This window comes from Dendrobates tinctorius, unplaced genomic scaffold (genome assembly GCF_039654945.1).
Source record: "Dendrobates tinctorius isolate UK_male_01 unplaced genomic scaffold, ASM3965494v1 ptg000035l, whole genome shotgun sequence".
NCBI lineage: Eukaryota > Metazoa > Chordata > Amphibia > Anura > Dendrobatidae > Dendrobates > Dendrobates tinctorius.
The window spans coordinates 36,725,899-36,870,077 of NW_027361703.1; the positions used below are offsets into that span (position 1 = coordinate 36,725,899).

General features: G+C 42.7%; 1 protein-coding gene across 1 annotated transcript; it reads right to left on the minus strand.

Moving 5' to 3' along the window:
* Positions 1–22,027: 22,027 nt before the first annotated feature.
* On the minus strand, positions 22,028–105,054 carry GPR37 (G protein-coupled receptor 37). Its single transcript, XM_073573417.1, has 2 exons — positions 103,190–105,054; positions 22,028–23,238 (listed from the first exon to the last, which is right to left on the minus strand). Exons 1-2 carry the CDS (start codon positions 104,180–104,182, stop codon positions 22,420–22,422), a joined length of 1,812 nt encoding a protein of 603 aa, XP_073429518.1. The 5' UTR covers positions 104,183–105,054; the 3' UTR covers positions 22,028–22,419.
* Between the last annotated feature and the right edge of the window lie 39,125 nt (positions 105,055–144,179).

The following is a 144,179-nucleotide window of genomic DNA, read 5'->3' on the forward strand; positions in this document are numbered from 1 at the left end:
CAGTCATCAAAAATAGGTTACAACCTTTTAAGCTAGAGGAGCTGATCCTAAGCTCTATTACATAGTTACACTCTTACATTCTGCAGATGATATGCCTCTCTTAATAAGTTGTCACTATAACGTGGTGCCTACTGTGATACTCCATGGTCCTGTTGCCCTGCATTATTTAAACTTATCTGAGCTATTATAAGAGCTAGTCATTTGGCTGGGCTTTATTAAAAATGAGGTAAGTGGGGACTGATAGGGAAAACTATGAGAACTTATGGCCTAGTGGGATCACTTTTATTAGTAATTTTTTACTGCAAAGTGGAGAATTATACTCAAATTCTTTGTTTCAATTTAGCGAATTCATGCAGTTTTTATATTCATCCTGTATTCAATTAAAATTGCCTTCAGTCACATCAAAAGTCTAACTGGAATTTAACGTGTCCTCCTGGCGGTGACTAAAGCTCATAAAATGAGGCCGACAGAATGGAAATATAGCATAATTTTCTTTCTCATAAACCATATTTTGAAATGGCATTTTACAAGTTTGTAAACTAAGAATGAATACATTATTTTATAAGCCTAAGGAGAGCACAGTAACAATCCCACACAATTACAATTAAACAGTTCAGCATCTGCCAGTATAGTTAATTCTCTTTGCTCATGGATAAAAATTACTAAGTCCAGTTCCATATGTCCCATTAAAATGTTCAGAAAAAGAGTCATGAACTACAACTAAAAATCACTTCTTTAACAATTTCCTTCTAAAATAATCTATTAACACTATATAGCATTGATGTATTAATAAATTGTGGCAACAAACAACAATTGATATTGATGAGCTATTCTTATGACAGGGCAATGTCAGATTGGTGGATGTCTAACACCTGGGACACTTACCGATCAGCTAGTTGATTTTCTCGAGACAGCTAGCTACACACAGTGTACAAAGCAGGAACAGCACAGCTCCATTCACTGTGTAGTGTCCTTTTCCAAATATTGTAGATCAGCTACTACAAACCCTTTCACGACCTTGAGTTATTCCGTTTTTGCGTTTTCATTTTTGCCTCCCTTCTTCCCAGAGCCATAACTTTTTTATTTTTTTTTGTCAATATAGCTGTGTTAGGGCTTGTTTTTTGCAGGACGAAATGTACTTTTGAAGGACACCATTGTTTTTACCATATCGTGTACTGGAAAAATGGGAAAAAATTCAAAGTGAAATTCCACAATTGTTTTTTTTTAAATAATGTTCACTAAATGCTATTGGGGCAACCGAAAAAAACGTAATTCTGGCACGTTGATTTTTTATTTTTGTTATGCCATTTACCGATGGGATGAATTCTTTTTATATTTTGATAGATCGGGCATTTCTGAACCGATACCAAATATGTGTATTTTTAGGGGTTTTTTAATTTTATTTTAAAGGGGGGTGATTTGTACTTTTATATTTTTTAGTAATTTTAAAAACTTTTTCCTTCTACTTTTTACTTGCTTCAATAGTCTCCCTAGAAGACTTGAAGCTGTGATCTTCCGATCACTTGTGCTACACATAACAGAGTTTCAGATCTTTTTCTTGTCTTGCAGGTTGAGTTGGGGGCAGATATACAGCATTAAAGAATATTGTATATCAAGCCTGAAAGGTGATGTCCGTATCTCAGATCGGTCAAACCTGGTTACAGTTTCGCTTTAACACAAGGATACAGTTCACACAGTTCTGACCTGCCTTGAACATAAGATCATTCGTTTACTCCCCATTTTGTGAACAACAGTCCTCTTAAATTTGCGCAGTGTCACCTACTGTGTCAGATTCGCTGTTGGTTGGGGAAATGTTAATGGATAGCTTGAGGCAAAGTTCAAGGAGCTACGGAGCATAAGGGCAATGTGCACAGTTCATAGGGACAACAAGGGTTTTTACCCTTTGACAGTCCACAGTCCCTCAATCCAGTAAGGGGATGTGCAAGCTTGAGCAAAACAAAACAGGTGGGTGGGGTTGAACACAAACCTTTAGCCGTCCTTGGCTAACACCAGGGATTTTGGTCACTGGTGGGCTTTCTGCCCCAGGAACGTTGAACAGTTCCTCTTCCATGTACAACTAGCACAACTGCACAGTGTGCTTACAAAAGTAGATTTCTCTTCTGGTTCAGGTTATCTCCTCCCGCCTCAGGGAAGTATAGAGACCGTCTCCATCTGCTCCCTAAAAACCAAGTTTCCAGGTGCTTGGGCCACAAGTCACCCAACTTTGGGTAGCGCCGGAGCGCTTGACATGCAAAAATGGGCTACAACCCCCTGTATCTCCGCTTGCAAGATCGCTTGCTCCCACAAAGCAGGTTGAAACCCACAGGAATCATGTAATACCCCAGAAGTGGTGGTCCCAAATCGAGCCACTTTGATGAGCCTCTCCAAGGCCCTCTCATTCCACAGGAAAGGCTCATCCTGCTTCCTGCCTTCTCGAATCACACCCACAGCATACCAGCAATGTCACCCCTCCATTTTTAGGAAGTTGACCCAGTTAGCAGTTGTTTGCTCCTGCAGTCTTCAGAGTAAGTGCTCCGGCTCGACCGCCCTCTGATTAAACAGAATGTGTTATCGAGTTCCGAACTCTTCTATGGATCCCCATTTGCGCTTTGGGCCATGAGTGACAACCTCTCCCTGGGATGCCAACTCTCGGTAACTTAAGGCTTTCGGAACTACTAGCATGTCCCACCTCTGGCCCGTCTCCGTCTCTCTTCTGTCCAGCCCAAGCCCCTAAGTCACTCACCAGCTGCTGAATCTGGGATCTCCCATCTTGCGGAACCCTGGCAATACAGGCCGTACCCTCGCTTTGGGCCTTGCCTGCCCAGAGACGTCACTCAGCCGTGTTCACAAGATTCTGCCTCTCCCGCTGCTGTTCTGGCCTGCTCTGGCTCCTTCACTCCTCCAACTGCACACTCAGAAGCTTTGCTTAACTACACCATTGTCTCACCCTGTTGCTATTTTGCGAATTCACTACCTATGAATGGCATCTCTTTCAGCTTCTGGGGTACGTCATGGTTCTGCCTTTTTCTGGGAGGAGCTACTTCTAGCTCACCTGCCCAATTTCTTTCAGTCTGCACCCATTCTCCATTGACTTTCTACAAAGTTCGAGGTTTCTTTTTCTTCTGTTGTGTCCATTTGGGGACGGGCACCACTCACTACAGGCCGGCCTCTCCAGGCAAGCCACTTCCCAAGCTGGACAGATTTTAGAGCCTTTGCACTTCTTTTAAGTTCACGATGGGCACGTTCATCTTTCTATTTAGCACCATTCAACACCATTTTGCAGTCTGTGGTTGGCTTTGTTTTTACTGGCTACTTCTCTGCATCTGTCAAATTATTTTGATGCATGGTGGGATCCTGTAGGCTATACCAAATGTAAATTGCTCAAGACTGGTAGTCATAACTGAGCTGCAGTGCAACAGTCCTAGTGTGCTATTATGTGTGAGGTGCATCACACTCATTTGTAGGCAACAGGCCTCCACTGTCTCCAGGCCTCCATCCTCAGGGAGCATAACTTTCATGATTTCATAAAATATAACAACTGATTTGGAAGGCTGAAATAAATCGGATAATTAGAAATAAAAAAAACTTTAAATGGTTAAAAAGTGGAAGAACTTTTATTGACCTTTGTTTGTTTTAATTGTCTTTTAGTCACAGATTTTATTTTTTTTTTTCACTGAATCCCTTGGAGATGTAGCAATTTTGTTTTTTTTGGCTTTGCTGTTTTCCCCCTACTTTCCAATAACCATAACTCCCAAGATCTCATTTAAGGACTTGTTTATTTTTTTCAGTACAAGTTGTTGTTTTCATTGACATTTTATCAAATAAATTTTTGAAAAGTGGAAAAAAATATTCCATGTGGGGTAAAATTGTGAAAACAATGCAATTCAGCAAATGTTTTGGGGTTTCTTTTTTATAGCGTTCATTGTGGTAAAAATTACATGGCAATATGATTCTTCAAGCCAGTATGACTATAATAATATCTGACTTGTACAATTTTTTTATTTCAATGGTTGAAAAATAATCCAAAGTTTGTAAAAAAAAAACATATATTTTGACTTATTTCACCATTTGTTTTTGTGGATTGACTTGTTTTTGCAGTTGCTTTTATCAGTACCATTTTAAAATATGGTGTGTACGTTGTTTTGATCGATTTTTATAACGTGACAGGAGGTGGACTTCAAACTAGGTCTATATTATAGAAGACAATGTAGTTAAATTAGAGGCAATGTGGAGTCAATTATTCCCTAATAAAGCAAAGCTAAAATAAACCAGCAACACAGAAAACTATGAATATGCATAACATGTAAATGATTTCTAATGTTGTTATGTACAGGTATAATTTCTAAGCTAAAAAATGGACAGCTGATATCATTTAATTAGCACACTGATCCATTTACCATAAATATTTCAGAAATTATGTTTAAAGAAAATGTGAATTTATTACCAGTAACAAATGAGAAGAAATATGAATGTAATATTTACACTTATTAATAAATGTTCCAATGAGCAGGTGGCTGAACAGCAGAATCTCCGTGGAGCCAAGAAATCGCAGTAATGAAGAGAGGAGGAGGCTGGATTGTCTTGTGAAATAAAATATTACCTTCTCTGATACATGTCCTGGAAGAGGAAGTCACTCATTAGAAATCTGCTGAAAACTCCCTAAGTGAGCTTGCTCAATCTTATTGTTGTGCCTTACTATAATAGTTTATATATACTTACACTTGACATAAGGCTCTTTGTAAGGCCACGTTCACAGTTCAGTATTTGGTCAGTATTTTACATCAGTATGTGTAAGTCAAAAATCAGGAGTGGGTGAAAAATACAGAAGTGGTGACATGTTTCTACTATACTTTATTTTGGCTTACTGTTGTAAAATACTGAATGTGTGAATAAGGCTTAAAGCTGATAACATCAATGTGCATTATATGGCTTGTAGCAATATTTGACAATGATGATCACTTAAAAAAACTATTGTTAATCATTACCTATCACCAGTCTGGGGCTTCCCTTTAAATTTTATAAGACAGAGGTTAGCCCCATACTGGTGATTGGTACCGTTTAAGGCTTTGTTTATACACACGTGGTCAAAATTGTTGGTACCCCTCGTTTAATGACAGAAAAACCCACAATGGTGACAGAAATAACTTGAATCTGACAAAAGTAATAATAAATAAAAAATCTATTAAAATGAACACATGAAAGTCAGACATTGCTTTTCAACCATTCTTCCACAGAATTTTAAGAAGGCATTAGTGCTGAAACGCACGTCAGGGACTGGGCAGTCACCTCCTTTATCAGTAATAGCAATGTAGAATATTTGTTACTTTATATATGTATTAATCTGTACTTTATCTGATTCTGCATCATGTTTCTAAGGATTGTCAGACCTTTTCACACTTTGTCTATTTATTTACTATGGCACTTACATTGTATTTCTAATCCCTTATATTGTGATTCAATATTGTAATTATACCTACTATATACATTATATATGTATATGAAAGAAAAGAACAGCATCTGCAAAAATAGTAAGTTGGATGCAAAGCTTCATAGGTACATACCAGTCCTTATAGTAGAGAAAATGCGGAAGCAGCACACCAATCTTAGTGCAAAAAAAGCTATTTTATTAATGGCCCATTGTGCAACGTTTCAGTTCTATATGTGAGCCTTCTTCAAGCAGATACAGAATATTTAAGGTATACAATAAAGTGAACAGAATTTACAACAATTAATCTCATAAGGATACTATTATTTTTGATAATTCATATTCATACATAAAGTGCAAAAAATATATTGTTTTAAACAATACAGAGTGAAATTCAAAAGTGCACATAGCGCAGTCTTACATAAAAATCGATAAATGACTCAATTGATTATAATGTATTCAGCTGTAGGGAATTATAATGCCACATGGCTCACCCCATTCCTAATAGCGCCGTTTTCAGTGTCCCAAGAATTCAAATGCGCTTGTAAGGAAGTGAATACATTAAGAGAAGTAAAATGAAAGCTTGCACATGCGCAGTTGACCTCCGATGAGTCCAGCACCATCTTTAGAAGAGGAAACTTCCAGCGCATGCGCACAAGCGTCACTTCGTCACTGTGACTACTTATCCTCCGTGTTGGAGTGTGATACCATTTTACCAAATGTCTTAACTGTGTGTTTTATACCCATTTTTAATAAATATTCAATAAAGATTTTTTCTTTTACATTTATTGTTATGGTCTTAATTACACCCTTTTGCTATATGATTCCCTAAGAATATTTGGTGTATTGTCATACATTATTGAGTCCATACTGGCTATGTATGTATGAATTTAACCCAGTAATGACTGCCAATATGCCATTTAACAGCGGCAGTTAAGGGTACTCCTCAGCTCCACTTTTTAACGGCGCTGAGAAATAAGGTTATAGCGCCCCCCTGCGCCGGAAATTCTCCAGGGTCTTGCCTACCAGGGGTATCTGAGACCCCAGAGAACATGATTCGTGTCGGTTTTTACCGACCCCAGTGTTGCGATCACAGTTATTCATGGAATAACGGCAACCGCAAAAAAGTCCAATTTCCCATTTAATTTCTCTCTCCTCTGATATGATCTAGCACATCAGAGGAAAGAGAAATGGGGTCCCCTGAGCCCCCCCGGTACCTCCGGTGTCCCTATACCCTCCTGCATCCCCCGGTCCTGCCCCCGACCGTCGGTGCCTTCTTCTGAGAAGATAATGACGGGTGCATGGGCAGTGCACCTGCCAAGATCTTCGGCCGGCACCCGGTAACAATAGGAGATTTTTCCTACTGGCTCCTTTTGACCAATGTGATAGACCCTATCACAGTGATCAAAATAAAAAAAGTAAATTAACCCCCCTTATCACTCCCTTAGTTAGGTAAAAATAATAAAATAAAAAAAGTATGTATTTCCATTTTTCCATTAGGGTTAGGGTTGGGCTAGGGCTAAGGTTTGGGTTGGGGCTAGAGTTAGGGTTCAGGCTAGAGCTAGGGTTGGGCTATGGTTAAGGTTGGTATATAAATAAATTTTTGGCACTCAACTTTGAATAGTAGATGAATTTTATTCGCAGTCACAATAAACGTTTCGGTCAGTACCCTTTGACCTTCCTCAATATACCAACTGCTCTTGTAATGTAGGGATGGGTAACCAACATGAAAGATTTAATTGGTGACCGAAAGGTCCGTGAGTAAATTGCATAGGGTCCTGATTTGGTCCTGTGGTTAAATATACAAAGGCACAGAATTCAAATCTCATGTGGCATTGAGTATTGGCGTCCATTCACCATATATATGTATAAAATAGCCAGACTAGATCACGTCTGCAATAAATCGTATCTGTGTCTCCCTTTGTCTTTATCACCATATAGTGGCTTTCCAACATGAACCGGACTCAGAGGCCTGAACACCAATGTTATCGGTGGTGGATAGTGGTGTCTCCTGCCACGGGGGAACGCGGCATCCACTGCTTGTTCATGGGCAGTCTACTATTCAATGCTGAGTGCCAAAAATTTATTTATATATTACTCTGGTGTGGGAACCTTTTTTGTGCACCACTTCAGCTGTGCCACAGTATACACATATATGGTTAGGGTTGGGACTGGGGCTAGGTTAGGGTTGGGGTTAATGCTAGGGTTAGGGTAGGGCTAGGGTTCGGGTTGGGGCTAAGGTTAGAGTTGGGGCTAGAGCTAGGGTTGAGCTAAGGTTCGGGTTGAGGCTAGGGTTAGGGTTGGGGCTAGAGGTAGGTTTAGGGTTGGGCTAGGGTTAGGGTAGGGCAAGGGCTAAGATTGTGTTGGAGTTAAGGTTGTGGTTAGGGTTATGGTTATGGCTGTGATTACGGTTAGGGTTGGGTGTGTTAGGGTTAGGGTTGTGGTTAGGGTTATGGTTAGGGTTGGGATTAGTGTTAGGGAGGAGTTGGGGTTAGGGTTGTGGTTAGGGTTGGGATTAGGGTTATGGGTGTGTTGGGGTTAGGGTTGGAGTTAGAATTGGGGGGTTCCACTGTTTAGGTACATCAGGAGGTCTCCAAACGCAACATAGCGCTCACCATTGATTCCAGACAATTTTGCGTTCAAAAAGTCAAACAGTGCTCCCTCCCTTCTGAGCCCTGTCATGCGCCTAAACTGTGTCTCTCTCCCACAAACGGGTATCAGAGTACTCAGGAGAAATTGCACAACAAATTTTGTGATCCATTTTCTTCTGATACACTTGTGAAAATAAAAAAATTTGGTTCTAAAGTAAATTTTGGGGGAAAAAAGTTAAATGTTCATTTTTCATTTCACATTGCTTTAGTTCTCGTGAAGCACCTAAAGGGTTAATAAATTTCTAGAATGTGATTTTGCGCACCTTCAGGGGTGCAGTTCTTAGAATGGTGGCACTTTTGGGTATTTTCTGTTATATTGACCCCCCAAACTCACTTCAAATGTGAGGTGGTCCCTGAAAAAAAATGGTTTTGTAAATTTTGTTGGAAAAATGAGAAATCATTGGTCAACTTTTAACACTTATAATGTCCTAACAAAAAATATGTTTTCAAAATTGTGCTGATGTAAAGTTGACATGTGGGAAATGTTATTTTTTCATTTTTTTATGTGACACCACTCTCTGATTTAAGGGTGTTGCAAAAATTAAAAGTTTGAAAATTGCAAAATTTTCAAAATGTTTGCCAATTTTCATTTTTCATAAACACAAGTTATATCAAAGAAATTTTACCACTAACATGAAGTAGAATAGACATGAAAAATATTCTCAGAATCAGTGGGACACTTTGAACTGTTCCAGTGCTATAACTTCATAAAGTGACAGTGGTCATAATTGTAAAAATTGGCTTGGCCATTATGTATGAAATTGGCTTTGTCACCAAGGGGTTAAATATATGAACATTTCTTTACTCACTTTTAGTGTGGTCAGGCAAATTGTCTACTTTTGATTAATAATAGCAATAGATAAATAAAAATAAATGGTGTGGGTTCCTCTGTATTTTTGATAACCAGCTGGGCAAAACTGACAGCTGCAACCCTCAGTTATCAGCTTTAGCAAGGCTGGTTATCAAAATAAAGGGGTGCCCACACCGTTATTTAAAGAATTTTTGACAATTAACCAAGCGAAAGCAGACAGCTGGGGGCTGGTATCCTCAGGCTGGTAAGGGGCCATGAATATTATCCACCTCATCTTAAAAACAGCAGCCAGCAGTTGCCCCAGAAAAGCACATCTTAGCCCGGGCGCTTTGCCTTGCTCTTCCCACTTGCCCTGTAGTGTTGTCACGTGGGGTTCATATTTGTGGGTTTGATATCACCTTTGTATTGTCCAGTGACATCAAGCCCATGGCTTAGTAATGGAGGTGTCTATAAGACATTTATCCATTAGTAATCGTATAGTTATACTGTAAATAACACAGAGCCAGAATAAAGTCCTTTATTTGAAATAAAAACACTTTTACTTTTTTATTTAAAAATAAGAAACCGTTATACTCACTTAACGCTCATTCCATTGAAGCCATTGTCTCCTGTAAAAAAACAAAAATAAAAAACAGCCATATCTCTCACCTGTCTGATGTTCTGTTCCATGCCGTAATCCATGTCTGCAATAAATGTACAGTGCCAAGATGTGACTGTCGAGGATGAAAACCACAGGAGAATGAGCTGCTGTCAGTGCAGCATCAGTGACTAGCGGTGATGTAATTGAGGTTACCACAGGTCAATGAGGCCACGTTCCCAACCGGGCCCCTGAACTGCGGTGACCTCAGCGAGATCACCGCTTGCATTGTAAGAAAAAGTAATTGGGAACTGCAGTGAACTCACTGAGCGCAGCACAGCACCGTAAGAAAACAGAATGGGTTGCAGCCCGCAGCTGTCAGCTTTGCCAGGCTGGTTATCTAAAATACAGGGAAACCCACGTCATTTTTTAAAATTTATTTATAGAGCATGTGCCGACTGATCAATACTCCCATCAGCTGCCGCCTTCTCTCTGTTAATATTGGCAACAGGCATAGGCTGATGGCAGGTAAACTTTTTAACGCCGGTCACAGCTGTTGGCTCATGCTGTCATCTGATAGCATGGAAGCAGCAGTGCTCTGACTGGTGATATTAATGTTACCGCTGATCAGAGCTGATGTAAAATACTGACCAAATACTGAACGTGTGACCGTAGCCTAATGCTTCATACAGACTGTAATGATTTTTCTGGTGTGCAAAATACAGTTTAAGTGTCAGCAATGGTTTTGATTCAATTTTCATCAGTGTTTTGTCAATGTGTCAGCTTCTCCTATACATTACAATGTTAATTATGGACAGCTGATGCTATTCAAATGCTGTCTGTGATTTTCCTGAACCCAAAGAATTTCATGGGTAATTTTGATCTGTGATTAGGAATAAGAACTGAAATCTCCTCATTATTTTTTTGTGGCCACGTGGTCCGCAAAAAATGCAGACATGTGAACAGCTGCACAGACTGTAATGCACAGATAAAACACGTGTGTGAAAAACGGACGTCTTAAGGAATTATTGCTCATCATTTTCCCATAACTAATTCTGCCACATGTTTTAATAATTCCTTTTCAACCTTTGGCTGTTGCTAAGCCCAGCTCAGAAAATGAGGAGACAACTTTACATTTAATCTTCCAACCTTTCTGTAATTCATCAAAGTTTTATATGGGATCGATTACATTCATGCCATCCTTAATATGTCTGGTACCACAGGTTGATAAATATATGGTTTGCAAATAGATCAACCAGTACTGTACATCCTCAATTAAAATGAGATCTCTAAATACAGCATGCAAAGTGGTTTAATCCTGACCTGACCTGAAAATGAGCTCTCAGCTAGTTGAAGGCTGAAGTCTTTTCATTACCTAAATGAAAATGATGTGAATTGCTGAATGCATCTAATAGCAGACCAGACCCATATGAAATACAGAAAAACAACTCACAGACCAAGCTCTGCAAGTGAGTATAATCCAGAACAGCCTCAAGGGATGAGTTCAGTAGGAGAGAACTGAAAACTATAGCCCCCGATTCAAAGAAGTGTCTACACCAGTTTCTGGCATAAAATACTTTGAAAGATTGCAAAATTTTTGTGCATCAAGGAGTTGTGCAAAGATGTTGTGACTTTTGCCATATTCACAATAATTTCATGCAGCTCCACCAAAATGGACGGAGCTGAAAAGGAGCTAGGGTGGGATGGGGAGTGGGTTTGGCCACCAAATACATCAATAGTGGTGGCATTTCTTGCATCAGAAATGTTACTCCGGTCTCTGTCTCTGATTGGAGTAGCATTTTTGCTAAAGCACTAGGAGAGACCCACCACTGAGAAAATATGCCAAACTAATTTAGTGGGGTGGATCTCTTAATATATTTGGCGCATCTTAAGGCCCCATCACACAGCGATCTCGCTAGCGAGATCGCTAATTTTGTGACGCCACAGCGATCTCGCCAGCGAGATCGCTGTGTGTGACGGGGATCAGCCACCGGCCCCCCTTCCGGGTATCGTTGATCGTGCTCGATCGGCCTGGGTCATTTTTTGATCGCTGCTCTCCTGCTGACCAGCACGCATCGCTGCGTGTGGCAGCGAGAGACCAGCGATCAGCGACGCTGGTTTCTAATGTAAACATCGGGTATACAGGAGCCGCGGCTCCTGGATACCCGCTGTTTACCTTGGAAACTGGCGTACACGCTGGTTTCCAAGGTAAACAGCGGGTATCCAGGAGCCGCGTGGTTCTTAGATACCGGAAGTTTACCCTGGAAACCAGTGTGTACGCCAGTTTCCAAGGTAAACATTGGGTATACAAGAGCCGCGGCTCCTGGATACCCGATGTTTACATTAGAAACCAGCGTGTACGCCGGTCCTGATCGCTGGAGGGGCTGTCTATGTGACAGCTCACCAGCGATCAGCCTAACGATGTCCCAGCGATCAAATCCATGTCGGATCGCTGGTGGGATCGCTGGGACATCGTTATGTGTAACAGGGTCTTTACTCCTTCACAGCCTTCATTAAGACTTGCATACAAAATGCCAGTCTTAATAAACTAGAGCCAATAAATTTTGTTTGTAGAATGCAAGCTTGATGAAGATTTGATTGTATCACTCAGGTACAGATATGCAGCGTTTGCTCATATGTGCATTCTTGTGTTCTAAATTTTAGATGAAACTCACCTACTCAAGCCTATGGGAGCACAAAAAATATCTGATTCCATACAGATCTACCATATAGCATTCGATTTTTATGGATACATTGCAACTCTTAACCCAGGAAACTGCATTGCGCTTGATAAATTTTAAATAGCTATTTACACTACCGTTCAAAAGTTTGGGGTCACCCAGACAATTTTATGCTTTCCATGAAAACTCATATTTTTATTAATCAAATGAGTTGCCAAATGAATTTAAAATCTAGTCCAGACATTGACAAGGTTCGAAAGAAAGATTTTTATTTGAAATAATAATTTTCTCCTTCAAACATTGCTTTCGTCAAAGAATGCTCCCTTTGCAGCAATTACAGCATTGCAGACCTTTGGCATTCTAGCAGTTAAATTGCTGAGGTAATCTGGAGAAATTTCACCCCATGCTTCCAGAAGCCCCTCTCACAAGTTCGTTTAGCTTGATGGGCACTTTTTGCATACCATACGGTCAAGCTGCTCCCACAACAGCTCAATGGGGTTGAGATCTGGTGACTGCGCTGGCCACTCCATTAGAGATAGAATACCTGCTGCCTGCTTCTCCTTAAATAGTTCTTGCATAAATTGGAGGTGTGCTTTGGGTCATTGTCCTGTTGTAGGATGAAATTGTCTTCAATCAAGCGCTGTCCACAGGGTATGGCATGGGGTTGCAAAATGGAGTGATAGCCTTCCTTATTCAAAATCCCTTTTAACTTGTACATATCTCTCACTTTACCAGCACCAAAGTAACCCCAGACCATCACATTACCTTCACCATGCTTCATAGATGGCGTCAGGCACTTTTCCAGCATCTTTTATTGTTCTGTGTCTCACAAATGTTCGTCTGTGTGATCCAAACACCTCAAACTTGGATTCGTCTGTCCATAACACTTTTTTTCCAATCTTCCTCTGTCTAATGTCTGTGTTCTTTTGCCCATATTAATCTTTTCCTTTTATTAGCCAGTCTCAGATATGGCTTTTTCTTTGCCACTCTGCCCTGAAGGCCAGCATCCCGGAGTCGCCTCTTCACTGTAGACGTTGACACTGGCGTTTTGCGTGTACTATTTAATGAAGCTGCCAGTTGAGGACCTGTGAGGCGTCGATTTCTCAAACTACAAACTCTAATGTACTTGTCTTGTTGCTCAGTTGTGCAGCGGGGCCTCCCATTTCTCTTTCTACTCTGGTTAGAGCCTGTTTGTGCTCTCCTCTGAAGGGAGTAGTACACATCACTGTAGGGAATCTTTCTTGCCAATTTCTCGCATGGAATAGTCTTCATTTTTAAGAACAAGAATAGACTGTTGAGTTTCACATGAAAGTTCTTTTTTGTGGCCATTTTGAGAGTTTAATGGAACCAACAATATAATGCTCCAGATTCTCAACTAGCTCAAAGGAAGGTCAGGTTTATAGCTTCTCTAATCAGCCAAACTGTTTTCAGCTGTGCTAACATACTTGTACAAGGGTTTTCAAGGGTATTCTAACCATCCATTAGCCTTCTTACTCACATAGCAAACACAAAGTACCATAAGAGCACTGGAGTGATTGTTGTTGGAAATGGGTCTCTATACACCTATGAAGATACTCCATTACAAACCAGACATTTGCAGCTAGAATAGTCATTTACCACATTAACAATGTATGAAGTGTATTTCTGAATCAGTTACTGTTAGATTCATTGGACAAAACTGCTTTTCTTTCAAAAATAAGGACATTTCTAAATGACCCTAAACTTTTGAACGGTAGTGTATGTATAAAAACTGATACCATACAATTTACATATGGATAACAATAAGTCCAAAGAAATGAGCCAGAGTATGCAAAGTACAAGAGCATGTTCACACTGGCCATTTAACAGACAAAACCTAAGATAGAAACAAAATGACCATAAACCCTGCTGTAAGTTGTGCATATAAATAACATAGGGTACTTAGTAAACACCACAACAAGGTGTACCCCAAACAGGATGATACTATTCTCTAATATTAAAACCTCACCTAGTGTTAGCTGACCTCAATGTGAATGGGGCAGAGCAGGATCGGGGCTCATCTGTATGGATGCTCTGCCATGGGAAATGGGTATCCTATAAATTGCTTGTGAATGTTTTGTGCATGTTTTCATTCTTTTATGTAATTCTCAGTTCATTTGTCAAATTTACAATTTTTGACATTGACATTTAACGCAATAAATGATCTGCTTCATATAAGAATTGATATGATTTTTTATAGTGATAATTCATTTTCTTCCTCTGGTGAAGAGAACGATAAAGCTGGTTAGATATCCTTTAATCCTTTATACATGACACATTTATGACTTGGCTAAAAGCTCACTGGGTTTAAATGACCTGTTTCTTTACTTATTTGACCATACTTTGCTTTGACTGTAGGAACAATTAGGGTCGTAATTTTTTTTAACCTTTTTAAAGACAAATCTAGGTCAGTTTTGATTTCAGCCCTTCCTGTCGTGGCCAATTTGTTTTTTTTTTTAATTTCCGTTTTTTTCCTCCCATTTCTCCTAGAGAAATAACTTTTTTATTTTTCTTTCCACATAGATGTATGAGGCTTGTTATCTGTTGGACAAGATGTACTTTTGATTTTTTAAAAAGTTTGGTGAAATTTTGAAAAAAATGCATTGACATTGTTTGTTGGGCATTGTTCTTACGGTGTACATTGTGTGGTAAAATAACTGCCAATATGATTCTCCTAATCAGTATGATTAGGGAAAACTTGCTCTTTTTTAAATTTAGTACTGAAAAAAATAAGACTTTTTAAAAAAATTAAAATTTTGGTTGTGTGGTCATTTTGCGAGACCCGTATTGATTTAATTTTTTTGGATAACAGAGCTGTTTAACCCCTTTACCCCCCAGGGTGGTTTGCATGTTAATGACCAGACCAATTTTTACAATTTTGACCACTGTCCCTTTATGAGGTAATAACTCTGGAACGCTTCCATGGATCCCAGTGATTCTGTTTTCTCATGACATATTGTACTTCATGACCGTGGTAAAATTTATTTGATATGACTTGCGTTTATTTGTGAAAAAAAAAATGGAAATTTGCAGAAAAATTTTTAAATTTTGCAATTTTCCAAATTTGAATTTTCATGCCCTTAAATCAAACAGCTATGCCACACAACATACTTAATAAGTAACATTTCCCACATGTCTACTTTACATCAGCACAATTTTGGAACCAACATTTTTTTTTGTTAGGAAGTTATAAGGGTTAAAAGTTGACCAGCGATTTCTCATTTTTACAACACCATTTTATTTTTACGGACCACATCACATTTGAAGTCACTTTGAGGGGTCTATAGGACAGAAAATACCCAAAAGTGACACCATTCTAAAAACTGCACCCCTCAAGATGCTCAAAACCACATTCAAGAAGTTTATTAACCCTTCAGATGCTTCACAGGAATTTTTGAAATGTTTAAAAAAATGAACATGTAACTTTTTTCACAAAAAATTTACTTTAGATCCAATTTTTTTTTTCATTTTACCAAGGGTAACAGGAGAAATTGGACCCAAAAAGTTGTTGTGAAATTTGTCCTGAGTACGCTGATACCCCATAAGTTGGGGTAAACCACTGTTTGGGCGCATGACAGAGCTCAGAAGGGAAGGAGCGCCGTTTGACTTTTCAATGCAAAATTGGCTGGAATTGATATGGACGCCATGTCGCGTTTGGAGAGCCCCTGATGTGCCTAAACAGTGGAAACCCCCACCATTTTTGAAAGTAGACCCCTATGGAACTAATCTAGATGTGTGGTGAGCACTTTGAACCCCCAAGTGCTCCACAGAAGTTTATAACGTTGAGCCGTAAAATTAAAAAATCATTTTTTTCCTCAAAAATTATCTTTTCACCCTCAATATTTTATTTTCCCAAGGGTAGCAGGAGAAATTGCACCCCAAAAGTTGTTGTGCAATTTGTCCTGAGTATGCTGATACCCCATATGTGGGGGTAAACCACTGTTTGGGAGCATGGCAGATGCATTTTATTGCAAAAAATAGTTTTTGCATCACCATATTTTGAGAGATATAATTTTTCCATATTTTGGCCCACTGAGTCATGTGAGATCTTACTTTTTGCGGGATGAGATGACATTTTTATTGGTACCTTTTTCGGACACATGACATTTTTTGATCACTTTATATCTTTTTTATGTTTTGGCACTTTTATACAATAAAACTATTTTATATAAAAAAATCACTATTTTTGCATCGCTTTATTCTGAGATCTATAACTTTTTTATTTTTTTGCTGATGACGCTTTCTGGGGGCTTGTTTTTTGTGAGACAAGACAATGTTTTCAGCGGTACCATGTTAATTTATATCCATCTTTTTGATCGTGTGTTATTCCACTTCTTGTTCGGTGGTATGATGATAAAGCATTGTTTTTTTGCCTTGTGTTTTTTTATGGTGTTCACTAAAAGGGTTAACTAATGGGACAGTTTTATAGGTCGGGTCGTTACGGATGCGACGATACTAAATATGTATTTATTATTTAGATTTTTTTAATTCAAATATTTATTTATTGATAGAATAAATATTGATTTTTCTTGTATTTTTTTTTAAATAGTTTTACAATTATTTAAAAAAAATTTTTTTTATTTAGTTCTAACTTTTGCACTTTGTCCCATTATGGGACTCTCATTTTGTGCAGGCTGATAGCTTCTATAGTATGCAGATGAAGCAGCATCTGCATGCTACAGAAGCTGTCAGTGCTGCACATAGTGCACTGTTGTGAATTCGCTTTCTGGCCTCTCTCTGGTTATTACTAAAGGTAGTGGAGCTGGTTAGATCGACAGAGGGGTTGTGAATTCTCTTTCTGGGCTCCCTCTGGTGGTTACTGGAGGTAATGGAGCTGATCTGATTGACAGAGGCTTGCCACCTGATAATGATGATGACGATTGGAGATCTGGGGTTTCAGATTGGGATTTAAGACAGCCAACTCCCTCTATCCCTGTTGGTGATTTGCTTCCTGTTCCTCCTGAGGTCTGATTTCTCCAGCTCTGTCCCTGCATGTTCAGCTAAGTGGTTTACTAGCTATTCTGTTTGCATTTGATCTGGTTTTGTATATCTTTTCTTGGTGCGGGTCAGCCAGCTCCGGCTGGGGATGTGCTGAATCACCGCCCATATGCTACTGCTTGTGCCAGTTTGTTTTATCCCCTGTTAGATTGGTCTCTTTTTGCTCTGCTTTCAGAATATACCAGAGTGCTGATATAGTGGGGGGCGAAGTCGTGTGTCTTCAGTGTTTTTTGCATCAGACGTGTTGGACTTTTTGCAGGGTTTTTTTGCATGATTGCAGACAGTGTCTTTCCTTTCCTGTCCTGTCTAGTCAGTGTGGGCCCCATCATTTGCTCAGTCTATTTTCCTGCCTATGTTTGTGTTTTCATCTCGTCTCACCGACAATATATGTTTGGGGGCTATCTTTTCCTTTGGGGTCTGCTCTGGGGCAGTTTAGATTTCCCCTTTCTTGCTTTAGGCTTAGTTAGCTCTCTGGCTGTGCTGAGGTGTCTAGGATCATCGTAGGTACACTCCACGGCTACTGCTAGTTGTGTGGATAGGATCAGGGGTCTGCAATCTGCTTAGGTACCAACCTCTCTGGTTTTCTGTGGCTTAGCCTGGACCTGCTCTCCTCCTCGGTGACCCATTCATAACAGTGCACCCTGACCTGAGAGACTTCCTGACATACATTGCGCATGACAGGAAGTTTCTCAACTCTGGTAACCCGGATGTCGTCATGACGACATCGGGTTACCAGAGCAGCGATCGGGACCACGCGTTATGCCGATCCAAAGGCAGAGGGGCTGTCAGCCCCTGTGCCGGCTCCGGAATGCTGCGATCATGTTTGATCGCAGTGTTACGGGGGTTAAAGTGCGGCGGTCTCCGCTACATCATTAAAGGTCATTGTCGCAAGGCATCGCTAGGAACGGGACTTGCTGGGAGCATCGCTGAGGTCTGGGGACGCTGCACGGGATGCCGGAAGGTGAGAATACCACGATTTTTTTATTTTTTTTATTATTTTAAACTTAATATCTTTTACTACTGATGCTGGATAGGTAGCCTCAATAGTAAAAAGTTGGTCACACTAGTCAAACACTATGTTTGACAAGTGTGACCAACCTGTCAGTCAGTTTTCCAAGCGATGCTACAGATTGCTTGGAAAACGCTAGTATTCTGCAAGCTAATTACGCTTGCAAAACGCTAGTTTTTAGCGAGAAATATGCGGGAATTACGCATGCGGATTTCTCACGTATTTCCCGTGGCGGGGAGTTGCGGAATTGCCGCATGTCCACTACATGTCCAGTACAAACTCCAAACTTTACAGTTTTGCTTATCCCTAATTATGGTTTTGATTTAAAACAATTTGTTATGGTTTTGCAAATTATTGTACTTGTAGTAAAGTTGTATCTTTAGTTATAGAATCATAGAATGTGTCCAACCACCTACTCAATGCAGGACTCACTAAACCATCTCAGACAGATGTCTTTCCACCTCTGAAGACTTCCATTAAATGAGAACTCACTACCACTCATGGAAGCATTTAATTTATATCTTCTTGCTTTCAGTTTAACTCCATTGTGTCTCGTGTTTCCATGTGCAAATGAAAATAATCATGATCCCTCTACACTGTGACATCCCTTCAGATATTTGTAGACAGCTATTAAGTCATTTCTTAGCCTTCTTTTTTGCAAGCTAAATATTCCCAGATCATTTAACTGGTCCTTGTACAGTCATGGCCAAACGTTTTGAGAATGACACAAATATTATATTTTCACATGATCTGCTGCCCTCTGGTTTTTATGTGTGTTTGTCAGATGTTTTTATCACATACAGAAATATAATTGCAATCATATTATGAGTAGCAAAAGGTTATATTGACAGTTAGAATGAGTTAATGCAGCAAGTCAATATTTGCAGTGTTGACCCTTCTTTTTCAGGACCTCAGCAATTCTCCCTGGCATGCTCTCAATCAACTTCTGGATCAAATCCTGACTGATAGCAGTCCATTCTTGCAAAATCAATGCTTTTATTTTGTCTGAATTTTGTTTGTCCACCCGTCTCTTGATGATTGACCACAAGTTCTCAATGGGATTAAGATCTGGGGAGTTTCCAGGCCATGGTCCCAAAATCTCTATGTTTTGTTCCCTGAGCCATTTAGTTATCACCTTTGCTTTATGGCAAGGTGCGCCATCATGTTGAAAAAGGCATTGTTGATCGCCAAACTGCTCTTGGACAGTTGGGAGAAGTTGCTCTTGGAGGACATTCTGGTACCATTCTTTATTCATGGCTGTGTTTTTAGGCAAGACTGAGAGAGAGCCCATTCCCTTGGCTGAGAAGCCACCCCACACATGAATGGTTTCAGGATGCTTGACAGTTGGCATGAGACAAGACTGGTGGTAGCGCTCACCTGGTCTTCTCCGAATAAGCCGTTTTCCAGATGTCCCAAACAATCGAAAAGGGGATTCATCAGAGAAAATGACTTTACCCCAGTCCTCAGCAGTCCACTCCCTGTACATCTTGCAGAATATCAGTCTGTCTATGACGTTTTTCCTGGAGAGAAGTGGCTTCTTTGCTGCCCTCCTTGAGACCAGGCCTTGCTCCAAAAGTCTCCGCCTCACAGTGCGTGCAGATGCACTCACACCTGCCTGCTGCCATTCCTGAGCAAGCTCTACACTGCTGGTAGCCCGATCCCGCAGCTGAAACACTTTTAAGAGACGGTCCTGGCGCTTGCTGGTCTTTCTTGGGTGCCCTGGAGCCTTTTTGGCAACAAGGGAACCTCTCTCCTTGAAGTTCTTGATGATGCGATAGATTGTTGACTGAGGTGCAATCTTTCTAGCTGCGATACTCTTCCCTGTTAGGCCATTTTTGTGCAGTGCAATGATGACTGCACTTGTTTCTTTAGAGATAACCATGGTTACCAGAAGAGAAACAATGATGCCAAGCACCAGCCTCCTTTTAAAGTGTCCAGTGGTGTCATTCTTACTTAATCATGACAAATTGATCTCCAGCCCTGTCCTCATCAACACCCACACCTGTGTTAATGGAGCAATCACTGAAACGATGTTAGCTGGTCCTTTTAAGGCAGGGCTGCAATGATGTTGAAATGTGTTTTGGGGGATAAAGTTAATTTCCTAGGCAAATATTGACTTTGCAAGTAATTGCTGTTAAGCTGATCACTCTTTATAACATTCTGAAGTATATGCAAATTGCCATTAGAAAAAATGAAGCAGTAGACTTTGCAAAAATTAATATTTGTGTCATTCTCTAAACTTTTGGCCATGACTGTAGGTCATATTTTGCAGTCTGCTGACCATCCTGGTAGCACTTCTCTGAACTTGCTCCAGATTTTTGGTGTCTTTTTTAAAATGCAGTCCCCAGAACTGGACACAGCATTCCAGATGAAGCCTGACTAAAGAGGAGTAGAGGGGGATAATTTCTTCATGTGATCTAAATGCTATGCTTCTTTTAATACATCCCAGAACTGTTTGCCTTTTTTGCTGCTGTATCACACTGTTCATTCATGTGCAGTCTTTGATTTATTAGTATACTCAAGTCTTTTTCTTTTTCACGTGTGCTATTGCTTAGTTCTATTCCTCCCATTCTGATGATGCAATTTTCATTTTTATTGCCCAAATGTAGAATCTTGCATTTCTGTCCATAAATACCATTCTATTGGGCCCTGCCCATTGTTCAAGCTTATCTAGATCATTCTGAATCCTTTCTCTGTCTTCTCTAGTGTTAGCTGTCCCTCCAAGCTTTGCATTGTCTGCAAATTTGAATGTGTCATGGAGACATAAGTAGGAGTCTATTGGTTGGATTCCTACCAGCTTCAGCTTAACAGCTTACTAGGTATATGTTGGTAGAACCTGTTAAATTTGGCAGGTTCATCCAACCATCTAACATGAATGAGATTTACCAAACTCTTCCCTGATGACAGATGATGTGGGAAAGAAGGATTGATAGTTCAATGTTAATCATTTGATTCACAAGACAGGTAAACCACTTTGACAGTTGTCTGGTAGTCACGAACTTCCTTTTACTCTCTGAAGACACAGGCATGCTTTTCTAAGCCTGCATGCATATTGGGAATAGCTAGAAAGTCAGTAAAAAGCTGATTTAAAGTGTAAAGTCATAAAAAAGTTTAGTAAAGCTATAGGAAAGTCATAACAAAGGAATTTTTTACAGAAGTGTAATTTGGTATATGCTTAATACTCCACTTATTAAAGGTGTTGATCGGGCTTAGGTTAGGATAAGTTATCAATATCAGATTCGTGGAGGTCTTAGACTGGGTTCTGCTCCGTCAGACTTTGGTTGTAAACAGTGAACAGAGCCAGAACAGAACAGCTCCTTTCACTCCGTAGTGGCCTTTGCCGAGAAATGCAGCTCAGCTTCTATTCACTTTAATAGGAACTGAGCTGTAGTTCTCAGCAATCGCCACTACACAGTTAATGCTCCATGGCTGTTCCAAACTCCTGAACAAATAAGGATGACTATATATTGGCGTTAGAACATCTACAAAATGTCTTTGTTAGGGTATACCCACTATGCAAAGGTAAGTACCAAAAAGAAAAAGTCATAAGGCAGGACAACCAGTGACAGGGTGATGGGGCTGACTTAGTCAATCCGGAAGAACTAGTGTAATTTTGGAATATTGGATCATTTTCTGCAATAAAAAAAGACAAAATATAATAATTTTACTTATTTGTTTATTTGATTCTCTTGATCTAATTTTATGACTTGAGTGAAAATTTTATGCAATTTTATTTTTTGTCAAAATATGGGAAATTACGCAGGGTTCTCAAAATTTAAAGCACCATTGTAGTTTATCTCATATAGAGGCTTGTGTTTGTAAGTTTATGGAAACAAAAACCCTCACAAGTATATTCATAAAGGCAAAATAAAATTTATTTAACAGCTAATTTTGGAAATGTTAAAGTAAACAAAACATTACAATATTTCATTTCAGTGCAAACCACCTTGGAGTATAATAATTTTACCTAGCTTTATATATATATAACATTTTAAAAAGTTACCAGTTGCGATTATCAAAAAGGCTAACAACAATTGAATTAAGGTGCAGAAACGTGACTGTTAATAATTTTTTTTTGCGAAACATACCCTGTTAGGAGACCTATAACATAATAAATATACAGAAGATACCAAAATTGTTCTTACACAAGTCGAATATTTCATTAAAAAAATCATGAACTAAAAATCATTTAAAATGTACCGTATATCACAGATTATTTACACAGAAAGTGAAAACTGACTTTTTAGGTTCAGCAGTGAGTTCCAACCGAAGCAAATGTGGACATTTCACGACGTATAGTACTGAAAGGGGAAAGTTCTAGCTCTGTCGTATATTCATTGTCATTATCATCGCTGGTTGCAGTTGAGGACTTCTGAATGCATTCATCACAACAGCAACAACAGCATTCCATGAAAGCTCGGCTAAACGGCTTGCAGAGGCAAAACAGAAGGACAGGGGTAACACATGATTTAAAAAACAAAAGAAACTGACTGATCAGATGAAGAAGGTCCAAGGTCTGCCTGGAGACACCAGTGGACATATAAGCCGTTACAATGTTACAGATATTTTCAGGAATTATACAAAAACCATACAAAATTGTTAGAGCAACTACGGTACAGTTCATTTGGCTCTCGAGTTGAATCTGACGTTTGTTACCTCTCGTACAAGCTTTCTCAGCTCTTCTGATCTTTCTTGCTGTCACCAAAGAACATGTAATCGTGAAAAGAGTGGGCAAACAAAAATAACAGCCAAAGTACCACCACAGTCTAGCACCATCATAGGTAAGGGCTAAAACATAGATAGTATCAGGAAGATCTGTGGAAATCTTGACAACACAACGCTCACTGAAAGTGTTGACACTCACTGCCGACTCATCCTTGGTTAACTGCCGGAGGACAACTTCTGGCAATGCTAAAAGAAGCGCCCCCACCCATATAACAGCTAGCTTTGCTGTTGTTGATGTGCAATTTTCAATCATCTCATAGTACATCTGTACGTTAGTGGCAGCACGGAACCGGTCAATGCATAGGGCACACAATGTAAATGTCGTAACTCCAAGCGAGGCCACCTGAAAAAGAAGGAAAGATAAATGTCAGCTTGCACCCACTGCAAATAAAGTATATTTATCTTATATTTTAAGAAGAAAAACAAAAATACAGTATCTTATGTGAGTATAAGGAAAAAAGCTATGGACACCTATAGATTTTGGACTGAAGGACACAGACACTCATAGTGGCCACCATACATAATATAAAGAGTTCCCCCTTTCAGAAAAGATTTCCTAGAAGCGTCATTAATAGTACAGAAAACAAACTTAACTGTGCTTAATTCACCTTCACGAGGTCCAATGCTGAGCCTTGCTGCTGTTCCTGATAGCTGTGACAACATACAATCAGTGAGTTTGGCGGCTATGGGTTGTTAGCGCTGTGTACACAACTAGAGCCCAGTAGCCTGCCGTGCTGTTTACATATCAGTGCTGCGTATAAGAGATACCGGAGCAGAGGTGGAAACGCAGCACTAGACCTGAGCAGAGTAAGTAAGGTATAGTTTATATATTTTTAGATTAAAGGGAACCTGTCATTTCTGATAATGCTATTAATCTACAAATATAGTGTTAATCTGTATTAAATAGCGTTATGAAGGTGACTGGTCGAAGTTCGGAAAGTGCAACACCCAGGAGAGTATTACCTTTATTTCTCCTGGAAGACACCAGCTTTCAGTCATGCAGATATGCCCGGATGGATTACAGTCACTGCTCACAGCACTGAGAGCAGCAGGTATAAGTTCGCCTCAGAGTGCAGTGCATAGGATCATCCTTTTAACCCCTTAATGACCAGGGGTATTTTTGGTTTTGCATTTTCATTTTTCCCTCCCCTTCTTTCCAGAGCCATAACTTTTTTATTTTTCCATCTATATGGCCATGTGAGGGCTTATTTTTTGCGGGACGAGTTGTACTTTTAAATGACACCATTGGTTTTACCATGTCGTGTACTCGAAAACGGGAAAAAAAATTCCAAGTGCGGTGAAATTGCAAAAGAAGTGCAATCCCACACTTGTTTTTTGTTTGGCTTTTTTGCTAGGTTCACTAGATGCTAAATCTGACCTGCCATTATGATTCTCCAGGTCATTACAAGTTCATAGACACCAAACATGTCTATGTCCTCTTTTATCTAAGTGGTGAAAAAAAAATTCCAAAGTTTGCTAAAAAAAAAAAAAAAATTGCGCAATTTTCCGAGACTCGTAGCGTCTCCATTTTTCAAGACCTGGGGTCGGGTGAGGGCTTATTTTTTCTGCGCCGGGCTGACGTTTTTAATGATACCACTTTTGTGCAGATACGTCCTTTTGATCGCCCGTTATTGCACTTTAATGCAATGTCTTGGCAACCAAAAAAACGTAATTCTGGCGTTTTGAATTTTTTTTCTCGCTACGCCGTTTAGCGATCGGGTTAATGCTTTTATTTATTGATAGATCGGGCGATTCTGAAAGCAGTGATACCTAATATGTGTATGTGGGATTTTTTTTATTGTTTTATTTTGATTGGGGCGAAAGGGGGGTGATTTGAACTTTTAGTTTTTTTTAATTTTTTCCTATTTTTAAACTTTTTTTTTTTTTTTTTAACTTTTGGCATGCTTCAATAGCCTCAATACGAGGCTAGAAGCATGCGCAACCCGATCGGCTCTGCTACATACAGTGGCATGTAAAAGTTTGGGCACCCCTGGTCAAAATTACTGTTATTGTGACCAGTTAAGCAAGTTGAAGATGGAATGATCTCTAAAAGGGCTAAGGTTAAAGATGACACATTTTCTCTGTATTTTAGGCCAAAAAAATTATATATTGTCATTTTTTACATTTTAAAAATTACAATAAGGAAAATAGGCCAATGCAAAAGTTTGGGCACCCTGCATAGTTAGTACCTAGTAGCACTCCCTTTTAAAATATCACAGCTTGTAAACGCTTTTAGTAGCCAGCCAAGAGTCTGTCAATTCTTGTTTGATGGATTTTCATCCATTCTTCCTTGGAAAATTCTTCCATTTCTGTGGGAGATTCCTGGGTCGTCTTGCATGCACTGCTATTTTGAGGACTAGCCACAGATTTTCAATGATGATCAAATCGGGGGACTGTGAGGGCCATTGAAAAACCTCTAGCTATCGCCTTTTGAGTTAGTCTATTGTGGATTTTGATGTGTGTGATCATTATCCATTTGTAGAAGCCATCCTGTTTTCAAATTCAGCTTTTTAACACATGGTGTTATGTTTGTATCAAGAATTTGTTGAAATTTCATTGACTCCATTCTTCCCTCTACCTGTGAAATGTTCCCTGTGCCATTGTCTGCAACACAACTCCAAAGCATGATTGATCCATCCCCATGCTTAATGGTTGGAGAGATGTTCTTTTCCTGAAATTCTATGCAATTTTTTCTCTGCACATACCTTTGATCATTGCGACCAAAGAGTTTTATTTTAACTTCAACGATTCACAGGACTTGTTTCTAAAATGCATTGGGCTTGTTTAGATGTTCTTTTGCATACCTCTGATGCTAAATTTTATGGTGAGGGTGCAGGGGAGGTTTTCTTCTGATGACTCTTCCATGAAGGCCATATTTGATAAGGTGTCTCTGAACAGTAGAACAATTACCACAACTCCAGAATCTGCTAAATCTTTCTGAAGGTCTTTTGCAGTCAAGTGGGGGTTCTGATATGCCTTTCTAGCAATCCTACAAGCAGCTCTCTCTGAAATTTTGCTTGGCCTTCCAGACCTTATCTTGACCTCCACTGTTTGTGTAAACTGCTATTTCTGAATTACATATTGAACTGAGGAAAGGACAACTTGAAAACGCTTTGCTATCTTCCTATAGCCTTCTAGCTTTGTGGGCCTCCACCATTTTCATTTTCAGAGTGCTAGGCAGCTGCTTAAAAGAACCCATGGTGGCTGTTTTTTCGCACAAGGTTAGAGGAGGCTATGTGTTTCTAAACCTGTGGAATCTGCATCAGCTGGCCTTTCCTAACAATGAGGGTGAACAAGCCATATCCCTTACAGGCTAATTAAGGTCTGAAACCTTGGTCAAAGTTATCTGAGCACACAAATCTCCAAAGGTGCCCAAACTTTAGCATTGGACCATTTTTCTTTTTGTAATTTTTAAAATGTGAAAAAATTACAATGTGTATTACTTTTTAGCCTAAAATACAAAACAAATGTGTCATCTTTAACTTTAGGCCTTTTAGAGATCATTTTATCTTCAACTTGCTTAACTGTTCACAATAACAGTAATTTGGACCAGGGGTGCCTAAACTTTTGCATGCCACTGTATGGGCGATGAGCAGATCGCCCATATGTGGCAGATTTACTGCTGAAAGCCATATGCCTGGAACAACCATAGAGGTCTCATAGAGACCTCTGGTTGTCCAGGCAACATGACGCTGACCCCCGATCACGTGACGGGGGTTGGCGATGAGGTCATTTCCGGCCCGGCGGCCGGAAATGCTATTTAAATGCCCACTGTCAGCTTTGACAGTGGGATTTAACTAGTTAATAGGCACGGGCGGACGGCGATTCCGCTCGCGTCTATTGCGGGCACATGTCAGCTGTTCATAACAGCTGACATGTCCCAGCTTTGATGCGGGCTCAGCGCCGGAGCACTCATCAAAGCAAGGGAGATGTCTGATGACATACTGTGCACGTCATTGGACATTAAGGGGTTAAAGTACATATAGGAATAACAGGACATGCTCCATAATCTACTACAGCTCATCAAACGTTAAATGAAATGTATTCCAAAAAATATGCTGAGATGATTTGTCCCTAAGCTGCTCCCCAAGAAAGTGTTGATGATCTTTGTGAGGTTAGGATTTTATCAAGCACCCAGTATCTCTGGATTTGAACCCCCTTGAAGCTAATTAGAAAAAGATGAAAGAAAAAAAGATCCAGGGCTTTTTACATGTTGCAGATTTGCAGCAAAAATTTACATTAGCAGCAATGTGAATAAGATTTCACAAATCTCCAGAAGGAAAGTGTCATGCACTGTGGCATTTTAAATATGCAGCTTGTTGATTTTTTGTGTGGATTTCACTCATTGTGTGCATTGAGTGAAATCCGCAAGTCATACTTGTGGTTGTAGATTTTGCATCCATTCTGAAACAAAATCCACACAGTTTTTGTCCATTTTGCACATACCACTATTGTAATTACCTACACTATGCAAGTTAGTTTCTGACAAAGTTAAATAAGTTGTCCACTACTTGGACAACTTCTCATACCTCTCGCTTGGCCCCGATAAAATAATAATAAAGCAATGCAAGAAACTCGCGAGAGTCTCTCGCCTCAATACCCGGCACTGTTGCCGGTACTCGGGACTGGAGCGTTCAGCTGAAAAGAATACATGCAGCTGCACATTCCAGTCCCAAGTGCCAGCGGCAGTGCCGGGTATTGAGGTGAGAGACTTGCGCGAGTTTCTCGTATTGCACAAGTGTGTACCAGGCCTAAAGCTTATACTTGCCTCCCATGCTGGAGCCATGCCTGCAGTGTCAGCACTCTCTCTCACCGGGGCTCTCATGCAGTGTTGTGACATGTTACCACGGTGCCCAATCAGTGCTGGCGTCAATGTCCCCGCCTCCTGTCAAACTGAGCATGAAGAAGTCAGAAATCAGTTCTAGCCTGGAATTCCTATTCATGTTTGATTTGTATGAAAGTGGGAACAGTGAGGCCAGCGCTGATTGGGCTCATGGGGTCACATGTCACAACAGCAACCGGGAGACCCGGGGAGAGCGAGTGTCAACACCATGAATATGGCGCCGGCACAAGAGGTGATTATAAGCTTTATTATTTTACTAGATGGTGGCCCGATTCTAACGGGTATTCTAGAATATATATGCAGTTTATTTTTGAAGATTTAATAATAATGCACCCCCCAATCATGATATGTATGGTCCTCTTACCCGTAATCCTGATATGTATGGTTCTCTCACCCCCCAATCCTGGTATGCATGGTCCCCTCACCCCCCAATCCTGGTATGCATGGTCCTCTCACCCCCCAATCCTGGTATGCATGGTCCTCTCATCTCTCTTTCCTGGTATGCATGGTCCTCTCACCCCCCAGTCCTGGTATGCAAGGTCCCCTCACCCCCCTATCCTGGTATGCATGGTCCCCTCACCCCCCTTTGCTGGTATGCATGGTCCTCTCACACCCCAATCCTGGTATGTATGCTCACCGTCACCCCCTTTCCTGGTATGTATGGTCCCCTCACCCCCTAATCCTGGTATGCATGGTATCCTCACCCCCTCTTTCCTGGTGTGCATGGTCCCCTCACCCCCTATCCTGGTATGCATGGTCCCCTCACCCCCCAATCCTGGTATGCATGGTCCTCTTACCCTCCTTTTGGGGTATGCATATCCCCTCACCCCCCAGTCCTGGTATGCATGGTCCTCTCACCCCCCAATCCTGGTATGCATGGTCCCCTCACCCCCCTATCCTGGTATGCATGGTCCCCTCACCCCCCTTTTTTGGTATGCATGGTCCTCTCACACCCCAATCCTGGTATGTATGCTCACCGTCACCCCCCTTTCCTGGTATGTATGGTCCCCTCACCCCCCAATCCTGGTATGCATGGTATCCTCACCCCCCCTTTCCGGGTATGCATGGTCCCCTCACCCCCCAATCCTGGCATGCATGGTCCTCTTACCCCCCTTTTGGGGTATGCATGGTCCCCTCACCCCCCAGTCCTGGTATGCATGGTCCTCTCATCCCCCAATCCTGGTATGCATGGTCCCCTCACCCTCAATCCTGATATGCATGGTCCCCTCACCCCCCTTTCCTGGTATGCATGGTCCCCTCACCCCCAATCCTGATATGCATGGTCCCCTCACCCCCCTTTCGTGGTATGCATGGTCCCCTCACCCCCCAATCCTGGTATGCATGGTCCCCTCACCCCCCCAATCCTGGTATGCATGGTCCCCTCACCCCCCAATCCTGGTATGCATGGTTCCCTCACCCCCCAATCCTGGTATGCATGGTCCCCTCACCCCCCTATCCTGGTATGCATGGTCCCCTCACCCCCCAATCCTGGTATGCATGGTCCCCTCACCCCCAATCCTGGTATGCATAGTTCCCTCACCCCTCTTTCCTGGTATGCATGGTACCCTCACCCCACTTTCCTGGTATGCATGGTCCCCTCACCCCCCTTTCCGTGTAGCCACGACCAATCAGCGTCGCTGCCCTCTGTCCGCGACCAATCAGCAACATGGCCCTGTAGCCACGACCAATCACTGCTGCGGCCCTGTACAAAAATAATATTAAAAATTAAAAAAAATTATTCTCACCTTCCGACGGCCTCCTGTCTTCTTTCCACGCGCCCGGCCTCGCGTTCCCAGTAATGCTTTGCGGCTTAGACCGCTGATAACATCAGTCTTCTTTCTCGCTCTCGCGAGAGTGGCGTCGGTCTTCTCGCTCTCGAGAGAGTGACGTCATCAGCGGTCTAAGCCGCAAAGCATTACTGGGAGCGCGAGGCCGGGCGCGTGGAAAGAAGACAGGAGGCCGTCGGAAGGTGAGAATAACTTATTTTAATTCTCCTTTTTACAGATTAAGGCCTGCGCCTGCCGCTGATTGGCCAATCAGCGGCAGGCGCAGCTTACCGTTACAAACAGCTGCGCCTGTCGCTGATTGGTTGCGGCCTGGCGGGGGCCTGGCGGCCGCGACCAATCAGCGTGCCGCGATTTCGGTTACAGACAGACACGATAAGGCGTTTATATATATAGATCAGGGCCAAACATTTTGAATAAGAAGGGGGTGTCCTGGTAGTCGAAAAGCACTTTAAAGTATAAAGATTAGTTGTACTAATGGCAAAGGCAGAAAAGTTATATTATTACCGCTATCAATTTAAATTCCTATGATATTTCTTTGTCACTGATTCAAAATATTACCATCTATAAGCACAACCCAACAATAAGTTATCCTATTAAACAGTAATATGACAGGAAAATTACATTTGTCTTTACTGAAGATGAAACAATACAATGAACACCTACAATCAAGAACATTTAATCAGGAAACGTCGATCAAAATTTTCTCTGTGTACGTAACCTTTATCATTGATGAATACAAATCCACAATGGGACAAATAATATCTCCGGATATACATTAATTTTACTAAGGACTTTAAAATAGGGTTTCAGAATGCTATAAGATGATGCCAAATAACAGTTACACCGCAGAACGATTACCAAAATAAATTAAAGAGGTTATTCACTAATTTGGACAATACCTTCTTAAATGCTCAAGTCCTACAAGTAAAATAAGAAAAGCTTAAAGTCACCTCCCACACTAGTGCCACTCTGGGAATACTGGTACTGGGTGTCACATGTGTCACATGTCACGTGAGTGCTGCAGCCAATTAAAGGTCATTGAATGGCAGGGCAAAGCTGGCTGGTGACTGGCGTCAGACTTGCCAGAGGAGACACATATTACCCATCCATCTTTTTTTAAAGCATGTTTACACTGAAACTCCAAAGCTTTTCAGAGAAACAGTTACCCACCTGTAATCACGCAGGCAGTGTCTGATTCATGCTGTCCGTAGTTTGGTCAGCATGCATCAATTCAAAGGTTCCCTTTAAAAGGAATCTGTCAGCAGGTTTTTGCTCCATAATCTGAGATTAGCATGATGTAGTGGCAGAGACCCTGATTCTAGCGATTTGTCACTTACTGGGCTGTGTGTTGTTTCAATAAAATCAGTGTTTTATTAGCAGGAGATTATCACTAGAAGACTAGTTGTCTTGGGCCATATAGTTCTCCTGCTTCGTGTAACTACAGCCCCCTGGACATACAGAGCTCAGCATTTAGAGAATCGGTAAATCTGCAGCAGATAAAACAATGCAGACCAGCAAGTGATACAACACTGGAATAAAGATCTCTGTCTCTACATCATGCTGTTCTCATATTACAAAGCAAGTACCCAGTGACGATTCCCTTTAAACAATTCAAAGTTAGGGAAGGCGTTTTCTGCAACAGCTATGCAATAAGTTCTGCATTGGCGGACTGGAATGTGAAAAAAATGTTATGTATATATAAAAAGCTGAGTGTATGTGTGTATATGGACGATGATGTCATAATGGTTGCCATGGCGACGATGATGTCATAATGTTGCCATGGTGACGATTATGTCATAACGGTTGCCATGGCGACAATAATGTTATCATGGTTGCCATGGTGACAATGTCACAATGGTTGCCATGGGGACGAGGATGTCATTATGGTTGCCATGGCGACGAAGTTGTCATACTGGTTGCCATGGCATCGATGATTTCATAAAGGCTGACATGGCGACGACGATGTCATAATGGTTGCCATGGCGACGATGATGCCATAATGGTTGCCATGGTGACAATGATGTCATAATAGGCTGCAATGGCGACGATGATGACAGAATGGGTATATGGGCACAGAACTATGGGATGGAGGATGTGTGATGAGTATATGGGCACCGGACTATCGGATGGAGGAAGTGTGATGGGTATATGGGCACGGGACTATGGGATGGAGGAAGTGTGATGGGTATATGGGCACTGGACTATGGGATGGAAGATGTGTGATGGGTATATGGGCACTGGACTATGGCATGGTAGATGTGTGATGGGTATATGGGCACGGGACTATGGGATGGAGGATATGTATGATGGGTATATGGGCACTGGACTATGGGATGGAGGATAATCATTAGTTACTATGCCCGGGCAACGCAGGGATCTTCAGATAGTAAATATATGACTTTTCCCTCTCAGCAGCTGCTGCAAATGACATCTCTGGCTATCCACAGTTTCTCTCATTCTCCCCTAAACACATGATTCACTAAGATTTTGAGGGCTTGTAACAACGTTGGTGCCACAGGATTGGAGGATGGATGATATGGTATCGATATTTAAGAAAGGTTAAAAGGTGGATCCAAGCAACTACCGTCCGGGAAGCCTGACTTCAGTAGTGTGCAAAATTTTTGAAGGCATTATAAGAGATGACCTGAAGAAATATATTGTAGATAATAATATAATAACAGACAACCAGCATGGATTCATGAAAGATAAGTCGTGTCTAACATGTTGGAGGTAAGTGCAAATCTGGACATTGGTAATGCAGCTGATGTGATTTATCTGGACTTTGTAAAGGCAAATGGTGATATTGTACCACATAACAGCCTTATATTGAAGCTCCAGAAGCAAGGAATGGGGGAAACTATATGCAGATGGGTAAGGAAACAAAGAGTTGTCATAAATGGTACGTTCTCTAAATGGGATATAGTCAGCAGTGGGGACCGCAGGGATCTGTGCTAGTACCAATTCTTCATAACCTCTTTATTAATGAGTAAAGAAAGTGTAGTCAGCTTACCAGTCTGTAATGAAATCCCCAAGCCTGCCAACGCCCAGCACGGATTGTGGTGAGCATCCACATCAATTAAGAACAAGAAAAAAAAAAGGTGATCCAGCTTGAGACGGAGGCGGCTGCAACTTTACAAAGCTTTATTGGACAACTTAAAAATATGTTAGTTCTTTAAAAAATGTCTCCATAGCAAACACCGAGCACACCGGTGAGGAGGATCAACGCGTTTCAACTAAGACTCTTTAGTTGAAACGCGTTGATCCTCCTCACTGGTGTGCTCGGTGTTTGCTATGGAGACATTTTTAAAGAACTAACATATTTTTAAGTTGTCCAATAAAGCTTTGTAAAGTTGCAGCCGCCTCCGTCTCAAGCTGGATCACCTTTTCTTTTTTTCTCTTTATTAATGACCTTGTGGATGGGATTGAGAGTAGTCTATGCTGACAACACCAAACTATGTAGGATACTAAAATCTGACCTTGACATTACAATATTGCAAAACGATCTGAATAAGATTTCTGAATGGACAAACACTTGGCAAATGAGGTTTAATGTAGATACAGTGGGTACAGGTCCCTTTCAATTTTTCAATTTTTGTTTCATTGCAGCCATTTGATAAATTCAAAAAAGTTATTTTTTTACTCATTAATGTACACTCTGCACCCCATCTTGATGGAAAAAAAATGAAATGTAGAAATTTTTGCAAATTTATTAAAAAAGAAAAACTGAAATATCACATGGTCATAAGTATTCAGACCCTTTGCTCAGTATTGAGGAGAAGTGCCCTTTTGAGCTAGTAGAGCCATAAGTCTTCTTGGGAATGATGATGTTTTTCACACTTGGATTTGGGGATCCTCTGCCATTCTCCCTTGCAGATCCTATACAGCTCCGTCAGGTTGGATGGTGAACGCTGGTGGACAGCCATTTTCACGTCTCTCCAGAGATGCTCAATTGGGTTTAGGTAAGGGCTCTGGCTGGGCCAGTTAAGAATTGTTACAAAGTTGTTCTAAAGCCTCTCCTTTGCTATTTTAGATGTGTGCTTAGGGTCATTATCTTGTTGGAAGGTGATCCTTTGGCCAAGTCTGAGGTCCAGAGCATTCTGGAAGGGGCTTTTTTCCAGGATATCTCTGTACTTGGCCACATTCATGTTTTCTTCAATTGCATCCAGTCGTCCAGTCCCTGCAGCTGAAAAACACCCCCATAGAATGATGCTGCCACCACGTTTCACTGTGGGGATTGGAGTAGGCAGGTGATGAGAAGCGCCTTGTTTTCTCCACACATACTGCTTAGAATTATCACCAAAAATTTCTGTCTTCATCTCATCAAACCAGAGAATCTTACTTCTCAACGTCTGGGAGTCATTCATGTGTTTTTTAGCAAACTCTTTTAGCAAACTCTGTGTGGGCTTTCATATGTCTTTCACTGAAGAGAGGCTTCCATTGGGCCACTCTGCCATAAAGGGCCAACTGGTGGAGGGATGCAGTGATAGCTGACTTTGTGGAACTTTCTCCCATCTCCCTACTGCATCTGTGGAGCTCATCCAAAGTGATCTTGGGCTTCTTCTTTACCTCTCTCACCAAGGCTCTTCTCCCACGATTGCTCAGTTTGGCTGGACGGCAAGGTCTAGGAAGACTTCTGGTGGTTCCAAACTTCTTCCATTTAAGGATTATGGAGGCCTCTGTGCTCTTAGGAACCTTAAGTACAGCAGAAAATTTTTTGTAACCTTGGCCAGATGTGAACCTTGCCACAATTCTGTCTGTGAGCTCCTTGGCCAGTTCATTTGACCTCATGATTCTTATTTGCTCTGACATGCACTGTGAGCTGTGAGGTCTTATATAGACAGGTGTTTGCCTTTACAAATCAAGTCCTATCAGTTTAATTAAACACAGCTGGACTCCAATGAAGGAGTAGAACCATCTCAAGAAAGATCACAAGGAAATGGACAGCATGTGGCTTAAATATGAGTGTCTGATCAAAGTGTCCGAATACTTACGACCATATGATATTTCAGTTTTTCTTTTTTAATAAAGTTTCAAAAATTTCTACACTTGCTTTTTTTCAGTCAAGATGGGGTACAGAGTGTACATTAATTATAAAAAAAATTAACTTTTTTGAATTTACCAAATGGCTGCAATGAAACAAAGAGTGAAAAATTTAAAGGGGTATGAATACTTTCCATACCCACTGTAAATGTAGAGTAATGCTCCTAGGGCGGAGTAATTCTATTGCTGCATATACATTAAGTAGAAACATACTTGGGAGTACAGAACAGAAGGATTTGGGTATTCTGGTTATAAGTAAGCCGAGCAGTAGTACTCAATGTCAAGAATCGGCCACAAAACAAACAAGATTTTAGGATGTATAAAAAGAGAGATACAATCTTGTGATCCCAACATAATATTACCACTTTATAAATCACTGGTGAGGCCACATCTAAAATATGGGAACCAGTTTTGGGCTTCACATTTAAAAAAAGATATTCAGAAGTTATAGTCAGTTCAAATGTGGGCAACTAGTTTATTACAAGGGATGGAAGGCTTCGCATATGAGGAAAGGTAGGAAAAGTTGGGCTTGTTTAGCTTAGAAAAAAGATACCTCAGAAGACTTATTCCCTTCTAAAGACCATACTAAGGACCAGGGGGCACTCATTACTAGTCGAAGAAAAGCGATTCCGCCAGCTAAATAGGAAAGGGTTCTTTACAGTTAGAGAAGTCAGAATGTGGAATGCCCGACCACAGGAGGTAGTAATGGCAGACACTATGACAGCTTTTAAAAAAGGACTGGATGATTTCCTCAGTACATATAACATTGTGGGTTATAGATAAATAGTGACAAAATGAACAAGTGGTGGAGAAAGGTTGAACCTGATGGACCTAGGTCTTTTTTCAACCTATGTACAATAACTATGTAACTATGCACCTAAATCTATCAGTTGATTCATATAGTGGGTGCTATATTAAATTGTCTATAACCAGTTAAAAGTATAATGCAGCATGTCACACTTTGTTCTTTTGTTCTCCAATAAATAAAATAGCCATTTTTCTTTTTGGTAAACATATCAGACATTATAATAACATAATATGAAATGGACAAGTGAAGGAAAATGCATTTAAAAATTGCGTGTCTTAAGTTAACTATACCATATAACCAGTTACACTATTCTTCCATCAAAACATGCTTTTCCTCACTCCACATTTTGTCTGGCATCACAAATCCTATTCTAATTAATGCTGATTGCTGATAAACAATTATCACTGTAAACATTAACATGATAATACATGCACTGTAAATTATTCTGCTACTATGGTGTGACATGGTGAGTTTGTGTTTTTATAACGTGCAACTAGTATAATCAGTTTGGAGCAGGGGCTTCAGCACAAAAACTACATTATACACTTCTTGAGAATGATGGTTTATCAACATACAATATACCGAAAGTATAGGAGAGCATTGTGACTGGGAGTGTGACAGAGCGGGCAAGGACAGCAAACCAAGGACTCTTTTGTCCCTGAAGAAGACACACAAGTTTATGGTGATACGCTTGGGGTCTGTACCCTCCTATTTCCCTCCAGCATACATGGTCCTTTCTTGATTCCTCCATCTTTATACCAAAAGGCTAAAATTCCAGGCCATACCTTATGGATGCATTATAGGAATTGGTTTCTTATCCAATATTTTTTGTACACATTTTTGCATCTGTGGTTGTATAGTGGACCAGTTTATTTGGTATATGATAGCTACATGTATGCATTTTGGAGCATTATCTGTTCCTCAGTCTTATTGCTATCGCTGTTTTGTACTTAGCTTTTTATATGGTGCTGTGAATAGGTACATGCAGTCCTGTATACCTTGTGTTATTTATACACATAAAAAAATTTTTGCAGAGTTTTTCTGTTTTGCGGCTGCATTTTCTTGATTGTTCCCATTGGTATCTCAGTATATTGAGTCCTACTTATCTGCCATACATCTATTTTGTGTTGGAGCCTTATGTTGATTTACACATTGCTTGTTAGGACTTAGCGTGGGTTTGTTATTGCCATACTATGGGCATAACAAGACACTTTTTCATTGTTTGTTTTTAAATGTTTTTATAGAATCTGTTTTGTTTTTTTGTATGTGCTGTTGTTGATTAATAAAAATTACACTTATTTTTATCAAATTTTGGGTGTTCCCAATTTCTTGGGCATGTTTCTTTTTTCTTTTGTTCCTTGCATTATGGTTATCAGCATGCTTCTGGATAACCCCTTCTTTCAGTATTAGATAGTGGTGCCCTCCGTATTCCCTTTTCTCTGAGCAAGGACAGCAGACCGATGCACAATCAAACAATCTTTATTGCGCTACTTGCAAAATATTCCACCAAACATTGATATAATTCCCCAAAGTCTGTAACACGGCAACAGAAATAAATCCAGGGGTGCCACCCTGTAATCCAATGCCAAAGAAAATAAGACACTAGTCCTTAGAATAGTTTATCGAATCCAGCAGGGTAACCAAAGTGAGTGACAACAGTAAGTGGCAGATGATCTCCCGTCTCTAATATTCCAAGTAGTGGCACCAGAATCTGGCCGTAGCAGCAAATTATTGCCCTTCCAAGACACAGTACCAAAAACAACCTCCAAACATGTCTTCCCTTTTCTAACTTTTTCATGGGATCAACCCTCTGGTTGGGTAGAACAACTAACAACTCACCCCCTTAACCATCAGGTACATTTAATTCAAAAAGTGAAAGAAGGTCCCTGAAGTCCTGACTCCTGCCAGTCTGCTAAATTGTGTATCAGGTAGGCCCGCTGCAGATCTGCGCTGTGCTGCATTCCTTCCCATTTGCATTCTGAGAAAAAAGTGGTGGTCTAGTTGTAGGGTGAACATTACAGACTGGAGTACAATGTATCACTGGTGGTGGATTGCTAGTACTCCTTTCTACATCAACCAAAGGATTCTTTTACTTAGGTTTGATAGTGAGAACCTCATGAATTAACGCTGCCACTTATTGTACTGTTGCTGGTTTCCTCTCATGTACTCATTCCCTGTTCTCAGCAGGGTATTTGGCAAATAACTACTCTTTAGGATGACATGTAAGACATTCTCTAGAGTTACAGCCCCCTCTCCCTCCAGCCAGAGATGACATGCTTATTTAATCCAAATGGGCACACATTTTAAAAGAGTCATCCCAACCCCATTACAGGCTAGAGAACGGAATTGAGTCCTCTAAGTCTCCGGAGTTACTGCATAATGTTCCAGTATGGTTTCTTTATTGTATTCACACTCGTGGTTACACTGAGGGTCCATAGCTCAATATGCTTCTGCAGCTAAATCCTCTAACAGTCTGATTAGATGCTAGACTCACTCCACTTCTGGAACTTCCATGAACTGACATTGATGTTCAAAGTCCTGGAAGAAAGAATTCCTTAATGTCCCCTGCAGCCTAATTAAACAGCTTAAATTCCTTGCAGGACCCTCTTGTGGGTATTGTGGTGAATGACTGCTTGTGATTTCTAGCTGCTTCCACAGCGAGCTGCCTTTCATGAGCTCTCCGCTTGGCCTCCCGATTATTTTCTATGGTGGTTTCATCCTAAAGCAATGCCATCTAACTTCTCGTACCACACAACATACTGACTTTTCCAGGCATTTACCTGTAGGTACTATCTTTCCTCCAATTCTTATGGGAATCCCTCTCCAGTGCCATCTTGTAGGCTTGCTTCTTCCAAAACATCAATTAGTTGATCCTTGGACAGTCCTTTGTAACAAACCTCTAATTCATGGGCGTTTGTTTGTAGGTTTACCGCAGTACAATTCCTGTATTCTCAGGAGGTTTTGGTTTCATTTGTTTCGGACTTGCTGTTCTCCATTCCCTCTACTCTTATCACTCTGCTGCCAACCAGTTTGTGACGGTGTGTGACAAAGCATGCAGGGATAGCAGACCGGTGAATAATCAAACAACCTTTATTGTGTCACTTGGAGAATATTCCATTCCCTAGAGTCTGTAACATTGCAAAAGGAACAAAATCAAGGGGTGCCACCCTGTAGTCCAACGCTAAGGAAAATAAGACACAGGTCCTTACAACAGCTCCTTGAATCCAGTATAGCAATGAATGTGGGTGACAATAGTACATAGCAGATGATCCCAAGTACAAGTAGTGGCACAGGGATCTGGCAGAAGGTCTGAGCCCTTCCAAGAAACAGAACCAACAAAAACCCCAAACATGTGTCTGTGTCTTCCTTTTGTACCTTCAGTCCCCTGGTTAAGCAGAAATAATCACACCCCACCCTTAACCATCAAGTACATTTAATTCAAAGAGTGAAAGTATGTCTCTAAAGTTGTGACTTTGTCCAGTCTGTCTGCAAAGTTGTCTATTAGGGAGGCTCCTTGCAGAGAGGAACAAAGACACTCATGCTCCTCATCAGATGCAGAACAGTGAATGCTATTGGTGGTCCAATTCCATTATGATCCATGGAGGCTGACTGGGGGTGACACACTGTTACAAGTACAATTATTACAAAAAAATGCATATACACCACTGCACAAAAGTTTTAGGTAGCTGTAGAAAATATGCTGCAAAGTAAGACTGTTTTAAAAAATAGAAGTGTTAATATTTATCCGTTATGCAATACCATTAGGGAGGCATCTGATTTTCTTTAATCTTTTGTGCATCAGGACAATGGCATCAAACATATCGCCAGTGTCATTGAGAACTATATTCAGTGTAAAGAATCACATCAGACTCTCACCATCAACGGAAACCTTCAAGAAGAAACTCAAGACCCACCTGTTCCGACAAGCCTACAGCCTGTAATGATCCTTGGTCTACTGAACCACCGCACGACCTGCTCTACCCTCTCCTACTGTATCCTCACCCATCCCTGTAGACTGTGAGCCCTCACGGGCAGTGTCCCCTCTCCTTATGTACTTGTGTGTCCCTTGTCTTACACATGTTTATTATACTTGTCTATATTTCCCCTTTTCACATGTAAAGCGCCATGGAATAAATGGCGCTATATAAATGCATAATAATAATAATAAAGAACAAGAAGTCCTAGAAGTGATGATTCGGTCCCACAATTCCCTGACCTCAGCATTTCAACATTATAGAGACTGTGTGGAATTACATGAAGAGATAGAAGTATTTGTGCAAGCTTTCATCCGATTAGTTCTTTAAAGGGAACCTGTCACCCCCCCAGGGCGTTTTTCAGTTAAAGAGCCACCTTCAGCAGCACTAAGGCTGCATTCTGTAAAGGTGGCTCTTCTTTTTCTGACCCCCAGTAATGCTGAAATATCGACTTTTATAATTAGCTCCTCATACCTGTAATGTGTCCCACAGGTATGATGTGTCCCCCTCTATCAGCAGCCTACCATCCATCAATCATGTCTGTCCGGTGCCTCGGCGCCGCCCACCATCTGTCCATCATGATGCCCCGTGCGTAGCTGCCTCCTCTTGATTTGAATCCTGGCGCCTGCGCAGTGACAAATGTTCTCGGGCATGCGCAGTGCGCTCTGCCCGAGAACCAACATCAGGCTATTGCGCCTGCGCATTGTGGAGGCCCCAGATCCTGCCCCGCAGTGTGTTATGATGTATTCACACTGGGGGCTGGGGCCTCCGCAACACGCAGGCGCAATAGCCTGATGTCGGTTTTCAGGCACCGTGCACTGCGCATGCCCGAGAACACTTGACACAGCGCAGGTGCCAGGATTCAAATCAAGAGGAGGCAGCTACGCACGGGGCATCATGATGGACAGATCGTGGACGGGGCCGAGGCACCAGACAGACATGATTGACGGATGGTAGGCGGCTGATACAGGGGGACACACCATACCTATGGGACACATTACAGGTATGAGGAGCTAATTATAAAAGTCGATATTTCAGCTTTACTGGGGGTCAGAAAAAAAAGAGCCACCTTCACAGAATGCAGCCTTAGTGCTGCTGAAGGTGGCTCTTTAACTGAAAAACGCCCTGGGGGGGGTGACAGGTTCCCTTTAAAATGTTTGGATCAACTCCCTGCTTAGTTCTGTCAAAAACTGTTTGTGGTCACATTAAAAATTAACTTGATTTAGCTTTCTCATTCGTTTATCCACTTTGCAGTTGGTTAACTGCTAAAAATGAACTATTAACACTTATTTTTTAAGACTTTTTTTTAGCATTATTTGCATATCTGCCTAAAACTTTTATATAGTACTGTATATTTTGTGTATGTACTGCTCTAATGTGAATTGCACAGTGCCATATATAATATACATATACAGGGGGAAATAAACATTGAACACATCACCAATTTTCTAAGTAAATATATTTCTACAGGTGCTATTGACATGAAATTCTGAATAGATGCCTGTAACAAGTCATCCAATCTACACAGGGAAAGAAATCAAGCCATAGATATCCATAAATTAAGTTATGTGTAATAATGAGAAATGACACAGGGAGAAAGTATTGAAAACATGAAGAAAGAGAGGTACAAAAAGCCATGGAAAGTCATGACACCAGCTGAAATCCATCAGTAATTAGAAAGCAATCCTGCCACTTAGTGAAAAATAATGTCTGCTGGTCCAATTGATGGCCTTTAAAAAGGAGTCTCATTACTAAGGTGCCACACAAGAAAGAAACATCTCATGATTAGTAAAACGAGTGAGCTGTCTCAAAACCTTTGCAACCTTATTGTTGCAAAACATACTGATGGTATTGGTTACAGAAGAATATCTAAACAACTGAATGGTCTTTACTGACCTTGTAACTTGGAAACAAATCCAAGGCATAACATTGAAAGTTAAAAGAACACTGGTTATACTATCAGGATGTGGTAAAAAGAGCAAGTCACCAGATTACTGAGGAGGAAGGGGACCAAAACCAATCCAGTGACTGCAAAATACTTGCAGCAAGAATTATCTGCAGCATTACCTGAGGTTTCAGTTTGCAAAGTGAGGTGCATACGAAATATTGAAACACCAAGACTTCAAAACCTACTGACCCAAAAGAACAGGAAAAATTGGCTACCATTAGCTTAAAACAATATAAATAAGTCACAAAAGTTTTCAGATTGTTTTTTTGAGCTCTGAAATAAAACTGGTACTTTTCAGGCCAATGGATCAGTAGTGTGCATGGAGGAGAAAGAATGAAGGATATGCTAAAAAGAACATCCTGCCTACAGTGAAGCATGGCAGTGACTCTGTGAAGCTTTGAGGCAGCTTTGCTTCCTTCAACACTGGAAAACGGCAGTGTGCAAAGGGCAGGATGGATTCAGTCAAATTTCAGGAAATCTTTGGTGAAAATGTCATGCTCTCTGTGACAAAGCCGATGCTTGGGTTCCATTTGAACTTCCAATGCAAAAATAATCCCAAGCATGGAAGTCAACCAAAGCTTGGTTTCAGAGGAGGCCTTGGAAGATTCTGGATTCACTGTCACAGTCGCCTAACTTCAACCCCAAACAAAATCTGTGATAGGATTTGAAGGTGAATACTGTATGCAAACCCAAGTACATTAGTGAACTGGAAGTCTGCTTAATTTTCATGTAATTTTTCACTTAAGGTTAACATTTTTGCACTTGAAAAGTAAGTACACATTTTCTATAAAGCTATGCTTTATAGTTACAATATTTACAATACGATGCAGTGGTGGTCTATTCACAGCCAACAACAATTTCTAGCAATTTCCTAAGGGACATATTCAGGTGAGTTGTTCTAATACTGTTTCACCAAATATACAGTATATTTCCATATTTCAAACATTAAGTATTTCCTGTCATTGGTCAAAAAATTTAACACATTCCATGTTAGGGTATGTGCACACGTTGCGGATTTTGATGTGGCTTTTTGACACGCAGATTTGCATCAAATCCACAGTGTAGTGCACAGACAATGTTAGTCTATGGTAAATTAAGAATCGCTGTGCACATGCTGTGGAAAAATCCTCACAGATTTGCAGTGGTTCTTTTCTTTTTGTGGATCGGCAGCAGCGTTTTCCAGTGTGGCACATAAACATCTCTCTCCCTCTCCTCCAGAAGCACAAGGGAGAAAATTCACAGATCCAATACCATCTAACAGTTCAGCACACCAAAAACGCATTACAATCCGCAGGAAATCCGCACGTGTTTTACCCTGCGTTTTCTGCCAGGAGATGCGGATTTTGTGCAGAAATTCCACAGACTAATCTGCAACGTGTGCACATACCCTTACAAGTATTTCTATAACTTTAATAGGGATTGCCGTTATGTTTTAAGTATACAAGCTTGTATATTCGGGATCTACATGATGATTGTAATCTCTGATCTATACATGAGCTGTATAAATTTCAAAATTGCTATTTGCATTGCATAATGCTACAGGGAGGTGCTTCATTAGTTTGGACTTGTGGGCCACTACTGGAATGAGATACCAGCCACTAAGACAGTTGGTTTGTATATAAGACCTGCCAGTTGCAGTTAGGATTGATAGATGATTGTAGGTCAGGGCTAGGCATTCTGTCAAAATCTAATATGTAGACTCAAATTAAAAATGACCAGCCTCATAGCACCAACTGCCTACACTAAGCCTATATTTCTTGGTGTGATGAAATTTCAGATGATAAATGTATATTTGCTACCTATTCTAACTCTTACTAGGGCCCCGTCACACATAGCGATCTCGCTAGCGAGATCGCTGCTGAGTCACTAGTTTTGTGATGCAACAACGATCTCACCAGCGAGATTGCTGTGTGTGACAGCGATCAGCCCCCTGCCGGTATCGCTTATGGTTGATGGAAAGCCCTGGACATTTTTGGGGTCGTTGGTCTCCCGCTGGTCTGCACGCATAGCTGCGTGTAACAGGCGGGAAACCAGCAACCAGGAGCTGGTAACTAAGGTATACATCGGGTTTCTAAGGGGGCGCGCTGTGCCTAGAAACCCGATGTGTACCTTAGTTACCAGCGCGCTGATGCAGGGAGCTGGTAACCAAGGTACAAATCGGGTTTCTAAGTGACGCACGCCCCTTAGAAACCCGATGTGTACCTTAGTTACCAGCTCCCTGCATCAGCGTGCTGGTAACTAAAGTACACAGCGATGCCGCGCGCTTGGCGTCGCTGGTGCTGATCGCTGGTGAAGCTGTCTGTTTGACAGCTCACCAGTAGTGTTGAGCATTCTGATACTGCAATATCAGGTATCGGCCGATATTCGTGGTATCGGTGTTCCGATACTGAGTTCCGATACTTTTAGAATATCGAATACCGGAATCGGAAGTTCCCTTAATGCAATGAGCCAGTTTGATTTTATTCAGCCAATGAGGAATCCTAAGAAGTGTGGGCACATCCTGTTATGCATGTTAGGCATGTTAATTAATGGCATGGCTGTGATTGACTGCTGAAATGATGTCATGATGCACTATAGAAGCCGCCGCCATTTGGGGTTTACTCTGCTGTGAATTTACTTAGGGACAGGACGCTGCTGTTCTGACTCTGAGGGACAGTTTGAGCTAGCAATTTGTTTTATTGTGCTTTACCCAGGCTACTTTAGCAACCGCTGTGTGATAAGCTTTCTTTTGCCTTGCAGCGCTGTTCACGGCTGTCTGCGAGGTCTCTGTGTGTGAGTGCAGCTCACGCTGTAGTGTGTTCTGCACCACCTCCAGTTGTAGTCTGCTCAGCGTGCGTCACTGCCTCATACATTGTCCTTTTTTGCATTAGTGCAGCTCATTTTTCCTGATTTCTCCTATTAGTATGGTTCCATCTGTATCCAGCTAGATTGCTTGAAAACACTATATAGGAGTAGATAGAGGAGCTTTTCTGCAGCCTTGCAGCACTGTTCACGGCTGTCTGCGAGGTCTCTGTGTGTGAATGCAGCTCACGCTGTTGTGTGTTCTGCAGCCACCTCCAGTTGTAGTCCGCTCAGCGTGCATCATTGCCTCATACATTGTCCTTTTTTGCATTAGTGCAGCTCATTTTTCCTAATTTCTCCTATTAGTGTGGTTCCATCCGTATCCAGCTAGATTGCTTGAAAACACTATATAGGAGTAGATAGAGGAGCTTTTCTGCAGCCTTGCAGCGCTGTTCATGGCTGTCTGCGAGGTCTCTGTGTGTGAATGCAGCTCACGCTGTTGTGTGTTCTGCAGACAACTCCGGTTGTAGTCCGCTCAGCGTGCATCACTGCCTCATACATTGTCTTTTTGCATTAGTGCTGCTCATTTTTCCAGATTTCTCCTATTAGTGTGGTTCCATCCGTATCCAGCTAGAATATTTGTAAACACTATATAGGAGTAGATAGAGGAGCCTTTCTGCTGGCTTGTGCCCTGCAGTCCCAGCCAGATTAGTATTAGCCTATTTTTTGGAGCCTCATCTATTGCATTGTAGGTTACCTTCCTGCATTGTAATAGCTACAAAAAGTTTGTGATACTATCGGTTTTACATCTTTGGGCACATCCAGTGTCTTTTTGTGAAAAAAAAAAGTTAATAAAGTTCACCAAATACTCCACTTTACAGTTGTGTAGGCCACATTAGCTCATATTAAAGTCTAGTCCACACTTTATAAAATTAGTGTTTCTTATACCTGTTGGCAGCTGTTCAGGAATAAGCACACTAAGCCCTTAGTACTTTTCTGCCTATCTTTATCAGTCTACCAAGATGAAGAAGACAGGGATAAGGCACGTGGTCGTGGTCGTGGAGTTTCTGCAGGGAGAGGACGTGGGGATTCTGTGCCTGCTGCGGGCACCAGTGACTCAGCATCCCCCAGTTTTACCAGGGAGCAGTCCTTTATGCCCAGCTTTGTAGGAGCTCGCCGTACCCAACTGCTGCGGGACGAACAAATTGAAGCCGTTGTCGGATGGATGGCAGCTAACGCATCGACTTCAATTAGTTCCAGATCCTCTCAGGTCCAGAGCACTGAAGAGCACCCATCTGTCTCTTCACCACCTGCCAAATTGCCCAGGCAGTCAGGGAGCCCTGGACAGGAGCCATCTCTAGTTCTGTTCTCTGAATCTGTTGGCTTGGAAAGAGGGAGCCAGCCAAGCAGCATTCGAGAATTTGAAGAAGAGGTAGTATGCAGTGATGCGCAACAGCTTTGTCTCTCTGAATCTGAAGAGGCGGGTGGGCCAGTGCCTATGGTCAGCACACCTCAGTACACATCTGATGATGAGACTCAGGTGCCACTTTCTGGTGCGTACTGTGCTGTCGAGACTACCCAGGAGAAGCAGTCGTTTGAAGAGGGTAGTGTAGATGATGAGGTCCTTGACCCATCATGGTGTGAGGTACAGGAAGGTGGTGGGAGCAGCTCTGAGGAAGAGATTCCCCGAACGGCCAAAAAAGGAGGGAGAAGGAGGGGGCGGACTCGGTTGCCTGTAGCCTCCACTTCGGCACCCATTAGGAGCATGCCTCTTCCAAAACCCAAAACGGGCGCTCCCAAGACTTGCAGTGCCTGGTCCTTTTTTGACACAGCTGCAGATGACATTTGCTTTGTCAAATGCAAGCTCTGTAATCAGAAAGTGAAAAGAGGGAAAAGTGTCAGCAACCTGAATACCACAAATATGTGGAAACATGTGCGGACAAAGCACGTGGTGGAGTTACAAAGACACACTGAAGACCTAGGTCAATCTACAGCACCACCTACCACCTCTTCAGCCTGTGTTGTAGCCTCTTCCTCCAGCTCACACACAGCTGGTTCAGCTTCCTCACAGGATCGCCATGGAAGAACCTCTGGCACTGTTGTACAGAGACACAGTGTCATTCCACCCACAGCACCACGTTCCCTGTCATGCTCACACTCCCAGGCCAGTCTACAGCCATCAGTAGCACAGGCATGGGAGAAAAGGCGCCCATACTTGGCAAACCACTCCCAAGCACAGGCTCTGAATGCTGGCATTGCAAAACTACTGTCCCTTGAAATGCTCTCATTCAGGCTGGTGGAGACTGACACCTTCCGTAACTTCATGGCATTGGCAGTCCCACAATACAACGTGCCCAGCTGCTTTTATTTCAGCAGGCAAGCCGTCCCTGCCCTGCAAAAGCATGTGGAGGGAAAAATTAAACATGGGCTACTAAACGCCGTCAGTAGCAAGGTCCACCTGACCACCGATGCGTGGACCAGTAACCATAGACAGGGACGATATCTTTCCCTCACTGCCCATTGGGTAAATGTTGTGGAGCCGGGTACAGATCTTGAGAGTGGCGCTGTACTTGTTCTGCCAACTCCAAGGATTGCAGGAATCCAGTCTGTACACATTAACTCCTCCTCATACTCCAGTTCCTCTGAGTCAGCGCTGCAGGAGCCGTCACAGACTACCTCCACATGGACCCGTGAATGCTTACCTGTTACGACCAATATGAGCACAACCGTGGCCAAGCGTCAACAGGCCGTATTGAAATTAATTTCTTTGGGGAATCGAAGCCACACAGCGCAGGCGCTCTGGAATGCCTTCAAGCATGAGAGCTAGGTGTGGTTTGTGCCAGCGAATCTCCAGCCAGGCACGGTAGTGTGTGACAATGGCCGAAATCTGGTGGCAGCTCTGGGCCTAGGCAACCTCACTCACATCCCATGTCTGGCACATGTGCTCAACTTGGTCGTGCAGAGTTTTTGTCATGGTTAGGACATGGTTAATGTCCTGTTCTCACAGGGTTAACTTTTACCGGCCTCTCTTTGGATCTGGGAGGGGTATTTATACTCACTCCAAACTAGCATTCTCTGTCAGTTATACTGCTGTTCTGGTGTGTCTGACCCCTGGTGGGCGTGTACTCTGCATTGTTTGTTTGCTTCCTGTGTATGACCCGGCTTGTTCCTTCACTCTGTACTCCGTCTCTCGTTTTGGTACCATTGTCTTTTCTGGTTCTGACCTCCTGGCTCGTTACTCTGTTACAGTTTACCCCTATTGTACTATCTAATGCCCGTTCTGGTTTTCTGATCTATTGCTACGTCCTGACTATCCATTCTGTCTAATCCTTTGGTACTGTATTGCTATCTTGTGCTTTGACCTCGGCTTGATCTGGTTTCTGTCTCTGTCTATGCCCCTTGGTAACATTGTCCTGTAGTTACCTTTCTAGGAGTTTCCCTGCAGCTCCTAGCTCCGTGGAGCTTAGGCCACGCCCCCAGCAGTCACGTGATTCAGGTCCTGGAGCATGCATTGTCACCACTGCTGCCCACTCGGCAGGTATCTTTGTGCAGTCTTTGTACTCAGGACACGCGCTCTGTCTCAGTGAGAAAGTGCAGTGCGGTGTTCCTGACAGTTTTTTGAGGGACTATCCGGATCTTGATGCACTGCTGCACAAGGTCCGCATAGAGTGCACTCACTTGCGGCGTTCCAGCATGGCAAGATCGCGCACTGCATCTCTGCAGCGCCGATTCCGCCTTCCGGAACATCACATCATATGTGACCTACCCACCAGGTGGAATTCAATGTTACATATGTTGGAGAGGTTGTGTGAGCAGCAGGCAGCAGTAATGGAGTACCAGCTGCATCAGGCGCAAACAAGTCGCACTGCGTGCCATTCACACTTCACCACCACTGAGTGGGCCTCTATGAAGGACATCTGCCATGTTTTGCGTGCCTTCGATGATTCCACGCGGATGGCAAGTGCAGATGATGCACTAGTCAGCATGACTATCCCCCTTATCTGCGTGCTTGAAAAAACACTGCAAGCACTAAGGAATGAGGTTGTGGACGAGGTGGAGGATGAGGAGTCACAAATGCCATCTGGTTCTGGACAGTCTGCGCAACGTGGTTCCTCACAAAGGCCTAGGCAGGGGACACTTTGTGAGGAGGATGAGGAGGAGTCAATGGAGGAGAAAGACATCTGTCCAGAGGAGGGAGGTACACAATGCTCTAGTAGTCAGTATGTAGAGCGAGGGTGGGGTGATGCAGAGCAGGCATAGATGATGCCTCAAGCAGGGGACAGCGTTTCTTGGCCAGTTGGCAGTCTGCAGCACATGTTTGATTTCATGCTGCAGTGCCTGAGAAGCGAACGCCGCATCGCCCACATTCTCAGCACGGCTGATTATTGGGTGTACACCCTCCTAGCTCCTTGCTACCGGGACAACTTACAAAGCTTCATAACACCGTTGAACCGGAAGCGTAAAATGCGGGAGTACCAAGACACACTGGTGCATTCCATCATGTTCTCCATTCCATCCGAGAGCAGTGCTGCTAGTGCTTTACAAAGCAGCTCAGTGCATCGAGGCAGTGGAGGAAGCTCTGCACAAAGAGGGAGCAGAAGCAGCGCCTCAGCACAAGGCAAGACCAGTATGGACCAAATGTGGCAAAGATTTGTGTCCCCGCCACAAATGTCTACACCATCACAGATGACTCCAGTCAGCAGGAGGCAACGTTTCCGTCAGATGGTGACAGACTACATGTCTTGCCCTCTCAGTATTCTCCCACATGGCTCTTCCCCCTTCAAGTTTTGGGTCTCTAAGCTGGATACATGGCCAGAGCTTAGCCAGTATGCATTGGAGGTGCTGGCTTGCCCTGCTGCTAGTGTATTATCAGAACGCGTCTTTAGTGCAGCACGTGGTGTACTAACAGACCGTCGCATGCGACTATCCTCCGATAACGTTGACCGGCTTACTTTTCTGAAAATGAACAAGGCCTGGATCTCGCAGGAATTTGCCAGTCCTCTTCCAGATTAAATAACTGGTTGGCAACAGTATCCAGGTCTCCTGTTGTGTTCTTGCTTCTACCACCTGTTTCTCCTGTAATCCCTGGGCTCCAACACCGCCAGTTGCTGCTCAGAAGTGCTGTCTGCACAGTCAACACATGCTCCAGGGTTCTTGGGGTTCAGTAACGTCAGCTGATCCCCTGTGTGTCCGGCAATTTTGCCTGCTCTGTCCACATTCACACTACTACAGATAATAAACTTGCTCCAATTAGGCCTCTGGCTACACTCTGTTTCTCCTGTAATCCCTGGGCTCCAACACTGCCAGTTGCTGCCTAGAAGTGCCGTCTGCACAGTCAACACATGTTCCAGTGTTATTGGGGTTCAGTAACGTCAGCTGATCCCCTGCTGTGTGTCTGGTAATTTCGCCTGCTATGTCCACATTCACACTACTACAGATTTTAAACTTACTCCAATTACGCCTCTACCTCCACTCTGTTTCTAGTATTTACCCTGGGCTCCAACACCGCCAGTTGCTGCTCAGAAGTGTCTTTGGCACGGGTACTCCCTCCTGCCCAGCCTGGTTCCAGCACGCCAGCTGTTTCCGGGTGGTGTCCACGTCACTTTGCCTCCAATACGTTGTCCTGTCGTGTAGCGGTCGGGTTAGCCGACTCTATGGTGCCTGCAGTTTAGGTGCTTCCTATGTGGGCTGCGGGATCTGGCAATGAAGGCTGGTTCCGTAGTGCCAATAGGACAAAACTCCCCCTGTAGGACTGTGGGTTTCGGTAACTCCGGCCGGCTCGCGGCCTTGCAACTATATTTTTCATGTGTACCTTCTGCTGCCTATCTGAGTTCCAGTACCATTAGCTGGCTCTTTGGAAGTCAATCTTGAATATGTCCCCCTGGGTTCCAGTAACGTCAGCTTGTTCCAGGCAGAGCCTTTGGCTTAGGTGCCTTTTTCTCGGTATCCGAGTTCCACCAACGTCTGCTGGTCCTTGGTAGTGCTTTCTGGCACAGGTACCTCCTGCTTAGTAACCAGTACCATCAGCTGGTCCTCGGTAGTTCCATTGGCTCTTGTACCTTCGGCTATCCATCCAGGTTCCAGTACCTTCAGCTGGTTCTCAGCACTTCCTCAGCCTTCTTGTACCTTCTGCTACATTTCCAAGTTCAAGCTTTTTGAAATGGTTTTTGGTAATCACTCTGGATCTCCCTGACGATGACCCTAAAGACGACAACCCTGAAGACCACCCCCGAAGAAGACCAAGAAGATGACCCTGAAGAAGATGACCAAGAGGACAAAGAACAAGAAGACAACCACCAAGATACAGAAGAACAAGAGACAGAAGACCAAGAAGCAGAAGAACAAGAAGCTGCAGAACAAAAAGCAGAAGAACATTAAGCATAAGACTAAAAATCAGAGCAAAAGATATTATCTAAATTATAAGCAGAAGAAGACTAAGCAGTGTATGGGGGTGAGTCAATTCCTCCTCATGGTGCCCCTGGAAAATACCTGCTGCTGCAGGCAAAACTGAACGCGGACAAATCCTGTTGTAAATCTTTTGTGACAGGCAGAACGGAAGGTGTAACAACTACAGAAATGCCTGTCACAAATAAGAATATGATGAAGAAGAAGAATATGAAGAAGATGAACAAGTAGAATATGAAGAAGAATAATAGTTGAATAAGAAGATTATGAAGAATGTAAAAAAAAAAGAATAATAGGAAAAAGGTGAAGAAGAAGATGAATAAGGTGAAGATGAAGTTGATGAAAAAGATGCTGCTGCTGAGGATGATGAAGGAGAAAGTGTGGGAGAAGTAAAAAAGGTGAAGAGCATTGAAGTAGTGAAACATACGTAAATATCTGACAAAATATAAAAAAGCTTAACATAGTCAATATCTTTGTAACTCCGAACGTCTTAAAAAAAAATTAATTCCTGCTATTCAATTTGATTGGGCTAAACCTCTATGCCTTTAATGTCTCCTCCACCTCCCCCAATATATTCTACATTATTCTTAGTTGTTTTCCTTCATGTAGAATTAACCTACAAGGAAAGTAAGGGTTTATTTTCATTCCGATATTTGTGTCCCATTGACTTGCATTAGTTTCTGGTATCGGAATCGGCGATATCCGATATTTTTGGGGTATCGGTCCGATCCAATCCGATCCGATATTTCCCGATATCGGAAGTTATCTCTCAACACTACTCACCAGCGATCATGTAGCGACTCACCAGCGATCTTGACACGTTGATATCGTTGTCGGGATCGCTGGTGAGTCACTATGTGTGACGGGGCCCTAAATATAATGTATACTATGTATATATAGGTTTATGAGTATGGATATTTAGATTATAATTGCCTATAACAATGATCTCATTGTGCATGTGCAGATATGGTAATGGTGAGCAAAAGATCTATTTGCCTGGAAACTATCTAACAAGATTTTTGCAAGTATCTGGTGAACAGCAGAGGGAATTACTATAAATAACAAAAGCTTCAATTTAGGCAACATCTACTACTACATATACATATTACTAAGAAATATTCTCCATTTTTGATCAATCTGCCTTGACAGTTTTTTCCTGACTCATAAGTGGTAAATTAAAGTAGTCATTGAGGACTAATAGAAAAAAATGTCTTCTTGTAAGTACATTTGAACAAATATCATAAGACACATGAGGGTGGTTAGTATTTGAAAGCCATTGTAATTATCTGGCAATTGTTCACAATCACAACATGGCCATATATTTCCAAACCAGAACTGATCAGCAACTCAGCTGAACTGTTGAATGTAAAAGACTGCAATACATCATAATGACTAAAAATATTTGCTTCGTGTCAGCTGAAAAGCTGACACCTAATCCATCAGTGTGAGACTGAATAAAAGAGAGTACAATCTTCACTCTCTCATGTCTAGACAAAAATAAAAAAGAAACCCCAAGTGAGGATCTGAAAATACAATTTTATAGTGGCTAAAACCTTTCCTGACCACAACAAATGGATCAGATCAGATGAATTCCCTGGATAAAACACTGTTAAAAATCCAAATGCTATTAAATTACCCCAGAGTCTGTCTTTTATTAAAGAAAAAAAAGATTTTCTAATAGTGGGTATAGAAAACATGGATCACAATAAGATTACCTGTGAATTCACAGTCAGGAATTTGTTACACAGACAGGTAATTTTGAACCCATTACGATTTACTATTCGGTGTATGTTCACATGTCCAGGCTATGTTCACGTCCAGTAGTTTGAATTTGCCAGCTTTGAAGAATTGTTAAAAAAAATGATATGTGACAAGCAAGTTCATGAGAAATTAAAATACTGCAAAGCTTCAAATTGCCCAAAAATGATATAACACACTGAGAGCTCCTATGACTGTACTGAACCCCATTTGCGCTCTTTTACGACATATGACGTATCTATATGTCATAGGACGTCTCCCTCCCATTGATGTGGGCTCTGGAGCTGAGTTAGCATCTTTTCAAGCACGACAGCTGATCAGATCAGCTGTCGTGCTCCTCTCAGTCGCAGATGGAATCGTGATCCACCCGCGGCCGTTAACATTTTAAATGTTGCTGTCTATCTCTGACAGTGGCATTTAACATGAAAGCGCTGCAAACGCATCACGAATCACACCCATCTGCACCTCTGTCACATGATCGCGAGGCACTGATGGGTTGCATGACAACCGGGGGTCTCCAGGAGACCTCTGTGCGTGTCATTGCAGAACTGCTTTGAGCGCCACCCTGTGGCTGGCATTCATAGCAGATTTTGCTACACATAGCACAGCTGATGCCCTGCTATACAGTGGGGAAAATAAGTATTTGATATACTACCGACTTTGCAAGTTTTCTCTCCTACAAAGAATGGAGAGGTCTGTAATTTTTATCATATGTACACTTCAACAGGCAAGAGACAGAATCTAAAAATAAAAACAAAACAGAAAATCAAATTGTATGATATTTAAATAATTAAACTGGATTTTATTGCATGAAATAAGTATGTGATCATACCAACCAGCAAGAATTCTGTGTCCCACAGACCTGTTAGTTTTTCTTTAGGAAGCCCTCCTACTCTGTACTCATTACCTGTATTAATTGCAGCTATTTGAACTCGCTACCTGTTTAAAAGACACTTGTCAACACTCAAACACACACACTCCAATCTCTCCAGCATGGCCAAGACCAAAAAGCTGTCTAAGCACATCAGGGACAAAATTGTAGACCTGCATGAGACTGGGATGGGCTACAGGACAACAAGCAAGCAGCGAGATGAGAAGGCAACAACTGTTGGCACAATTATTTTAAAATGGAAGATACACAAGATGACTATCAATCATCCTCAGTCTAGGGCTCCATGTAGGATCTCGCCTTGTGGGCTAGGGATGATTCCGAGAAAGGTCAGGAATCAGCCCATAACTACACGGGAGGACCTGGTCAATGACCTGAAAAGAGCTTGGACCACAGTCTCAAACATTACTGTTAGTAACACACTACGCCATCATGTATTAAAATCCTGCAGAGAACGCAAGGTCTCCCTGCTCACGCTAACATATGTACATGCCCATTTGAAGTTCACCAATGACCATCTGGATGATCCAAAGGAGGCATGGGAGAAGGTCATATGGTCAGGTGAAACCAAAATAGAGCTTTTTGATATCAACTTCACTCTCCATGTTTGGAGGAAGAAGGATGAGTGCCATACAATCTCAAAATTAAAATCAATGGCATAGGTAAAGGGGAAAAGGAAAATAATCAGCTCACCAGTCTTCTGCAGGTTTCTCTGATTAAGCACGCACGGAGCTGCCTTGATCAGAGGCGTGGTTCTCAATGAAAATTGGAAGAGGAAAAAAAAATTCTCCAGCGTGAATTTTTTCCCTCTTCTAAATCTCAAAATTAACATCCCAACCGTGAAGCATGATGGGGGAACATCATACTTTGGGGTACTTTTCTACAAACGGGACAGGATGACAACACCATATTGAAGGGAGGTTGAATTAGGTAATGTACAGTATTGCGAGATTTGGGCCAACAACCTCCTTCCCTCAGTAAGAGCATTGAAGATGGCTAGTGGATGGATCTTCCAGCATGACGATGACCCAAAACACACAGCGAGAACAACTAAGGAGTGGCTCCGGGAAAGAAGCATTTTAACGCCTTGGCGTGTCCTAGCCAGTTTGCATACCTGAATCCAATGGAAAATCTTTGGAGGAAGCTGAAACTCAATGTTGCCCGACAACAGCCCCGAAAGAACTTAAGAAGATCTGTATGGAGAAGTGGCAAAAATCCCAGCTGCAGTGTGTGCAAACTAGGTTAAGAACTACAGGAAACATCTGACCTCTGTAATTGCAAACAAAGGTTTCTGTACCAAATATTAAGTTCTGTTTTTCTATTGTATCAAATACTTAGTTAATGAGATAAAATGCTAATTAATTATGCAAAAATCATACCATGTGATTTTCTGGATTTTTTTAAGATGCTGTCTTTTACAGTTGAAGTGTACCTACAACAAAAAATTACAGCCCTCTCCATTCTTTGTAGGTGGGAAAACTTGCAAAATCGGCAGTGTATCAAATACTTATTTTCCCCACTGTATGAAGTGGGCTTTATATGGGCCATGCACATATAAAGCCGCCTCACACAGCATGTCCACATCAGACTGTTATGATTGAGTCACCGTAGGAGGCAAAAAACAGAAATGCTAGCTAAGTCCTGAAAACCAGAGAAGTTGGCAACTATCAGATTGCAGACCCCTGAACCTATCAACACAACTAGCAGTAGCCGTGGGGGGTTCCTACGATGACCTAGACCCCTCGATCACAGCCGGAGAGATACATAGGCCTAAAGAAGGAAAGGGGAAATCTAACTGCCCCAGAGCAGACCCCAAAGCAATAGGCAGCCCCCCACATATAATGACGGTGAAGCAAGATGAAAACACTTACACAGACTGAAAGACAGGCTGAGCAAAGACGGGGCCCAAAAACTACCTAGATAGGAACGGATAGGAAGGCTGCTGTCTGCAATCTGCCAAAACCCTATCAGAGACAAAAGCCAACAAGCTGATATAAAAATGGCCCTGAAGCAACTAAGCTTCAAAAACTAAATCAGCACTCAGGTACTTTCAGAAGACAGAGCTCACGGAACACTGCACACTCCAGCAGGGAGTGGCAGAATCCAAAAAGCAAGAAAAACAAAAACAAATCTTAGATGCAAAAAGGCAAAACAGAAAACTTAGCTTTAGGAGAGCAGGAATCAGACTGGTGTCCAAGAGTCCACAGAGAAATCACCCGCAGGGCAGAAAGGGTGTAGGCTGCCTTAAATCCAGTCAGTGACTCCACTCAGCCAATCGTCTTCATTAGTCCCAGGTGCCTGATAATCAGGCTCACTACCTTCCTTCACTAGAATAGGGAGTTCACCAGGCCTCAGTGACGGAGGGGAAAATGAACTCACAACATCAGACATTACCTCTCTGAATTCTGCTCATATAGGTACTGTTCACTTGGTCAGGTTTTAAATACATTGGTTAGGACTTGTCTGATGGGTATACCTTGGCGTGCGGTAGAGCGACTTAGTATACATTTTTTTGCAAAAAACGTGTCAACTAAATACCCTGTTTTGTTATCTTTTTACTAGGACTTGCTGTTTATTGTTAGAAATTTTTTTACAGCAGAGTATTTTTTCAAGTTTGCTGTACTGTGTTTCTCTGTGTTTCAGTCTCTTGGTGGTGTGAACACTATCTTACCGACTTGTTCACTGTATGTGCATGTCCCATGCGTTTGTATTCAATTGGTTTCTTGCTTTTGCAAGTTTTTGGGAGGTCTCCACCCCTCTCTTGTGGGCCATGCACATTTAAAGCCGTCTCACACAGCGTGTCCACATCAGACATTACCTCTCTGAACCCTACTCATGTAGGTGCTGTTCACATGGTCAGGTTTTAAATACATTGGTTAGGACTGCTCTGATGGGTATACCTTGGCGTTTATTAGAGCGGCTTAGTATGCATTTTTTGCAAAAAATGTATCAACTAAATACCCTGTTTTGGTATCATCTTTTTACTAGCACTTGCTGTTTATTGTTAGATATTTTTTTACAGCAGAGTATTTTTTCACATTTGTTGTACTGTGTTTCAGTCTCTTGGTGGTGTGAACACTGTCTTATCGACTTGTTCACTGTATGTGCATGGCCTATGCGTTTGTATTCAATTGGTTTCTTGCTTTTGCAAGTTTTTGGGAGATTTCCACCCCTCTCTTGTGGGCCATGCACATATAAAGCCGTCTCACACAGCGTGTCCACATCAGACATTACCTCTCTGAATCCTGCTCATATGGGTACTGTTCACACGGTCAAGTTTTAAATACATTGGTTAGGACTGCTCTGATGGGTATACCTTGGCGTTTGGTAGAGCGGCTTAGTAAAAAAACATTATCAACTAAATACCCTGTTTTGTTAACATCTTTTTACTAGCACTTGCTGTTTATTGCTAGATATTTTTTTACAGCAGAGTATTTTTTCACGTTTGTTGTACTGTTTCTCTCTGTGTTTCATTCCATTTACCAACACTGCAGCAAAAACATTTTAGGTTGCTTAAATTGAAAACACAGTAAAAAGACATCACTTTTTGGGGACAGCTGCTTGTTTTACTCGTGTTTATACACAGGAGGTGCAAATATAAGAAGCTATGGCTTTCACTTAGGGGTGAGCAAAAATAATCCCTGTTTGGAGAGATTTAATAGCTGGGTTCTTTGCCTAAATGAAAAAAATGATAGCTTTTTCACAAGCTGTTCAAAAATTACCCTTTTATTTAAGGATCAGCCACAAGATAGCTGATTTGAAAGTGAAGAAGTAATGGCTTCTCAAGTAGGAGTGAAAAACATGTCCATTTTTGGGGATCTGCCACAAGTTTGTAATTTTTCAAAATGATGAAACAATTACAAAAGCTTTTTATCCATTCATCCAAAAATGTTCCCTTTTTAGGGATTCAGGACAGGCTAACTATTTTCAAAGTGAAGAAGAAATGGTCAAAAAGCCGTCAATTAAGTTATCCGTAATTTGGAAGCTATTTCATGTTCGTGTACGTTCAACAGAGTATGTTTCCCAGCAGTGGTACACACTCAAGTGCAGGAGATGTATGTGGGCAGCTAGCGGCAGAAGCTGCATGGTACAGTATAATAGTAGCACAGGTCGGGCAAGGAGATGTCTGGTAGTGTAGGGCCAGCAACAGCAGCCCTTGAAGCAGCAATATAGCTCCATTAATAACAGTGTACAGTCAGATATGTGGTTGCACAGTGGCAAAAGCCACACAATATAATTATGTAAAGGGGTAGGCTGGGAGTCGTCTGCTATATAGAGCCAGTAACGGCAGCTTCAGCAGTATAGTACAGATGCATGATAGACAGGGAATAGCGGCCTGTCTGAGCTTGGGTGATTGGCACTAGTGGATGCAGAACAGTGTAGAAGACAGACAATGGAAAGGCAGATGAAACAATTAACATAATCATTTGCATCAGCCTTAGGTGGATGAAAGTCGCCTCTGATACTTGACTGATTAGTTTTGACAAATGTAAGGTGTTCCACACTTGTGGAGGATAATGTGGTCTGCCTGAGTGTTTCAAAGCCACTGGACATGCTGAATAGTAAAGTCAAGGCTGAACAAAGCAGTACACTGGTCCAGTTCTTGCCACTGGTCTAATTTGCTGAGCATGAAGTCCATGAAAAGGGGGCTTAGGCTATCTGCTTGGAAAAAAGGACACAGTCTAAGCACAAATGAACCTGGCTGTTCAGTGGGTGTATCTCAATTTGCTGAAGAGCGTCATGTTGGTGCAGTGACAAATGAAACATCTGCTCCATCATATTAAATATACTGCAGTTGTTGCTGCTGCTACCTTGGCTACTTGTTATAAACCTAGCAATGACACAGATAGGGGAACTTTGGCTCTGTGGGAAGGTATCCGCTTTGCAAAAGCTTCACCAAGCATGGAACATAGCTTATTTCTGGAGGTTTTGATAAATTTTTATAGCTTTTTTTTCAGAGAGGCGTAGCAACAAAAAAAACTTGAAATTTGGTGTTTGAATTGTTTTTTTTTTATGACATTTACCCCATGGATTAAACAATGTTATATTTTGATAAATAAGACTTTTATAGACCAAGCAATACTAAATATGTATACTTTTTATATTTAGCTGGGGAAAAGGGAAGTGATTCAATGTTTCTTTATTTTTTTAACTTTTTTTCAGTTTTCAATTCTTTATTCAGCCTCCATATGGTACTTGAACCTGCGTTTGTTCGTTTGTACTATATAAAGAAATACTATAAAAAACATATGTATTGTAAAAATCACAGTTTCCTTTGACACCTAGCCTACGGCTTGAAATCACAGGACAAATAACGTAACAGGGACGTGGGTCTTCAGCAGACCGCCAGCTTTCACAACAACTAATTGGCTTATGGGGGAACTAATAGGCCCCCGAAACAAACTCCTACGCCAGATTCCAGTAGCACTGATCGTTGCTGTTAAAGGCAGATGCCGCCGATATAATATAGCCGATATCTGCCCTGTGTGGAGCAATCTCAGTAGTTCCCTAGCACATCCTGGTGTGTTAAGGGGTTAAAAAAGCTAACAAAAATAAAATAAATGATACCATTGTTGATAAAAAGATCTACAGTAAGCAGCCTCGAAAGCTTGCTTTGTAACATCATTTATTTTTGTTATCAATTAAATGGCATCATATCTCCAAAATTATTTTGTTTCTTTTGAGTGCAATCAAGTCCTTTGTCATTCAAAAGAACAGTTTTCCACTGCTACAGAAACCAGAGGTGGCACGATTGACACCACTACAAGCATTGTGTTGGGTGCATTAATGGGAACCTGCCTCCTGACTAACGCTGCCAAAATTGCAGCAGCAGGAATCAGAGCCTGGCTGCACAGAGCATTTAAAAAAAATATACCATACTTTAAAGATCCCAGTGTGGCTCTTGGTAACTGACAGGTCTCTCGCTATCGGAAAGACCGGCACTCTATCTATGCAACTTAAAATCGACTTACTTTTCCTACTACCTGGCCATACTGTTGACATGATTAGAAACTGTCAGACATTTATCTAAATCCGTCACTAATTTACTGGCCAATGTAGGAGAGCCTAAGTAAGAATACTGAGGATTCTTTTACTCCAAGTGCATCATTTCCCATTTGGAAACATTCAACTGCAGTTTCCAGTTTTTAAAACAATTTTCTTCACAGATAAATAATGTTTATTGTTATCGTTCAGAAATATAAACTCTATTACACACTTTTGTGTCATCATCAAACTGGGAAACGTTACCTGCCAAACCCTCCTCAATAAGTTACAGATATAAAAGTCTATAGCCAATAAATACAAAGATCCAGCAGGCAGTATCACTGTGGACACATGAAAACTTCAGAATAGCTGTGTGTCTGGAATACAAGGGAGCAGTGAGGGATATTGACAAAATGTCATACTTCGTAATATTATGGGATTCTGAGCTCCGTTGACACCATGTCAGAAGTTAACCAAATAGACGTTGTTAGAGTTTGCGAAACGCACCAAATAATAAATGGATGGTAATAAGGTGCGTTCGCAGCCCGAGGTCCACCATGCAGAGTTATTAACTGCTGCTTGGAAATGGCGGACACAAAATGGCGGTATCGCACTGGACACACGTGGGTTAAACGCCACCCAGTGTGTAATTGCGGCGAGCTCAGTCACTTCACAGAGTCGCGGAACCGCAGGGCTTAGATACCGTACCCTGTTAACTGTCACAGGGCACAGCTGAATTAGCGTTAGTGTTAGATCTCAAGACCCAGCCTCAAGGACGCGGAGTGAGAGCCTACCTAGACCCATTAAGCACACGGCGTCGCACCTGTGATGTTTGGACAAATCCTAAGAATTCTAGCGCACTGATTGTACATGTTGTCGCCCTGGCGAACGCCACTACTTGGCGCTGACTCTGCCTCCTATCTGTACTATCAGCCTAGGCACTAACTGGCAGGGCTTTACAACACCTTCGTACCAAGGGTAGGGGTTTCATAATGAGTCATTCACCAGAGACAATCATACGTGCATACAACACACACATCTCATAGTCTATACTAGCGCACGACCATGCGGCCATGCAATCCTTTTATAACCGCAGCCTTCCAGGACCTTGCTGATGGTCCAATCCAAGCTGTTTGAGAACCTAAGCATGTGACCTCCGACCACCAATGAACAGTCGTCTCACTGGCATGCTCAAATGGAGAAAAGCAGGACTTAGTCCCAGGAGCGTCTGCTTGCCGCTGACTAATGCTGGCTGCTAGAGCGCAACCTGGGGCGACAACAGCAATCAAATGCATAGCATTAGCCTGAGCAAGTCGCTTGGACCGCAGTCTCTGCTGAGCAGGATCCTCTGCGGCTGAAGAATGGGAGACCGCAGAATACATGGCTCGAAATTCCCCCTGTGCAGTGGTGGGATCTCGACGCCTAACAGAAGTTCTATAGAAAGGATGACATCAAGTGGCCTGCAAAAGGATTGGCAAATGGAAGCTGGGGTGAAGTGTATGGCAAAAATAGTTCTTAACAGCTCAAGTCATGTAAAGCAAGAAAAAGGACTTTCATCAATGAGAAGCAAAGAAGAGCCAGGCTGAAGTTTGCCATAGACCATAAGGATTGGACCATAGAGGACTGGAGTAATGTAATCTTCTCTGATGAGTCTAATTTTCAACTTTGCCCAACATCTGGTCGTCTAATGGTTAGACGGAGACCTGGAGAGGCGTACAAGCCACAGTGTCTTGCACCCACTGTGAAATTTGGTGGAGGATTGGTGATGATCTGAGGATGCTTCAGCAAGGCTGGAATTGGGCAGGTTAATTTTTGCGAAGGACGTATGAATTAAGCCGCACACAAGGTTATCTTAGAAAAACAGTTGATTCCTTCTGCTCAGGCAATGTTCCCCAACTCTGAAGACTGGTTTTTCCAGCAGGACAATGCACCATGCCACACAGCTAGGCCAATCAATGTGTGGATGAAGGACCACCACATCAAATCCCTGTCATGGCCAGCCCAATCTCCAGACCTGAACCCCATTGAAAACATCTAGAATGTAATCAAGAGGAAGATGGGTAGTCACAAGGCATGAAACACAGAAGAACTGCTTAAATTTGGAGTGGCATAAGGTCACCCAAAAGCAATGTGAAAGACTGGTGGAAAGCATGCCAAGACGCATGAAAGCTGTGATTAAAAATCATGGTTATTCCACAAAATATGATTTCTGAACTCTTCCTTAGTTAAAACATTTGTATTGTTGTTTCTAAATGATTATGAACTTGTTTTCTTAGCATTATTTGAGGTCTAACAGCATTGCATTTTTTTGTTATTTTGACCATTTCTCATTTTCTGAAAATAAAAACAAAATTTAGTGCTTGGAAATTCTAAGACATGTTAGTAGTTTATAGAATAAAAGAGCAATCTACATTTTGCTCAAAAATATACCTATAAAGAGAAAAATCAGACAAACTGAAAATTTTGCCATGGTCTCTTAATTTTTGCCAGAGCTGTATATACATTATTAAAGTCTCTGGAGGGGCACACATCCAGTCCCTGCGCCTGACAGTCTTGGCAGCCTATGTTCTCCCCAGCTGGTGGTAGGTTCCGTCCCAGACAGGGTCACACATATTCCCCAGACGGGAGTCCCTGCTGTCCCAGAGAAGATGCATGTCCTGCCTGGACTCTGACCAGTGCAATATACTAAAGGAACAGAAAAGCGCAATAGGGTCTTATCCGAGTTAATATTAAAAGATTAAAAGAAATTCACTCACCTATTTGTAGGAGAGATCAAGCACATAGGATTCGTGGTCAGCTGGTGCACATCCAAAGGTCAAATCGAGTGACCGCTGATACATCAATTCTTATGGAAATAATTTATGGACTTCCATGCGCTGCTTGACAAAATACAGAATCCCACTTACGGTGAAAGATTAATCATTTATTCCCAACGCGTTTCGAAGTAAGGACTAAGAAGTAGTCCTTACTTTGAAACGCGTTGGGAATAAATGATTAATCTTTCACCATAAGTGGGATTCTGTATTTAGTCAAGGAGCACATGGAAGTCCATAAATTATTTCCATAAGAATTGATGGACTCTTACCAGGAAGCAGGAGCTTCCTCTTCCCTAAAGGCTGCTGGCTCAGCCTCCTAAATTAACCCCTGCTGTCCCTGCCTCTAGCATGTGCATAACAAACAGCACAACAGTAATACAAATTAAGACAGTACAGAATAAAAGGGACATCACACATTGCATTAACACATACTGTATATGAAACATGGTACATAACATTACACATTGCTGAACAACAGCAGAACATTAATACGTTAGCATACAGGTACACCATTTAGGTACCACATAAAGTGCACAGGACCAGCACAAAGGAGCGAGGGGAAGCAATGAGGTTCTCCATCACCTACTTACACCGGCGTAGTGCGCCCACCAAGATCTGCCGGCTGGCACCTGGCAACAATAGATTTTTCCTATTGGTTCATTTTGGTCACTGTGATCAATATAAAAAAATAGTAAGTCAAACACCCCTTTATCACCCCCTTAATAAGGGAAAAATAATAATAAAAAAAAAATATTTCCATTTTCCCATTAGGGTTAGAGTTGGGCTAAAGTTAGGGTTAGGGTTGGGGCCAAAGTTAGGGTTGAGGCTAAAGTTTGGGTTAGGGTTGGGACTAAAGTTAGGGTTGGGGCTAGGATTAGGGTTGGGATTAGGTATGTGGTTATGGTTAGGGGTGTGTTGCGGTTAGGGTTGTGGTTAGGCTTATGGTTTGGGTTGGGATTAGGGGTGTGTTGGGGTTAGGGTTGTGGTTAGGATTATGGTTAGGGTTGAGATTAGGGATGGGGTTAGAATTGAGGGGTTTCCACTGTTTAGGCACATCAGGGGCTCTCCAAATGTGACATGGCGTCTGATCTCAATTCCAGCCAATTTCTCCTGTCACCATGGGCAAAATAAAAATTTGGGGGCGAAAAGATCATTTATATGGAAAAAATAAGATTTTTTATTTTCACAGCTCTACGTTATAAGCTTCTGTGAAGCACTTGGGGGTTCAAAATGCTCACCAGACATTTAGATAAGCTCCTTGGGGGGGTCTAGTTTCCAAAATGGTGTCACTTGTGGGGGGGTTTCCACTGTTTAGGCACATCAGGGGCTCTCCAAACGTGACATGGCGTCTGATCTCAATTCCAGCCAATTTCTCCTGTCACCATGGGCAAAATAAAAATTTGGGGGCGAAAAGATCATTTATATGGAAAAAATAAGATTTTTTATTTTCACAGCTCTACGTTATAAGCTTCTGTGAAGCACTTGGGGGTTCAAAATGCTCACCAGACATTTAGATAAGCTCCTTGGGGGGTCTAGTTTCCAAAATGGTGTCACTTGTGGGGGGGTTTCCACTGTTTAGGCACATCAGGGGCTCTCCAAATCAGACATGGTGTCCGATCTCAATTCCAGCCAATTCTGTGTTGAAAAATTCAAACGGTGCTCCTTCCCTTCCGAGCTCTGCCGTGCATCAAAACAGTGGTTTACCCTCACATATGTGGTATCTGTGTATTCAGGAGAAATTTCACAACAAATTTTGCGGTTCATTTTCTCTTTTTACACTTGTGAAAATAAAAAAAATTGGATCTGATGTAAAATGTTTGTGAAAAAAGTTAAATGTTCATTTTTCCTTCCAAGTTGCTTCAGATCCTGTGAAGCACATAAAGGGTTAATAAGCTTCTTGAATTTGGTTTTGAGCATCTTGAGGGGTGCAGTTTTTAGAATTGTGTCACTTTTGAGTATTTTCTGTCATATATACCCCTCAAAGTGACTTCAATTTTTATGTGGTCCCTAAAAAAAATGGTTTTGTAAATTTTGTTGTAAAAATGAGAAATCGCTGGTCAAATTTTAGCCCTTATGACGTCCTAATAAAAAAAAATTGTTTCTAAAATTGTGCTGATGTAAAGTAGACATGTGGGAAATGTTATTTATTAAGTATTTTATGTGACATATCTCTCTGATTTAAGGGCATACAAATTCAAAGTTTGAAAATTGCTAAATTTTTGCCATGTATTTGTTTTTTTCATAAATGCAAGTTATATCGAAGACATTTTATCACTAACATGAAGTACAATATGTCATGAAAAAACAATCTCAGAATCAGCGGGATTCAATAAAGCGTTCCAGAGGTATAACCACATAAAGCGACAGTGGTCAGAGTTGTAAAAATTGGCTTGGTCTTTAAGGTCAAAATTGGCTCTGTCACTAAGGGGTTAAGGCCTGCTACCAGTTTAGTCCAGTGCTGTTATTCAGTTCCCTTGCGTAGTGGTATGGTGAGTGCTTTCTGGTTGGGTTCTGGTTGTTTCTCAGCAGTAGCTAATGGTCTTTACTGGTTCTTCTTTATTAGCTACTGTTCCGGGATTTCCCTTTGGTTTTCATTTGAGGTTTATGCTGCTAGCTTTGGATTTACTCTTTTTACCTGACTCTACATCGTCTGCATCACCAGATGCCAGCTATCCTGTGACAGCAGTCTGGGAAGGGCTCTGTAAAGTCTCCCTGTGCTTCAGTAGTAGGTGAAGAATATCCTGGCCCATAAGGACTTGCCTAGCAGTGGTAGCTTGCACAAAGTGTGTCTGTGACTGTGCTTTTGCTGGTCTGATGTGAGTTGCTACAAAAAAGTTATTCCTGTGCATAACACCCTAATTGTCAACATCTGTGAGAGAGGCGTAAAAGTGCAACCAACCCTAAGAGAATACAATGAAGAAACACCAAGTAGGACTACAACACAAAGATTTCACAAACGGTGCTCCAGAAGATATAGATATGAATATGTAAGCAGGTTGCGGGATGCAGTGACAGACAGGAGGCAGAGCAAGGGTTAACAAATTTAACAGTTTAATAAACAGGGTATCAACTCCTCGCAGGGAAATAGCTATTTAAAGAATAGATAGAAGAACCAACAAGTGTAAAATAATGGCAGTCCAGTTATTAAACTTATCGTGTCCTTTATGCTCCTCCACCGCAGGTGATCCCGCAAGGATTGTAGCACTGCCAGCTGCCGGAAAGATGTTCACAGAGGGGGTTCTTTGAACGAAGATCCATCTTCTGGCGGCAACGGTCAGTCTCCGGTACCTTCCGCTGAGCCCCTAGTCCATAAACTTATGCAGCCAAAGCAATCCAGGCTGCAGCACTCTCAGGGTAGTATGTGGGTTGGGCATCCAGCAAATGGCAGGGAAGGCTGCAAACAAGTGACCGGTACTCGGCCTTCTCTCATGCGCGCATGTGCAATACTCACAGTCTCTGGGTGCGTGACACCTGTTTATCTCTCGGCCCTGAAGGTCGCAACTGGAGCCGACAACCGCAGCCTATTGCAGCGCCGGTATTCAGGAGGCGGAGCACACGCCTCAGCCTGCTGCATGCTGCTTGTTCGCGCCAGACTCCTCGTTGCTGCGCACGTATTTTCTTTTACATTGCCTCTCCTACCCAAGTCATGGGGTTGGTCCGGTCCTTCCTCCTTTCCCCCAGGCAACATGGGAGGCAACCTCAACGGTTCCGGACCTGGCTCAGTACAGGTATCCGCATCCCAGTCTTCCTCCTTACAAATATCTCTGCTATGGTGTGACGTATTGCAAAACAGAATAGAGCTGCAAAATTAGGAGATCTCACAGATTTTTACAAGGAATTTAACTAATTTTTTTGAACAAGTGACAGGTTCTCTTTAAAGGGGTTTTCTGCTCTGTTAATACAGATACTAGTAAAAAGTAAACAATATTTACTAGCGAAATATGTCCCCAGCTCCAGCACTACCACTTTGCTAGTCTGCCGGACCACAAGATAATGATTCTCAAACCAGCAGTCACTTACAGCCAATCAGTAGCTTCAGATCACTGGTAGCCATGATTTTATCACTTCCATCGGTCGTAGCAGCTCCGCTGGAGGCAAGGGGAATTATGTTTGACTTTAATTTTTTCTGTTATTATAATTATTTCCATCAGTTTTATAAGAGTGGAAAATCCCTTTAATGAAATTTGAGTAATATTTTAAGATTAAATATTATAAAACTGATCAAAACGATATAAGGCAAAACATAGTTACCATGGTGACAAGAAAATCAAAACTAGGGAATAGGTTTTATTCTCTTCTCTACATACCTTTTGCTGCTGGAGGTAGTTCAAAGCCTCTGACACTCTGACATGTAACGTCCTGCCAACAAAGGGCGCATCAGAGTAGCATGCTTAACCCTTTAATGACGGAGCTAATTTTGACCTTAATGATCTGGTCAAATTTTTTAAATTTGACCAGTGTCACTTTATGAGGTAATAACTCTGGAATGCTTCATCAGATCCCATTGATTTTGAGGTAATTTTTTCATGACATATTGTAAATCATTTCAGTGGTAAATTTTGGTCGATATGATTTGCGTATATTTATGAAAATATAAAAAAAATTGTTGCAATTTGCAAACTTTGAATTGTTATGCCTTTAAATCAGATAATGGTACCACACAAAATAGATAATGAATAACATTTCCCACTACTTTACATCTGTATCATTTTTTTTAAATAATGTTTTGTTAGGAAGTTAGAAGGGTTCAAAGTTGGTCAGCAATTTCTAATTTTTCCAACAAAATTTACAAAATCATTTTTACGGACCACATCATATTTGAAGTGACTTTGGGGAGCAAATAAATCCACATTCAAAAAGTGTATTAACCCTTCAGGTGCTTAACGGGAATTAATGAAATGTCAAGGGTAACAGGAGACAATGAACCCTAAAATTTGTTGTGCAACTTTTCCTGAGTACACTGATACCTCATTTGTGGGAGAAAACTACTGTTTAGGCGCATGGCAGGGCTCATAAGGAAAGGAGCACTTTTTGAACGCAAAAATAGCTATTATCGAGAGCAGAAGCCATGTCGCGTTTGGAGAGCCCCTGATGTTCCTAAACAGTGGAAACCCTGCACGAGTGACCCTATTTTCGAAACTAGACCCAGATTTTTTTCAGGGGTATAAGGAATAATAATAATAATAATAATAAATTTTATTTTTATAGCGCCGACATATTCCGCAGCACTTTACATTTCAGAGGGGATTTGTACAGACAATAGACATTACAGCATAACAATAATCACATACAGTAGATTATAACAAATACCAAGAGGAAAGAGGGCCCTGCTCGCAAGCTTACAGTCTATGAGGAAAGAGGTAGACACGAAAGGTGGGTGGTAACAGTTGCCCTGATTGTATGGACCAGCCATAATGTTAGGTGTGTGACAGTACGGACACAGAGGGCTAATGGATGCATAAAGCATGTGGGAGAATGATGCGGGGAACCTGGTTATGGTAAAACCATAGGAAGGAAGATTTTTAACCCAAGGAAGATTTTTAACCCAAAGATACTACACATAATTTGATAACATTAGGTCGTCATATTGAATATGTCATCATTAGTGTTGCGCGCAAATGCTCGTTTCTTGAGTTTGCATCGGGTGCTCAGGTATACACCGAGTATCGTGGGTGCCCAAGTGACATGCTCGAGTCCCCTCCCCACATGTTCCGTGGCTGTTAGACACCCAGAAAAATGTGTGAATTGCATGTGTATGACAGCCAATCCCCGCATGTCACTCAAGCATCCGCGATACTCAGTGCATTCCCAAGCACCTCGATGCAAACTTGAGTAGCGAGCACTTGCATTCAACACTATTTGTCATATTTTTTACTTTTGAAAATACCATAACCCCAATCTCAACCCCAACCCAAAGCCCAAACCTAAGTCAACCCTAACCCCTAAGCCAAAGCCCAATCCTAACCCTAAGCCCAACCTCAACCCAACCCTAACAATAAGCCCAACCCTAACAATCAGTCCAACTCTAACCCTACAAGCGTAACCCTTTAAGGCAATGATAACAATAAGCCAAACCCTAACCCTATAAGCCAACCCTATCCCTCTAATCCCAATCTGGCTGTAATGACTTGGACTGCATAACGGTTTTGTCTGCTCTTGCTCTTAGTTCTGTTGGATTGTGCCCTTACCCAAAATGGAGTTGCTCCTTGTTTCCTGTCTGCTGTATATATAAAGGAACTCTGCACACTATACCTTGCTTGTGTATCTTGTACCTTACTTGCTGCCAAGCTGGAAGGACTTGCAACCTGCTTGTTTCTTCTATTCCACGAGATACCCCGCTTGCTTCTGGATTTACGTACCACCGGAAAGACTCTGTTGCTCTACACCTGCTCTGCACCCACCTACGCTACGAACTGCCCTCCATTAGGAGTCGGCCCGGGCTCTTGACCTCTGGATCCTGCATTGCTGGACTTGTACTCACACCCTCGGTCTGTACTACTAACATCTGCATATTCTTGAGACTGTCTTATTGCCTGCTTATCTGTAGAGTCACAGTTTGCATCAGTTATCTGAAGTTCATCTCTCTACAATATATATCTTGAACTGTGATATACCATGTTTGTCTTCATTCTGACCCACATCATCAGTCTCCATAGAACTTTAGTATAATCTTATTACACAGGCCCTGATCATGTTCTCCAGAGTCTCAGCTATCCACGGTAGCTGAAAACCTGAATATTTTTGGACTCTGGGGGAGCTATACTCTGTATTCCCGATCGCTGTTTTAAAACAGCGATAAGGGAATAATGCCTCATAGCGTTTGCCATTTTAATGCGTATTGGCAATCATTAAGGGGTTAAGAAACTAGGGAGAAGTGCAGTTCTGAATAATTGTATGTGGTGGCCTAATTTGGTACTGTGATATTAAATGGGCATTGTATGTTGGTTATAGCCCATACAGTTTAATAACGTATCAGTAGAGCAATTTATTCTCACAGTCCAGACTGGTTGCAGACTTGAAAGTAAAGGGCTGGGTTGAAGGATGCTTGAAATTGGCAAGCCTAAGAGATGTATACAATATTGAAAATATTAATGTATGTTACAGAGTGTTTAACATGCTTTGTTTTAGGTATATAATAGGAAAGATTTTCTGGGAACGATTTGCAACACTGCAAGCATAAATGAGTTTAAAACAAATTGTTGAAGATTTGAATCTGAATCATCTAAAAATATATTCTGTGTGTTTAGTAATACAACATTTTTAAGGACATCTTCCCATTAGCTGAATGCTTTAGGATTTCTATAAATGCTGCTGATTCTGTCTCAGAGATTTTTTTTTCTGGCAGATTATTTTCCTAATGAATTATAATTAATTTGGTCAGCAAAGCTTCTCATCCCCAAGGTTTATAATAATTTCCATAAACCATGAGTCCGAAATTAGCTTTCACAAAAAAGAAATGCCCTTGTAATGTACATTTTTCATGGCCAAAGAGGCTGCAATGGTTACAAATTGGGTTACAATATCTGACCTTACAATAACATAACTTTACGTTTCAGTCTGTATATTGTGGTTCACTGTGGAGCTCTCTGCTGTTACCTCAACAGCAATTGTGGAAAATTCTACATCTATCCCATTCATCTGAAACAACCCTATTCAGCTGAATAGTACTGACTTTCAGTTGCAAAAATTACTACAACAAAATCTGCAGTGTACGAATTCACCCTTAGGCCGGGGTCACACTTGCGAGTGCAATGCGAGAAACTCGCGTGAGTCTCTCGCCTCAATATCCAACACTGCGGATCGGAGTGTGCGGTTGCATGTCTTTCTATGCAGCTCAACGCTCGAGTTTGGCTATGTGCACACATTGAGTATTTGGTGAGTTTTTTACCCCAGTATTTGTAAGCCAAAACCAGGAGTGGAACGGTCAGAGGAAAAGCATAATAGAAACATTTGCACCACTTCTGCATTTTTCACCCACTCCTGGTTTTGCCTTACAAAAACTGGGGTAAAAAACTCATCAAATACTGGATGTGTGCATGTGGCCTTTCTCGCATTACACTCGCAAGTGTGGCCCCGACCTTGGGCTGGAGACACACTGGTGATTTTAAAATCAGTCCAATTTTGATGCAGGAGAGTTGGACGAATGTAATGCAAGTGTCATGCGTTTTTTCTGTGAGTACAATCCAATTTTTCACATCTAGCATCCATTTTACATCAGAATGCAGTGCGATTGCTATCTGATTGCAATGCAATTTTAACATGAGCATTTACATATAGCAATTCTCTGTAATTTACACATCGTTTTCTAACAAAATATTCTTCAAAACACACACACACACATATATATATATAATATGCCGCCCTCCAAAGAAATGCCACCCCACACCATTAATACCATTAATGACCCACTGCCAAACTGGTCATGCTGAAGAATGTTGCAGGCAGCAGATCACTCTCCAAGGCATCTCCAGACTCTGTCACATGTGCCCAGTCTGAACCTGCTTTCATCTGTGAAGAGCACAGGGAGCCAGTGGCGAATGTGCCAATCCTGGTGTTCTGTGGCAAGTGCCAAAAGTCCTGCACGGTGCGGTGTTGGGCTGTGAGCACAACCCCCATCTATGGATGTTGGGCACTCAAACCTTCTTGCCACAGCTCACATTGATGTGCCTTCCTGGATGAGCTGCACTACCTGAGCCACTTGTGTGAGTTGTAGAGTCCATCTCATGCTACCACGAGTGTGAAAGCACAACCACCATTCAAAAGTGACCAAAACATCAGCCAGAAAGCATTGGTACTGAGATGTGGTCTATGGTCCCCACCTGCACAACCACTCCTTTACTGAGGGTGTCTTGATAATTGCCAATGATTTCCATTTGTTGTCTATTCCATTTGCACAACAGCATGTGAAATTGATTGTCAATCAGTGTTGCTTCCTAAGTGGACAGTTTGATTTCATAGAAGTTTGATGTACTTAGAGTTATATTCTGTTGTTTAAATGTCCCCTTTATTTTTCTGAGCAGTGTATGTGTATATATATATATATATATATATATATATATATACACACACACACACACACACACACACACACACACTCCTCATAAGTGGTCAAAGACTACTTTGCGGCACATTGCAAAACTCAAAAGGGAAGGAGTGCCATATTACTGTGCAGATTTTGCTGCACTGGTTTGAGGGTGCCATGTCAGAGCCCCTGATGTGCCAGAAAAGCAGAACCCCCCCCAAGTGACCCCATTTTACAAAGTACACCACTCAATGAATTCATCTAGAGGTGCAGTGATCATATTGACACAACAGGTGGGTCACATAAATGTATACCATTGGGCAGGGAAGAAAATTTCTTTTACATTTTTACCAATAAGATTATGTGTTTAACATTTTTATATTGGGAAATGGGTAAAAATGGCACCAAAATTTATCCCACAATTTCTGATAAATGTAGAAATACGCTATATGTGGCTGTACAGTACTGCTTAGCCATACGGCAAGACTCGGAAGGGATGGAGCGCTATTTGCTTCCTGGAGCGCAGATTTTCCTAGAATGGTTTGCAGACTCCGTATACAGAGCCCCTAAAATCTAGAAAAGCAGAATCCCCTATGAAGTAACCCCATTCTGGAAATTATACCCCTTTGGGAATTTACCTACAAGTGTAATGAAGATTTTGACTCCATGGGTGTTTTCCAGAAACAAGTAGCAGTGTATGTTGCTGAGTGAAAATTTCATATTGATATTATTATTATTTACTTATATAGCACCATTGATTCCATGGTGCTGTACATGAGAAGGGGTTACTGTTATGAATGAGTCACCGTAGGAGGCAAAAAACAGAAATACTAGCTAAGTCCAGAAAACCAGAGAAGTTGGCAGCTATCGGATTACAGACCCCTGAACCTATCAACAACAACTAGCAGTAGCCGTGGGGGGTTCCTACGGTGCCCTAGACTCCTCAATCACAGCCAGAGAACTACATAGCCTAAAGACAGAAAGGGAAATCTAAACTGCCCCAGAGCAGACCCCAAAGCAATAGGCAGCCCCCAACATATAATGACGGTGAAGCAAGATGAAAAAACACTCACACAGATAGAAAGATAGGCTGAGCAAATGATGGGGCCCAAGCTAACTACATAGGACAGGATAGAAAAGCTGCTGTCTGTAATCCGCCAAAACCCTATCAAAACAAGAGCCAACAGCTGATAGGGAAAAAAGCCCTGAAGACGCTAGGCTTCAAAAAGTCTATATCAGTACTCAGGTATTTTCTGAAGACAGAGAAAAAAGGAATTCAGCACACCCCAGCAGGGAATGGCAGAAATCCAGAAAAACAAGGAAAAACAAAACCAAAACACAAATGCAAAAAACAGAGCAGAAAACTTAGCTTTTGAGGAGCAGGAATCAGACTGGTCTCCTAGAATCCCTCAGAGAGATGACCAGCAAGGCAGAAGGGCGTCGGCTGCCTTATATCCAGTCAGCAATTCCCGTCACCCAGTCATCATCATCCTGCCCAGATGCTTGGTAATCATCCTCACTACCTTCCTTCCCCAGAAGAGGGAGTTCATCAGACCTCAATGGTGAAGGGGAAAATGAACTCACAACAGGTTACATACAAATTACAGATATCACTTACAGTAAACAAACTAACAATGACAGTCTGATACAGAGTGGAGAGAGGACCCTGCCCTTTCGGGCTTACATGCTACAGGATGGTGGGGAAGGAGACAGTAGGTTGGTGGGTTGCAGCAGTTCCGGTGTTGGTTGAGGTGATATCACCGGTAGTGGTGAAAGAGAAGGAGGTAGCGGGGTCATTGCAGGCTGTAGGCTTTCTTGAAGAGGTGAGTTTTCAGGTTCCGTCTGAAGGATCCAAATGTGGTTGATAGTTGGACTTGTTGGGGCAAAGAATTCCAGAGAATAGAGGCTATTCGGGAGAAGTCTTGGAGGCGGTTGGGTGAGGAGCAAATATGTGTTCAGGAAAGAAGGAGGTCTTGGGAGGACCGGAGGATATGACAGCTTTATTCTTCAGGTAAGTACAATTACAGCGATACTCCATTTATATAATGTTTTTATGTTTTAGCAATTTTACACAATACTACTTTATAGAAAAAATGATTGTTGCATTGCTTTATTCAGAGAGCTATAACCTTTTTATTTTTCTGCTGATGGAGCTATATGGCGGCTTGTTTTTTGCAGGACAAGATTATATTTTCAGCTATACCATTTTTATTTACTTTCGTCTTTTAGATAGCATTTTATTGCCTGTTAGTTCAGCGGTATGATGACAAAGCATAGTACTTTGCCTCGTTTTTTTTTGTGTTTATTGAAGGGGCTAACTAGTGGCACAGTGTTATAGGTCGGCTCATTCTGAATGTGGCAATACCAATATATGTACTTTTTTTACATAAATAAATGTATTTATTGGATTAATATTTTTTTAATTTTTTATTGGAATTTTTTTTTACATTTTTACACTTTTTAAGAACTTTAAGAAATTTTTAAAAATTTTTTTATATTGTCCCAGAATAGGACATCAACTGTATTGTCACAATTAGGCTGATCTGATACTCTGCAATGCTTCTGCACTGCAGGGCATCAGAGTAGCATCTGACAGGCAGCGGAGGCGGGGGGTGACAGCTCCTACTCTGAGCAGGTGCTCCTTCCCTGTAGGACCCTGAAGGACCACGCGGCCATGAATCACCATGGAGACCATCAACACCATGCAATTGCATCACTTTATGCCGATGGGAGCAGACAGGGAGCTCCCTCCCTGTGTTTGATGCTCCTCGATGTCACTGTCACTATTGACAGAGGTATCAGAGGGGTTAAATGCCCGCAATCGGTGATAGCAATGATCGTGGGCATTGCTGCAGGGTGTCAGCTCTCACAATCCTGTCTTTCAAACTGGTCATGCTGAAGAATGTTGCAGGCAGCAGATCACTCTCCAAGGCATCTCCAGACTCTGTCACATGTGCCCAGTCTGAACCTGCTTTCATCTGTGAAGAGCACAGGGAGCCAGTGGCGAATGTGCCAATCCTGGTGTTCTGTGGCAAGTGCCAAAAGTCCTGCACGGTGCGGTGTTGGGCTGTGAGCACAACCCCCATCTATGGATGTTGGGCACTCAAACCTTCTTGCCACAGCTCACATTGATGTGCCTTCCTGGATGAGCTGCACTACCTGAGCCACTTGTGTGAGTTGTAGAGTCCATCTCATGCTACCACGAGTGTGAAAGCACAACCACCATTCAAAAGTGACCAAAACATCAGCCAGAAAGCATTGGTACTGAGATGTGGTCTATGGTCCCCACCTGCACAACCACTCCTTTACTGAGGGTGTCTTGATAATTGCCAATGATTTCCATTTGTTGTCTATTCCATTTGCACAACAGCATGTGAAATTGATTGTCAATCAGTGTTGCTTCCTAAGTGGACAGTTTGATTTCATAGAAGTTTGATGTACTTAGAGTTATATTCTGTTGTTTAAATGTCCCCTTTATTTTTCTGAGCAGTGTATGTGTATATATATATATATATATATATATATATATATACACACACACACACACACACACACACACACACACTCCTCATAAGTGGTCAAAGACTACTTTGCGGCACATTGCAAAACTCAAAAGGGAAGGAGTGCCATATTACTGTGCAGATTTTGCTGCACTGGTTTGAGGGTGCCATGTCAGAGCCCCTGATGTGCCAGAAAAGCAGAACCCCCCCCAAGTGACCCCATTTTACAAAGTACACCACTCAATGAATTCATCTAGAGGTGCAGTGATCATATTGACACAACAGGTGGGTCACATAAATGTATACCATTGGGCAGGGAAGAAAATTTCTTTTACATTTTTACCAATAAGATTATGTGTTTAACATTTTTATATTGGGAAATGGGTAAAAATGGCACCAAAATTTATCCCACAATTTCTGATAAATGTAGAAATACGCTATATGTGGCTGTACAGTACTGCTTAGCCATACGGCAAGACTCGGAAGGGATGGAGCGCTATTTGCTTCCTGGAGCGCAGATTTTCCTAGAATGGTTTGCAGACTCCGTATACAGAGCCCCTAAAATCTAGAAAAGCAGAATCCCCTATGAAGTAACCCCATTCTGGAAATTATACCCCTTTGGGAATTTACCTACAAGTGTAATGAAGATTTTGACTCCATGGGTGTTTTCCAGAAACAAGTAGCAGTGTATGTTGCTGAGTGAAAATTTCATATTGATATTATTATTATTTACTTATATAGCACCATTGATTCCATGGTGCTGTACATGAGAAGGGGTTACTGTTATGAATGAGTCACCGTAGGAGGCAAAAAACAGAAATACTAGCTAAGTCCAGAAAACCAGAGAAGTTGGCAGCTATCGGATTACAGACCCCTGAACCTATCAACAACAACTAGCAGTAGCCGTGGGGGGTTCCTACGGTGCCCTAGACTCCTCAATCACAGCCAGAGAACTACATAGCCTAAAGACAGAAAGGGAAATCTAAACTGCCCCAGAGCAGACCCCAAAGCAATAGGCAGCCCCCAACATATAATGACGGTGAAGCAAGATGAAAAAACACTCACACAGATAGAAAGATAGGCTGAGCAAATGATGGGGCCCAAGCTAACTACATAGGACAGGATAGAAAAGCTGCTGTCTGTAATCCGCCAAAACCCTATCAAAACAAGAGCCAACAGCTGATAGGGAAAAAAGCCCTGAAGACGCTAGGCTTCAAAAAGTCTATATCAGTACTCAGGTATTTTCTGAAGACAGAGAAAAAAGGAATTCAGCACACCCCAGCAGGGAATGGCAGAAATCCAGAAAAACAAGGAAAAACAAAACCAAAACACAAATGCAAAAAACAGAGCAGAAAACTTAGCTTTTGAGGAGCAGGAATCAGACTGGTCTCCTAGAATCCCTCAGAGAGATGACCAGCAAGGCAGAAGGGCGTCGGCTGCCTTATATCCAGTCAGCAATTCCCGTCACCCAGTCATCATCATCCTGCCCAGATGCTTGGTAATCATCCTCACTACCTTCCTTCCCCAGAAGAGGGAGTTCATCAGACCTCAATGGTGAAGGGGAAAATGAACTCACAACAGGTTACATACAAATTACAGATATCACTTACAGTAAACAAACTAACAATGACAGTCTGATACAGAGTGGAGAGAGGACCCTGCCCTTTCGGGCTTACATGCTACAGGATGGTGGGGAAGGAGACAGTAGGTTGGTGGGTTGCAGCAGTTCCGGTGTTGGTTGAGGTGATATCACCGGTAGTGGTGAAAGAGAAGGAGGTAGCGGGGTCATTGCAGGCTGTAGGCTTTCTTGAAGAGGTGAGTTTTCAGGTTCCGTCTGAAGGATCCAAATGTGGTTGATAGTTGGACTTGTTGGGGCAAAGAATTCCAGAGAATAGAGGCTATTCGGGAGAAGTCTTGGAGGCGGTTGGGTGAGGAGCAAATATGTGTTCAGGAAAGAAGGAGGTCTTGGGAGGACCGGAGGATATGACAGCTTTATTCTTCAGGTAAGTACAATTACAGCGATACTCCATTTATATAATGTTTTTATGTTTTAGCAATTTTACACAATACTACTTTATAGAAAAAATGATTGTTGCATTGCTTTATTCAGAGAGCTATAACCTTTTTATTTTTCTGCTGATGGAGCTATATGGCGGCTTGTTTTTTGCAGGACAAGATTATATTTTCAGCTATACCATTTTTATTTACTTTCGTCTTTTAGATAGCATTTTATTGCCTGTTAGTTCAGCGGTATGATGACAAAGCATAGTACTTTGCCTCGTTTTTTTTTGTGTTTATTGAAGGGGCTAACTAGTGGCACAGTGTTATAGGTCGGCTCATTCTGAATGTGGCAATACCAATATATGTACTTTTTTTACATAAATAAATGTATTTATTGGATTAATATTTTTTTAATTTTTTATTGGAATTTTTTTTTACATTTTTACACTTTTTAAGAACTTTAAGAAATTTTTAAAAATTTTTTTATATTGTCCCAGAATAGGACATCAACTGTATTGTCACAATTAGGCTGATCTGATACTCTGCAATGCTTCTGCACTGCAGGGCATCAGAGTAGCATCTGACAGGCAGCGGAGGCGGGGGGTGACAGCTCCTACTCTGAGCAGGTGCTCCTTCCCTGTAGGACCCTGAAGGACCACGCGGCCATGAATCACCATGGAGACCATCAACACCATGCAATTGCATCACTTTATGCCGATGGGAGCAGACAGGGAGCTCCCTCCCTGTGTTTGATGCTCCTCGATGTCACTGTCACTATTGACAGAGGTATCAGAGGGGTTAAATGCCCGCAATCGGTGATAGCAATGATCGTGGGCATTGCTGCAGGGTGTCAGCTCTCACATAGAGCTGACACCCGTACCCGATCGGAGACGGTGCTCAGCGTACATATATTGCAGTTTGTGGGATAGCATTTTTGAGGGGCATCACACTCAAAGAGAGCCATGAAATTGGTATCATACGCGAAAACCCTAAGAGGCTTCTTTTGGAAAATTACACTGATGATTTTGTAAGGGTGTAGACTATACTGTCTTGCGTGTTACAATCCAGTAAACTTTTACGTGTTGGAACGAAGTGGGTGGCCTCTGATCTGTGTGCGGCTGTTCCTGAATAAGGAAAACTGAAGACAACAGAGGTCTGTGGCCTACAAGTGAGTTTTATGTATCCCACATACGACAGCACAGAAGGACTGGGACATGACTTTCCTGTAAAGTTCCATGGCGTCTTAAAGCAGCAGTTCGACCATGGCTAACAGACTTCCGACACCTTACAACTTATCCCTCAGATAGGTTGTCAATATCAGATCGATGGATTTTCAACACCTAGAACCTTTAACGATCAACTGTAATAGCCTCTGGCAACAGCTGGACGCAAACATTTATGAAGCTACACTGCACAGATCTCTACATTGTCATTTTGCTCTTGAAATAAGGAGGAGGAAAAAACAAAAGTGCAAAAAGGAAAAATGGCCGCAGGTGGAAGGGGTTAGAGAATATCCAAATACAACAATTACACCACTTGCTTCTTCCTTTCAACTGCATTTCCTGTGCTAATTTCACAGAAATTATTGCATTATGTTTACTAGTCATGGTGATCTGCTTGTTCTATCCCATGAAGCAAAGTGTTACAGTGCATGATGTTTTGAGATGACATCAAATTTAGAGTTCATATTTGCCCCACACAATGAATGCAGACCAGCCCTTGTCCTCAGTTGAACTTATCCTCCCCTTCCACATCCGGAATATGATTGCTTTCTATATATTATTTTTTCAAAGACTGTTAATCTCCCACCACACAATTTGAAATAATATTCTGCTACCCATTTATCTGTGTTGTTACAGTTTCAAATATATAGGATAATTCGTATTTTTCCACTAAATCTAATCCATATCTACTTACTGGGTGAACACAGACGGCAGTTGTGCACTGTGCAAGAACACAACATGGGCCCTTTTCTCAAAATATATAATCTTAGAGCTCCCCTTATGTATGAGTTCCATAAAAAGCATATGTGCACAAGACATCTACTTCAGGCAGATTCTGCTTGCCACCTGCCTGAAAAAGCGCTAAAAAACCCCATAAAAAAGATAATCATATTTACAGCGGTATCAAAATGACTTGTTCCGCCTTGTTACTTTTTTATCCACCTAAGGCTTCAAAAGTCTTGAAGCAGCTAAAAGAGGTGACCTGTCTATTGCCCTATTTCATATGTAGCATTAAAAAATGTAATACAAAAATACACAAAAATGACTAAAAAGACATCAAACAAGACATTGCAGGGAAAAAAGCTCCATGTGTTCTCATGACATGTGCTCTATTTCAAAAACTATGCCGATACACCGGCGTCTATAAAATGCCATGTGCACATTCTCTAATTAAGTTTTGAAGTTCTTTAGCTCAGTCCCTTACCCGAGAGGCGGACATATCATGGGGCACCTTTTTGCTATTAGGGCTGTCTGTGCTGTGATGTTCTGTGCATAAAAGGCATCCCCCCTTTGAGGGAGGTGCCTGAACGTGTTCATTCTGTGGGATCGCTGGCTTCCAAAGCTGTCGCTATATTCTAATATATCTCTGTCTCCTCAGAATCCTCTGCTGGGAGTTCCCTCTCCTGGATCCTTAGGGACACTTCGGTTTCTACCCCAGACTGACCAAGGCTGTTCTCTGGGAATCATCCAGTTACCATTGCTGGCTATATCTGCCTTTCTAAGTTTACACGGATCTTCCAGGATTCTCGCCACCTCCTCTATACGGTCTGTATGGGTCGTCCCTCTGGTCCGGGTATCGCGGCATTAAGGTCACCTGGTGCTGCGACGGGGGAGCCCCTGTATAGGGGTACACCTTGCCCGGTGCTCCACTACGTGGTTCTGTGTCGTGGTCCAGAGGGTTCTTCCCTCAGGCACCTTTTGCATTTGTTTGCTTCCTTGAATAAACATTGTTGGTTTTTTGAAGCTCATTCTCCTGTCTCTTGTGTATCGGGTATACAGCTACCACTGCACCATCAGTGGTCTATTGAGTCCACTATACATCTTCACGCCCTGTGGGTGTAACAGGGCCCATACTGTATTCTATTCTTGCACAGGACCCTTTTCTGCCTATGTCTACACACGATCTAGGATGTAGAAGGAAGCCACTTTGAAGGTGACAGTGGGCTTACTAAATGTGAGAGGACCACTAGGGCCCAGTACGTACACCCCTACCTACAGACAATTCTGAAATATAATTATTTTAGCCTGACCCTAAAAGGAACGCTGTATGACACGATGAAGAGAAATAAGAAACAGCCCTATGCAATTAGTTTTTGCACGGCTTCTAAAAGATTAATGGTTTGACAAAGATTGTGTACTTTCCCACCGGTTTCGTAACAAGGCACATTATTAGTTGACATAGTGCTGTGAAACAGAGGTCTTTTGTTCAGCCATTCATTAGAATAATTCTTTAATAAATGCACATCTTGACCATGAGCCAAATGCTCCCTCTGCATTATTTATGAAGTTCGTTAAACTAATTTTTATACAGCATTTCTGCCCAAGCATAAAAAGCCATAAAAAAGAATAATGCATTACACAGTGGTATTTTTCCCATGAATTTTAATGAGTTGCAGTCCCATAACTAGCATTTATAACACTTGCTGCTACGATTTACTAGCTTTTACACTGAAGCACTAAACAATGTTCAGCTTCTATGGGATACACAATATCTGTTATAATACATGCAGAACGCTGCACGGTATGGAAACGTCTAAAACATTCTGAAATTTGCAAGTCTGCCATTTTGGCACCTTTTTATGAGACACTAATTGACTTATTGCTTTAAAATAACTGCATTTTTACACGCATGACATTCAGATATGTAATCAACAAACAATACTCGGAAAACAATCCTGTCTTTATCAATGAGTTATACATGCTAAATATCACAATAAGTGCATTATTTGTTACTACATATAATATGTGCATTGACATGAAAATTCTAAGCTAAATAAGCGACAGAATGGGTAGAGGAGTGGAACATATGAAAACACCACATCAGCGAGGATCTGCCCAAATGCCTACTAGAATTGCCTAATAATTAAGCATGCAGGGTACAGAAGGTATACAGTATATATTGAAGGAATTGTGAAGTCAAGAGGCAAGAAAAAGGATGTCCCAACTCTGAGCCAACCTAGTCACCAAAAACACCAGACTTCACCTGTTATCACCAAGGAGAGCGTTCCCCGCCAGCTAACACGTTAGAGATGGGGGCTTTATTAACAAGTGGATGACAGCCCCCTAGGAATTGTGAAGTTTGGGGCAAGAGTTTACTCATTTAGATGGAATCTGACACTGGGTTTTCACTATCCCACTATGAAGTAGAGGCATACACTCTGATTACAGTGAGGTACTACTTACTGGACTGCATTCTGTAGTTTTCATTAAATAACTTATCTGCTGCAGATCTACTAGTTCTCTGAATGCTGAGCTCTGTATAACTCTGCCTGTAGCACTGAATAACTACTGAACATGGAGGACTAGGCAGCACAATGCGTCAGGGGTTAGCACTGTAGCCTTAAAGAGTTGGGGTTTTGGATTCTAATCCAACCAAGGACAACGTCTTCAAGGAGTTTGTATGTTCTCCCCATGTTTGCATGGGTTTCATCCAACACATTACCAATAGGTAATGTAGATTGTTAGTCCCAACGGGGATAGGGATCATAATCTTTGTAAAGCACTGTGGAATCAATGGTACTATATGTGAATAAACTAAATAAATTAATAAACTACATAGGAGCAGGTTTACTAGCACTCTAGTGATCATCTACTGATGATAAAACAGTGATTTTATCAACAACAGCAAGCAGCCTAGCAAGTTACACATCACTGGACTCAGTGTTTGTGTCTCTATATAATGCTCCTCTGAGATTGGTTGGCAAAAACCTGGTGTCTGATTGCCTTTAATACTTCCCTTTAAAAGCATTACTAGAATTACAAGTATTTTAAATACATAAATATCAACTAGCCATGGAGGAATATACAGTGGGGAAAAAAAGTATTTAGTCAGTCAGCAATAGTGCAAGTTCCACCACTTAAAAAGATGAGAGGCGTCTGTAATTTACATCATAGGTAGACCTCAACTATGGGAGACAAACTGAGAAAAAAAAATCCAGAAAATCACATTGTCTGTTTTTTTTTCATTTTATTTGCATATTATGGTGGAAAATAAGTATTTGGTCAGAAACAAAATTTCACCTCAATACTTTGTGATATATCCTTTGTTGGCAATGACAGAGGTCAAACGTTTTCTGTAAGTCTTCACAAGGTTGCCACACACTGTTGTTGGCATGTTGGCCCATTCCTCCATGCAGATCTCCTCTAGAGCAGTGATGTTTTTGGCTTTTCGCTTGGCAACACGGACTTTCAACCCCCTCCAAAGGTTTTCTATAGGGTTGAGATCTGGAGACTGGCTAGGCCACTCCAGGACCTTGAAATGCTTCTTACGAAGCCACTCCTTCGTTGCCCTGGCCGTGTGCTTTGTATCATTGTCATGTTGAAAGACCCAGCCACGTTTCATCTTCAATGCCCTTGCTGATGGAAGGAGGTTTGCACTCAAAATTTCACGATACATGGCCCCATTCATTCTTTCATGTACCCGGATGAGTCATCCTGGCCCCTTTGCAGAGAAACAGCCCCAAAGCATGATGTTTCCACCACCATGCTTTACAGTAGGTATGGTGTTTGATGGATGCAACTCAGTATTCTTTTTCCTCCAAACACGACAAGTTGTGTTTCTACCAAACAGTTCCAGTTTGGTTTCATCAGACCATAGGACGTTCTCCCAAAACTCCTCTTGATCATCCAAATGCTCTCTAGCAAACTTCAGATGGGCCCGGACATGTACAGGCTTAAGCAGTGGGACACGTCTGGCACTGCAGGATCTGAGTCCATGGTGGTGTAGTGTGTTACTTATGGTAGGCCTTGTTACATTGGTCCCAGCTCTCTGCAGTTCATTCACTAGGTCCCCCCGCGTGGTTCTGGGATTTTTGCTCACCGTTCTTGTGATCATTCTGACCCCACGGGGTGGGATTTTGCGTGGAGCACCAGATCGAGGGAGATTATCAGTGGTCTTGTATGTCTTCCATTTTCTAATTATTGCTCCCACAGTTGATTTCTTCACTCCAAGCTGGTTGGCTATTGCAGATTCAGTCTTCCCAGCCTGGTGCAGGGCTACAATTTTGTTTCTGGTGTCCTTTGACAGCTCTTTGGTCTTCACCATAGTGGAGTTTGGAGTCAGACTGTTTGAGGGTGTGCACAGGTGTCTTTTTATACTGATAACAAGTTTAAACAGGTGCCATTACTACAGGTAATGAGTGGAGGAAAGAGGAGACTCTTAAAGAAAAAGTTACAGGTCTGTGAGAGCCAGAAATCTTGATTGCTTGTTTCTGACCAAATACTTATTTTCCACCATAATATGCAAATAAAATGAAAAAAAAAACAGACAATGTGATTTTCTGGATTTTTTTTTCTCAGTTTGTCTCCCATAGTTGAGGTCTACCTATGATGTAAATTACAGACGCCTCTCATCTTTTTAAATGGTGGAACTTGCACTATTGCTGACTGACTAAATACTTTTTTTCTCCATTGTATATCTTCTCATGTACTAAATTCCCAGCCCAATGAGAGATCTGATGATATAAACTGATAGAAACACATCTATGTTGCTATTCATTCAAACCACAAGATCTTTGGCCAGGTGGAGATTTGTTGCTGCAATATGGATAACAACATACGACCACAATACTGAGGTGTGAACATTCCCTAAGTTCTAACAACAACTCTACAGAGTTGAAGGGTCATGCTGCCATGATGAGTACCACAGCCATTTCATTCTTGCTATTAGTCTGCACTCTATTCTAATGTTATCTGACATGTTAGAGACATTGACTGTTTTTGTGCAAACCTGTACAGTCCCTTGAGTACATGGGAATAGTTGTTCTGAGTATCCAAATATGGTAAGTTATAAGAGAAAAAATAGAACCATAAGATTTGACAACACTTAGCCTGTTTGTTACTGTTTATGCTGGTATTTATTGCTAAGGAGAAAACCTAAAAGTAAAAACAAATTTATAAAAATTATATTTGCAGACTATAGAACAAATCTTAGGTTTGCACTATTGTAGAACTTGTAATAGGAATTTTAGGACTTGCATGTTCCCAGATATTTCAGTTGGAAATATAAAACTCATCTATCTGTTCCCAATAAGAGTTATTTGGACCTGAGATGGCCAAGCCTTTATATGTCACTGTACTGTGTTCTTTCTTTGTAGGCCTCATTCCGTTTTTGGTAAACAGTAGAAAGATGTGCTTTACCAAAAAGCTCTATATTGGTTACATCTGTCCACAAGACGTTTTAGCAGAAGGATTTGGGCCTACTCATATACATTTTGACTTTTTTATGTCTCTGTGTCAGTAGTCGGGTCTTCCTGGGTCTCCGGCAATAGCGTTTCATTTCATTCAAATATCGACAGATAGTTCACGCTGACACTGATGCACCCTGAGCTAGAATTTGATTGGGGCTGCTTATCCACTATCTGGACTATGATGTGTTGCAACCTTTCATCAATTTTTCTTAGCTACAGCGCCATGGGTTGTAAACTTCTTGATTATATTGAGCACCGTGGACAGAGGAACATCAAGATCTCTGGAGATATAACCTTGAGATTGTTATTATTTTTCAACAAGTTTGGTTCTCAAGTCCTCAGACAGTTCTCCCCTCCTCCTTTCTGTTCTCCATGCTTAGTGTGGCACACACACACTCATAATGCAAAGATTGAGTCACATTCTCCCCTTTTTATCTGGTTTCAGGTATGATTTTCATATTGCCCACACCTGTTACTTGCCACAGGTGGGTGTCACGTGGACCCGTTCTGTGTGACGCGACCAGTAGGCCGGTAACTAGAACAACAGGATGCGGCACGTGATACTGTCCTGTGTGACACGGCCTAATGCTCCTAACGTTCCCTATGCCGGTTCCGCACCGGGCGCCGATCAGGAACCTGTCGCCCTAGCACACCCTACACCTATCCCTTGCTAGGGAACTGGGTGGCGCAGGCACTGGCCCCACCGCTGTACTAATACACACTAAGGAAAACACAAACAGGGAGACACCACTTAGCTTTACTCTGTTGCACTTGCTCCTGGCAACAGAGTCCACCACCAGCATGCAGCTCTCCTCCTGAATCACTGCCACCAAGCTCTGTCCGAGCTACAAGGAAATCCCATGTGACTCCTTTCACACCAGGCTAAGACAGTGCTGCAAGGAACGCTCTCCAGCTCCTTCCTCCACCAAGGATGGTTGAAATGAACACTATCACCAACACTGATTGCAACACCTGTGACTCTTTTATAGCAGAGGCAGCAATCACACCTGCATAATAATCATGTGCACTTAACTAAAGAAATTAGAGTGCAATAACGCTCACCACCACCGGGGGCAAAAACCAACCTTAAGCACAGCTTAGGGAAAAAAAAGGTTACCTGTGCTTTTTATTTGACCTGATCCAGCATGGATCATGACAGTGGGTTTGAACAAGCATCACATGCTTGAAACAAAGTTGTTTACCCACAATTTTGGAAAGGTGTCAACATTTTTGTCTTTTTTGGGGGGTTGGGTGAAATTATGTCCAATTTGCCTTTTTTCTGTTTTTTTTCATGTGCGTAACAAAACATGTGTAATTGCAACAATTTTATGTGAGATCAATTTCAAGGGTGCAAACACTTTTCACCATGACTGTATAAGACCAGCGTCACCCATCCATGAAAACATGGGCCATTTTTGCATTGGGAGACCCAGCTAATTGCTTTACAAGAATATACTCAGGTCGGAAGATCCAGTGGTCAGGCAATGTCTTCTAATCTGTGCATTGTCAATGTTTCACGGATGGGAGTAACTTTCTTAACAAGACATAAACTGAATGTGTAACCTACTGTATAAGAGGGTTGGGTATGCATCAAAATGTTTCACTGTGCAACAGTCACTGTCCATACTTACAAATCATGAAAGTCACATAATATGCAACTTTTATGAGGCTACTACACAAGTACATCAATAAGTCATGGAAAACAAGACACATGACTGCTGCTGTTGACAGTGGAGTCATTGTCCAACAAAGGTCTGTGTGTAGCCTTAGCCTCAGGCAAAATTTGGTGCTTCATCGGAAGATATCTAAAGGGATCTTTTATATAATAAAACTGTTACAAACATACTGTATACCTATAATTTGTGATCTAGGTATTTTAGGACCTTACAGATAAAATGAAGACCTTTGTTTGGAATGACTGTCTATACTTAAAAGGTCAAGAAAGTATGACATACTAATGCAAGGCAGAACCAGACTTGAAAAATGCTCTAGGGTGCGAAACATCCCATTGTATATATTCAGTGAATAAAGACTTTGCATTATCTTTATATGGATTCTGCAACCTCAATTTACTTGATTGTGGATGGAACATCTTGACTCATAATGGGTATCCAATAGATGTTTTAGTCAAAAAGAAAAGCATGTATAGTTCATTGCCATCAGCTTTTATATAGGTCCAATCTATCTTTGATCATTATTTTTATTATTGCAAAAATGAAATTAAAAGAGAACATCATCAAATAATTATAAAAAGATGCAAGAAGAACCCCATAGCTAACTTCCACAAGGACAAGATCTGCAAGGAGTTTGCATGTTCTCCCCGTGCTTGCGTGGGTTTCCTTCCACATTCCAAAGAGATACTGATAGGGAATCTAGATTGTGAGCCCCAATGGGGACAGTGTGAATAATGTTTGTAAAGCGCTGTGGAATTGATGGCTATTTGCTCACAATAAGTATGATGGGTAACTATTACTCAAAATGCTTTACAAAATACTAATATTATACTCAATTTTTTGATGAATTGAGTCTGAGATCTCAGCGGAAAGTACTACACAATAAACAACATAAAACACGCATCAATATTTTACCCTGAGAACATTGAGACTATGGAACTCTCTGACACACAATGTTGTGATGGCCAATTCACTAAACAAGGAGGCCTGGTGTCCTTTCTTGCTGAATATATTACAGGTTGTATAGGTGCGAGTCTGATTGCCATGTGTGGAGTCAGGAAGGTTTTTTTCTCTTTCAACCTTAAAGCGCCCATCCCCTGAAGATTCATTTCAGTAATTTTTGATTAAACAACCTGACATTTTATGTAAGGGAACCAACTATAACAATCACTGTGAGTTTATCTGTATTAGAGTCCTTTTCAATGTTTCTTCTTAAAAGTAGCGAGGCTCTACCAAATTGTACAAATCTATAATAACCCACTTTTATCTACCATCTCCGCCAAATGTAAATGCTATTTGAGTTTCAACAACACCTCAATGCAGGAGCGCTTACTCACTGATCTGATCTGATAAACCCTTGTTTTGCCCTTGGGTTATTTTGTGCTAACTTCCTTGTTAAATAAAATACATAAAGAAATATATCTGAAATATGATACACCTGGTGAAGTTGTTTTTTACAGTTCGACCATTATAATTTTTCTGCATATTTTTGACCTACAAATATATCAGATTTTCCCACATGTCCAAAAAGTAAAGAGAATCATATAAAACAAATGAGTAAAAAAATATTGGACTTTGTCATTTTTTTTAAATGCTGAAAATGTAATAATATCACAGGTCTGAGAGCAGCAAAAGTATGTGAACCTTTACTTTCAGTATCTGGTGTGACCACTATGTTCAGTAATAACTGCAACTAAATGATTCTGAATATTGTTCTTTAGTCCTGCCTGCGCATCGGCTTGGAGGAATTTTAGCTCATTCCTCCTATAAAACAGCTTTAACCCTGTTATGCTGATGGGCTTTCTCCCATGAACTGCTCCCTTCAGATTATTATTATTATTATACATTTATATAGTGCCATTTATTCCATGGTGCTTTACATGTGAAAAGGGGAAATATAGACAAGTACAATAAACATGTGCAAGAAAAGGGACACACAAGTACAAAAGGAGAGAGGACCCTGCCCGCGAGGGCTCACAGTCTACAGGATCCGTCCATAACATTTGTACTCTTAGGCTATGCTCACACGCAGCGGAACTCTCGCGGAAGTTACAGCGAGAATTCTGGAATTCCACTCAGCGGGAAAATCACATTTTAAATTCCCATGATTTTTCAGCGGAAAAACTAGCGATTTGCAAGCGTAATTAGCTTGCAGAATGCTAGCGCTTTCCAAGCGATCTGGAGCATCGCTTGGAGAACTGATTGACAGGTTGGTCACACTCGTCAAACACAGTGTTTGACAAGTGTGACCAACTTTTTACTACTGATGCTGCCTATGCAGCATCATTAGTAAAAGATAGGATGTAAAAAATAATAAAAAAAAAAAAAATATTGTTATTCTCACCTTCCGGCGTCCTTCGCAGCCTTCCCGCCTCTCTCCATTTTCCCGGCATCTTCCAGTCCCAGTAATCCTTTGCGCGAATGACCGCGAGACGTCGTGCTCCCGCGAGACCGCGACGTCATCGTGGTCATTCTCGCAAAGGATTACTGGGACTGGAAGATGCCGGGAGCGTGGAGAGAGGCGGGAAGGCTGCGCGGGACGCCGGAAGGTGAGAATAACATTATTTTTTATTTTAATTCTATTTTTTACAGGGATATGGCACCCAGAGCCCGGAGGACAGTCTCCTCTCCTCCGGACTGTGGGTACCATCCGCAAATGTTCTGCTTACTTTTCGCATGGTGAAAATCACCGCGAAAACAACGCGACGTGTGAACGCAGCCTTAAGAGTACATATCAAGAAAAATTACCCCTTCCTTTTTTCATTTTAATGAATTGAATGTAAAAAAAATAAACCAAATTATAAATATAATTATTTAATAAAATCATTAAGGAAAGCGTATCCAGTTCAAATTACTAATACTGAGCTACAAAGCCATCCATAACCTGTCTCCTCCATATATCTCTGAACTAATCTCCCGATATCTTCCCTCGTGTAATCTCCGGGCCACCCAAGACGTCCTTCTCTCCTCCACACTTATTTGCTAATCACCTAATCGCCTCCAAGACTTCTCCTGAAAATCCCCCATCCTCTGGAATTCTTTGCCCCAACACGTCCGACTATCAACCACATTCGGATCCTTCAGACGGAACCTGAAAACCCACCTCTTCAAAACAAATTACAGCCTGCAATGACCCCATCCCATCCACAACAGTTTCAAGTCTTCTGATTCATTCCCAAAGTGTTTGATCAGGTTAAGATCTGGGATTCTGTGCCCTTCTTCCCAGCATATCACTTTATAAAGGTAATTAAAAGGAGTAGCTAAACAATTGAAAGTTTTATATAGTTTTTTTATGTACCCTTACTGCTTGCAGATTGGTTGGGGTCCAGAGTCAGAGACCTCAGTAATTTCCCAAAAAATGATTGAGAAGAGTGCAGTTAAGGAGACAGGAGCACAAATTTTCTGCTTGATCCTGCACAGAATGGAGTACAGAAAATCATAGACTTTCTATTGAATCCATACTCCGCTATATGTGCGCAATCAGACTGGAGCTGTGCGCTCCTGCTTTCCGAGCTATACACTTTTCAGCCATCTTTTAGGAGATTGTTGGAGGTCTCTGGACACGGAGTCCCACCCATCTGTTAGAAATAAAAAATTGTATAATAGATATTTAAAAAAAAATTAACATTTAGTTACTTTTTAATTCAGAAAACAAAACAAAAGTGCTCGGATAGTCTCCGAGTATTTTGGCGTGGTCGGATATTTAGTTTTTGCCGCCTCAGCTGCATGATTTGTGACTGCTAGACAGTTTGAATACATGTGTGGAATGCCTGTTTGTTAGGGAATTCCCACATGTAATCAGCCTGTCTACAAGTCGCAAATCATGCAGCTGAGACAACGAAAAATAAATCTCCGAGCACGCCAAAATACTCGGAGGACACCCGAGCATGCTCAGGGAGACCCGAGCAACGATGCTACTTGCCCATCACTAATAGCTACAACTGATTCCAGCGGTATTCAGACGGAAAGTTAATTTTCATAATTTAGCTGGAACAATAGATTTTAAACACCAATTTGATTGAAGTGTTACCTTTAGCTTTAATTCAATAAGTATTTCTAAAATCTTGCATCAACAGGGTTTTCCACATTTACTTTTCTAGCCTCTATTGTCCGGTGGTGTGTTACAATAATAAAATCAGATGGGACCAAGTCTCCCTGAGTCCAGTGCCACCGTTGCTCTGATTTTTGTATATTGGCTGCAGCAGTGATGTCACCTCTACAGAGCTCATTATGGCTGCATCTAATTACTGAGCTTAGCGGCTCAAGCTGTCTTCATTGACAGAGGTGCTGAGATCATTGATTGGCTGCAGCTGTAATAATCGATGTAGTCCTTACGTCACTTCTGCAGTCAATTCAGAGAGACTGGAGTAACGGAGGAAGGAATTGTACCTGGAGACAGTGAGTACCATGTGATTTTTCTATTTTAAAACCATGTTGGCCAATAGGGGAGAGACCTCAAGTGGAAAACACTTTTACCCATTTAGGAATTACAGCAATTTTTACAAAGTCCCTCCATTCTCAGTCCCAAAAGTAACTGGACGTGCTTGCACTATTAGACAATTTTTACTACTTGGAAGGAAATACTTTGCAGTCAATGACTGCTTGAAGTCTGGAATACATAGACATCACCAAAAACCGAGGGTTATTCTTTTTTTTTTCTTTTTAATTTACTTTACTTATATAGCTATATCTTATTCCACAGACACTATCATTGCTATCTCTATAGGAAATTTAGATTTTGAGCCCCTATCATTATGTCTTCGGACTGTTGGACGAAACCAGAGTAAATGGAGGAAACGCACGCAAACACGGGGAGAATATAAAAACTCCTTGCAGGTGTTGTGCTTGGTGGGATTTGAACCCAACAGGGCTAACCACTGAGCCACCATGCTGCCCACATTTTCTTCATTTTCATGTTTTGTCTGACTTCTACTACTAATAGTATTACAGACTTCTGTAGTAATCTTACGGTAAGTTTGATTTTGCATTTTGTCTCCAGTAATTGAAAAGCATGCACAATCGGGAAGTCAAGTGACTGATTCAGCCATTATAGAATATGCCAGTGTTTTACCTTAACAGTCTATCGAGCTGCTTTGGAATGATTTTTGGTCATATTCTGTACTGTAAAACAGTCCTATTAGTTTTTCATCATTTTAGTAAATCTGAGTAGATAGAATGCATAGCTCTATACACATAAGAGTTAGTCTTACCATTTTATACTCAATAATATCATACCTGCATGTAATTACCACTGATCCAGTTCAATTGGCAGCCATACATGCCCATACCTTAATAATGCTTCCACCACATTTGACTGATTAGATGCACTATGCTTTCTATCAAAGTAAAACTTTGGCTTTCTGCCCTTGAATTTTATTTTGGGTTTGCATTTTGTGATGAAACCACTCTTGAAGGCATGGCCATTGCACTATTGTGTGAGCTTGCCTGGTGTTTCTTAATAGGGCTTAACAGTCAGGGTTTGTGTTTACCAGATCCCAGGAGTTGCTGTGATCTTCACCCTTTAACCCATGTACTGGGATTTACTGTATACTTACACAGGGGTTATTGAGTTGGGTCCAAAAAGTAGACTCTAGCCAGTGGAGCGGGCTGGCAGAATATAATTAGGAAACCATGGCTTTACAAGGAAGTCCAGTACAGGAACAGAATCAGTGGGCACATGGGTAATCTAAATACAGGCCATGGTCAGAAATGGAATCAAACAGACTAAACAGGAGCTGTAAAAACAAGACTGAATCAGAGCAATTATGAACAATAGCTAGCAACTCCCAGCAGCATGCTGAAATATGCTGAAAGTTTAGTGTGTGGTGCTACCCCATTGGTCACAACAGGGAACTGATTAGTCCTGCTGGATGGCGTACACATGAACACATATTGCCAGATAGGGATACACTATAGTTTCCAGCTACAATAGTATCTCCGGCTAGACAGAGCTTGTGCCGCCCGGAGCTTCTGGTCATGATGCCTTTTCCTTCATCGGCAACATAGAATGAATATGGAAGCAATTAGCTACAGAAGCAGATATTTTTAAAACAGATCTAGGTAAAGATATGACAAGTGTCTCAGGAGGTAGACCAAAAGATTTGTAAGACCTTGGTCCAGCAATTACATCACTAATCTGTGGCCACCAGACTAGAGCACTGTGAGCCTCCTACTACCTGCGGCAACCTGGGCATCTCTTCTGAGTAGTAGGATTCTGTGAAGTCATGCAAATGTCGCATCACAGCATAATAATGTTAGAGGGGCCTACTAATCAGAAGAGGCACTGTTGATGCCAGAGGTGGTAAGAGGGTTCGTAGTGCTATCGTGCGTCAGCCACTGACAGCTAATGTGGATGCTCGACCAGCGTACTGCAACTCTAATAAACTGACATGATTTGCCCAATCGGAGAGTGTTCTTGACTTTTTGAGTTAACTTTTTTAACATAAATTAACAGTACAAACAAGAATATGACACTTGTAATATTTCTTATTACGATTAAAAAACTACTTGTTTACCTTCCTGGACTAATCAATCACTCTCAATACACAGGAAAAATCTGTCTTCAGTGAAGTCAGGTTTTTCATCTCACTGGAGAATCATACAACAGTTGCTGTTCATAAAAGATTATGGAAAAGGATGGGGGGAGGAGGAGGGAGTACCTAAATAAAAATAGAGGTATAAACAAAGAGTCTAAGGGATACTTTTTCTCTTTTTGGAAAGCAATAAGTTGGCATAGGCAGACTTATCGACTATGCAATGCTCTCCTGAGAATTTAAATAGGTAAATAGCTCTTTCATAGAGGACTAAGACTTTAATGATAGTACAACTGTCACATGGTTACCGCGACGGAGTTGAGCCAGAGGACCACAGCGTCTGGTTGCTCCTACTCAGGCGCTGAGAAGAAGCACTTCTCCGGCTTATTAACATGTTTATTTCTTCTTGCAGAACAGGAGTTAATCGGCCATGTTCGAAATGTTATGGATCTGCAACACAGGACTAGGGTAGAAGGGGGGAAACTGACCCTGCACTATGACTAGGCTGATACCCTACGATTGAGTGGGCGACCCATTCCTTGCGAATAGACCCACCGACGATCCTAGGTTAATCTCAAGCGAAGACCTATAGATAGGGGGAGGGGGGTCCCTGAAAGATCTAAGGACTGGGCACAAAAACGGGTCACCCCCTAATAGAAAACACAGAGAAGGCTGTAGAAACCAACCGAATACAGAAACAAAGACTAGCAGAACCAGAGGTCCCAGCACTGCACAAATTACACACACAGAAGGCAAAGCAAAGCACCAAGCCAGAACTCAAGCGGATTAACACTGTTGTCCAGCAAGGACTGGGAGGCAGATGCTGGGTAATAAAGAGTGATACAATCACCTGACGCAAAACAAACCCAGCACCAGAGGAAAAAGACCAGCAGCCAGAACACCACAAGAAAATGGCGGATAGTTACAAACTAAACAGATTCTAAAGGCCCCGTCTCACATAACGAGATCGTTAGCGAGAAACATCACAGATAATGTGATGCAACAGCGATCTCGCCAGCGATCTCACTACGTGTGACACATAGCGGCGACCGGCCCCCCCGCTGAATATCGCTGATCGTACTCAAATGTCCTGGGGCATTTTTTGATCGTTGGCGTCCCGCTGGCCAGCATGCATCGCTGTGTTTGACGCCGACGAGCGACCTCGTTGGCGACGCAGAACTCAGGGACGCAGGTGTGAGTCATCAGAATAGCTACTGTGTGACAAGGTACCAACGGCCACCGAGGTCATTATACGGATTGCCGTATCGTTGCTGCGTTGTTGAGTAGATCTGCCTGTTTGACAGCTTACTAGCGACCATTTAGCGACACACCAGCGATCCTTACCAGGTGGTATAGTTGTCGGGATCGCTGGAGCGTTGCTATGTGAAATGGGACCCTAACAGGTAATCCCTGTGCTCGGTTAGCCACTCTTTTTCCCTATATAATCTTGGCACTATTACTAAACCTTGTCAGTATGGCTAAAAGAGGGAGAGAAGTTGCTATGAGAAGTGCTGGAGAAGTTATAAGCGACTGTTTTTTAGTTTCTTCCCCTTCCTGCACACCCCGATGGATTCCTCTATTATATGTGAGTATTTGGTTTGTGTGGAGTTTTCAGTTTCCCCTTGTCTTTGTCGCTCTGTTTGTCTGGTTGGTGTACTGCGAAGCACAGTAGCACCCCCTTCTCCCTGGGTGGGGGAAGAGAACAGACAGAGTGCAATTGTAGGAGATAAGGCTAGGACGGAGGCTCCGGCATCATTGCCATCTGAAGTATCCTGGAGAACAGGGCAATCTAGGGTGCCCCCTAATGGTAGGGCCAGAAAAGGAGCCCCTGGTCACCCGACAGCTGTGTCGTGACAACAGCCTATTTAAGATAGCAATACTTAAAGTCAATATTGACCCTTTAAAGGGCTTTACCACATGACTTAGGATGAGACCTCATACCAGAAACTTCATTTGCAGACACTTGCTCTAGAGTTGTTGCCTCTCATCAGTTTTTGGTTTGACTTCTTATATTAAGTCATGTGACAAGGTCCTTTAAAGGGTTGACATTCACTTCTAGCATTACTACATCCAGTAGGTAGCGCTACAGGTTTTATCTGCTTCCTTTCTGAATAGGCTATTTGCATATTTAAATTCCTATGGAAGCATTGCAAGGCCTATGAGTCTCCCTATGTCAATCTGATTCTTTCCACAAGGAGAAGCATGGCATTATTAAGCGGCGCGCAGCGCTTAGAAACCCGATGTGTACCTTGGTTACCAGCACGCTGGTAACGGTACACATCGGGTTTCTAAGCGCTGCGCGCCACTTAGAAACCCGATGTTTACCTTAGTTACCAGCGCCAGCTCGCTGGTCTCCCGCCTGCTAAACGCGAGAGACCAGCGATCAAAAAAATGTCCTGGCCATTCCAGGAGGATCAGCGATACCCGGCAGGGGGGCCAGTCGCTGCTAAGTGTCACACACAGCAAACTCGCTGGTGAGATCGCTGTTGCATCACAAAACTTGCTTTAGATTCCATGTCAGAGATCGCAAACTCAGCCAATCACTCCTGCTTTGTACTGATAAGGGGCAAAAACTTTTAAATAAATGACGTTTCTGGTTTGACTTCTTATCCGAAATCATGTGACAAGGTACTTTAAAGGAACAATATTGACTTTTAAGAGGGCTATCTCCAATTGGTAGCACTAAAGTTCCTATCCTCTCCTTATCTGAATAACCTATCTGAACTAAGGCCAGACACAGACATGCTACTGCAAGCTGACCTAAAACAACAGCTATACTTTCACAAGTAAATATTTTTTTTCACAAAGGAAGGAATTTTGTGATCATTCGGATTACTTGTCTTCCTGACTTTCGCATATTGTTGAGCTCACAAGTGCTTTTCTATTACGAATGTAACAAATTGTTACCAATGTTTACCACTCCTAAAAGCTTCCATTAATTCTTTTTTGTCAAAATATGGCCTCCTTCAAATGTATTAATACCTATTTGGGCTGAATTTTGAGAGTTCTTCTGAACATTGGGCTGTGAAAATAAAAAAAAAATTCCCATAAAAATGTTTTTTAGCCCAAATTTTGGCATTTTCATAGGGGTAACAGGAGTAATTGCACCATACAATTTGTTGTTCAATTTCCTGGGGAAAACTACTGTTTGGGGCACTGCAGGACTCAGTAATTAAAGGAGTGACATTTTGAAATGCAGACTTTGATGGAATTGTGTGTGGGTATCATGTAGCGTTTGGAGAGTTCCTGGTGTGCCTAAACTATGGAAAACCCCCACAAGTGACCTCATTTTGGAAACTAGACCCATCAAGGAATTTATCTAGACGTGTGGTGAGCACTTTGAACCCCCAGGTGCTTTTACAACGTTGCTCTGTGAAAATGCTAAAATAAAATAAAATTCCCACAAAACTGTTGTTGTAGCCTAAATTTTTTTTACTTTTGGGGCACAATGCAAAGCTCAGAAGGGAAGAAGCGCCATATTGGAGTTCAGATTTTGTTGGAATGGTTTGAGGGTGCCATGTCACATTGGCAGAGCCCCTGAGGTGCCAGAACAGAAGAAACACATCATATACTGTATGACCTCATGTTACAAACTAAACTCCCCAATGAATTCATCTAGGAGTGCAGTGATCATATTGACACCACATGTGCCTCACAGAATTTTATACTATTGGTCAGTGAAGAAAGAATAATTGCATTTTTACCACTAAAATGTTTTTTTAGCTCCTAGTTTTTAATCTTTCTAGGGACTAAATAAGAAAAAAAGGACATTAGTTTGCTGTAAAAATTTCTCCTGAGTGCGACAGTACCTTACATGTAAATGAAAATACTTTACAAGTACAGTGCAACACTCACAAAGGAAGGAGCAACATACTATAGTGCAGATTTTACTGTTATGGTTTGTGGGTGCCATGACCCACTATGAGACTCCCTAAGGTGCCAGAACAGTAGAACTCCTCATAAGTGACCCCATTTTACAAAATACACCTCTTGAATTAATCTAGGGGTGCAGTAATCATATTAACAGGACAGGTGTGACAGAAAATGTTATACCATTGGGCTGTGAAGAAAAAATAATTACATTTTTACCACAAAAAAATTCTTTTGGTCCCAGATTTTACATTTTCACAAGAAGAAATGGGTAAAAATGGCTCCAAAATTTGTTTTACAATTTCTGCTGAATGTACAAACACCCCATATGTGGCTGTACAATACTGCTTAGCCACACAAAGAGACTAGGGAGGGATGGAGCACTATTTGCCTACTGGAGCGCAGATTTTCCTACAATAGTTTGTGGACTCCTTGTATAGAGCCCCTAAAGTGCTAGAAGAGCAGAAGTCACCCTCAAGTGACCCTATTTTGACTTCATGGGAGTTTTCCAGAAACAAGCAGCAGTGGATGTTACTGACTAAATTGCAAACTACCATTGTTGTGACCAGTACGATGCAGTCACCAGTACGCTGTAGTGACCAGTACGTTGTGGTGGCCAGCTCATGCTTCTGGAGACACGCACCTGTAAAATAGGCGGGCTGTCACTGCTACAAAAATGCCAAACAAGTGGACGATAAATGTGGTTTAGGCACACTGGGGCTCAGAAAGGAGGGGGGATTTTGTTTTGGGAGTGCAGAATTTGCTGGCTTTTGGGGTGCGAGGAGCTATAGTGCTTTGCCAGAGCATTTATTTTACCAGTAATGTGGAAGCTCCCTATATTTCCATTGAAAGATGATGGACCTCAATGGAGACTTGCTTTTTTGCGGATTGACTTGAAGCTTTTATTGGGAACATTTTACATAACGTTTGGAATCACATTTATCCGGCACTCAACACTGACCACTTACTTTGGGGTTTCCATCTAAATCATAGAATGACATGATTCTGATGAAACCCCTAAAGGATCCACTCACTATAATGAGGCAGCAGAGTTACTAAAAAAATATCAACAGCGAGTAAAGAATTGGTTATATCTATTTTTTACACCGCTCCTTGTGCGGTATAAGTGATAAGGTGACTTTATTCTTCGGGTCGGTTGCGATTACAGCGATACCAGATTTATATAGTTTTTCTTATGTTTAGCTGCTAAAAGACGCATTTTATTGCACAAGCAGCGCGATATTTTGAGAGCTATAATGTTTCCACATTTCGTCCGACAGAGTCATGTGATGGCTGGTTTGTTTTTTTGTGGGACGAGTTGACATTTTGGTACCGTTTTCAGGTACAAAATATTAGAACATTTTTTGATCGCTTTCCTTTCTGATTTTTGGGAAACAGAATGAAAAAAAACAGCAATTCAGCAATTTTTTTAATGCCTTTCTGTGTTTGGTAAAATAGATTTATTCTTTATTCTTTGGGTCAGTATGATAACAGCACCACATATATATCTTTTTTTATGTATATCTTTTTATATGCAGTAAAAAATATTTTATAGAAAAAATAATTATTCTTGCATCACTGTATTCTGAGAGCTAAGACTTTTTTTTATTTTTCCACTGATGGAGCTGTATGGTGGCTTGTTTTTATGTGGGACAAGTTGACGTTTTCAGAGATTCCATTTGTATTTACGTACATTCATTTTTTTAAATCACTTTTTATTCCACTTTTTGTTTGGCAATATGATGAAAAAGTATGGTTTTTCCTCCCCTTTTTTACTGTGTTGAATGAAGGAGTTAACTAGTAGGACAGTTTTATGGAGTGGGTCATCAGGCGATATCAAAGTTGTACTTTTTTTTACATAAAAATATAAATTTATCAGTACAGTGTACTGGTATATATTTTATTATTCTCAGATTTTTAAAAAAAAATATTGTTACAACGTTGTTTCACTTTTTTTTACTTTTTTACTTTGTCCAACTATGGCAGGGTTCCCCAACTCCTGTCCTCAAGGCCCACCAACAGGTCATGTTTTCAGGATTTCCCTTGTATTGTACAGGTGATGCAATTATCACCAGGGCAATACTAAGGAAATCCTGAAAACATGACCTGTTGGTGTGCCTTGAGGACTGGAGTTGGGGAACCCTGCACTATGGGACTTTAACTTTCATGTGCCTGATCACAGTTATAATCCATTGCAATGCATGAGCATTGCAATGGCTTATATCTGTCAGTGCGGCACTGACACAAGCCCCTGAGCCCGTTCTGTGCCCATGGTCTGAGGGGTTTACAGTAGCCTGTTGACCTTGAAGTCATTATTGGGTCACCATGGCAACGATCAGGCCCCCATGATGACATTGAAGGAGCACCGATCGGAGTGAAGAGGGTGCTCCCTCTCTCTGCACACCTGCTAAATGCTGCAATCGTAGTATTTAGGGGGTTAAAGTGAAGGGAGCGGTGCGGGCACCAGTCCTGCACCAAGTGCCAGGTGTCACAATCACCTGACACTCTGCAGTGATTGCGCAGAGGCTTTGAGCGCAAAATCACCTGAACGTGCTCAGTTCGTCTAAGGTTGGTGAGTACCAGCCAACCAAGACGTACTGAGTAAGTCCAAGTTCGGTAAGTGGTTAAAACAGTTATCCAACATTGGACAACCCCTACTTAATTAAATCAGGGCTCTGTAGAAAATAAAAACAGTGTTCCAGCGATGTTGGCGTCGCTGTTCCTGGTGGGAGATGTGACATTATTGTATGACGTGACCACTGCAGCCTTTTCTATTTCATCAGAGTGGATGTCTACTTGATGGAATATTAATGAACTGTAGCCAATCAGCAGCATTAAAAATGTCAGGTTACCTGCTGGAAACAGTAGCGCCGACATCACTGTAAGGGCAGAGTCAGACGGCCATATAGCTCATGATAGAATCGCATCACACTGCACGGACTGGCCCAACACCTCTCCTGACCTGAGCAAGACAACATGATGGAGTAGTATGCAGCTATCAAGCTCAGGTCAGGAGAGCCGACAGCCAGTACGAGTTTTACAATGTGATTCTCACATGAGAAATACAGCAGTCTGACCCTGCCCTAAAAGTGCAGTTCTGAGAAGCAAGCATACATCGTTCTTATTTTTCAAGGGGCAATAAATTAATCCACTTTAACATGCCTATATTATTTTCTGTCAGGCTTGAATGACTGTTCAGGACAGAAGCATGACCTATAAGCATTTCCAATAGTGTGAAACAAAAGCAGTCCTGCAATCATCATATTATAAGGCACTGTGTACTTACAATTGCTCATTTTGCCTTTCTACCCAGGTATTGCTTCTCTTTTCTCCATGTAGAAACAGGAAATATCTTTTCCCTGCATTTATCATTCCCCTCTTCCACTCCTGACTCATCTGTTTCCTCCTCCCTCCTGACAGGGACTTTTACAGTGACTTATGACTCATACAGGGAAAATTGACCTCCTGTTCCTACACAGAGCTTAGACAGATTCAGCTAGTCAGCTTTTAATCATGTGATTTCATAAAAATAATGGAAAAGAATTAACTGGGTAAAAAGGCAAAACAAGCAATTGTAAACACACAGTGCTATATAATATAATGATTGCAATATATTGAGAGGATCAAAACATTGTTTTGAGGGCTTCTTTAGCATAACCAGTCACTGCCACCCTAGACCATCAGTGATGTAGATAATAACCTTCACTGTGCTAGATCAGGCTGCCATATACCATGATGTTATGTGGCCCTATTTGGCTATGTAATAGATATATTTATTTGATGCGGTTCTATATTTCCTGGCAGAGAGGGAACCGGGCCCAGGTCTCTTTTTACCTGTCCTGCTGAGTGACTACAATTGCTTAGAGAGAACATTGGCTGTTACTCTAGCATATGTAGTATTTTTTTTTTTTTAACTAAAAAGCACATATGAAATTATTTTTATTACTCATTTTTAAATACATATTTTTGTTAATAAACTGCAGTTGCTGGCAACTGTGCAGTTTGGAATAGACATTTTTAAACGCAAACTTTCCTCAATATGTGACTACTGACTACAGCATTCATTGAGAGAAAAACAAGTTGAAGCAAGATGTAAAATTTTGTATTCCAACATCACAATTCAGACCAAAGAACTGGAGAAAGTCAGAACAGAAATACTGTAATGTACATACTTCTCTTTTAGAAAAAAAAATATCTATCATACACATATATTTCTAAATGAAGAGGAAAAACAAAGACGGCAGCATTGGCTGCTGATTCCCCCCCCAATCATGCACAATGTGAGGAATAGTGGACTATAGCCAGTTCGCTGTGAGGTTGGCAGACATACAGGCTGAATGGCACAAAACTGGCACTGACGTTAAGCTGGTCACTTTTAAATAAGGAACAAATATGCATGGCAATTGGAGACAGGCAAAACAGCTTTAGGAGACCATATTTATTTCCAAAGCAGAGGCAAAAACTTGTCACACACTCTCTCCTGCTCATCTTTTACTAGATATTGTACTAGTTGGTTCTTGTCAAGAGAAACTCTAGAATAGGTCATATATTAATTAAACATACAAAAAAAGTATCTTATATTCTAAAAAAAAAAAAACCATGCCAAAATCATTTAGCTTCAAGTGAAACAATGTTACAAATCCCGTTTCCTTTTCCAGTTGTTCCACAATAGGGAAAATGATGGATCTGCTTCTTTTTTTCCTGAAAGAGTCCCACATCAGTTCACAGGCAGTTTAGCTTTTGTACAGCCCATGGACAAGGTCTAATACAACTTCTAGAGGAGTATGCAAACTTTTTGGGGCACGTACAAACATAATTTATGTATTAGCAAAATCCTTAAAAAATTGTATAGATTTCCTTTGAAAATGATGCTGACAGAATGCAAATTCTACCCTTTGCATTGAATAGTGTGAAATCAGCAACATAGATCAACATGGGTTACAAATAAGCTTGCGCTGTGGACTGTAGAAGAGATTTCATAAACCCATACCTTGCTACTATACTGACGCAGATTCTGTCCTGAAAATACAGAAAAACAATCCTCTGTGTATATGCCACTATGCACATAACCTAATTCTGAAAAGCCTTTTTTAAAAGTATTAAAAAAGTAGGGTACTAGAAATGGGTGGGCCCCAGGATGCTCGGGTCTGGCGGCTTCAGCCAAACAGTTAAAAAAAAGTTTGGGTACCACAACAATACCCAGACCTGAACTTGAACTCCATTCACTTGAATGGGGGAGCCAAAATATCCAGTGTTTGCCACACTGTTATGTGCATGACAGCGCAGCAAACACTGCTTATGATCAGCAGTAAAATCATTACCACAGGTCAGACAGCCACGGTTCTCACACTGTCAAATGACAGTGTGAGCCTGCAGCTGTGATCGGAGGTAAAAAGTTTACCTCCGGTCACTGGCATCGGCTGATAGGACTACTGCTCCTGTGTTCAGTGTCTGAACCGTAGGTGTTCGGTACGGACGCCGAACTTTACTGCTCGGGTTTGCCCATCTCTATAGGGTAAGAAATGGCTTTAAAACATCAAATAGGATTTATGCAACCATTATCCTTTTATATTTAAAGGGGTTTTCCGTGACTTTTATACTGAATAATTGGGATAGATCATCAATATCTGATTGGTGGTAGCATTGACATCTCCGCCAATCAGCTGTTCCTGATGCTGGTCGGATGTGTTGAGTTGCAGAGCTGCACTGCACAGCTCCATTAATGAAATAGTGGACACGTTCGGGTATTGCATATCTGTCCCTTATTTGAATCAATATGGGACCACAATATGTGGCCACTATTTCATTGACAGAGCTGTGCTGTACAGCTCGGAATCTCAGCACATCCGGTCACCGCTGCCAGGAACTGCTGTTCGGTGGAGGGTGTTGAACTTCCACAGATGAGATACTGATTATCTACCTCAAGGATAGGTCACTAATATAAAAGTCTTGGGGAAGCTTTTTAATTCATTGTGAAAAAAACAATCTAGTAAACATAAAAGGGAATACACCAGTAGTTTTATACTAAAGGGTCATGAGACCTTCGGATTGATGAGAGGGAGATGTTTCAGGAAGCAAACTCTGCATGAAATAAATCACTTCCCTCCTGCTGATTGGCAAAGGGGATTACCTATCTAACTGCATAACATGGTGCATGTAATGTCTTTTTCCACATCAGGAATTAAAGTTCCTATAAATTAAGATGTTTATACAAGACGTCTAATGTAAAAACCTTAAAAAGACACAAAACTTTGCACAACACAAGGGTTTTGCCAAATGTTTCCGACTTTCTTTTCGACCGCCCTGAGCTGGGGCAGGATGGAGGTGTGGCATCGAATGCCATGCAGTTCATGATTAGTAGTGGCATATCTTATTCCAGAAATATTACACTACTCCCTGTATGGAGTTAGATTTTTTTTGCGAGGCGCACAGAGGTGTTCGCTGTATGCCAGTTCTAAAATGTGCCGAATTCATTAAGTAGCACACGCCTCTCAAGTGCATCTTACTCCACAATGCCCCTTCTTTGAGACTGGCATGTACAATGCCAGATGTAAAGAAGTTGTCTAATACTTTGGACAATTTCTTGTCATACTCCTTGCTTGGCCCCATAAAATAATAAAGGTTATACTCACCTCCCATGCCGACGCTGTTCCGGTGGTGTCCGCACTCGTGGTCCCGGGGCTCTCGTGCAGTTGTTTTCACATGTGACGCTGGAGCCCAATCAGTGCTGGCATCACTGTCTCTGCCTCTTGTCGTGTTGAGCATGAAGAGGAAGTCAGAAACTTCCTCTTCATGTTTGATTTGTCTGATGGTAGGGACAGTGACGCAAGTGGTGATTGGGTGCCGGCGTCACATGTCACAAAAACCACACGAGAGCCCCGGGACCACAAGTGCTGACACGGTGCCGAAACGGAAGGTGAGTATAAGCTTTTTTATTTTATGGGTGCCAAACATTTTGATCAAGAAGGAGTTCCAGTAGTGGACAACCCCTTTAATGAATCGTGGCCTCAGTGTCTATTTATTGCTGCTATTGCATCCACTAACATAACATCACTGTGTGCATTACAAGGCAGCCATATTATATAAAGGACACAAAGTCTCTTAGAACATTACTCCAAACAGTATATAATATAAAAGTTCTCAATGGCAAAACACTCTGCTACAATTAATTTGGTGTTAAACATGCACAGTGCATTCTAAATTAATATAATCAGTTTCAAATCTATTAAAACATTTTTAAGAAATATTACCTCAATATAAGGAATGATTTTGCAAGAGAAATCCTCCAGCAGCCACTTTTTTGTTAGCTCGTGAAATATTACCAATGGGAGGCAGAAGAAAATTATCAAAAAATCCCAAAAGGCCAAATTTGCCAAAAGTGAGTTGGAGATGCTTCTCATATAATAGTTATGGCAAACTATGCACATTACAGCCATATTACCCATAATCCCAATAACAAATATAATGATGGATAAGCACATGACTGCATATGCCCCATACGAATCTTCTGTTAAAGGGTAAAATGGATTCTTAATGCGCAGCTTTTTATTTGTTGCGTTTTTTGGTACTAGAGCTTGATTAGCTTCTATATTATCGGAGAACATTTTCAAATCATTGGTAGCATAGGGTACTGATCCATTTAAGGACAATGCGTGTGGTTCTGTCTCTTTTCCAACATTGGAACTCTCCAAAGTTTCATTCAAATCCACTAAGAGTTTTTTTTCACTGTTGGTTTTATTTGAGCTGTCATTTCCTTTCTTCCACTGACGTTCATATGCTTCCCTTTTATGTCTTGAGCTTATATATACCATAGCAATGTGATCTTTAGGATGCTGCTCAGGTGTTTCAGCCTCATACCTGGTTTCCATGGCTGTGATGCTCAGTTTTCTATGCTCCTCAGGAAAGGTTTCAGATTGCATATTTGGTGCAGGTGTTCTCTGTCCTTGTTTGCCATTTTGCTGACGCGAATTCTGTTCAATCAACGCAGAATCTATAGGCTTGCTTAAGCTTGGGTGTAAAAATTTGCAAATAATGCTTCTTAAACCACCATCTGGGGTAGACTTCTCGTCAACAGTTTGACCCTTTGTCCTTTTAGAATTAACTTTGTCCAGAAAAGGAGATGGATCATGGCACCAAGTTGTGCCATCTTCATATTTCACCTTTAGATCATCTTGCAATTCATGATTACTCACTATTGATGCTCCAAAAAATAAAAAAGATATAGTATAAATTGGTAACTGCATGTTTAAAAGAAAACATTCAGTTAAAAAGCAAGAAGGAAATCGCTGGTTCTGTGCATGTCACTTGATTCCACAGTGCCAGACAAAGCAGTGAGAACAGACAAGAGAAATACCAGGGTGTAAATAAATTACGCACTCCTTGGAGTAAAGTTTCACCTCTGAAACATTGTAAATGACACCGCAATTCAATGAGTGGAAGTCATTCCAGCATCAGTGCACAAAGCTGTCAGGAGAAAAAGTTCAGGTTGCCAATGCTGTACATTCAAAGAAATACCAGGACTCCACCCTTTTTGTGCCAATGTCTTTGTAAGAACTGTTCGCTTTTCCCTGGCTGCTCATTTAAATGTTCTTTCAGTGCATCATAGCAAAGACATCAAGGGATAGCTCTTCCTGCTTTTAATAATCACAAATGAAAATAATCCCTTCTAGGCTGGGAGTAAACAGGTTGCAGAGATGTCATCAGATCAGATTAAAGGCTGGACAGAAAAAAGACAACAGGCTTCCATGGTCGGAAAGAGAAAAGACTTGACAATTTTCTTGAATGTTTCCTTGTCTGACTACTATAAAGCATTGGCTGAGGAGAAGGTGAAGAAGCCCTGTTGACCCTCAAGATGCAGAAGAAGAACCTCTGTTTCTGAAGGCTTCTCCCTGGTTGTACTGCTGCTGTCAGTGAAAAGAGCCCCGCCTGTAGGGTTTACAAGCCTATTCTCTGCGCCTGTGTATGGCTGTAAACCAGACAGCCTCTCTCCTCCCTTCTCTACACTATCTCTCCATCTAATGTCACTCTGAGCAATTATCACACCTTGCTGGGTGCCCTCACATGTATCTGCTTGCATCTCCCACAAGAAAGGTGGCTACTTAAGACCCAGACTGGCATTTTAAAGGCAGTATTTAGATGCCCTATCGGATTTATCAAACAAAGAGAACATAATCCTTTACCTCAATACATTGTAGTAGCACTTGCGGCAGCAGTGCCATTCTCTGTCTGGGCAAAGCATAGTCAGTTCTCTCAGTACTGAAGCTTACACAAAGGCTGTGCAGGAGGGGGAGTGGGGGAATGAACAGAAGCTGTTAATGCTGCAAGTAAGGTCTAGAAGCAGCTGGCTGAATTCTTTCCCAGTAGTACAGAATATCTGCATTGAAATCCAAAGTGGTGCTACCTTTAACTAAAATAACTAAGATTACAATGATATTAGTTCTATATTTGTACGTAAGCTTTGGCAGCAGGATATCATATACTATCATATTTATTTGTGATAAAAGAGCGAAATTGTAATGAAAAAAAAAAAAATCTAGCTCCTGGACAAGTACAGGGTGGAAACTAAACAGCAATTACTAAAGGAGGAGTTCAAATCAAAACTTTACATCGCCTGCAGGAAAACACATTCAATTCTTTCTCAGGTCTACAGAGGTGAAAGTACACTGTGCATGTCATGTTCAGAATATATATGCGCAAAACTGAATTGGGGAAAAAAACAGAAAAAAAACACTAAAGTGAACATAAAGAGAACATTTCACTGGATTTTTTTGAGTATCTATTCCTATTGCCGCTATTCCACTAATTGTTTTTTCTTTTTTTTTCTGTGCCCCTCCATTCCAGAGTCATGTTCCTTGGTAATAAAGGTGTAGTATCCCACATAGTTGCCCTCTCCAAGCAAATACTGTGATTTCTGTGTAAACTGTATGTTGGAACATATTGTGAGTCTTGCTGACAGGCAGTACTCAAAAGGTTAGTCTAACTTCTCAGGGGCTTGTTTATTTTACTCAGCTTTGTTTGGCATGCAGAAGTTCCTGGAAAGAGTTGGAACAAGCTCCCCTGGCAGGCAACCAATGATGGCAGCTGAAAAGAGTCACAGGAAAAGTTAGTAGAGGAAGGAAGATTGCAACAGGGAGTTGTTGTTTTCCCCTGACTGCTGGGTCTAAAAGGGACCAATGAAAAAGGAGGGGAGCTGATAGTCTTCAGATTGGAAGGATTCCTATTGCACCTCAAGAGGAAAAAATGCCTCAGATGAGACATACAGTTAGCTAAGAGCCCAAAGTAAGGGATATTGCGCTGAGTGAAGATTGCCTGAGAATGAATTAATTAAATTGATATGACAATTATCCCACCGAGATTTGCCTTCTGCTTGTATTTCTCAACCTTTAACTGTGAGTGTAAGTTTGACCACCAATTTCCTAGTGTTTGTATATTGTCATTTACCCCATTCTCATTAGTAAATAGACTGTTTTTTTTCAAATTAACATTGCTTCTTCATGATTGCGGATTAGCTGCACATGCAACCACCACCATCATACTCTACTTAAAGAGGCATTAGTTCACCTCAGGTCAGCCAGTGACATCAGTGAGGCTGCGTGGAGTCCCCTGGCTGACCTGAGGTGAACTAATGAGCGTGGGAAAAAACGCAGAAACTTTCCCACGCTTATTAGTTCATCTCAGGGCAACCAGGGAGGCTGCACAGAGATTAAATTCATACTGTCAGTGGTTTATACATGGGGCTGGTCGCATTAGAACCAGTCCCTGTGTAAACCACTTAACTCTTTCTGATGGATTGCAGCGGGGGACGTGACTGAGCAGCGGAGAGGTAAGGATATGGTTGCTTTTTTGTTTTATTTTTGTTACAGGTCGATGGCTTTCATTTGGATTAGCAGAGGAATAAATATGGTCAAAAACTAGGTGTCTTTATTTCAATAAAATAATTTTAAATGAATGTCTGTGTTTTTTTAACCCTTTATTAGTCTAGGGTTAATAATGGATTGGTGTCTTATTGACACCTCTCCATTATTAAATGGGCTTAATGTCACCTTCCAATTGCAAGGTGACATTAATCCATTCATATTAACCCATTAGCCACCGCTACAGGGCAATGGAAATAGAGAGGATAAGTGCCAGAAAAGGTGCATCTTGTAGATGCGCCTTTTCTGGGGTGTCTGGGGGAAGATTTTTGTAGCCAGGGTTGGGCCAAAAACAATGGTCTCTCTGAAGACTATTAAAATCTGCCCTCACTCACTTACTTTACCTCTCTGGTTGCGATTTTGCCGCGGGAGCCCACGACGCCTAGATGTCCCAAATTTTACACACAAACCCTAATCTAATCTAATCAGTCAAAGACATATAAAAAAATACATGAAATGAAATAGTTTACTGTATGTAAACCATGTGTCATTTCATGTCGGGTTTTAGAATGATTTTACAGAAGCCGGCAATTGAAGCCACATTACACACTTGAAGATGCACAGGCAGACCATATGACAAGGTACCTGAGGCTGGTGTATACAAAATAGCACAGGTCAACTGGGTACAGCAATTCAGAGTGGCTGGACCTAGTTTCCGTTATCGTATACACACAGTTCATTTACAAATCTAAGTAAGAACTACCATGTTGGATGGAAATATACTGGCATGTAAAAGTTTTGGCACCCCTGGTCAAAACTACTATTATGAACAGTTAAGCAAGTTGCAGATTAAATGAGCTCTAAAAAGGCCAAAGTTAAGGATGACACATTTCCTTTGTACTTTAGGCAAAAAATAAATAAATTATATACATATATATATATATATATATATATATATATACACGTACATATATACACACACACACACAGTGGGTACGGAGAGTATTGAGACCCCTTTAAATTTTTCAATCTGTTTCATTGCAGCCATTTGGTACATTCCAAAAAAGTTCATTTTTTTTCTCATTAATGTACACTCTGCACCCTATCTTGACTGAAAAAAACAGAAATGTAGAAATTTTTGCAAATTTATTTAAAAAAAGAAAAACTGAAATGTCACATGGTTATAAGTATTCAGACCGTTTCCTCAGTATTGAGTAGAAGCACCCTTTTGAGCTAGTACAGCCATGAGTCTTCTTGGGAATGATGCAACAAGTTTTTCACATCTGGATTTGGGGATCCTCTGCCATTCTTCCTTGCAGATCCTCTCCAGTTCTATGAGGTTGGATGGTGAACGTTGGTGGTCAACCATTTTCAGGTCTCTACAGAGATGCGATGCTCAATTGGGTTTAGGTCAGGGCTCTGGCTGGGCCAGTCAAGAAAGGTCACAGAGTTGTTCTAAAGCCACTCCTTTATTTTAGCGGTGTGCTTAGGGTCATCGTCTTGTTGGAAGGTGAACCTTCGGCCAAGTCTGAGGTCCAGAGCAGTCTGGAAGAGGTTTTCATCCAGGATATCTCTGTACTTGGCCACATTCATGTTTCCTTCAATTGCAACCAGTGGTCCTGTCCCTGCAGCTGAAAAACACCCCCATGGTGTGATGCTGTCACCACCAAGTTTTACTGTTGGGATTGTATTGGGCAGGAGATGAGCAGCGCCCGATTTTCTCCACACATACAGCTTAGAATTATCACCAAAAAAAAAAAATCTATCTTCGTCTCATCAGACCAGAGAATCTTATTTCTCATAGTCTGGGAGTCCTTCATGTGTTTTTTTAGCAATCTCTATGCAGGTTTTCATATGTCTGGCACTGAGAAGAGGCTTCCATCAGGCCACTCTGTCATGAAGGCCCGACTGGTGGAGGGCTGCAGTGATAGTTGACTTTGTGGAACTTTCTCCCTACTGCATCTGTAGAGCTCAGCCAAAGTGATCGTGGGGTTCTTCTTTACCTTTCTCACCAAGGCTCTTCTCCCATGATTGCTCAGTTTGGCTGGATGGCACAGTCTAGGAAGACTTCTGATGGTCCCAAACTTCTTCCATTTAAGGATTATAGAGGCCACTGTGCTCTTAGGAACCTTGAGTACTGAAAAAATTCTTTTGCAACCTTGGCCTTGCTACAGTTCTTTTTCTGAGCTCCTTGGCCAGTTCCTTTGACCTCTAATGAAGGAGTAGAATCATTTCAAGGAGGACCACAAGGAAATGGACAGCATGTGACTTAAATATGAGCATCTGAGCAAAGGGTCTGAATACTTATGACTGACCATGTGATATTTCAATTTCTATTTTCAAATAAATTTGCAAAAATTTCTACACTTTTATTTTTTTCAGTCAAGATGGGGTGCAGCGTGTACATTAATGAGGAAAAAAAAGAACTTTTTTGAACTTACCAAATGGCTGCAATGAAACAAGAGTGAAAAAATTAAAGGGGTCTGAATACTTTCCGCACCCACTCTCTCTCTATATATATACACACACTATATATATATATATATATATATATATATATATATATATATATACACACACACACACTATATATATATATATATATATATATATATAGAACACTTAAACAACAGAATTTAACTCCAAGTAAGTCAAAGTTCTGTGAAATCAAACTGTCCACTTAGGAAGCAACACTGTTTGACAATCCATTTCATATGCTGTTGTGAAAATGGAATAGACAACAGATGTAAATTATTGGCAATTATCAAGACACACTCAATAAAGGAGTGGTTCTGCAGGTGGGGACCACAGACCACATCTCAGCACCAATGCCAATGCTTTCTGGCTGATGTTTTGGTCACTTTTGAATGTTGGTTGTGCTTTCACACTCGTGGTCGCATGAGACGGACTCTACAACCCACACCATTAGCTCAGGTACTGCAGCTCATGCAGCATGGTTCATCAACGCAAGCTGTGGCAAGAAGGTTTGCTGTGTCTGTCAGCGTAGTGTCCAGAGGCTGGAGGTACTACCAGGAGACAGGCCAGTACACCAGGAGACATGGAGGGGGCCGTAGGAGGGCAACAACTCAGCGGCAGGACCACTACCTCAGCCAGAACCTTGCAAAATGACCTCCAGCAGGCCCAAATGTGCATGTGTCTGCACAAACGGTTAGAACCCAACTCCATGAGGATGATCTGAGTGCCCGGCGTCCACAGATGGGGGTTGTGCTCACAGCCCAACACCGTGTGGCCCTCTAAAGAAATGCCACCCGACACCATTACTGACCCATTGCCAAACTGGTCATGATGAAGGATGCTGCAGGCAGATCGCTCTCCACGGTGTCTCCAGACTCTGTCACATGTGCTCAGTTTGAGCCTACTTTCATCTGTGAAGAGCACAGGGCACCAGTGGCAAATGCCAAGCGTCTTGCACGGTGTTGGGCTGAGCACAACCCCTATCTGTGGACGTCGGGCCCTCAGACCATCCTCATGGAGTTGGTTTCTAACCGTTTGTGCAGACACATGCACATTTGTGGCCTGCTAGAGGTCATTTTGCAAGGCTCTGGCAGTGCTCCTCCTGTTCTTCCTTTGCACAAAGGCGGAGGTAGCGGTCCTGCTGCTGGGTTGTTGCCCTTCTACGGCCCCCTTCACATCTCCTGGTATACTGGCCTGTCTCCTGGTAGAGCCTCCAGGCTCTGGACACTACGCTGACAGACACAGAAAACCTTCTTGCCACAGCTGGCATTGATGTGCCATCCTGGATTAGCTGCACTACCTGAGTCACTTGTGTGGGTTGTAGAGTCTGTCTCATGCTACCACGAGTGTGAAAGCACAACCAAATTCAAAAGTGACCAAAACATCAGCCAGAAAGCATTGGTACTCAGATGTGGTCTGTGGTCCCCACCTGCAGAACCACTCCTTTATTTAGGGTGTCTTGATAATTCCCAATAATTTCCATCTGTTGTCTATTCCATTTGCACAACAGCATGTGAAATTGATTGTCAGTCAGTGTTGCTTCCTAAGTGGACAGTTTGACTTCACAGAAGTTTGATTTACTTAGAGTTATATTCTGTTGTTTACGTGTTCCCTTTATTTTTTTGAGCAGTGTGTGTATATATACAGTGTATATATATATATATATATATCTCTCTCTCTATCTCGAGTGTATGTGTGTGTATGTGTGTCTATGAAGCCCGCATTATGTCATAATGGTTGCCATGGTGATGCTGATGTCATAATAGGTTGGAACAGTGACGTTTATGTCATAATGGTTGCATTGGTGACAATAAGGTCATAATAGGTTGCCATGGTGAAGATGATGTCATAATGGGTATATTGACACAGAACTATGGGATGGAGGATGTGTGATGGGTATATGGGCATGGGACTATGGGATGGAGGATATGTATGATGGGAATATGGGCACGGGACTATGGGATGGATGATGTGTGATGGGTAAATGGACACTGGACTATGGGATGGAGGATATATATAATGGGTATATGGGCACGGGACTATGGGATGGAGGATATACATGATGGGAATATGGGCACAGTACTATGGGATGGAGGATATGTATGATGGGTATATGGGAATGGGACTATGGGATTAAGGATATGTATGATGGGTATATAGGCACTGGACTATGGGATGGAGGATAATCATTATAATTTGTTATAACTAACCACAGTTAGTTACTATGCCCGGGCAATGCCGGGCTCTTCAGCTAGCAGCTACCATAAAAATGAGTGTATGTGTGTGTGTATCAAGTCACGCTGCCATGGTGACTATGATGTCATAATGGTTGCCATGGTGACAATGATGTTATAATAGGTTGCCATGGCGACGATGATGTCATAATAGGTTTCCATATTGATGATGATGTCATAATGGTTGCCACTGTGACTATGAAGTCATAATAGGTTGCCATAGTGATGATTATGTCATAAAGATTGTCAAGGCAAATTTGATGTCATAATGGTTGCCATGGCTGATGGTTGAACATTGCTATATATAGGGGGAGATAACATACAGGTATATACTATATACAAGGGGAGATGACATGACATACAGTTATATACTATACTAGCTGAAGAGCCCGGCGTTGCCCGGGCATAGTACCTAACTGTCACGCCTGGCAGAAGCGAGCTTCCTAGAGTGGACCCTCTGGGTCGCGGTACCGAACAACGGCTTGTGTCATTGACTGCTCAAATCACATGTCCCTCTCCATATAAATAGCGGACATCTTGTTTTAACGTCATTTTGACAATGTAATAGCTCAGAGAGGCTGCTCCTGAAGCTGGCACTGTTAACAGCAATATTTTAGCTAGCTAGTTAGACAGTTGTATATCAGCCAGATAGTGTAGCTAGCTACTGTCCAGAATAGCTGTTAAATTTACCATCCAGCATTTTTTTTCTTTTATGCACATTACTGAGGTCCACAAAGAAGGCCAGCAGGACACGGGTTGTGCACTACTTCTATTGTGCTCCATGTACGAGTATAGCATTCTAATTCACAAGTAGCTAGTGAAAAAAATATTAAACAGCCTGCTGTATCCCACCTTGTCATTTAGTGCTGTGGTGATATAAAACTTTCTGCAGACCTAAGGCACATTAAAAAAAGTTATAATTTTTTCTGTTACTAAATGTAAAACATCCTGCTATATCCCACGTTGTCATTTTGTGGCGGTGATATGAATCTATCTGTAGACCTAAGGCACATTAAAAAAAAATATATATATATAATTCTTCAGTTGCAAAAAGTTAGACAACCCGCCGTATCACACTTTGTAATTTGGTTGGGTTGAAATTAAGCTGTAGACGCCTGATCCATAGGCCACCAAAAAGTCTTCTGTTATTAACGTCATACAGTAAAGGACCTGACTTTAAAATAGTTTGTAGCATCTAGTGTGTTAGAGGCCTGATCCATAGGTCACAAAAATTCTTCTGTTATTAACGTCATAAAGTAATGGACATGACTTTAAAAACAGTTTGCGGCATCTAGTGTGTTATAGAGGTCTGATCCATAGGCCACAAAAAAATCTTTCTGTTCCTAGTGTCATACAGTAGGGGACCTGACTTTAATATTGTTTGTGAATAAAAGAACTTGGCACTCAGATTATAATTCTTTTGTTTTATTTGCAAATAAAACAAAAGAATTATAATCTGAGTGCCAAGTTCTTTTATTCTATTACGTGGGCTGGAAACCCTACTTGTGCACCTGCTGCCACCTATTTGAGAGAGTGCCTTGCTGCTTCTACTATTTAATATTGTTTGTAGCATAACTTCTTTGTCATCCATTTCTCATCCACACTCAAACAATTCTTTTTTCTGTGACTAACACGATACTGTCCGCCATATTTCAACTTTTAATTTACCGTCGCTGAAATTCAGCTGTTTGCAGAGGTGGTGCAGAGTTTAAAATTTAATTTTTGTTTCTAATACTGTGCTCCAGGGGCGTAACTACCATGGTCGCAGCGGTCGCCACTGCGACTGGGCCCGGGGGAGTCAAGGGCACTGCAGGTCAGACCGTGATATCTCCCAACCGTGCCGATTCTCACAGGATAGTCCCGTTTTTGACCCCCCTGCATCCCGCACTGAGCCGCCACCCCCCCATGCACCCCATCCTCACCTTCCCATATAGACCCACCGCAGCCTGCAATGAAGTCCTTTTCTGTGTGCACAGGACCTGTGATGACATCACAGGAGGGGAGGAGCCTCGCTGTCTGCAGGAATCTGCTCTGCTGGTTGTCATGATGCTGGATGAGATAAAGTTTCTGTGTGGGGTCAGGGGAGGTTTACAGGGTGGATGTAGCAGAGCTGTGTGTGTACGAGGTGTATGGAGCGAAGATGTGTGTGTATGGGGTGTGCAGAGCGGAGCTGTGTGTACGGAGCGGAGCCGTGTATGGGGTGTGCAGAGCGAAGCCGCGTGTGTACGAGGTGTACGGAGCGGAGCCGCATGTGTACAAGGTGTACGGAGCGGAGCCGCATGTGTACAAGGTGTACGGAGCTGAGCTGCGTGTGTACGAGGTGTACGGAGCAGAGCTGCATGTGTACAAGGTGTACGGAGCAGATCCGTGTGTGTACGAGGTGTACGGAGAGGAGCCGCGTGTGTACGAGGTGGATGGAGAGGAGCTGCAAGTGTACGAGGTGTACGGAGCGGAGATGTGTGTATTTTGGCATGGGGGGCCCCATTTGAAAGTGCGCACCGGGGCCCATAACTTTGCAGTTACACCACTGCTGTGCTCCTACAACACTACTTGAGCAAGATGACTGGGAAAAAGAGAAGCCGTGGTGGAAGAGAAATTAGGCTTGGTGTTCAAGGTGTACGTGGGGTTGATGATAATGTTTGTGAAAGCACTAGTGAAGTAACATCACTTCCTATGCAAAGGCAACCAACAACTTATGTTACTGGACAGGCTACACCACTACCTTTCTTTGGCAGATGCACAGCGGTACACTTTGTTGATGATGCCCAAAAATGCCCAATGTACTCGAGTGGATGGCAAGTGCAACTTCAAGTGGCCTCTTCTCCTCTTCCTCCACCTCAACATCACATCCAGTACAATCCACAGAGATGGCACCCAAATTCCCTTTGCGTCCCCTGCGTCCCAATTATCCAAGCATTCAACTGACTGTACGGAACCACAGATGGGTGCAGTCTGAAGAGTTGTTCACACATTCTATGCAACATTGAACATTCAACAGAAGTGTACTGAAAAGCTTTGCAGAGTCAAGAGGAATAAATCTGCACCGAAGCCCAAAATTCTTTTAGCTTGGATCTGGGGCAGGACAAAGTACGGGCCAAACAGCATCCTGACCATCATCATCAGACGTTAACCCCTGGCGGGGAGGTGATCCTAATGGGACTCAGATATCTGAGGCTCACGCGGACTGTTCTGTGCTGTCAGGGCAAGAGAGAAGGGTGACTCCAAGGGCGAGGATTGTGATAACAGAGTTGATGATGAGGTGTTAGATCCCAGTTGGTGTGAGCATAGACACACAGCTGAGTAGGTCATCTGAGGAACACGAGGAGGTTGCGCTGTCCGTCGCAGACATGTAGTGATACAGCCATGACGAGCAAGGCAAGGGTTGCTTAGCCTGGGCCTTTTTTGACACTACAAAGGATGAGCCAACTCACGTAACCTGCCAACTTTGCAAAAAAAGAGTTGAGGTAAAAAGTGCATTAATTTGACTACTACATGTATGAACCTTCATATGCGCAATCAACATGCTTTACTGTGGGAATACCACTGCAAAAAAATGCGGATCAGCGGACTTCAACAACCATCAGCCACCCCATCAATCACATCTGCTGCTTCCTCCTCCTATGTTACCGTGACAACTATTGAGACGCAAGTCTTCGACCGCAGAACTTCAGGTTCTTTACCCGCTCATCACGCTGAGAGGTTGCCTTCAGCTGTAACAGAAGTGGACATGTCTGCTGTTTTTCACCGATGTCAGAGAACGAACACACCATAAGTTTCTCAATCCACAGTAACATCTCCGCCTGCACCTCTCTCACGGTCCAGCAGTTTGTCCGGTTCATCATACTGCTGCCTCTCTCAGCACTGCAGGCAGCCCACGGTTCCGCAGTTGTGGTCACGTAAAAGATTGTTTCCTCCTACGTATGACAAAGCTATGAGGTTGAAATCCACCATCTCCAATTTGATGGCCACGGAAATGCTGCCTTTCTGCCTGGTAGATACAGTTGTATACCGAAAGCTGATGGCTGTCGCAGTCCCACAGTACCAATTACCCAGTCGCCATTACTTTTCTAAGAAAGCTGTGCCTGCACTACACCAGCATGTCACAGACAACATCACCTGTTCCTTGACAAAATCTGTCTGCCAGGGTTCATTTCACAGTAGCTAGAAGGAATAAACAGCGCACATAGGGTCTTATCTGAGATAAAGGGAATATTCATGAGATAATTCAAATTCACTCATCTATTATGGTTGTGTGAGACACAACCACTGCACTTAGCATTGTCAGCTCCTGCAAGCCCCGATGTGATGTTCCATTGCTAGGTGAAGAGAATGGGGCATCAGTCTGCGCTGTTTGCTTGTCAGGATAATGTACCAAAGAAGTCCAAGTAGATGTAATGGAGAATAGACTTTATTTCTACGCTTTTGATGGAGATCACACCACTTCCTCAGAACAGTCTATACACATACAGGGTCTGTTATCTATAGCAAAGGAAGGCAATTGGAGACGCCTCCTTTCAAAAAAATGCCACATCCAGTGGGCCAGGAATCAGACTTAAACACATATTTAAACATATATATACATCATAAAACATACACAAAACTGTTATGATTGGGTCACCGAGGAGGAAAGCAAGACGAAGCGAAGCCACAGAAAACCATCCTAGCCACACAACTAGCAATAGCCGTGGAGCGTACCTATGATGATTCTAGACGTCTCGAAACAGCCAGAGAACTAAATAAGCCTAAAGCAAGAAAGGGGAAATCTAAACTGCCCCAGAGAAGACCCCAAAGGAATAGATAGCCCCCAAACATATATTGTCGGTGAGACAAGATGAAAACACAAACGCAGGTAGGAAAATAGGCTGAGCAAAGGGTGGGGCCCAAACTAACTAGACAGGACAGGAAAGACACTGTCTGCAATCACGCAAAAAACCCTGCAAAAAATGCCCAACACGTCTGATAGAAAAAATACTGAAGTCACTAGACTTCGCCCACTATATCAGCACTCTGGCATATTCTGAAAGCAGAGCAAAGAGAGGCCAATTGTCATGATCACTGCTGGATTAAGACAGATAAAAGCACTAGTAACTTTTTTTTTTCCTTAAGCTGGTGGTTTCAGTTCTAGTTTTGCCCCCGGTGGCCGTTAGGGTCATTGCACTTGATGATTTCTTTGCTTTGCCTTTTGCTCCCGTGGTCACTGGGATTATAGCAGCTTTTGGCCCCTGATCATTTAACCATTCCCTTTTCCTATATAGGGTTACATGGCCTATGAGCAGGTGTTGGTGATATTGCTAATTTCCAACCAAGACTGATGAAGGAAGGAACTACAGAGAGCAGCTTAGGGGAGCTCTGGTGTAAAGTCTGGTGAAGGAAGGAATTACAGAGAGGTGTTCCTTGCAGCTCTGACAAAGCTTGGAGAAGTAGCAGCTATTCTGGAGGAAAGCTGCATTCTGGTGGTGGACTCTGTTGCTGGGAGCAATAACAACAGAGCAAGGCTAAGTGGTGTTTCACTGTTTGTATTTTTCCCTGGTGTGTATTAGTACAGCGGTGGGGCCAGTGCCTGCACCACCCAGCTCCCTAGCAAGGGATAGGTGTAGGGTGTGCTAGAGTGACAGGTTCCGGCTCGGCGACAGGTGAGGAGCCTGTATAGGGAACGTTAGGAGTGAGGGACACTGACTGAGGGGAGTGCAGGAAGTCTCCACATCCCCGTTCCCTATCGTAGGGCCCACTGTTGTAACTGTTTCCCCTTCCCCCGTGTCTTGTTTTAGTTGCTGGCCTGCGGGTCGTGTCACACAGGACAGTTACACGTGCCGTGTCTTGTTGTCTTAGTTACCGGCCTACGGGTAACTGGCCCCACCGCTGTACTAACACCAACATGAGGAAAAGTGACAGACAGGGAAACACTTAGCTTTGCTCTGATGCACTTGCTCCCGGTAACAGAGTCCAACACCTGAGTGCATCTTCCTCCCACCGTGTCCAACACCTGGGTGCAGCTTTACAGCAACAGCGTCCAGCAGCCGAGAGCCGCCTTGGAGCTAAAGAGTCCAACACCTGAGTGCAGCTGTCCAGCAGCAGTGTCCTGCACCTAAGTGCAACTGTCCAGCAACGGAGTCCAGCACCTGAGTGCAGCTTCCAGCAGCAGAGTCCAGCAACTGAGTGCAGCTCTACACCATAGCTGCCACTCCACCAAGCTTTGCAAGAATTCTTCACTGACACCATAGCTGCCACTCCACCAGGCTTTACACGAACTCCTCGCTGACACCATAGCTGCCACTCCAGGACTCTGACTGAGCTGCCCTGGACTCTCCTCAGCTCCTTCCTTCACCCAGGATGGTTGGAAAAGCCCAACAGTATCACCGTGAGCACAACGGACACACCTTTATTGAGTAAACACACCTGTTAGTGATTCCCGTGCAATTACACTAACCATCACCGGGGGCAAAACTATCTCTAAAAACACCAGTGCAATGACCATACTGGCCACCGGGGGCAAAACTATCTCTAAGCACACCAGTGCAATGACCATACTGGTCACCGGGGGCAAAACTATCTCTAAGCACAAAGCTAGAGAGAGGAAAAAAAAGAGGTTACCAGTGCTCTTATCTGACATGATCCAGCATGGATCATGACAGTACCCTCCCCTTAATGAGGGGCCTCTGGACCCTCAAAACCGCTTCTCATCAGGAACTACCTACAGAGGGGACGCCCAGATCCAGAGTTCACCCCAGCAACCACCTGCACTTCAGGTTTATGACAAACGCACCGCTGGTATTGGCAATATAAGTTCTGGTGGCACCACAATCTCAAAAGCGCCGTCCTGGGGAACCAGTTATATATGTGTATGTTTGATAAGAGCTGGTAAGACTCCACAACACACTTGCAACTAGATGTTTTTTGGTGGGACCCATACACACTCGTTCACACACAGGTCCGGACCTGAACGTTTATTGCCACACATTCGTTTGTCAAAATTCGGTGAACTCTCTCTGGGATTGACAACAGAGGCGTCCCCCTGTGTCACCACACTCACACCCCCGCACTCCACCAAGGGGTACACCACCCCCAACCCTTTCCACAATGAGGACTGCGCATCCAGGGTTGGCTAATGGCGAGGGTAGAGACTTGCCCCTACTCCCCCGCAGCACACCTGCTGCTCACACCAGAGAGGGAGGGGCTTGGAATATGGAGGAAAAATACACTCCCTGGTCGCCTTCCTCCATACGACCAGGAGGGGGCGGCTTCTTCGGTGGTATGGAAGATTTGGTGTGAGCCCCGCGGACCATATCACCAGTCTGCTCACTACAGGGATGCACACCTTCACCTCGGGGAACCCCAGACAGCACCATGGGGACACCAACTCCACCCACCTGCCTGGGTACGTCCAACTGTATGAGCAAGTCCCGCTCCCCAGCAGAGACTCTAGGGGGCTTCTTTGCCAGAGCCGCTATTTGATTTTCTGGTTGAGCCAGAGCGAAGGCCCCAGACCCCAGTTACTGCTGCGAACTGCTTTAACACACCATGCAGGTCCTCACTCACCCTAGTGAGGCCCAGCAGCAATTGCTCACATGTCTGAACATGGCCAAAGGCTCACCAGAGAAAATGTATGGTTGGTGATAATGTCACGTGCCCCGTCCTGTGTGACACGGCCAGCAGGCCGGTAACTAATACAACAGGACACAGCACGTGTAATTGTCCAGTGTGACACGGCCCGCAGGCCGGTAACTAATACAAGGCACATGGGATAGGGAAACATTTACAACGGTGGGCCCTGCGATAGGGAATGGGGGACGTGGAGACCTCCTGCACTCCCGTGAGTCAGTGTCCCTAACGCTCCTAACGTTCCCTATACAGGCTCCTCACGTGTCGCCGGTCAGGCTACCTGTCACCTTAGCACACCCTACACCTATTCCTTACTAGGGAGCTGGGTGGTGCAGGCACTGGCCCCACCGCTGTACTAACACCAACATGAGGAAAAGTGACAGACAGGAAAACACTTAGCATTGCTCTGATGCACTTGCTCCCGGCAACAGAGTCCAACACCTGAGTGCATCTTGGTGTAGCTTTACAGCAACAGCGTCCAGCGGCCGAGTGCCGCCTTGGAGCTACAGAGTCCAGCACCTGAGTGCAGCTGTCCAGCAGCAGTGTCCAGCAACTGAGTGCAACTGTCCACCAACGGAGTCCAGCACCTGAGTGCAGCTTCCAGCAGCAGAGTCCAGCAACTGATTGCAGCTCTACACCATAGCTGCCACTCCACCAAGCTTTGCAAGAATTCTTCACTGACACCATAGCTGCCACTCCACCAGGCTTTACACGAACTCCTCGCTGACACCATAGCTGCCACTCCAGGACTCTGACTGAGCTGCCCTGGACTCTCCTCAGCTCCTTCCTTCACCCAGGATGGTTGGAAAAGCCCAACAATATCACCAACGTGAGTGAGCACAACTGACACACCTTTATTGAGTAAACACACCTGTTAGTGATTGCCGTGCAATTACACTAACCATCACCGGGGGCAAAACTATCTCTAAGCACACCAGTGCAATGACCATACTGGCCACCAGGGGAAAAACTATCTCTAAGCACAAAGCTAGAGAGAGGAAAAAAAAAGGTTACCAGTGCTCTTATCTGACATGATCCAGCATGGATCATGACATCAGGAGGCAGGAAAAAATCACCAGCAGGGATAGAGGGGTGGCTCAGTGGTTAGCGCTGCAGCCTTGCACCACTGGGGTCCTGGGTTCGAATCCCACCAAGGACAACATCTGCAAGGAGTTTGTATGTTCTCCCCGTGTTTGCGTGGGTTTCCTCCGGGTACTCCGGTTTCCTCCCACACTCCAAAGACATACTGATAGGGAATTTAGATTGTGAGCCCCCATCGGGGACAGTGATGAAAATGTGTGCAAACTGTAAAGCGCTGCGGAATATGTTAGCGCTTTATAAAAATAAAGATTATTATTATTATTATAGAGGGAGTCGGCTGTCTTAAATCCAGTCAGAAACTCCAAATGTCCAATCGTCCTCCTCATTATCAGGTGGCAGGCCTCTGTTAATTAGATCAGCTCCATTACCTCCTGTAACCACCAGAGGGAGCCCGGAAAGAGAACTCACAACCCCTCTGTCAATATAACCAGCTCCACTACCTTCACTAGTAACCAGAGGTTGGCCAGAAAGTGAATTCACAACAGTACCCCCCCTTGAGGGGTCACCGAACCCTCATCCACGCCATCAGGCCGATCAGGATGGGCCCAGTGAAAAGCACGAACCAATCTATCGGCATGAATGTCAGAAACAGGTCCAATGAATCTTGGCTTGAACTTTGGAGACACAACCCTAATAGGAATATTCTTTGACGACAACCAAACCATATCACCAACTTTAAACCGGGGACCAATGTCCTATGCCGGTTGGAAAACCGTTGGGCTTTTTCCCGAGAGAGGGACAACCTATCCACCAATTGGTCCCAAATCTGCTGCATTCTCTCTACCACAGTGTCCACACTTGGGAAGGTCGAAGATTCCACTTGCCCCAAAGAAAATCGAGGAAGAAACCAAAAGTTACAGAAAAAGGGCGACATCAAAGTGGCAGAACTAGCTCTATTGTTTAGTGCGAATTCGGCCAAGGGCAAAAAAGAGACCCAGTCATCCTGATTAGCAGATATAAAACATCTCAAATAGGACTCCAAAGTCTGGTTTGTTCTCTCACTCTGTCCATTAGTTAGAGGGTGAAACGCAGAGGAGAAAGATAACTGAATTCTCAGATTGGAACAAAAAGGTCTCCAAAATCTGGAAACAAACTGGACTCCTCTGTCCGACACAATGTTCTCAGGAATCCCATGCAACCGAACCACCTGTTGCAAAAACAAGGGCACCAACTCTGAGGAAGATGGCAACTTAGGGAGTGGTACAAGATGGATCATCTTAGAAAATCTATCACAAATCACCCAGATAACAGTCATTCTCTGAGAGACAGGAAGAGATATGGGTCCATGGCCTCTTGGGCACCGGCAGGGGCATCAACAACCCACTAGAACGAGAACAGGGTTTAGACCGAGAACAAGTCCCACAGGACTGCACAAGAAACCTGACATCACGAGATAAGGCAGGCCACCAAAAAGAGCGACTCACCAAATCTCTGGTACCAAAAATACCTGGATGACCAGCCAATGCGGAGCAATGAATTTCAGACATTACTCTCTTCCTCCACTGGTCAGGAACATACAATTTTCCCATAGGGCAACGCTCAGGTTTGTCCTCCTAAAATTCCTCCAGGGCACGTCTCAAATTGGGCGAGATGGCGGAAAGAACTACCCCCTCACCTAGAATGGCAGTAGGCTTGGTCACAATAAGAGAATCCTCAAAGAAATTCCTAGAAAGGGCGTCCGCCTTAACATTCTTAGTGCCCGGAAGAAAAGAGACCACAAAATTAAAACGCGTGAAAAACAAGGCCCACCTAGCCTGTCTAGGATTCAAGCGTTTGGCTGATTCAAGATAATTCAAATTCTTGTGGTCGGTGAAGACCACAACTTGACGTCTAGCTCCCTCCAACCAATGTCTCCACTCTTCAGATGCCCATTCATGGCCAACAATTCCTGATTCCCCATGTCATAGTTACGTTCAGATGGGGAGAATTTTCGAGAAAAGAAGGCACAGGAAATCATTTTAGAAGTCACCAGATCTTTTTGGGACAAAACAGCTCCTGCACCAATCTCAGAAGCATCTACCTCCACCTGAAATGGAAGTGATACATCAGGTTGCCGTAGAACCGGAGCAGAAGTGAATCTCCGCTTAAGCTCCTGAAATGCCGAGACTGCCTCTGGAGACCAATTCACCACATCAGCGCCCTTTTTGGTCAGATCAGTTAGTGGTTTGACAATACCAGAAAAATTACCTATAAAATTACGATAGAAATTAGCAAAACCCAACAACTTCTGGAGAGCCTTCAAAGAAGTGGGCTGAACCCAATCATAAATGGCTTGTATATTGGCCGGGTCCATTTCAATAGCCGAAGGAGACAAAATAAATCCCAAAAATGAAATCCTCTGTACACCAAAGAGGCATTTTGATCCCTTAACATACAGAGAATTTTCCATCAAAATCCGGAACACAGTCCGAACATATTCCACATGAGAATCCCAATCAATGGAAAAGATCAAAATATCATCCAGATAAATGATCAAAAACTTATCCACAAAGTCCCGGAAAATATCGTTCATAAAAGATTGGAAGACAGAAAGGGCATTAGTGAGCCCAAAAGGCATCACCAGGTACTCAAAATGTCCCTCCGGAGTATTAAACGCCGTCTTCCATTCATCCCCATGCTTGATGCGAATAAGATTATACGCCCCCCCCCGAGGCCAAGCTTGGTAAACCATCAGGCACTTTTAACTCTGGAAAATAAATCAGAAATCAGGGGTAACGGGTACTGATATTTAACAGTGATTTTGTTAAGGGAACAATAGTCAATACAAGGCCTTAATGAACCATCTTTCTTGGTCACAAAACCCCCCCCAGCACCTAAGGGTGAAGAGGATGGTCTAATATGACCCTTCTCCAACGACTCCTTGCTATAAGATCGCATAGCATCATGTTCGGGTACCGATAAGTTGAAAAGCCGACCCTTGGGAAATTTACACCAGGGCATCAACTCAATTGCAGTCATAACTCCTATGAGGAGGCAAAGACGCAGACTTACTCTCGCTAAATACATCAGAAAAATCAGCCAAATAATCAGCAATATCATGAGGCTGGGGAGAGGTGGAGAAAACAGGAGTGTCACTAAGAACACACTGACAACCCCAACTCACCACAGACACAGATTTCCAGTCCAAAACAGGATTATGAGTTTGCAACCAGGGAAAACCCAGAACAATAGTATCATGCAAATTGTGCAGCACCAAAAATTTACAATTTTCTTGGTGGTCCGGGGCGACCCGCATTATCACCTGGGTCCAAAACTGGGGTTTATTCTTCGCCAAAGGAGTAGCATCAAAACCCCTCAAAGGGATAGGAGTCCGCAGTGGTATCATAGGAAAACCACAATGTTTAGCAAAGTCCAAATCCATCAGATTCAAAGCTGCTCCTGAGTGTACAAAAGCCTTAGCGGAAAATGTAGATAAGGAGCAGATCAGAGTAATTGCCAAAAGGAACTTAGGTTGTACACTGCCCACAGCAAATGTGTGCAAAACGTTTCTCTCGTTTAGGGCAAATAGTATGAGGCGTCCCCACAAAAAAAAACACAGCTTATTACGCCTTCTAAACTCCTGACGTTGTGCCCTAGATAAAACCCTATTACATTGCATGGGTTCAGACGTTTGTTTAAAAGGCGGCAACGCCTCTCGTGTAGTTTTACGTTCACGTAAACGCCGATCAACTTGAATGGCTAATGACATAGAATCATCAAGACCAGAGGGAACAGGAAATCCCACCATAACATCTTTTACGGTTTCTGATAAACCCATCCGAAAGAGAGCTGCTAAGGCACCGTCATTCCATGTAGTAAGGACCGCCCACTTTCGGAATTTTTGACAGTATAACTCTGCAGAATCCTGACCCTGGTTCAATGCCAATAGGGTTTTCTCAGCGTGATCAATAGCATTAGGTTTATCATACAACCCCAAGGCTTGAAAAAATGCGTCCACATTAGTCAGAATAGGATCACCAGGTGTCAAAGAAAAAGCCCAATCCTGGGGATCGCCGCGCTGCAAGGAGATGACAATTTTAACAATTCCTAAAATTCAAAAATTTAGACCGATCCCCAGAAAACACATCAGGAGTAGGGATTTTTGGTTCAACAGCAGGTGACTGAGCGAGACAGGTGGAAATTCCCCGCACTTCAGCAGCGAGCTGCTCATCACGATCGGACAATTGCTTAATCTCCATTAAAGAAAAAATCCTCCTACGGCCCCAGAGGAAAATATATATATATATAAAAAAAAAAAAAAATTGACACTTTTTTTTTTTTTTTTTTACAATTCTCTCCTGCTTTTCAGTACCCTAGAATCTGCAGCTTAGGCTGGTGATTCTGTTATGATTGGGTCACCGAGGAGGAAAGCAAGACTAAGGCTGGTTTCACATTAGCGCTTTTTAAGCGCACGCACGGCCGGGGGTAGCTCCGCCCCCGAGCCGGCTCTCTGCCCGGCGTGCCCGCCCCTTGCTTGTAGCGCCGCCTCCTAGCGCACAGCGGCGCCTGCGATCGGCGCACCCTATCTTTAGCATAGGGTGCGCAGATCGTGCGCAGGCCGTGCGCTAGTTGCGCTTTGACCTGCGCTGCGCACTTTTGACGGTGCGCCGTGCGCGCCAAAATCCGAAAAGTTTGATTTTGGCGCGCACGGCGCACCGTCAAAAGTGCGCAGCGCAGGTCAAAGCGCAACTAGCGCACGGCCTGCGCACCCTATGCTAAAGATAGGGTGCGCCGATCGCAGGCGCCGCTGTGCGCTAGGAGGCGGCGCTACAAGCAAGGGGCGGGCACGCCGGGCAGAGAGCCGGCTCGGGGGCGGAGCTACCCCCGGCCGTGCGTGCGCTTAAAAAGCGCTAATGTGAAACCAGCCTAAGCTAAGACACAGAAAACCAGGGAGGTTGGTAACTGAGCGGATTGCAGACCCCTGATCCTATCCACACAACTAGCAGTAGCCATAGAGCGTACCTACGATGATTCTAGACGCCTCGACACAGCCGGAGAACTAAATAAGCCTAAAGCAAGAAAGGGGAAATCTAAACTGCCCCAGAGCAGACCCCAAAGGAATAGATAGCCCCCAAACATATATTGTCGGTGAGACAAGATGAAAACACAAACGCAGGTAGGAAAATAGGCTAAGCAAACGATGGGGCCCACACTAACTAGACAGGACAGGAAAGGAAAGACACTGTCTACAATCACGCAAAAAACCCTGCAAAAAATGCCCAACACGTCTGATAGAAAAAATACTGAAGTCACTACTAGACTTCGCCCACTATATCAGCACTCTGGTATATTCTGAAAGCAGAGCAAAGAGAGGCCAATCTAATAAGGGACAAAAACAAACTGGCACAAACAGTAACACAAGGATGGAAATTCAGGACAGTCCCAGTTGGGGCTGGTTGGACACACAAAATTGAAATAGACAAAACCAAATCAAATGTGAACAATAGCAAAAGAACACTTAGCTTGAGCATGCAGGGACTGAGCTGGAAACTAAGACCTCAGGAGGCAGGAAAAAATCACCAGCAGGGATAGAGGGAGTCGGCTGTCTTAAATCCAGTCAGAAATTCCAAATGTCCAATCGTCCTCCTCATGATCAGGTGGCAGGCCTCTGTTAATTAGATCAGCTCCATTACCTCCTGTAACCACCAGAGGGAGCCTGGAAAAAGAACTCGCGACCACTCTGTCAATATAACCAGCTCCACTACTTTCACTAGTAACCAGAGGTAGGCCAGAAAGTGAATTCACAACACAAAACAATCATAAAACATAATGGAGTATATCACTTTAAACCATTGCTCATACATTTAAAAATCGAAGTACAGACAAACACAATAAAAAAGTAGTTAAATAAATGAATAAATTTTGCAAGCTGGGGGAGTGCTTCAACCTATGGTGTTAACCCACTCATCCTTTGTCAGGACCCTGCTACTGATGTTTTAAACCATTGAGCCGTGGGTGGTTTTGATTGGATCTCTTATTTGGTGGTAGTTTCATAAGAGTCTGAGAAATCAAAGAGATAATAGTAGGAAAAAAAAAACTTTTGAAAAAAAAATGTAAAAAAAATTTTTTTTTGACAATTTTTTAGAAAAATAAATAAAAACAAACAGAATAACCACAATGAATGGATACAACCTCTTCATAACAAGGAGCAGATGTTTGTCAGATCTTTCACATTTATAATTCTAAAGTGCAGAGAAAAATGAAGTTGTACAGGGAAACAGAGCAGAATCCATAGAAATATTCAAATCAATTGAACAAGTCAGTTGTTTTGTTGAGTCCATGGGGATTTATAGTGTTCAACTTGTGAATCCAGAAGATCTCTTTCCTGTTAAGAGTCTGGACTTGATAAGGGTTATCAAGGGGGACATGGTCAACAGAGATCACCCTGAAGGAGGTCCTTTTGTTGTGATATATCGCATAATGCCTGGAAAGGCCATGCTGTAAAAATCCTTTTATATTAGAAGACCAAACTTTTAAATTCCTATTTTGCATCTGTTTCTCTCAGAAAGGAAATGTAATATCAACTGATCTTCACTGTCCTATTAAGGGAATAGAAGAATCCAGGATATCTATAAACAGAAAGATAGTGAGGAAACACTTAGCTAACCTAAATGAATTCAAGTCTCCAGGTCCAGATGAATTACACCCCAGAGTACTGAAGGAGATAGCAGAAGAAATTTTTGAACCCCTCTCCATAATCTTTGAAAATTCTTGGAGAACAGGAGAAGTGCCAGAAGACTGGAGAACAGCAAATGTTGTTCCTATCTTCAAAAAGGGGAAGAAGGTGGACCCAGGCAACTATAGGCCGGTGAGTCTGACTTCTATACCAGGAAAGATTTTTGAACAAATTATTAAACAACATGTATGTCAATACCTGGATAAGAATGAAGTGATTAAACAGAGTCAGCATGGGTTTGTAACTAATAAGTCATGTCAGACTAACTTAATTTCCTTCTATGACGATATCACTGATTGGGTGGATCAAGGAAATGCTGTAGATATAGTATATCTTGACTTCAGCAAAGCATTTGACAAAGTCTCTCATACAATCCTTATTGAAAAAATGACTAAGTATGGAATGGATAAGGCAACTGTTAGGTGGATTCATAACTGGCTTAGTGATCGGACCCAAAGAGTGGTCATAAATGGCTGCACATCCAGTTGGAAGAATGTCTCAAGTGGGGTACCACAGGGCTCTGTCCTGGGCCCTGTATTGTTCAACATCTTTATCAACGATTTAGATGAAGGAATTGAGGGTAAACTGATTAAATTTGCTGATGACACAAAGCTAGGAGGGATAGCTAATACTAGAGTAGAGAGAGAGAGGATTCAAAAAGATTTAAATAAACTGGAGAAGTGGGCAGCAACTAACAGAATGGTTTTTAACAGGGAGAAATGCAAAGTACTACATCTGGGCAATAAAAATGAAAAAAGCATATATAGAGTGGGAGGAATAGGGCTAAGTGACAGCACATGTGAAAAAGACTTGGGTATACTAATAGATCACAGACTGAATATGAGTCAACAGTGTGATGCAGCAGCAAAAAAGGCAAATGCAATTCTAGGATGTATTAACAGAAGCATACAGTCTAGATCACGTGAAGTCATTATTTCCCTCTACTCCTCTTTGGTCAGACCTCATCTGGAATATTGTGTCCAGTTTTGGGCACCACATTTTAAAAAAGACATCAACAAACTGGAGCAAGTTCAGAAAAGAGCGACCAGAATGGTGACCGGTCTGCAAACCCTGTCTTATGAGGAAAGGTTGCAGGATTTGGGAATGTTTAGTTTGCAAAAGAGAAGACTGAGAGGAGACTTAATAGCTGTCTACAAATATCTAAAGGGCTGTCACATTGTAGAAGGATCAACTTTATTCTCATTTGCACAAGGAAAGACTAGAAGCAATGGGATGAAACTGAATGGGAGGAGACACAGATTAGATATTAGAAAAAACTTTTTGACAGTTAGAGTGATCAATGAGTGGAACAGGCTGCCACGAGAAGTGGTGAGTTCTCCTTCAATGGAAGTCTTCAAACAGAGGCTGGACAGACATCTGACTGGGATGATTTAGCGAATCCTGCTTTGAGCAGGGGGTTGGACCAGATGGCCCAGGAGGTCCCTTCCAACTCTACGATTCTATGATTCTATGATTCATAACTGGCTTAGTGATCGGACCCAAAGGGTTATCGTAAATGGCTGCACATCCAGTTGGAAGAATGTCTCAAGTGGGGTACCACAGGGCAATGTCCAGGGCCCTGTATTGTTCAACAACTTTATCAATGATTTAGATGAAGGAATTGAGGGTAAACTGATTAAATTTGCTGATGACACAAAGCTAGAAGGGATAGCTAATACTAGAGGAGAGAGAAGATTCAAAAAGATATAAATAAACTGGAGCAATGGGCAGCAACTAACAGAATGGTTTTTAACACGGAAAAATGCAAAGTACTACATCTGGGCAATAAAAACGAAAAAGCATATACAGAATGGGAGGAATAGGGCTAAGCAACAGCACATGGGAAAGACTTGGACATACTAATAGATCACAGACTGAAATTTAGCCAACAGTGTGATGCAGCAGCAAAAAAAGGAAATACAATTCTAGGATGTAATAACAGAATCACACAGTCTAGATCACGTGAAGTAATTATTGCCCTCTACTCCTCTTTGGTCAGACCTCATCTGGACTACTATGTCCAGTTTTGGGCACCACATTTTAAAAAAGACATCGACAAACTGGAGCAAGTTCAATGAAGAGCGACCAGAATGGTGACCGGTCTGCAAACCATGTCCTATGAGGAACAGTTGCAGGATTTGGGAATGTTTACTTTGCAAAAGAGAAGACTGAGAGGAGACTTAATAGATATCTACAGGCCATGCTGTAAAAATGCTTCTTTTATATTACTAGATTATGGCCCGATGCTATCGCATCGGGAGGATGCGATGGCATCACACCTCTTGCCATGTTAACCCTCAACACACACTCCTCTCACCTTTCACCATCTCCACTCACTCCTTCACTCCACATACGACCCCTTCTCTCACTCCGTCTCTCATACTCACGCCGTCATCGCCGCTGCTCCACGATCCCCGACATCTTCTTCCGCCGGTGCCATCCTGGATCCAGACGTTGTCCGCGCCGGCGACATGTTCTTGCGGCGACGCCATCTTGAGTATCGTGAAATCCCACGATACTCAAGATGGCGTCGCCGGAAGAACATGTTGCCGGTGTGGACGACGTTGGGATCCAAAATGGCATCGGCGAAATCTCGCGAGTTTTCGCCGACGCCATCCTGGATCCTGACGTCGTCCTCGCCGGCGACATGTTCTTGCGGCGACGCCATCTTGAGTATCGCGGGATTTCGCCGATCCAAAATAGCGTCGCCGCAGGAACATGTCGCCGGCGTGGATGCCGTCGGGATCCATAATGGCGTCGGCGAAATCTCGCGAGATTTCGCCGACGCCATTTTGGATCCCGGCGTCCTCCACGCCGGCGACATGTTCTTGCGGCGACGCCATCTTCAGTATCGCGGGATTTCGCCGATCCAAAATGGCGTCGCCGCAAGAACATGTTGCCGGCGTGGAGGACGTCTGGATCCAGGATGGCGCCGGCGGAAGATGTCGGGGATCGTGGATCAGCGGCGATGACGGCGTGAGTATGAGAGACGGAGTGAGAGAAGGGGTCGTATGTGGAGTGAAAGAGTGAGTGGACGTGAGTGGAGATGGTGAATGGTGAAAGGAGTGTGTGTGTTGAGAGTTAACATGGAAAGAGGTGTGCGGTGACGTCACCGGTTACAACTGGACGGAAGTTGTTACAACCGGAAGCTGCTTAGGGCATTTATTATTATAGATACCTGTGTGAGTTTGTTTCATGCAACTGGTGTGTTGTCCTGCCCACATATAATTTCTTACATTCGCATATCAAGAAAAACACATCCAGCCCATAAACGGCAGCGCTTCCCAGGACTCACATCCAAAGATGATATTCCATATTTTTTTATTTCATAGGTTAAAAAAGAGATACAACGCGTTTTGGATACTGTGTATATCCTTCATCAGGTATCATAAAAACACAGTACAAATCCTAATAGTATAAAATTCAGTTACACTTATATATAGTAGCAACCTTTTATCCCAGTCTCAGAAACTTGATTTAGGGTGTGGACCAAGTTCAGGAACACAGATCAGGAACACACCCACTGATTGATCCAACCTTGACAACATGGATGCAAGACAGAAAAAAAAAAAAAAAAAAACCCAAAAGGAAAAAAAACCCAGAGAGAAAAAAAAAAGCAACGTTCAAACTCTCTCTATGATATAATTCAATCCATTTGGATATAATGTTCCCAGACGATATATCCAAAACGTTTCTTTCCGGTTTAAAAGAGCATTCCTATTTGCAACACCAGAGGGTATCTGCTCCACTGGAGTTACTTTTATGTTAAAAATTTTGTTATGTTTAATTAGTAGATGCCTTGAGAGACTATGTTTTAAAAAGCCGTTTTTTGCTCTATTTCTGTGACCATTAATGCGTGACCGCAGTGTCTGCACAGTGCGTCCCACATATTGCAAACCGCAACTGCATGTGATTACATATACAACAAAATCACTGTTACAGCTGAGTCTTTGTGAAATCTCAAAGACCTCACCAGTACTATTACATTTGATGGTTTTAGCCCCGTGATCTAGGATCCCACAGGTACTGGTGAGGTCTTTGAGATTTCACCTTTTTTTTTTTTTTTTTTTCCTTTTGGGTTTTTTTTTTTTCTTTTCTGTCTTGCATCCATGTTGTCAAGGTTGGATCAATCAGTGGGTGTGTTCCTGAACTGTGTTCCTGAACTTGGTCCACACCCTAAATCAAGTTTCTGAGACTGGGATAAAAGGTTGCTACTATATATAAGTGTAACTGAATTTTATACTATTAGGATTTGTACTGTGTTTTTATGATACCTGATGAAGGATATACACTGTATCCGAAACGCGTTGTATCTCTTTTTTAACCTATGAAATAAAAAAATATGGAATATCATCTTTGGATGTGAGTCCTGGGAAGCCGTTTATGGGCTGGATGTGTTTTTCTTGATTTACTCATCCTGTGTGAGCCTGAACCTAGCTCTTTCACTTAGATCCACCCAAGGCAAGCTGCAAGCCCTGTCTTCTGAGAAGTATCCCAAAAGGAAGGATTTTTGAGGATACATAATCCAAAGCTATATTAGTCTTCTATCAGGTGAGTGCATAAAATTGTGCACCCTTTAAAGACTACAATATTGTGTTTACGCACTTAGGGCGCCGCGAATTGTCTGTTCTTCTCTCCCAAACAGGGTTTTTTTTACATTCGCATATGACATAGATGATGAAACTGGATTGGCAAGTCAAATGGTATCTGATTTGAAACTCATATGAATTTCCACTGTCTGATGAAAGAGTTTTTGTATCATGAATGATGCTGGAGCAACATAGGCATCTCGGGATTCCACATCTATAGGAGCCTTGTCTGGGCTTTTTTGCAGAGTGATTGAAATCCTCCTTTTTCTTTAGCCGGCTGGCGGCCAACATGTTTTTTAATTTCGGGGCCCTTCGGAAAGTTATCAAGGTATTGTTGGGAAGAAGCTTCCCCAATATGGGATCATTAAGAAGTATGCCCCAATGTTTTTTTCAGAACCAGATGAATTCTCTTGTTCTGGGCTGAAAAAGTGGTAATAAAATTGAACTTGAACTTAGTATCAGATGCTGAGTTTTTTATATCTATATTATTAGAGATTAAGCCTGTCCATTCTATTTTTTTGCTTTCAGAGAAGGCTCTATGGATCAATTTTTTTGGGCAACTCCTCTCAAGAAATCTATGTGATAAAACTTTAGATTGGTTAATGAAATCTATGTCCATACTACAGTTCCTTTTGATTATTTTGTATTGGTTGAGCGGAATATTCCCCAACCATTTGTTGTAGTGTCCACTTTGATAATGAATGTAACTGTTCGCACCCACAGGTTTGAAGTAGGTTCTTGTGTGAATTTTTATATTGTCATGAAAGAAAGTGAGGTCAAGGAAGTCAACTGTGTCAGGGTTTCCTACGGGGGTGAAACCCAAGCCCCAGGTGTTATCTTCAATGCTACTGAGGAAGGACCCCACATCATTGTTTGAATCATAAATAAAGAATAAATCGTCTATGTATCGTTTGTAAATGATGATGTTGGGTGCATGTATACTATTGTGTATGAAGAGGGACTCGAAGATGGCCATGAACAAATATGCATAAGTTGGTGCCACCTTCGAGCCCAATGCAATCCCAAATATCTGATAGTATAGGGTATCTTGAAAGGTAAATAAATTATGGAGTATGAACTGCATGCTTTCATGAAAAAAATCTTTTTGTATAAGTGTAAACCGTGGATCAATGCCTATGAACGTTTTAAAACACACCAGTCCCAAATCATGTGGGATGCTGGAATAGAGGGCGGATACAACCATGGAAATGAAAACAAAAGTGTTCTTCCATGAGATGTCCTTCGTAAGTCAGATTAGATGACTGGAGTCCCTCAAGTAACTGTGTAGTTGGTCTACATGTGTGTGCATCACTACATCCACATAATTTGCAAGGTTTGATGTCAGTGACCCTATCCCTGAAATTATGGGTCTCCTAGGGGGTCTTTTAGCATCCTTGTGGATTTTGGGGAGGTGGTAGGAAAAGGCAATCGGGGGATTGGCAACTCTTAAAAATGTTTTCTCTGATTTATTCAGAATATTCTGTCTATCAGCTTTTGATATTAAAGCATTATAAGTAATCACTGCATTATTATATTGAGTGTTATCAACCCTGTTGTAAGTCTTGGGGTGAGATAATAGTCTAAATGCTTCTGCCAGATAAAAACGTTCATAGTCATTGATCCATGGTTGACACCCATACACAAAGATTTTTTGTATGAAAGCATGCAGTTCATACTCCATAATAATTTCTTTACCTTTCAAGATACCCTATACCATCAGATACTTGGGACCGCGATAGGCTCGAAGGTGGCACCAACTTATGAAAGCTGTAAATACTGTCCTAGACCCCGATACCTCATGCCTGGCAGATTGCTGCAGTGCCATGCTAAAATCTGTACTGTGGCCACTTTCCTGGTGTCTGTCCCTAATTTGATGTGTTTTGGCAGCATTTGGGGCCGTTACAAGGTGTTGTGCATGCGTTTGCTTTTGCCTCCCATTGACGTGAATGGCGTTTGCTCATGTTCGGCGAGTATTCAACGAATTAATCGTCGAATATTGTAAATTCGGCGAATGTAATCCGAACCGAACATTGAAATATTCGCTCATCTCTAGTGATAATGAACATAATTTTCTTATGCGAGTAGAAACACAGTCATTAAAGGTGTTGTCCGATCTAAAATGAAAAGCTTGCATTCACTCTGAGTGCAGACTTGTGAATCCTCACAGTGCACGCACTCCCTGCCGGAGCTGCTTTAGTGAGCGTGGCTTCACTCAATATACTTATATTGGTGATGCCACGGCCACTAGTAGCTCACATCCACTAGATGGGCACAGTCTGGCTTAATACAAATCTACTGAGTACTGAGTGAGGATGGGAGTAAGCATATCACATACTTGATCGCCGTTCCAGGGGCAGACACTGGAGAAAACTCGCAGGGCACAGTGTATGCGCTGGGAAGATTCACAAGTTTGCAATCACACAGAGTGACTGCAGGTTTTTTATTTTAGACCAGACAACCCCTGTAGCTGAACAAACAGCTGTGTAGTAGGCTTAAATCTGGGTGAGGAACAGCCAAATTATACTACATAGCTGAGGGTGTGAAAGTGACTACCTCCTTATCTGATTGTGCACTCCTCCCATCAGCCTAAGGGTCCCATTTCACTTAGTGTCGCACCAGCGATCCCGACGATACGACATGGAAAGGATCGCTGGTGCGTCGCAAAATAGTCGCTAGTAAGCTGCCAAACAAGCAGATCTCTTCAGTGACACAACAACGATCCGGCAATCCATGCAACGACCTCGCCGGTCGTTGGTACCTTGTCACACAGCAGCTTTTCAAACAATTCCAGCCTGCGTCCCTGTGTTCTGTGTGGCCAACGAGGTCGCTCGTCGGCGTCAAACACAGCGACGCACGCTGGCCAGCGGGAAGCCGACGACAAAAAAATGGCCCAGGACATTCGAGCACAATCAGCGATATCCAGTGCGGGAGCCGGTCGCTGCTGCGTGTCACATGCAGCGAGATCACTGTTGTGTCACAAAATCGGTGACACTTCAGCGATCTCGCTATGTGAGAAGGGGGCTTAAGGCTGTTTTCAATTAATGCTGGATCCTATCTGCCATTTAAATTTGTAGGCTTTTAGCCCAGGAGAAGCAAGTTTGATAATTATTAGGTTTAGAGCCCATCAAAGAAAGGTCATCCTGCTGTTGTTTATGGGCACACATGAATTGGCCATTTCATGCTAAGTATTTTTACTTCTATAAGTACATTCTACATAGCAGTAATGCAGTTCAAATTTCATACTGTATATTCAATGTTTGCATATATCTTAGTGCATACAGAGTACTGCTGTATTCTCGTTTGCATAGTATCATCAATGAAATGTAGCTCCCCGGCATCAGCAGCACTACATAAGGATACTGCCACCATCATGTTTCACTGTAGGTACCATGCATTTTTCTTTGTACTCACCTTTACGACGGCATACAGTTTTGAAGCCATCAGTTCTAATAACATTGATCTTGATCTCATCACTCCAGGGAATAGAGTCCCAATAGTCTTTATATTATTCATCATGGGCCCTTGTAGGTGGTCTTTTTTGTGCATAGGGTTTAGGAGAGGCTTCCTCTGTGGCCAATAATCATCCATGCCATTTATTTATTTATTTTACTCACTTATATTTGTGCCATTAATTCCAGCACTTTGCAGACATCATCACTATCCCAATTGGAGCTCACTATCTAAATTCCCTATCAGCATGTCTTGAGTGTGGGAGGAAACATACACAAACACGGAAATATAAACTTGCAGATGTTGTCCTTGGTGGGATTTGAACCCAGGATGCAAGCATAGCAAAGTAACAGTGCTAACTACTGGCCTATGCTATTCCTCTCCAGGGTATGCCGAATTGTGTCACATGAAACACTCAATCGGTTTGGTTTTGTACTTCCTTAGCTAACTGAAGTAAATTTGAATGTCAATTTTCTTCAACCCTTCTCATCAGAGAAGATGCTCCTGTTTAGGTGTTAACTTCCGTGCTTAACCTGGACGTCTCTGTGAGATGGTTGCAATTCCATCTTTTTTATTTTTTTTTTAAATTCGCTTATTAAACCATAAACAAGTGTACAGCATACATACTGGTATATAATGTTGAGCATAATATAAAATATACATATGTTTCACACGACATTAAAATGTAAAGCAAAATGTAAATACCAGTTGCATACAAATAAAGCAATACATAATGTCAATTAAATCACAATGGCCTTGTGTTACTATTCCAGTGATGAGATCTACCTAACTTCTAAACCGTATCTACATCTACAAGAACAAAAACTATTCCGCAGCCTAATTCCACACAATTAGCTGATTATTATGTGACATCTTCACTCTACAAAGTGAGGTGAGAGGAATTTCGAATTTACCTGGGCACCCTCTGTTTTGATATAACGTGAGTTCATATGGAATAATCGAGTTCACCAAACTGATCCAGGACCCGAGAGAGGGAGATGAACTTCCCATCCACAGCAATGCCAATACCTTTCGTGCCATAAACAGTGTCTCCCTTAGGAAAATCCCAACATATTGACCCCATGTCTCCTCATCCCATACTCCAAATAGACAGACCAGTTTCTCAAGGGGAACAGGAATTTGTACCAGAGATGTCAATAAGCAATTCCAAATTTCTGTGTCACTTTTGCTACAGTATGCCGACTGATAAATAAAGCTGTGTTGATCTTCATGTAGTCTTCACCTTTCTTTCTCTGGTCTTGCAAAATTTATTTTCTTGGGTTTTGTGGGAGTATTTTGTAATATGGTTTCCCATAGAAAATAATGATTCTGAAAGGAAACAAAAGGTCTTATGAAAAAAATCTGTTGGAGTCTACTCATTTATGCTGGACACTGAACATTTCTTCCTGAGGAATAAGGAAGAGAATCAGAGTGAGGTTCTGGGCAATGTTTTGTTAGGAAATCGAGTCCTGGCATTCATGTGAATGTTACTTTGAAGTATGCCACTTGCCTTCTCGCTTCTTGTCTCGTAAATATAATTTGGCCAGTACTATTTTGCCAACATTTGTTACCAAAGATCCCTGGAAAGTTTTGTTGCATTGCATGTCTCACTTTTCTTTTTAGTGGTGAGAAAAAATAATAGTCCATGGCTACAAAACAAAAGCACATACTATTTCCAAAATTTTTAGCCCACGTAGATAACTTTAAGCCAATGAGGAACCTATAAGTGTCACGCCGTGCTCACCTGGGGGCGGGACCTCGGTCCCGACGTCATCTCTTCCGGAGCTGCGGTCACTCCGGGGGTCCCGTAGGGTGCGCACACGCAGCTCTCGTCCCCGGGCCTCCTCCTACATGTCACGTTTGCGCTTGCGCGCTCCTGTCAGTGCTGTATAGGGCTCGGTCCTCTCTATGGTAATGGAGGACCTGACCCGGAACCTGTAGTGGTCATGTGCTTTCTGGCTAGGTCCTGACCCGGAACCAGTAGTAGTCATGTGCTATATCAGACGACCTCCCCCTAGGGGAGGTGCCTGATTATTGTTGTGCTCCTGGCTTGTTCTGCCGTGTCCCTGCCTGGCTTTGCGCTGTACTCAGGTCCTCTGCCTTGCACTCTGTTGTGCCTCTTCGCACACGCTCTGAATCTGCACTCTGCTTTGTACTTGGTTGTGCCTCCTGGCACACGCTCTGACCCTGTGTTCTGTCTCGTACTCGGTTGTGCCTCCTGGCACATGCTCTGACACTGTACTCTGTCTCATACTCGGTTGTGCCTCATGGCACATGCTCTTACCCTGTACTCTGTCTTATACTCAGTCGTGCCTCCTGGCACACACTCTGATTCCGTGCTCTGTCTTATACTCAGTTGTGCCTCCGGGCACACACTCTGATCCTGTACTCAGTCTCTTACTCTGTTACACCTCCTGGCACACCTGCTGCCTGACTCAGTGCTCTGACGTGCTCCTTGCACGCTTCCTGCTTCACTCACACCCGGACGAACGAAGTCTCTGTATACCACGTGTTCCCGTGTCCACACTTTACACGTTCCTGCAGACACTCTCACCCACTCGTGTCTCCTGTGAGCCGGCCGCCTGGTGCCAGCAGTCGTGGTGCCTCACCCCCTGGGGCTTGCCCCTGACACTCCCTGTATAGGGGGTGGTCTTCACTAGGTGAGCTCGCCCTGGGAGGGTTGGTGTCACGACCCAGAGGGTCCACTCCAGGAGTCGTCACAGTATAATCAGGCCATGGACCCCGCTGGTGCCACCTCCATCCAAAAGGAACTGGTGTTCCTACGGGAGAGTCAGACCAGGATTATGGTCTTTTTGAAATCCATGGAGTCTCGTTTGTCGGCCATACAATCCGTTTCTGCCCAGTCCTCGGCCCCGCACCCGATACCGCGCCTCGGCAAGCCACCCCGATATAGCGGGGACCCTAAGTTTTGTCGAGGATTTCTGAACCAATGCCGGTTACATTTTGAGCTTTTGCCGCAGCACTATCCCACTGAGCGCGCCCAAATTGCCTTTATTGTTTCACACTTAGAGGGGGAGGCATTAGCTTGGGTGAACCCCCTCTGGGAGCGCAATGACCCACTCGTCTCTCGGCTTTCCACCTTTTTGGACACCTTCCGCAAGGTGTTCGACGAGCCGGGTCGGCTGGCCTCTATCACCGAGTCCCTCTTTAACCTCCATCAGGGTACGCTACCGGTAGGACAGTATGCCATCCGTTTTCGTACCTTGGCCTCCGAACTCGGTTGGAACAACGAGGCTCTCGTAGGGATCTTTTGGCGTGGCCTGTCCGGTCGGATCAAAGACGTACTGGCAGGTCGGGATACTCCCACCTCTTTAGAGGATCTGATCTCACTGGCGACACGCATCGACCTGCGGTTTCAGGAACGTGCCTGTGAATTAGCCAGAGAGAGGAGCTCCTCTCCCCTCCTCCGTTCCTGCTCCAAGAAGCCGGGAAACTTCTCCGCCTAGGGTTGATAGGAGAGGCCTCCCTAGGTGTACGTGATTCCTCTCCTCCCCTGCTCGTGTCCGTATTATTGAATCTCGGTGCCAAGCGTTATTCTGAGGAGGCTTTCCTGGATTCTGGCGCGGAGGGGAATTTTATCACACTCGAGGCGGTTAAAAAATACCGGATTCCTGTCAGATCCCTGGAGACTCCTCGGTCGATTGTTTCGGTCAATGGTACGTCCGTGCTGGAGTCCGTTACCCAGGCCACCGAAGAGATTGAGCTGCAGATTGGTGCCCTGCACCGGGAGAAGATCTCCTTCCTCGTCTTGTCCACCATGTCTCACGCACTTCTTCTAGGCCTCCCTTGGCTACGGACTCATGAGCCAACCCTGGACTGGCGGTCGGGCGAGATACTCCGGTGGGGACTGTTCTGTCAGGAGAAGTGCCTGTTGCCCGTCCGTCTGATGAACTCTGCCGGTCCATCCCCGGCACCTACAGGTCTGCCGTCGGCTTACTGGTCCTTTGCAGATGTTTTCGACAAGAAGGAGGCCGAGACTCTGCCCCTCCATCGGCCATATGACTGTCCGATTGACCTCATTCCTGGTTCTACGCCACCCAGGGGTAGGATATACCCGCTATCCCCTGCTGAGACCCAAGCTATGTCTAACTATATCCAGGAGAACCTTGCTAGAGGTTTCATCCGTAAGTCCTCCTCGCCCGCGGGAGCGGGATTTTTCTTTGTAAAAAAGAAGGACGGCTCCCTCCGTCCTTGCATAGACTACCGAGGCCTGAACAATATCACGGTCAAGAACAAGTACCCATTGCCATTGATCCCGGAGCTCTTTGACCGACTTAGAGGAGCTCGAATTTTCACCAAACTGGATCTTCGTGGGGCCTACAACTTGATCCGCATTCGTTCCGGGGATGAGTGGAAGACCGCCTTTAACACCAGAGACGGTCACTACGAGTACTTGGTCATGCCCTTCGGTCTCTTCAATGCCCCAGCGGTTTTCCAGGAGTTCGTGAATGACGTCTTCCGGGATATGCTGTACTCCTGCGTGGTAGTCTATCTGGATGACATCCTCGTTTTTTCTCCAGACCTCTCCGCCCACAGAAAGAACGTGCGCCAAGTCCTCCAGCGCCTGAGGGAGAACCGCCTTTATGCCAAGCTCGAGAAATGTGCCTTCGAGCAAACGTCCCTGCCATTCTTGGGGTACATTATCTCAGAATCAGGTCTATGCATGGATCCGGCAAAAGTGTCCGCCGTCCTCGATTGGCCACAGCCCCATGGGGTGAAGGCAATCCAACGCTTCCTTGGTTTTGCGAACTACTACCGACAGTTCGTTCCTCATTTTTCCTCGTTGGTTCGCCCCATCTCGTCCCTTATCTGCAAGGGAGCTAACCCAAAGGCTTGGCCCTCTGAGGCTGAAGAGGCCTTCCAGTCGTTGAAACAAGCCTTCGCCGCTGCTCTGGCGCTTCACCGACCTGAGGTTAGTAGACCTTTCACTCTCGAGGTAGACGCATCCTCTACTGGGGCTGGCGCAGTCCTTCTGCAGAAATCCTCTTCTGGACGTTTTGTCACCTGTGGCTTCTTTTCTAAAGTATTTTCCTCCACTGAGCAGAACTACTCCATTGGCGACAAAGAGCTATTGGCCATTAAGTTGGCCTTGGAGGAGTGGAGGTACTTACTGGAGGGTGCCATACATCCATTCAAGATCTTCACAGACCATAAGAACCTGGCGTACATCCAGTCCGCACAGAGGCTCAATCCTCGGCAAGCCAGGTGGTCCCTATTCTTCGCCCGCTTTGACTTTGAGCTACATTTTCGGCCCAGCGATAAGAACGTTAGAGCGGATGCGTTGTCAAGATCATTCCTGTCGTCTGATGCAGAGGAAGAACCCTCTCATATCATTGATTTATCCAAAGTAATTACTGTGGCTCCTGTCAAGTTAACCACGTTACCTCCGGGAAGAACCTTTGTGGCTGAGAATAACCGAAAACGAGTGCTAAATTGGGGACATTCGTCCAAGATTGCCGGCCACGTTGGTGTCAAAAAGACTTTGGACTTAATCTCTCGCCATTATTGGTGGCCTTCACTCTCCCAGGATGTTAAAGACTTTGTAGCATCTTGCCCGTCCTGTGCCCAGAACAAGATACCCAGACAACCACCCTCCGGTCTTCTGTTCCCGCTTCCCATTCCGTCGGCTCCATGGCAGCACATAGCCATGGATTTCATTACTGATCTGCCTTGTTCTTCCGGTTGTACTGTGGTCTTGGTGGTTGTAGACCGATTTTCAAAGATGGCTCACTTCATTCCTCTTCCCGGACTACCCTCTGCTCCTGACTTGGCGAAGATCTTCATTTCCCATATCTTCAGGATTCACGGCTTCCCCCAGCACATCGTGTCGGATAGAGGGGTCCAATTCACCTCCCGGTTCTGGAGAGCTCTATGCGGACTCATGAAAGTGTCATTGGATTTCTCTTCCGCCTATCACCCCCAAACCAATGGGCAGGTGGAACGTACCAACCAGATCCTTACATCCTATCTCCGACATTTTTCTAATGCTCATCAGAATGACTGGGTCGGTCTACTTCCTTGGGCTGAGTTTGCCTACAATAATCACTCCAGTGAATCGTCTACCAAGTCTCCTTTCTTCATCGTCTTTGGACAGCATCTCAATGTGCCTCTACCGGTACTTCCTGTCTCGGGGGTACCTGCTGCCGATTCTCAGTCTGTGGAGTTCTCCAGGGTATGGCAGGAGACCAAAACTGCTCTCGAGAAAGCACGGGACAGAATGAAATTACACGCTGACAAGAGGCGCCTGGACGTTCCTCCATTTCTCCCTGGTGACAAGGTGTGGCTCTCCACCAAATACGTCCGCCTTAAGGTACCATCTTACAAACTGGGTCCCCGTTACATTGGTCCTTTTGAGGTCCTCAGGCGGATTAATGATGTTGCTTACAAATTGAAGCTGCCTCCTTCACTCCGTATTCCCAATTCCTTCCATGTGTCTCTCCTAAAACCTGTGGTTCTTAACCGATTTCATCCTTCTCCAGGCCACACCCCAGCCTGTTGGCTTGGGGGATGAGTTTGAGGTGAATGACATTTTGGCCATGAAGAAGTTAAGAGGGAGAACCATGTTCCTGGTCGATTGGAAGGGTTTTGGCCCCGAGGAGAGGTCATGGGAACCCAGGGAGAATATCCACGCACCCCAGATATTGTCTAAGTTCCTCTCCAGTTTTAGAAAGAGGGGGCGTAAAGGGGGGGGTACTGTCACGCCGTGCTCACCTGGGGGCGGGACCTCGGTCCCGACGTCATCTCTTCCGGAGCTGCGGTCACTCCGGGGGTCCCGTAGGGTGCGCACACGCAGCTCTTGTCCCCGGGCCTCCTCCTACATGTCACGTTTGCGCTTGCGCGCTCCTGTCAGTGCTGTATAGGGCTCGGTCCTCTCTATGGTAATGGAGGACCTGACCCGGAACCTGTAGTGGTCATGTGCTTTCTGGCTAGGTCCTGACCCGGAACCAGTAGTAGTCATGTGCTATATCAGACGACCTCCCCCTAGGGGAGGTGCCTGATTATTGTTGTGCTCCTGGCTTGTTCTGCCGTGTCCCTGCCTGGCTGTGCGCTGTACTCAGGTCCTCTGCCTTGCACTCTGTTGTGCCTCTTCGCACACGCTCTGAATCTGCACTCTGCTTTGTACTTGGTTGTGCCTCCTGGCACACGCTCTGACCCTGTGTTCTGTCTCGTACTCGGTTGTGCCTCCTGGCACATGCTCTGACACTGTACTCTGTCTCATACTCGGTTGTGCCTCCTGGCACACGCTCTTACCCTGTACTCTGTCTTATACTCAGTCGTGCCTCCTGGCACACACTCTGATTCCGTGCTCTGTCTTATACTCAGTTGTGCCTCCGGGCACACACTCTGATCCTGTACTCAGTCTCTTACTCTGTTACACCTCCTGGCACACCTGCTGCCTGACTCAGTGCTCTGACGTGCTCCTTGCACGCTTCCTGCTTCACTCACACCCGGACGAACGAAGTCTCTGTATACCACGTGTTCCCGTGTCCACACTTTACACGTTCCTGCAGACACTCTCACCCACTCGTGTCTCCTGTGAGCCGGCCGCCTGGTGCCAGCAGTCGTGGTGCCTCACCCCCTGGGGCTTGCCCCTGACACTCCCTGTATAGGGGGTGGTCTTCACTAGGTGAGCTCGCCCTGGGAGGGTTGGTGTCACGACCCAGAGGGTCCACTCCAGGAGTCGTCACAATAAGTGTCCTGAACGACATTATTCCCATCTCCAAGATTCTATCCCAATATGTAGTAAGTGTAATAAAAATAATATTAGAAAATACTTCCAATTAGAAATGTAGTACATTTCTTCTGATTCCCTAATGTCTCTTTCCTCATGTGCCGGCATTGTAGGACCTTAGGTATCCATGGTTCCGACCACTGATATAGTGACAGTCAGCTAGTGGCAAGTGGTCATAACCATGGAAACCTAAGGTCCTGCAATGCCTGCACACGAGGAAAGAGACTTCGCGAATCAGAAAAAAATATACATTTCTAATTAGAGGTATCTGTTAATATTATTATTACACCTACTAAATATTGGGTTAATACCTTGGAGATGGGAATACCCATTTAAGCTAAATTTTTAAAGGTCTGTGACTCATGGCTAGACATGGTCATCTGCAATTGTCAAGTGCGGTCCATTCTTAATTGCTTAACTTAATACATCACAGTCCTGTCTGCTTCTTCTTTCTTATTTTTTTGGGCTCCCATCACTTACCTCTCTCCTTTATATACCTCACTTTTTTGTTTTGTTCCTTTCATTTTAATTTTACTAAATTGATAAATGCCATTGTCTTGTTGGTATTCGCTATGACATGATTTGCTCATACTACTGAAGTTAAATGCTGTATTTCCAACTTTGTTTTATAAAGCATCATAAATTATTTGAAATATATCATCTAACTAACCAGTGGTGCAGATCAAACCTCCTCTCTATGGCACAATACTCCCTAACAGCAATGGCTTTTTTATTGGCAGGATAACGTGTAAAAATTGCTGTCAAAATTGCTCAAGAATAGTTTGAGAAATATGACAGAGATCAAGGTGTTGTCTTCACCCCTATATTCTCCAGATCTTTGAGCATCTGTGGACTGTACCTTATAATCAAATGCAATCCATGGAGTCTTCATCCAACCACTTACAGATCTTAAGGCTGTGTGCACACGCTGCAGATTGCTCTGCAGAATTTTCCGCGCGGATTTGATGAAAACTGCAGGTAAATCCGCAGGTCTTTTGACCGTTTTTTTGACCGTTTTTTTGCGGTTTAGCCTGCGGTTTGACACCTGTAATGGAACAAGGTGCCAAACCGCTGCGGAATCCGCACAAAGAATTGACATGCTGCGGTTTTGAAACCGCAGCAAATCCGCGCGGAAAAAAATGCTGCGGATCCGCAGGACCAAAACAGAAAGCCTTAACAGGTCTTGTTAATCAAAGCTGTTCTGGCAGGGTCTAATGAATGTACAGAATTAGGGAAGATTCAGATGGCCATATAACTAAGATCACAACACAGTGCTTGGACTAGCCATTGGCTCTCCCGAAATGAGGGCGACAGCTGCATAGAAATACATGCTGTCAGGCTCTGGTTGGGAGAGCTGACGGGCAGTCCGAGATCTGTGATCCTCGTCTGAGTTATATAGCTGTCTGATTCTTCCCTTAGGCTCGTGGTTTTACTGGTATGACTGGCAGGTATATACATTTCAGTATTTGCAATGCAGCAATGATTTTGAAGGGGTAACATTTTAATGTATTAGTTTACGTTTTAAACCCTA

What these genes read in the sequence shown, in the direction of transcription:
- GPR37 (XM_073573417.1), bottom strand. Translation starts at nt 104,182, where the DNA reads ATGCAGTTACCAATTTATACTATATCTTTTTTATTTTTTGGAGCATCA. An exon ending in AAATCATTCCTTATATTGAG is followed by an intron (nt 23,239 to 103,189) that starts GTAATATTTCTT and finishes CTTCTTTTTCAG; the next exon opens with GTGGCCTCGCTTGGAGTTAC.